The 118,008-nt window shown below is 38.8% G+C and overlaps 4 protein-coding genes across 23 annotated transcripts; 2 read left to right on the top strand and 2 right to left on the bottom strand.

Annotated features, from left to right (window-relative positions):
• Window positions 1-11,284: 11,284 nt before the first annotated feature.
• On the bottom strand, window positions 11,285-14,948 carry LOC144340321 (uncharacterized). The gene is made up of 2 exons (XM_077999687.1): window positions 13,182-14,948; window positions 11,285-11,525 (listed from the first exon to the last, which is right to left on the bottom strand). The coding sequence occupies exons 1-2, from the start codon at window positions 13,994-13,996 to the stop codon at window positions 11,513-11,515; spliced, it is 828 nt and encodes a 275-aa protein (XP_077855813.1). The 5' UTR covers window positions 13,997-14,948; the 3' UTR covers window positions 11,285-11,512.
• Window positions 13,258-92,335, top strand: SCYL3 (SCY1 like pseudokinase 3). Of its 13 annotated transcripts, XR_001441553.3 has the most exons (16): window positions 13,258-13,426; window positions 18,338-18,552; window positions 29,275-29,460; window positions 31,651-31,764; window positions 33,961-34,017; window positions 37,410-37,512; window positions 38,733-38,844; window positions 40,795-40,872; window positions 43,289-43,428; window positions 45,011-45,195; window positions 49,527-49,698; window positions 53,090-53,251; window positions 54,397-55,091; window positions 55,604-55,671; window positions 85,405-85,480; window positions 92,250-92,335. XR_001441553.3 is itself a non-coding variant. In XM_077999648.1 (15 exons), the coding sequence occupies exons 2-14, from the start codon at window positions 18,388-18,390 to the stop codon at window positions 55,661-55,663; spliced, it is 2,229 nt and encodes a 742-aa protein (XP_077855774.1). In that variant the 5' UTR covers window positions 13,258-13,426; window positions 18,338-18,387; the 3' UTR covers window positions 55,664-55,671; window positions 60,486-60,716. The 13 variants fall into 13 exon arrangements, 11 of the variants coding, with proteins under 11 accessions (XP_077855774.1, XP_077855809.1, XP_014980427.2 ...); XR_013416295.1 differs by lacking the exon at window positions 53,090-53,251; XM_077999648.1 differs by lacking the exons at window positions 85,405-85,480; window positions 92,250-92,335 and adding an exon at window positions 60,486-60,716.
• Window positions 56,298-114,105, bottom strand: FIRRM (FIGNL1 interacting regulator of recombination and mitosis). 7 transcript variants are annotated; one of them, XR_013416278.1, is made up of 24 exons: window positions 113,869-114,105; window positions 110,125-110,165; window positions 108,129-108,217; window positions 106,372-106,476; window positions 105,502-105,642; window positions 104,574-104,739; window positions 102,755-102,839; window positions 100,944-101,082; window positions 87,694-87,774; window positions 86,090-86,154; window positions 82,484-82,632; window positions 81,841-81,970; window positions 79,733-79,919; window positions 78,851-78,933; window positions 78,443-78,494; window positions 76,698-76,787; window positions 72,107-72,292; window positions 66,728-66,850; window positions 65,479-65,574; window positions 61,473-61,586; window positions 59,666-59,765; window positions 58,935-59,015; window positions 57,380-57,499; window positions 56,298-56,550 (listed from the first exon to the last, which is right to left on the bottom strand). XR_013416278.1 is itself a non-coding variant. In XM_077999597.1 (24 exons), the coding sequence occupies exons 1-24, from the start codon at window positions 113,976-113,978 to the stop codon at window positions 56,353-56,355; spliced, it is 2,736 nt and encodes a 911-aa protein (XP_077855723.1). In that variant the 5' UTR covers window positions 113,979-114,102; the 3' UTR covers window positions 56,298-56,352. The 7 variants fall into 7 exon arrangements, 6 of the variants coding, with proteins under 6 accessions (XP_077855723.1, XP_077855725.1, XP_014980354.3 ...); XM_077999597.1 differs by having other exon boundaries at window positions 59,666-59,770; window positions 113,869-114,102; XM_077999599.1 differs by having other exon boundaries at window positions 59,666-59,770; window positions 110,129-110,165; window positions 113,869-113,964.
• Window positions 114,106-114,204: 99 nt separating this feature from the next.
• Window positions 114,205-116,606, top strand: METTL18 (methyltransferase 18, RPL3 N3(tau)-histidine). Of its 2 annotated transcripts, XM_077959481.1 has the most exons (3): window positions 114,205-114,297; window positions 115,242-115,368; window positions 115,472-116,606. In XM_077959481.1, exon 3 carries the CDS (start codon window positions 115,573-115,575, stop codon window positions 116,560-116,562), a length of 990 nt encoding a protein of 329 aa, XP_077815607.1. In that variant the 5' UTR covers window positions 114,205-114,297; window positions 115,242-115,368; window positions 115,472-115,572; the 3' UTR covers window positions 116,563-116,606.
• Window positions 116,607-118,008: the final 1,402 nt, after the last annotated feature.

The raw sequence follows: 118,008 nt of genomic DNA, 5'->3' as shown, positions 1-118,008 counted from the left end.
AAACAGAACCACTATGAGTGGAATTTATTATAGGATTAGCTCTTGTACAATTATAGCACCATTGTAGAATATGACACTATTCAAAGGAAGTAAAAATGAGCTCTAAGGAACATTCCCTGGTCCTAGAGTAAAGGGAACTGGCACATGTTCCTGGCACCATTTCAGATTTGCTGTGAACCCAGGATGACTACGCATCTCTTTTTCCACACGAGTATCCTTTGTGCTTATTGTGTCCATCTCACTGTTGTATGTTGGGTGAGGGTGGAGAGTTTGAGAGGGCAGGTACCTCCTTTCAGTCCACAGGTTCTAGATCAAGAAGAGCCAGACTACAGGAGAACCTGAAGACCATCCCAAAGAGCTTCATCCATGCGTGGATGTGATTTTTTGATAATGAGATCCTGCACTTTAAACCAGAGCCTAATGCTGTAAGAATAGGAGGTTTTTGGCAGACGAGGTAAGCATATTTTGCATGTGGATGGGATGTAAATAATTGTGGCAGAAGGAGATATGTAACTTAAAAGGGTGACCATGGTATTCTCCAGCTCCTCCCATCAAAAGATGGACTCTATTTCCTCACTTTTTGAAACTGGGCTTCCCTTGTATCTCACTTCTACCAATAGAATGAGACAGAAATGATGAGTGAGTTCTTACAGGTTCAGCTCTTTTTCCTTCTTCTCTACAATTTACCGCTGTTTCAAGTCTGCTGTGTAATCAGCACTGCACTAGTACATGAATATGAAACTGAACCCCTTAGATTATATCTATTACAGCTTGCACCAGGTGGGACATGGAGCTGCCCACTAAGGCTTAAACTCCAGCAGGGTGAGTCAAGGAAACATTACCTTTTGGTTAGCTTAACTTTCAGAGGATTGTTTTTGTTTTTGTTTTTGTTTTTTACCAGAAGCAAAAATACTTTTTATTCTTTAAAAAATGTTTGTTATTTTTATTTATTTTTATTATACTTTAAGTTCTAGGGTACATGTGCACAACATGCAGGTTTGTTACATATGTATACATGTGCCATGTTGGTGTGCCGTGCCCATTAACTCGTCATTTACATCAGGTATTTCTCCTAATGTTATCCGTCCCCTCTCCCCACACCCCACGAAAAGCCCTGGTGTGTGATATTCCCTACCCTGTGTCCAAGTGATCTCATTGTTCAATTCCCACCTATGAGTGAGAACACACGATGTTTGGTTTTCTCTCCTTGAGATGGTTTGCTCAGAATGATGGTTTCCAGCTTCATCCATGTCCCTACAAAGGACGCAAACTCATCTTTTTTATGGCTGCATAGTATTCCATGGTGTATATGTGCCACATTTTCTTAATCCAGTCTATCACTGATGGACATTTGAGTTGGTTCCAAGTCTTTGCTATTGTGAATAGGGCCTCAATAAACATACATGTGCATGTGTCTTTATAGCAGCATGATTTATAATCCTTTGGGTATATACCCAGTAATGGGATGGCTGGATCAAATGGTATTTCTAGTTCTAGATCCTTGAGGAATCACCACACTGTCTTCCACAATAGTTGAACTAGTTTACAATCCCACCAACAATGTAAAAGTGTTCCTATTTCTCCACATCCTCTCCAGCATCTGTGGTTTCCTGACTTTTTAATGATCACCATTCTAAGAGCTTCTTTATTTCCAGTCCTGGGCTGAAGGAATCTCGTTGTTGTTTTCCAGCTTTATTGAGATATAATGGACAGATTAAAAATTGTATGTATTCAAGGTGTACACCCTGATGACTTGATATATGGATACATTATGAAATGATTATCATAGCCAGGCACGGTGGCTCACAACTGTAATCCTAGCACTTTGGGAGGCCGAGGTGGGGGGATCACTTGAGTCCAGGAGTTCGAGACCAGCCTGGGCAGCAAAAAGAGATTTCGTCTCTACTAAAATTCAAGAAAAAATTGTCTGGGCACGGTGGTGCATGCCTGCAGTCCCAGCTAGTTGGGGGTGGGGAGAACGCAAGGGGTGCTGAGGTAGCAAGAGCGCTCGAATCTGGGAGGTTGAGGCTGCTGCGAGTCCTGATCGCACCACAGCACTGCAGTCTGGGTGACTGAGTGAGGCCTTGTCTTTAAAAAAAAAAAAGATTATCATCACCACAATTTTTTACTATTTGCGTGTATGTGGGGTGGGGAAGGGGGAAGCCACTTAAAATCCACTATCTCCAAATGTCAAGTATACCATGCAGTATTAGTAAGTGTAATTAGTGTGTTGTATGTTAGATCCCCAGAACTTAGTCATCTTAAACTGAAAGTCTATACCCTTTGTCCAGCATCTCCCTGTTTCCCCCACCCCACAGCTTCTGGCAACCGCTTGCTACTCTCTGCAAAGGAATCAGTTTTAATTTGGTGATTTTGAAAAGGAGAAGCACACAGGTTTGGAAGGTGCATACAAACTCCAGAAATGGAGTGAAATAGTTGAGAAATGGACGCTGAGCCTGTGTTAGTCCATTCCCACACTGCTAGAAAGAACTACCTGGGTAATTGATGAAGAAAAGAGGTTTAATTGACTCACAGTTCCACAGGCTGTATAGCAAGCGTGACTGGGGTATCCTCAGGAAACTTAAAGTCATGGCAGAAGGGCGAAGGGGAAGCAAGCACCTTCTTCACATGATGGAGCAGGAAAGAAAGAGTGCAGGGGTAGGGGCTATACACACGCTTTTAAATAACCAGATCTTGTGAGAACTCAGTATCACCAGGAGAACACAGGAGAAATCCGCCCCTATGATCCAGTCACCTCCCACCACGTCCCTCCCCCAACACTGGTAATTAGAATTTGACATGAGATTTGGGTGGGGACACAGAGCCAAACCATATCAGAGCCTATCAATCATTTCTCATTGAAATTACCAAGTCTAGCTACTTGTTTTCATTTTTTAACATTTCTAATGTCTTTATGAGTATCCCCAATTTTTAGTTTTTCTCAAACCTGACAGAAATAACAGAATATAACAGAATATGATGTAGAATATGTTATAAGGCACCTGCTGTCGATAGAGTTCCATTTTGTTTCAACTGTTAATGACTCGACGAATGTGATATTCATCTCCCTTCACTTGCACCTGTTTATGTGCTCGTACACATAGTTATATGGTTTGGCTCTGTGTCCCCACCCAAATCTCATGTTGAAGTGTGACCCTCAATGTTGGAGGTGGGGCCTAGTGGGAGGTGACTGGATCATGGAGGTGGTTTGCAATGATTTAGCGCCATCCCCCTAGTGCTGTCTTGTGACAGAGCTCTCACGAAATCTGGCTGTTTAAAAGTCTGTAGGATCTCCCCCTTCACTCGTTTCCTCCTGCTTCTGACATGTAAGACGTGCTTGCTTCCCGCTCGCCTTCTGCCATGATTTTAAGTCACCTGAGGCCTCCCCAGAAGCAGAAGCCTAAGCCTGTACAACCCACAGAACCATATGCCAATTAAGCTTTTGTTTATAAATTACCTAGTCTCAGGTATGTTTTTATAGCGGAGCAAGAATGCACTAATACACATAGCATGGTCTTTTTTTTTAATTGAGAAATAATACATATACCATAAAAGTGCCTTTCTAAAATTTAAGATGTACTTTAAAACTAAAAATATAACGTAGTGGATTTTAGTATATTCTCAAGGTTGCACAGCGATCACCATTATCCAATTCCAGAATACTTTCATCACTCCAAAAGGAAACGTCCTACCCATTAGCAGTCATGCCCTATTCCTCCTTACCCCCAGCCCCCGGCAACCATGTATCTGCTTTCTCTCTGTGTGGATTTACCTAACCTGGACTTTTCATGTAAATGGACTCAAACAATGTATGGCTTTTTTGTGCCTGGATTCTTTCACTTAAAATAATGTTTTCACACCAGCCATGTTGTCGCACATATGAAAACTTTATCCCTTCCAATGGCCAAATAATATTCCATTGTTTGGAATACATTTTGTTCAGCCATTCATTGGTCCAGGAACTTTTAAGGCGGCAAAAGAAGTACTCAAAATGAAGACACAGCAAAGCTCCAAGTGCACACATCTACCCAGCAGACAAGTGGCTTCACTGTGTGTTTACTATCACAGGGAGCAGAAAGAGTGCCCTGAACTGAGGCCTGCTCTGAGGCCTAACCAAATGCACACCTGGCCCAGCCTTCGTCTGGAGAGTTAATTTTGTGGTACCAATTTCTGTTTTAGGTTTTCTCTCTAAAACAACGTTGTTAGTGTAATCACACTTTCGTGTAATTCCTAATTACCCTTCTTGGTCCGAATTCCTATTATTAAAATGCCCTGTTGACACACTTGGTTTAAGGCTACCCTGATTTCAGCACATCACTACCGGATTCTTGCTTTCCTATTTCTTGCAGAAGATAAAAAAGACAAATAAGCATGTCCTCTTCCTCCCCATCTCCCATATCAAAAATGGTGAGAAGGCAGCAGTGGTGCTATTCCTTGTGTTTTGGGAACACAGGTGCCTTCATCGCTTGGTTGTACACACCATAGTGGCTTTTACTGCTGATAATGTCACTGGATCAATAAATTCGTTCCTAAAGAACTCCATTTATACTCCATACAGTGAGAGCAAAGTTAGGGGAAAAAAGTAAATGAAAGAATTCAAAAGATTGGTGAAAAAATAATTGCTGTGAGGGAAGAGGAAAATAATAAGAAACTAGTATCAAAATTGAGGGCAAAAGTTTTCAGAGGAGGTCTAAAATCATTGGGATTTGTTTTCCCCATTTTTAATACACTTCTTGATGGTGGAACAGACATTGCACTGAATCCCTTTGTCCCACAAGCAGTTAAGTTCCCCGATCTAGCTGCTGCTTCCTTGATGTAGAACTGAGACTGGGGTGGGTGTCTGTTTGCAGTGAGGAGGCGAGAGACTCAGGAGAGATGGCAGCCTTCAGAAAGACTTGGAGTGGCACAGTGAGCAACAGGGAATTTTTATTGTTTTTTAAGGAAACAGAGTAAATCGTTTTTATATTGTCCTTAACTAAAGCACAGGTTTGGAGAGGACTGAGAAACTAGCTAAAGATCACAAGTTACTGTTTCTTGGCATAAATTTGTAAAGTTAACTCAACTGCCATCTATACCTTATCAGGAAACGTGACCATGCCGTATCCCCTCCTGTTTCCTATCAATGCTTTGGAGCTACTATCACAAGACCCTCAAGATGGTTATCATATGAGGAATTACAGGCTATGGGCACTGTTTTATAGATGTAAGACTCAAAAGCTTTCAATTTAAGTGCAGGAGACTAGAATATGCCCAAAATATGCCTCCTTGGCATACGGATTATTTTCAGCTGAAGGCAATTGAGAAGAAGCAGATATTTTTAAAAAGCTCTCTTACTCCCACTTCCCTCAAAACAAGATATAAATTTACAAAAGTATCCCTTCTCTCCTCTCCACTAGGAAACACAAAGTTTGATCACTAAAGGCAGCTGCTGTCAACAGTAGAAGACTCTACATTAAAAACTCCCATTGATTTGCCTTACCATGGTTTGCCATCCTTCCTTCTGTCTTACTCCTCTAAGCGTTGAATCTTCTTTGTTGAAGATGTTATATATGCCTGAGTTCTAAGTCACCTCTGTGAGAATTACTCATTTCTTGAGTATCTCCTATGTGTATATGAAATACGAATAAACTTGTTTGTTTTTCTCTTGTCAATCTTTGTTACAGGGGCCCCAGACAATGAACTTAAGAGAGGGAAAAGGAAAGATTATTTTTCCTCCTTTATACAACTTTACATTCAGTTCCTCATCTCTTTATTAAATTATCTTTAAAATTACAAAAATACACGTGTGTAATCCCGGCACTTTGGGAAGTCGAAGCAGGAGGGTTGCTTGAGGCAAGGTGTTCAAGACCAGCCTGAGCAACAGAGCAAAACCCCGTCTCTACAAAAAATAATTTTAAAAATGTATCTGGGTGTGGTGGCACATGCCTGTAATCCTTGCTGCTTGAGAGGCTGGGATGGGAGGATTGCTTGAGGCCAGGAGTTCAAAGTTATAATGAGCTATGATTGCACCACTGTACTTCAGCCTGGGTGACAGAGCAAGAACTCTGTCTTTTAAACAAACAAATAAACAAAAACAATATGCAGATAGATAAAAAGGTATATAAAGAAAGTAACCTCTCCCGACTTTACATGGTGAATGTAAACAGACTAGTGTATATTTTTCTATACTTCCATTCCTTCGTTCATCAGTAAACATTTGTTGAGCACCTATAATGTTCCAAGCATTGTTCTAAGCATTTATGGTAGATCATTGAACAAAATAGATTTTTTTTTCCCTTGTGAAACTTAACATTCTAGCAGGGGAGAAAGAAACCATTAAAATGTAATTAAAAAAAAGAATAAGGTTTCTCAGGCGAATATAAAATGAACACATGTCGAAGACTCTATTTAATGTTTTTATTAATGAGGGAATCAGTAAGATTTTAAGCTAGTCCAAATAGCAGCTGAGAAGATAGGTGTATATGTAGCCAATTTGATAAAGACATGTCAGGTTCGGGTTGCTGGGTTAATGACTTACAGGACAATAAACTGTAACCATTAAGATGATTTGCTGTGCTGGACAAACTTATTTACATCTCCAGTGGGTGAAAATAAAAAAGTTAGCTTCTGCCTCTAGAAAGGTAATAAAAAAGTAGTAAAATAACCTAGTCAATAGGAATTTAATCCAGAATTGCATGGGAAGAAAGCCACAGTAACCTCGATTGCCTATTTTAAAGTCTCAGATACTTTTTTTCTCTCAAAACCAAAAGCCATCATATATAAATAAATTGCCATATTTCATCAAATATATGATGCCATCACATTTAGGGAGCATCAATATATTTCGTACCACTAAGAAAAAATTATTGACAAATTATATTATGCCATTTGTGGTAAAACGCTTTCTGACTTTCAGGGATGTTAAAATGTGAAGAAGTATAGTTTTTACAATCTAGAAAATACAGTATATGGCTGTTTATAAGATGGCCAGTGCTATGGAGGAAAACAGCAAAAGGAAACAGGATAGGAAGCATCAGGAGTATAGCAGGAAGAAAGGGAAAAGTTGTAGAATTAGGGTGGATCAGACTTCACTGAGAAGATGAGATCTGAACAAAAAACAGAAGGAAGAGACTTAGTCAAATGGACATGTGGGAAAAGAGAAGGACAGGCAGAAGGAAGTGCTAGAGCAGAAGTCCTAAGGCACGAGCTCGCCTGGCATGCTGACAGGACAGCAAGGAGGCCACTGAGGGTGGACCAGAGTGAGTGAGCAGGAGGACAGCAGTGAGGCCAAAGGAGCGAGGCCTTAGATCATTTAGGGCAATTCTCAAACCTTCCTGCAAGGAAGGTGCCTGCAAATCACCTAGAGATCCTGTTAAAATGTAGATTCTGACTCCGACAATATAGTGTGAGGCCTCAGCTTTCGCATTTTTAACATGCTTCCAGAGGATGCTCATGTTGCCTTCAAATATTAATTAACTGCCCCTACAGGACAGATCTAAGTTAGAACACATCTATATCCCCCTCAAGGCTGAAGTATTTTAAAGAAGATGTAGATATATAATGCACACATTGTTTGCCCCAAATCTGTCTCCCAGGAGCATGATTCCAAGATGACTCATGTGCACTTTGAAGTTGAGAAGCAATTCACACTTAGAGGGTTTTAGCATCTGAAAGATTTCAATGAGACGTCTATTCTCCTGGGGCAGATACTACAAGCACTTCAGCTATCTCTAACTCAGTCCAATACTAGTGGCTTTAAGGATGTTTAAAAGTGAATTTTCATGGCCAAAGTGAGTAATTTCAAGATGGACAGAATGAAAAGAAATGTTGCCATGCGTTACATGATCAGAGTATGAGAACTAGTGAGTCTAGTAATCTACACACTTCGGAAAGGTGCCCTAGATTTAGGATTTCAAAACCAGTGCCATATGAAGATTACAAAAAGATTTTGTCACCCAACTCTAATTAGGATAGCTGAATCTGCTATTAGAATACTGTCCCATCTTCCTGCAGCAGATGAACCTTTCATGGAAGATGCTGTCCGAGCTCCTAAACAAGGAAGTGGAACCTCATTGAGTCTCTATAACAGCTCTACTGTCTGTCTTTAAACCTTGCTAATAAACGTGTGAATGTGTAGAATCCCACCTCAGACTTGCTTTCATTCTCTCTTTGTAGTGGTAGCAAGGTTATGGTGGAAGGTTATGGTGGAACTTAGAAAACACATACTTCTCATTAGAGAAATCTTCCGGTATCTATGCAGAGTTCCTAAAAAACAATGAGAGAGCAAAGTGGCCGAGGTGAAGTCAGTTTGCGGTAAGGTATCCACTACCTATGGGTGCTATATGTATTTATCTGAAAAGTGCCTGAAGGAGGCTTTGTCCTTAATGCAAGTTTCCCCTTTTACATTTCCAGATTCTAATTGCAATTATGCAATTACACGAATTATTGAGGTAGAACATTAAATAGAAATCACTTGAATGACTTTTACTCTTTTTGGTTTTTAGGTAGAGCTTGTAAAAAGTTAGTTCAAATCAAGTTGGAAAAGATAATTAAGTTGGTTGGGTAAGGCTTTTATAGAACCAGGAATATATCCAAATACTTACAGTCTACTTGGGAGTCTAAGTTAGAAACATGAAAAAGATTTTTAAAAAATACCTAAAAGTCAAGCTGAATGCAATAGATTTGACATGTTTTGATTTGAATTAAGAAGAGGATTGGTTGAAAGTAAAATTCAGATTAAGCCTTAAACAGTATGACATGAAAAAATTATTTCTATTAAGAAAACAAACTATTTGTTTCTAACTGTCCCACCAGCCACATTCTAAGGACAGCGGATTCAGGTTGTTGGAGATTCTTTTCTTTCCTGGCCTTACACATATTTAAAATGAGGACTGAGGAATCAGTGAGGGAATACAAGATTGCTGTGCATAAGAAAGGCAGAAAGAGCTCAGAGGGCAGCTACAGGGGACTCAGAACTGGAACCAGAGCTATAGAGGGCTCTGTGGGGTAAGGGCTGGGAGGCAGAGAATGTAGTTAGGGTGCCCGGGACATGCAGCGTGCTCTCAGTAAATTCATTTGTGTGTTTAATATTTACTGAGTATCTAGTATGTTCTAGGCACTGTGTTATGTGCTAGAAATATGGCAGGAAAGAAAGAAACGAAGGAAGGAAGCCCTGTTTTCAGGGGGCTGATGTTCTAGCTGTGGGACAGAGATGCTGAACAAACAAACAAATATGTGCATTGGTGTCAAGGAAAATAAGGCAAGGTCAAAAGACAGGAAGAGGCAGGTAAGGTGCTGTTTTAGACAGTGTTTTCAGGGGAGCTGTCTCTGATAAATTGCATTCAAGCAGAATTTTCAAAATATAATTATAACTCTCATGCAAATATAAAATGAAGTAAGATTACTAGATTAGATTTTAAAATGAGAAACGCTCTCTACTGCAATAAGAATAAACTTTGGGGTTATATTTTCCACTGGACAGAAAGATTTGCATCTTCGTTGGACAAAAATATACAAGTTAGCTTGTGACTTCAATGCCCCAAATCTTTAAGAGTCTGAACAGGTGACATTTGTTCAGAGACCTGAGTGATATCAAAAGCAAATAGGTGAGTAGATGAATAGTGAAGAGGGGAAGCATTGAGTGTCAAACTCCCTCCCATCTCTCTCCTACTCCATTCGCTACAAAATATTCCCTTCTCATTGATATTTGGAGGAGTGGGTTCACCTTGGGAAAATGAAAGGAAATAGAGTCCTCTAGGTTGATGAATGATTATAGAGGATACCCTGGAGCTCAGCACATCTGGACATAAGATCAGGGAGGAAGGAACAGGGTGGGAAGGCCAGCAAAGACTCAGAGGTGAGGGCACTGGGAAAAGGGTGGGCCAGCAAGTAGCTGTGTTGACTGCAGAAGATTTCATGTACTGGTTGAAGAGACTCATCTCTACTTCGCCTGTAAAAGGAAGAAAAACATAGTTATGAACTCTTGACAGATAGTGTGAAAGGCAAGAGAATTCCTCTTCTGTCTTTCAAATCTACATCCTCAGCATGTTCTCCTGCCGTCTCCTGGTGCTTGGGTGGCTGCTGCTGTTACACCCACAGCCATTTCCTTTATCAGGGAGGAAAAACTTTTCCTAATCCACTGTCTATCTTCCTCCCAACTTCTGCTGCGTCTCACTGGCCAAAACTTTTGACCACCCTAGCGGCAAAGTAGGCTCAGAAAGTGATCTTTTTGATTTCTTAACTCCTTTATGGAAGGTGAACAAGGAAGAAGGGGGCGAGGAGTGGCAAAGGATGTTGGAGCTAGTAAACCTAGAGTATATGGGTTGTATTTCTTTTCTAATTCAGTCTTGAGGTCTCTTTCTGGGAGTGGTTATAAACGTTAGCTCTTCCTTGATGGGACTTGGATATTTACAGTATGGCTTCCATGGCATACTTCTTTATCCTGGCAGACGGCCTAAATCCTAGGTGTCTGACCCATGACCAGGGGTCCCTCTCACAGGAAGCTTGTTTATATTAGCAGGCACATTTGTGGCTCTTGTCTGCCCCATGTCTGGTTTATTCCAACCAAGATAGCCACTCTCTAGGACAGCCATAACCAGGAAACAACTCGGGTTTGGGTGCATAATCAGGTGAGATACAGAGGAGGTGAACAAAACATATGAAATAACAGAAGCAGTTTCATTACTTACAGATCCATAAGAAGAGGACAGCATGCCTCATAGGGCTGACGGGAAGGGGGACACACATGCTCAACCAGTGGGAGCGGGACGAGACAGAGAGAGGGACTTGTGGGCCAAAGCCTTCACTGTGGTCCTGGGTGTTACCCAACCAGGTTTCTCTTGAAGAATTCTAATTGGCTGGCTTCAAGTTCCCTGACATCCCACTGTGACTAAGAGGTGGTTACTGAGGCATATCTGCAAAGTATATGTGGGGTATAGGGGTCAATTGGATGAAGCAAGTAGCTTGTACCTGATGGTTCGATAGGGAGGTGGTCACCAGAGGTGGTCATACAAGGCAGATCTCTGGACTGACCACATAGAGGAAGTGGGAGGAGGCAGAGAACTAGAGACTGTCCAGGGTGACTAAGCCCTGATTCTAGTATGAGAAGGTTAAACCTGTCCTCAGAATGGATAGCGAGGCCTTTGATATGTTCTCCCACCTCTTCATCAAGCATATTGACAAATCCTACTTCACCAACTTGTCTTGCTGTAACCTCCCAGTAGGTTCACCTTGCCCGCTGCCTAGATAGAGCCAATTTATCAGGACAGGAGAATTGCAACAGAGAAAGAATTCACACAGAGCCGGCTGTGTGGGGGCCAGTTTTATTATTACTCAAATCAGTCTCCTCCAGCAGTCAGAGTTTTTAAAGACAATTTGGTGGGTGGGGAGGGGCAGTAAGTCAGGGAGTGCTGATTGGTTGGGTCAGAGATGAGATTATGGGGCTTCACTGTCTTCTTGAGCTGAGTCAGTTCCTGGGTGGGGGTCACAAGATCAGATGGGCCAGTTTATCATCTGGGTAGTGCCAGCTGATCCATCAAGTACAGCATCTGCAAAACACCTCAAGAACGGATCTCAGGAGCAGTTTAGGGAGGGTCAGAATCTTGCGGCCTCCAGCTGCATGACTCCCAAACCATAATATCTAATCTTGTGGCTAATGTTGGTAGTCTAGACCCCAGGCAAGAAGGAGGTTTGTTTTGAGAAAGGGTTCTGTCTTTGTTTCAAACTGTAAATTATAAACTAATTTCCTCCCAAAGTTAGTGCAGCCTACGCCCAGGAATAAACAAGGACAGCATGGAGGTTAAGGACAAGATGGAGTTGGTTAAATTGGATCTCTTTCACTGTCTTAGTCATAATTTTGCAAAGGCAGTTTCATTGCTACCTGAATGATTTTCCTAACTTCTCCATCAATCTCCTGGAAGCCTTTCTCCTTAATCAATTTCTTCAACTCTGCCAGACACGTGGGAGCTTCTTCATCAGCAGATGTGGCCTCTCCAGTTACTTTTATGTTTTTTCAGTCCTCAATCTGTGTAGCTGTCCTTTACTTGCAGTAAATGGCTTGGTGTGCCTAATTTCAGGGGATCCCTTTCTGAAGTCTTCCCATAGGCTCAACACTTTCTGACAAAACACACTGTGGTCAGTTGAAACACGTTTTCTATTCATGTCTCCCACCCACAAATGTAATGCTTTTTCCGTCTTTTGCTGTTGCACTTCAAACTACAAAAGTTACAGCCACAGTGCATGACAGGTGCTTAGTTCACTAGCACGAATCTTTTTCCTTCTTCACAATTTCATAGATAATTTGTTCTTATCATAGATTTTGGCAACCTCAGCATATGATTCTTTTTCTTTCACCTCTTCATTTAATGAAGCACTTTACGGCTTCTCCTTGGCATATCCAAACTGTCAGCACCACAATTCCTGTGCTTTACGGCCATTATTAAGTAAAATAAGGGTTACCTGAACATAAGCTGGTGTTCTCTCTCATTATCGCGGCTGTACTACAGGTGCATCTGTTAACCAAGGCAGCTACTGAGTGGGTAATGGGTGGATACGGGGCTACCTGGGACAAAGAGGTGATTCGCGTCCAGGGTGGGACACAGTGGATGGCCCGAGATTTAATCGGGTTACTTGGAACGCAGGCGGTTTGAAACTTAAGAACTGTTTATTTCTGGAATTTTCCATTTAACATTTCTGAACCAAGGTTTGACCACAGGTAACTGACACTGCAGAAAGCATGAGGGGTGGGAGACTACTGCATTAATATTAAAATTTTCAAATATTACTTTTTGGTAATGAAGTGTGATTCAGGACCCTCCCTCTCAAAGATTAAACGAGATCACCAGGACCTCCGCCAGCTTCAGCCGCTCTGCACGACTCCGCCCTCGCAGCCTAGCCAATCAAAGCTACAGGTTGAGTGACGTCACTCCGCTGAAAGTCCTCGCTAATTCCCCTACTCCTTTTCTCCGCCCTGCACCTCTACTATTTGTTACAAGTGGCCAGCAGCCATTTTGGATTTGGGCGGAAATGAAAGTAAAACTGTGCTGTTAAAAGCTTAAAAATTCAAGTCAAGACAAACTTGAGCATTCGACAAAAACGTCTAGAAAGGGGACATCTTGGTGGACTAACTAGACCATTAGGGCAGTGAGTGAAAAGCGGGGACGTCACAGCGCCCACACTCAAGATGGCACTGGCCTGAGACTCACCTGTGCGGCCGCTCTACCTCGGTTCCTGGTTCGTTGGCCTCAGCGGTGGCGTCGGAGGGAGGAAGGCGGGCCTTCTGTCCCGTTTCCGGACCCGTCTCTATGGTGTGGGAGAAACCCGGCCCCCAGAAGATTGGGTGTAGTGGCCACAGCCTTACAGGCAGGCAGGGGTGGTTGGTGTCAACACGGGGGCCAACAGGGGACCAAAGCCAAGACCCTCGGCCTCCTCCCCCGCCGCCCTGCCGCAGGTAACAGGGAGCCCCCTTGCAGGACTGCGCCGTGGGGGAAGGGGCCGGGCGGGGAGGAGGCGGCGGGCGCGCGCCCCGCCCGCGGGTCTGCGCTGTGGGTCCCGCGCAGGAGCGAGCTCGGCGCGGCGCCGGCTGCCGGTTGAGCTGTGCTCCTCGCTTCGGAGCAGCCTCCCCTTGCTGATTGTGGGTCGCCCTGTAATCTGCGCTTCGCGGGCGACCCCCGCCGGGTGAGGCGCCCGCGGTCAGAGTTCTCCTAGGCAGCCGCGGAGTCGGTCCTCGCGGGGAGGTGTGGAAGAGGTGAGGGGCCAGCGAAGCGAGAGCCGAGTCCCGGCCCCTCAGTGACCCCGCAGGGTCGCGGCGAGCAGGGCGAGGGTGCTCGGCTGGGCGCGTCACTGTCCCGGGGCGGCAGTGCCCGAACCCGGGGGACTCTTGGGGGCGCGCCCGCCCTCGGGAAGGCGGCCTGATTCTTGATCCAAGACCAGTGCCCGGTCCCCCAAGGCCCAGCTGGCTCCTGTCTTGGCGTAGTGCTTTCTGTTTAGAATAAAGATGAAACATTTTTCGGAAGGGCATATTCAGGAATCCATGTGAAATTCTCGGAGTCGGATCTCGAATTTTGGGGGTCACTGTTACTGCTGTTTTAAGGACCCGTGTCCTTATAAAATGTAATATCTTGAGCTGAAATCATGATTATTTTGGTCCATGAAGACATAATTGTGTATTGCTTGTCAACTAGCAATGCTGGACTGAGTTCCGCAGAGGGGATGTATACCTGAAACAGACGAAAGCGAAGGGCCGGAGTAATGTTACCGCTGGGTACCAGAATATCAGCCAGTACAGTGCGTCCTTAATACTCACAGTGCAAGCCATTATCTTCGGAACTTTCAAGCTCAGGGAGCTAGGACCAAGAGAGTCTCGATTAATTGCTGGGAAAAGAAAATATTTGGTAGAAATATTTCCCTAGAGCACAAAGGTTTCTTAGTTGAGTGTATGAGTTGCCCTTTGACCTAGACAAGGGTTTTCTTAATCTACAAGCGGTCCAGAAATTTCGTGTGCTGGCCAAGTAGGCAAAAGAGTGGAGGGAGATTATTAAAGGGAAGCCTATGATGCATATTCAAGTCAAAGACTGTCAACTCGGTGTTTTTTTATAGAGTGGAGATGCTAACTGCTACAAAATACCTATTCTGTGATACTAGGATATACCTTCTTGTGACTTTTTAATTTCAAAGCTAATGAGCAAGATTTTGTGTTTTCCCCCTCCTCAAAACAACAGGAAAGCATTTGGAAGGCCAAGTGTTTTTCTTACATTTCAATAGATCAATTTTTGCTGAAATATCATTTTTAAAGCACTGGCGGGCATGGTGTAATCTCAGCAACTGGGGAGACTGAGGAGGGCGGGTCGCTTGAGACCAGGAGTTCCAGGTTACCGTGAGGTAGGATAGCGTCAGTGCACTCCAGGCCAGCGACAACAACGAGACCCTATCACTTTAAAAAAAAACCCAAAAAAACAAAAAAACAAACAAAAAAAACTGTTCATATAACAGTATTTGTGTCTCTTTAGATGTATTAGTGTGAAGAATTACTGCGTCAAAACATTCTCAAATTGCAATACTCAGCACACCTTTTTAATTTTCCCCCAATAAAGTTTGCACTGGGGACCTAGAATATAATCCTACCACTCTCAGTATTACACTGATGGTATCAGTGGATTCCTGTCAAAGTTAACATACTTTCAAAACAAGAAAATGGCATCCTTTCCAGTTCTCTCAAGAAATTCAGTCGTCTCTTTTAAATTTTTAAGTGATATTTTTTTAAAGTCTTAGACCTAAAATACACTAAGAAAAATGAATTTTAACTACTTCCTAATGCTTTTATAACTTTGTTAATTACTTTATAGTGGAATTCATATAAAATCTAAGGTTAATAGCTATTGCAAGGTCAATATTCCCACAAGGAAGTATTTCGCTATTTAGAAATAGCTAAGTAAACTAAATGTCCCTTTCTTCTGCCTCTGGTGACTGCCATTCATCTAGCCAGAGCGCTGACCCTGAATCCTGGTGGCAGTCTTATCTCCCGGGAGGACTAATATTAACACTAAATAAACAGCATGATTTCCTGTCAAGAAGATATTCATTTACATACAGTCCCTTATTCTCTGCTTTTCTCTTACTGTGTGTTGATTTTGGAAAGCTGTGTTTTGTGGCTAAGAGAGAGAAGGAGGTCAGACTAGCTTCAGATACTTTCAAAGTAACACTTCTGTAACTCACTCTTCCAGTCTGGCTGGCTTTTCAGGCAGGAGTTGGAGACCAAGTAGAGGTTTCTGCCTATGAAATGGCAATTAGTTTCAAGGAACATAGACCCATTCAAGCTACCTGAGGGAAAGGGGGCTGGTTATAAGCGTGTCAATGGGATGTTAGGGTATCTGGGTGGAACTGGGTTTGAGGCTGGGCTTCTGGTAATCTTGAGATGGATAGTAGCAATGTGCCCCCTAAGTATGACTAAGCTACTGTCCCAGTGTTTGCTTTTTTAAATTTTTCCTGCCAACGGACTTCCTCTGTGCTTGACAAATTTCTGACTTCATGTGGCTTTGGTTTGCCATAGCTCCAACTCTACCTCATAGCATCCTTCTACCTTCAGCTATGCTTCTAATAGGCAAAAATTGTTCTTAGTTCAAATTCCTGGAGGAGACAATGATCTGGCCAGTTTATCTCTTCACTCAGGCCATGAGACTGATGACTAATTTGTGAGTTGACCGCCCTTTGGCCCAGGCTAGGTACCTGACAACATTAACTGTGCCCAAGAAAAGATGGCAAGATCAAGTGCTAAGCATGAACCTCCCTACTCAGCAGGCGGTTGTGACCATCTGGCCAGCACTCCATCTCCAGAATCGAGGGATTAACATCATTGCTTTTACTCATGGTCCCACATAAACTTTTTATTTGTAGTCCCAGTAGAAAGGTGAATGTTACCATAGTTGCCATACTTGGCTTTTTTTTAGTCCTGTTTTTTGCTTCTCTGTCATTTTTAAGAAAGATATATTGCCAGGTAGGTAGGAATTCAGTGAATTTGTTACAAAGCAGATTTAGTTCTTACTCTCAGAAACAGTTTTAGATTTTGAAAAGCTTCAATTTTAGATAGCTTTAGACTTTATACGTGTGTTTCTTATATAACGATGGTTGTGGATCGGTAGGCATTTTAAATTTTGTTCTAGGCATGTGTTTTGAGCAGCATTACATACCCGGTGTAGAAGGTGTTGTATGGAACTTCACCGAAGTGGGGAAAAATTCCAAGTAGAGGGTCAATGTGTAATGATTATTGAGTTTATATTTGTCCAAAGAATACAGATTTTTAAACAAATTTTGAAAGGCCTACATAGAATTATTGGCGTATTTGTAGCAGTTTGCTTTCTACATTGCCAGAGTTAGTAAGAACTCTATTTTCTAATTTTTATATTATGGTAAAGCCACCACTGAAAACTGACTGCCACAGATTTTTCAGACATACGTTGTTTGGCCTATATAGGTTTAGAAAACATTTGATCCAACATTGAAAAATGTGAAGATTTCCACAAAACTATTCAGGCTGTTGGTTCCTCATGATAAGTGGCATGATCTGACAGTTCTGAAACTGCAGTCCTGGTTGGAACTCTGTGATAGCCACTCTCTTCAGAATGAAAGCCTCTCACACTAGGTCCCAGGCACGCATAGTAGGTCCCTGTGCCAAGCTGCCAGTATTGCTGGGGTTCTGCGCATTACCTGTTGTCACCCTGTGAGTTTGTATCCCTGTTGTCAAGAAAGATACGTTTATATTGTAGAAGATTTGGAAGGTGCAGGCAAGTGTGTGTGTATACAATTACCTATTGTCTGACCTTCCACCGCAAACCTCTGTTAATACTTCAACATATATTTTTCAAGTCTGTGTGTATGTATGCATATATTTCTTTTTAAAACAACTTTGAGGTGTAATTGATATAGAATAAATGAAAAAAGTGTACAGTTTTATGTTTTGACGTTTATAATCACCCATTGCCATCATTATAATCAAAATAATGAATATATCCATCTTCCCAAAATCTCCTCATACATCATGATAATCCTGTCTTCCCCCTTGGCCCCTCTAACTGTGCCCCTTCACTAGGCAAGCACTGAAATGTTTTTTCGTAGTTGCATTTGAATTCTGTGTATGTGTGGGCCTTTTTTTTTTTTTTTTTTTTTTTTTTTAGTGTTTGAGATTATTTGAGATGATTCAGTTTTGTGGTTTCCCCTTTTTACTTGGGATAGCCTTGAAGAGTAGTGTGATTGTACTTTTTCTTATGTTTATTGTCATCTGTGTTTCTTCAATGAGCTGTTTTCCTTCCCATTATTGTACTGGTGTTTTAGTGTTTTACTTGGTTTATATGAGCTCTTCATTTGTTAATACGTTTTTCATATTAACAATGTTTTTCAACATATTAACATTAAAACAATGATTTTCATCATTGTTATAAGTATTCTCCAATTTGTATTGTTTTCTTTTATAATTTTAAGTTATTTTAGACATACAGAAGTTTTATTGTTTTTGAATAATAAAGTTTTACAACATTTTCCTTAGGATATACAAGTGAGTTAGGAAGTATGAATTACTTTATTCTATTTTTGATTGCCTTTCCACTCTGAAAGTTTGTATGTGGTGGTGTTTGGGGAGGGACAGTAACTACATGTGACTACTTAGTAATGTGCATTTTCTCTAGAGTTGTTAGTTGTTAATTAACAACCATTGCTGGTAACTTGCTGAGCATTTACCATTTTTATTGTCAAATGTCCTAATTACGAGGATCGAAGAAACTAGTAGTTTGGGGTGGCTATGTCTGAATATCTCTTGTTTATGTTGCAGATAGGGATTTAATGTTTGAAATTGTTTTCTGTTTTCTTTTAGATCTGCTTGGCTTTGAGGAAGAGTGGCAGTACTGCCTCACTGCATAAGGGATGGGATCAGAGAACAGTGCTTTAAAGAGCTATACACTGAAAGAACCACCATTTATCTTACCCTCTGGACTTGCTGTTTATCCCGCTGTACTGCAAGATGGCAAATTTGCTTCAGTTTTTGTGTATAAGAGAGAAAATGAAGACAAGGTTAATAAAGCTGCCAAGGTACCATAATAGGTGACGACTTAATAGTTAGTACTTTTTACTATCTTGTTTTCTTTTAAAAAAATATGAAATTAGTAAAGGTCAAAAGAGGTAAGATCATAAGGAACAGTATTTTATTATTTATGTCCTTTCGAAACATTGCTCTTACTTCGTGGGCCTATCTTGCATTTGCATGACATGGTCAGGTACCATACTATAGCCAAAAAACACCATAAAACTCAGTATGATGGCTTTTTTTTTTTTTTTTTTTTGAGATAGAGTCTGGCGCTGTCTCCCAGGCTGGAGTGCAGTGGCACCATCTCGGCTCACTGCAAGCTCCGCCTCCCGGGTTCACGCCACAATGGCTTTTATCATATTTTATTTTTCTGGTGAGAAAGTTAGGGAGACATTTTTATATAGCTAATATAAGATATAAGGAGCGATATAAGGAGTTAATCTTGTCTAGCAAAATTCTGTTAAGTATTGACAACATTCTGTAGGCTTCAGCTTCCTCCTGAGGGAAAAGATCCTTGTAGTTCATACCTTATAATTGCTGCTCCAGGCAGAGGGTGCCAGTGCATTAGGATGCTGTCTGTCACACTCAGGTGACCCTGGCCTCTTATTAGAGAAAAATGATTTTACTGTGGAATATAAGTCAATAAAATAACCCCAATTGTCTTTTTGAATTGGGGAAAATGAAGGCATTAGTTGATGCTTCTTTGGATAGCTAGCACTTCAGAAATTTAGTCATTCAGATATATCATCTTCTAAAAAGGAAAATGTAGTTGTATTAGTAAATTAATTCTCCAGTGTTTATTCTGGTAGGCATGCTATTTTCAGGTTGAACTTGATATCTTGATTTTGTTAGAATTAAAATCTCTATTACCTTGAGTCCCTTAGTAATATCAACAGGTATGGAACATTTATTTCTATTTCATAGGACTCTAAATTGTTTCTACTTTTTAACATGATTATAAAGGATTATATTAGTAATGGAATTTTGGTCTTCCATTGGTCACAACAGTTATTTATTTGATGATGTATTTTTGATCAAGCATGAAATTGTTATAAGATGGTTCCTAAAGAAAAAGATGGGTAACAGTTCTCTCGAGATGCATTTCCTAGCAATGCATTGTGGTAAAAAGTATAGCTGGCTGTTTTATTGCTAGGTAATTTTGCTTTTTGGTAGAACCACATTTTTGACTCTTTTTTACATCATCTAGGTATGAATAATTTTTTATTGTGATTTTACAAAAGACAAAATGCCTTATTTCGCTTTCTTGTTCTTACAGTTCATGTCTAACATGCCTCCTGTTATTTTTATCTAATAAGATTGTGCATATTGTTTTTTATAATAACTTAAACTGACTTATCAGCGAGGTACTGGAGATTTATCTTTCTTAGTTTTTTTTTCTTTATAAGATTTTTTAAAAATGGTGTTACCCTTTATGGTGCATGTACCAAGAAAATTGAATAACCTAGATCGAGTTTTTAAAGGAAAAAAACACAAAGTCCACTCTTCATTTTGGAGGACTTCTGTGCTGAAGGAATTGCGAAGCTTGAGAGGGAAGACTTATTCCCCCCTAATATCCATAGATACCCTTTTAAGCCATGTCTGAGTCTTTGCACATAGTTCATCTTTGTCTCTTGGTAAGCCATTCTGTGGCTTTGAAAACCTCATATATGAATTTGGGAAATTTGAAATTGCAACAAAGTGATAACTTTAGATTCTCAGAATGTTTCTCGTAATCTTAAAAAATGAGGTCATAGTACTTGAAAAATGTATGGCATTCGATGTGTTAGATTTTAGGAATTTGATGTCCTAGGTATCTGAAATACTAAAACAATATATTTAGCTTGCCTCACGTTCTCTAGTGTTTGGGTTGTTGGTCACACCTTTGGTAGTTTTTTTTTTTTTTTTTTTTTTTTTTTTTTTTTTTTGAGACGGAGTCTCACTCTGTAGCCCAGGCTGGAGTGCAGTGGCCGGATCTCAGCTTACTGCAAGCTCCGCCTCCCGGGTTTACGTCATTCTCCGGCCTCAGCCTCCCGAGTAGCTGGGACTACAGGCACCCGCCACCTCGCCCGGCTAGTTTTTTTTTTTTGTATTTCTTAGTAGAGACGGGGTTTCACCGTGTTAGCCAGGATGGTCTCGATCTCCTGACCTCGTGATCCGCCCGTCTCGGCCTCCCAAAGTGCTGGGATTACAGGCTTGAGCCACCGCGCCCGGCCACCTTTGGTAGTTTTAACGATTATTTCAAGCAGATATATGGTGTTTTCTGTGGCAGATGTTACTGGATAACAATATACACTTTCTCCACTGTTACAAGTGAAAAACAGCAATCATAGTACACCAAGATGAAATGCAGGTATCAGCTCTGGCCACAAAATAATATGAGAAATACTTAGTTCTATCTGACTATCCCATTTTATCTTGAATTCATCAGCTATAATTAACAGTATAATTTGCTAACTGATGATGATGACTCATATATGTAAGCCTATAAACAATGAAAAATTCTAAGCCCGAATTTGATGGCTGTAGTTTGCTGTAATCCAAGTGTTTAGTTAGGGCTTTGTGGTAAGTTTATAAAAGCTTATACAAATGATTCTTGAGTGTCTTCATGCCAGGAATCACATTGGACTATCTAGGAGTGGTATATAGATGCTATATAAGTGCTCTATTTAGTATTGTTGGAGTCATTATGCTCTTCTCCATAATGGATTCGGGCTGTTGTGGAAGGGTTGGTCAACGTATTTAAGAATGCACATTGTGTGGGCATAACAAGAAATGGGAGAGATGATGGCTTTGCCCAAAAGAGCTTGCATTCTAGTTGGGGAAAGCTGTTCTCCTCTTTGTCATACTGACTTTTTTTTTTTTTTTTTTTTTTTTTTTTGAGATGGAGTCTCGCTCTGTCTCCCAGGCTGAAGTGCAGTGGTTCGATCTTGGCTCACTGCAACCTCTGCCTCCTGGATTCAAGCGATTCTCCTGCCTCAGCATCCCAAGTAGCTGGGATTACAGGCACGCGCCACCACACTCAGCTAATTTTTGTATTTTTAGTAGAGATGGGGTTTCACCGTGTTGGCCAGGATGGTCTCGATCTCTTGACGTCGTGATTCGCTTGCCTCAGCCTCCCAAAGTACTGGGATTACAGGCGTGAGCCACCGCACCTGGCCCATGGTTGCATTTTTAAGAAATTATTTTTTGCCCTTCACAGTCAGAATGCAGTGGTCTTATGTGGCTCCTGGGCACTATCCACTCAGAAGAACTTCTGAAGTATCCTCCATGCCTCAGATATGATGGACCTACCAGATGGAATGGCCAGCTATTTGCCCCCACCACACCTTTCAGACTTCACTCTCTCCTTTTTCCTTAAATGTTGATAACCATCCAACCTGCTATTCTAAACTAATTATCTGCCAAAATCTCTAGTCTGAGCTCCAGATCTGTATTTTCACTTACCTATTGAACATTTTCACCTAAAAGTTTTATCAGTACCTCAAATGCAAGCTCTACACAATGGAATTCTTTATTCCTTTCCCTTTTTGCGTTTTATTGTTAGTTTATGATCTAACCTTCAGATAGTGGACATTTACAAAAAAAAAAAAAAGTATCTGCATTTTGTCTTAGATTTACATCTTCAGAGAAAAAGGAATAATATTTTCCCTTGTTCTCTAGTTTAGGCAATATGGTCATTTTATTATGTTTACTTAACATATTTAACAGCATGAATTATGGCTTTTTCCCATCTAAAAGCCTGCAGGTGGATTTGGGCTGTAATGCTGAGTCAGTCAACTTTGCGTAGTTCTCAAAGTGAAACAGCAAATCAGAGGCAGAACAGCAATAACAAGTTAAGCCTCTGAGGCTTGAATGAATTCTCTGGATAACTGAATCATAACTAATTCCTGACAAATGGAAATCATTTATATTTAGGGATAGAATCTCATACTTAAGATCCCTGTTTGGGTGTAGATAAATATCAACATTAATAAATTATATAATACTATTCATATTTAACAGTAAAGGTCCTTACTCAGAATCCTCTTTCAGAGACCATGACCTAGGACAGTGAATGGGATGTAACAGGTATTCAATAACTTTGGGGAAAGTGCTTTCAAGACACTGTCATTCAAAAATAGTCATCTTTCTCTACTAGGGCAAGAGCCATTTATTTGCTCAGCTGATGTTGATTGAAAAATATCCTAGTTACCCTTAGCAAGTATGTCTTGTTGCCATTCTTTAGAGCAGCAGAGGCTTGAATCAAAAAATGTTCTATTTGATTCTGAACTGCTAGCCTTTCCTGTGAATCTGTATGCATAATTTATGCTTAATATTGAATGTACCAAAGGAGAGTGACAAATAAGGTTCTTGCTAAGTGCCTTGTTCAGAAACAGGCAGTGAGTCATTTCTTCCTCTCCTTCTTTATTAAAAAACATGAACTCACTTTGGATCAAGAAATTTTCTAAGCATTGTAGAGTAAAACAATAAGCAGAAGAGAACATGAAAGATTTGGTTTGAAAATTATTTGAAATTTATTTGAAAATTACTTGAAATGATTCTTAAAATGAAAATATGAGGGAGGCTACATAATTTTATACAGAATCCGTAGCTCAAAACACACTTGTAGGCCAGGCATGGTGGTTCACACCTGTAAGCCCAGCACTTTGGGAGGCCGAGGTAGGTGGATCACCTGAGGTCAGGAGTTTGAGACCAGCCTTGCCAACATGGTGAGACCCCATCTCTACTAAAAACATGAAAATTAGCCGGGCATGGTGATGGGTGCCTGTAATCCCAGCTATTTGAGAGGCTGAGGTAGAAGAATCATTTGAACCCGGGACACGAAGGGTGCAGTGAGCTGAGATCATGCCATTGCACTCCAGCCTGGGTAACAAGAGCTATACTCCGTCTCAAAAACAAAACAAAAAAACACTTGTAAAAAATTATTCCCAGTTAACTTAACTGATTTAACCAACCTGCTAACACAATTTTTGGTTTATCAGGATCTTTGCTGTATTTGTTGGTTTGTAATTGCTACTTAGAGAAATTTTTTCTTCAATTTTTTTTAATTAGTTTTTATTAAATTAACTCAAGGGAAGGTAACACCTTTCTTCCTAAGAATAAATAAATAAACCTTTTTGGAACTATTCCCAGAGTTGGCAAAATGTGAGATTATTATAAGAAAATAAAAGACATTGGAGGCTGGGCACGGTGGCTCACACCTGTAATGCCAGCATTGTGGGAAGCTGAGGCGGGCAGATCACAAGCTCAGGAGTTCAAGACCAGCTTGGCCAACATAGTGAAATCCCATCTCTACTAAAAATACAAAACAATTAGCTGGGCGTGGTGGCGGGCATCTGTAGTCCGAGCTGCTTGGGAGGCTGAGGCAGGAGAATCAGTTGAACCCAGGAGGCGGAGGTTGCGGTGAGCCAAGATTGTGCCACTGCACTCCAGACTAGGTGACATAGCGAGACTCTGTCTCAAAAAAAAAAAAAAAAAAAGGTAATTGGAGAAACCAACCCACTGAGAAGATTTTCCTATGACCCTTCCTGGAAGTAGTTTAATAGAACTTTGAGGCATCTGATAGAAAAACTGTACCAATGCAGGGTATGGATTCTTATACTAGCCCATAGTCTTTCAAGAAGGTGTTTGGAATGTTCAGTACTCACTGTTTATTTGTGAAAATGGCACCACCTGGTAATATCTTGAGGGTTATCTTCCAAATGAAACATTTTATCACTCTCCTCCCAATATGACTGATTTACAGGGCTTCCTCAGTGATTGTATAGGGTAGACCTTAGAGCTTTATATCATGAAATTTCTTTCAGAAATTCGTGGTTTGTAAGGAAAACCACCTTTCCAGCAGTTTCTTTTTGCTGTAATTAAATGATAAAATTATTCAATGTTGGAGGAATTTTGGACTGTGGATCTCCTGTTACTCATGTTAAAATTTTCAAAATATGCTGCATGGGTGGGGATTGGAAAGTCAGGATCTGATAGAGCTGTTCCAGGACCATCTAGAGAAGATATTCCACAGATTTAACCTCCCTTGTTCGGACACAAAATTGTTTCATGCTTGTCATTTCATCTGTGTCTAGTGTCTGCTTAGAAAGTAGGACAAAGAAACCAGGTCAGGACGCAGGAATATTCCATTGTAGGGATTTCTAAAAGTTGGGGTATCCATACCCAGCGAGTTGTGATAAAAGTTTAAAAGATGTTTAAACGTTTTATTTTTATTTTATTTATTTAGATAGGGTCTAGCTCTGTTGCCAACGCTGGAGTGCGGTGACTTGATCATGGCTCATTACAGCCTGGACCTCCCCAGCTCAAGCGATCCTCCAGCCTCAGTCTCCTGAGTAGCTGGGACCACAGGTGGGCGCCACCATGCCCAGCTAATTTTTGTATTTTTTTGCAGAGATGAGGTTTCGCCATGTTGCCCAAGCTGGTCTTGAATCCCTGGGCTCAAGTGATCCACCCGCCTCAGCTTCCCAAAGTGCTGGGATTTCAGGGGAAAGCCACGGCACCCAGCATAAACATTTTCAAGGGGAGTAAATAATAAGTAAAAAGGTAAAATGTAAGAAAACAGAATAAACAAAATTAAAATACTTTGTAAATATGTTTTATATTCATTGATGATCTGTGGCAGAGTTGAGCAAACTTACGCCCAGATTAGCTAAGAACGGTTTCTACTTTTTTTTTTTTTTGGAGACGGAGTCTCGCTCTGTCACCCAGGCTGGATGGAGTGCAGTGGCGCTATCTCGGCTCACTGCAAGCTCCGCCTCCCGGGTTCACACCATTCTCCCAGGTTCACGCCATCCTCCCGGGTTCACACCATCCTCCTGGATGCTGGTGATGATCTGGAGAAAGGGGAATCCTCATATACTGTTGGCGGGAATGTAAATTAGTATAGCCACTACAGAAAACTGTCTGGAGGTTCCTCAAAAAACTAAAAGCAGAACTACCCAATGATTCAGCAATTCCACTACTGGGTGTGTATCCAAAATAAAGGGAATCAATATGAAAAAGAGATATTTGCACTCTTATATTTATTGCAGTATTATTCACAATAGCCAAAATGTGAAATCACCCTAAGTGTCCATTGGTGGATGAATGGGTAAGGAAAATGTGGTGTATATATTCGATGGAATACTGTTTAGCCATAAAAAGAATGAAATCCCATCATTTGCAGTAACATGTTAGGACCTAGAGGACCTTATGTTAAGTCACGTGTCCCCAACTCCTAGGCTGCAAATTGGTACCGGTTCTAGGAACTGGATTGCACAGCAGGAGGTGAGCAGTGGGCACACGAGCATTACCATCTGAGTTCTGCCTCTTGTCAGATCAGCAGCAGCATTAGATTCTCATAGGAGCAGGAACCCTGTTGTGAACTGTGTATGCAAGGGATCTAGGTTGTGCACTTCTTACGACAATCTAACTAATGCCTGATGGTTTGAGGTAGAACAGTCTCATCCCGAAATAATCCCCCCACCCCTGGTCCGTGAAAAAATTGTGTTCCATGAAACTGGTCCCTGGTGTCGGAAAGGTTGGGGACCGCTGCATTAAGTGATGTAAATCAGGCACAGAAAGACACACACTGAAAGATGTCACTCATGTGGAATCTAAAACAGTTAATCTCATACGAGTTGAGAGTAGATTGGTGGTTACCAGAGGCCAGGAAGGGGATTGTAGGGGATGAAGAGAGGTTGATTAATGGGTACAAATACACAGTTAGAAGATAGAAGATATAAGATCTAGTGTTTGATAGGTCAGTAGAATGACTAGTTTACAATAATCAATTGTATATTTTTACATAACTAGAAGAGAATAATTCTCATGTTTCTAGCATAAAGAAAAGACAAATGTTTAAGGTGACGGATATCCCAATTATATTGATTAAATCTTTACAAATATTATGAAGGTATTAAAATCACAGGTACTCCCCCTAAATATGCATATCTATTATCAATTTTTTTAATTTAAGAAAATTAAAAATAAATAGGGCAAAATATAGTCTACTGTGGTTAATATTATACCATGTCCAGGCCGGGCGCGGTGGCTCAAGCCTGTAATCCCAGCACTTTGGGAGGCCGAGGCGGGCGGATCACAAGGTCAGGAGATCGAGACCACAGTGAAACCCCGTCTCTACTAAAAAAAATACAAAAAATTAGCCGGGCGCGGTGGCGGGCGCCTGTAGTCCTAGCTACTCAGGAGGCTGAGGCAGGAGAATGGCGTGAACCCAGGAGGTGGAGCTTGCAGTGAGCCGAGATCGCGCCACTGCACTCCAGCCTGGGCAACAGCGTGAGACTCCGTCTCAAAAAAAAAAAAAAAAAAAAAAAAAAAATTATACCATGTCCACATGTCACATAAAATGTGGAAGCCTTGTAATGTAGGTATCTTCAACCTCCCATCCCTACTGTTCTTTGTTACACACATATTAACTGTATATTCATTCACACACATTGAAAACCTCACCAGGAATTATTAAAATATCTGCTTTAAGTAGTGATTAAATAACTGAAGAGGTAAAAATGTGGCCTTCACCTGGGCACGATGGCTCACGCCTGTAATCCCAACACTTTGGGAGGCTGAGGCAGGCTGATTGCCCAAGGTCAGGAGTTCAAGACCAGCCTGGCCAACATGGTGAAACCCTGTCTCTACTAAAAATACAAAAATTACCTGGGCATGCTGGTGCAAACCTGTAGTACCAGCTACTCGGGAGGCTGAGGCAGGAGAATCGCTTGAACCGGGAGGTGGAGGTTGCAGTGAGCTGAGATTGCGCCACTGTACTCCAACCTAGGCGACAGAGTGAGACCCTGTCTCAAAAAAGAAAAAGGAAAAAAAAAAAGTGGCCTTCATATTTATTGTAATATTTACCATTTCTCGTGCTGTTCCTTCATTCCTGAAAATTCAAGTTTCCCTTTGGTATCATTTTTTCTTCCATTTGTAGAACTTCCATGAGCATTTTTTAAATAGCGAGTCTTCTGGCGAGAAATTTTCTTTTTGTCACCAAAAGTGCTTTTATTTTGCCTTTGTCTCTGAAGGTTACTTTTGCTTAGATACAGTATTCCAAGCTGATAGTTTTTTCTTTCAGCATTTTAAACGTTTCATTGTTTCTTGCCCTCCATGTTTCCTGATGAGAAATCTGCAGTTGTTTAAATCATCATTCTCCTCCATGTAATGTGTTTACTTTAGCTGCTTCCAAAATTTTTTTATCTTTGATATTTAGCAGTTTGATGGTAATATGTTTAAGTGTGCTTTTAAAAATTTTTGTCTTGTTTTATATTCACTGAAATTCTTAAAGTCTGTAAACCTAAGTATTTAGCCAAATTTAAATTTTCATCCATTGTATTTTTTATGCCCCAATTTTTTTCTTTTCTCTTTTTGGGACTTCAGTTATATTTATTTGACCTTTTGTTATTGTCACAGGTTTCTTAGGCTCTGGTCTCCATTTTTTTCTTTCTTAATTTTTCTTTATGAGACGGGGGTTTCACTGTGTTGCCCAGGCTGGTCTCAAACTCCTGGGCTGAAGTAATCCTCCTGCACTGGCCTCCAAAGTGCTGGGATTACAGGTTTGAGCCACCACACCTGGCCCCTCTGATCATTTTTTAAAAATATTTTTTATTCTTCAGATTGGTTAATATTTTCAAGTTTACTGATTCTTTATTCTGTCCTATTCATTCTGTTAATGAGTCTATACATTAATTTTTTATTTTCAATCTTTTTTTCTTTTGGAAATTTGTATCTTTCTATTTATTTTATAACTTTTCCTTTATCTCTAGGTGGATGATTATAATAGCTGCTTTAAATTATTTCTGGTCATTCTAATATCTGAGGCCCCTTGAGGTGGTGGTTGTTGGTTGTCTTTTCCATTGAGAATGTGTTACATTTTTACGGTTCTTTGTATGTTGAGTAGTTTGGGGTTGCATCCTGGACATGTTGAATGCGACGTCACATAACTCTTTGTTCTGTTATAATCCTTTGGAAAATGTTGATGTTTTTTATTTAGCAGGCAGCTAATTTAGGGTCAGGCCTCAAGTTTTTGAACTACTTCCTCTTACTCTTCCTGTGAATAGTATTTGCAATCTGTCTTTCTCAAAAGTTTGCTGGTTTGGGTCTATCCTGCGGATGCTTGCTTCTGAGAATTTGTGGGTATGTGAATAATCAGGGCATCTCTCCAGCTGTCTCCTCTCTGGGATATCCTCCTCATACTCACCTTCCTCGTTCTTTTCTATCATTGTTTCAGCCAGAAAGATGGTAAAGTTTTTATTGGACTTTTAGCACCTTTGTTACACTGCTTTGCAACTGGGGCCTGTCTCCATGCATAGCTGTGAGAAGGGGAAAATTTCCCTAAACCAAGAAACTTACCGCCATTGGTGTCGCTTCTTCAGGTTTGACTCCCCTTCATAATCTGCTTGCATTTGCTTGCTTTTCGGGATTTCAGTTATTTCTGGCACTTTGTTTAGTTGACAGCAGTAATCGTTGAGAGATCTGGGCTCTTATGAGGCTTACACTACCATAATGGAACTGGAAATTTCTGTAGAGTCATTTAAATGTTAGTAAATTGAATGATGTCAGAACAAGTCATAGATCTTTGCCTTATGTGAAATTTAGCGGGTAGGGAGGAAGGTAGGGTGCTCAAAAGAGCCTTAACTGCAAGTATACATTTTCTGGTTTCTCCCATAATGTATATGAAACTATAATCTGGTTTGGGGTCATTAACTTCAGCTCTTCTGTTTGTATTTTTAAAGCATTTGAAGACACTTCGTCACCCTTGCTTGCTAAGATTTTTATCTTGTACTGTGGAAGCGGATGGCATTCATCTTGTCACTGAGCGAGTACAGCCCCTGGAAGTGGCTTTGGAAACATTGTCTTCTGCAGAGGTCTGTGCTGGGATCTATGACATATTGCTGGCTCTTATCTTTCTTCATGACAGAGTAAGTAACCTGTATAGTCTGCCTCACAGACTTTGATGTAGATGGGGGATGATGTGTGTGGTAATACTTATAAATTATGGTATGTATAGAAATTGTAAGTTAGTTTTATTATTAGAAAACTTCCTGAGAAAAAATAGCACGTTGGAAGGCACAAGAGGTGCTATAGATAGAGGTTTTATTGAATGGACAACGAGTTCTGTGTCCCTGGACAGTTATTTTTAGAATTTTATTTTAGTTTACTATAGTCTGCCTCTAGTTTTGGATAATTCTTTGCCTAAAAATAGCTACAGCTGGCATGAGTTATTAAAACAAAGAAAAGGTGTAGTATCAGTGCTGCCTTAGACTAAAGTTCCTATTTGTTTTCAGGAGTTGTGTCCCATTTTAGATTTTGAAGAAAGAAATGACCATTTCTTAGGAAAAGGCAGAATATATACATATCCTTTCCCGTTTGAGTAGTTGGGGCCAATTGAGAGACAGCCTCTTAACATTCTGTGGTGTAACCAGTGTGCTTGACTCTCTGACGATGTTTGCTATTACTAGAAGATGGTGGTTCCTAGGTTTACTTCTGGTCTGTTTCTTGACAGTATTACTGTTTTCTTAATGGTATTTGCATTCTGAAGCATTAAGGTCTTTGGCAGTCCACCAAGATTAACAAATACCAATCACAGGTTAGAAACACTTGGACTTGACTCATCTTGTATGTTTTTAAATTTTTTCTATTAATTTGAGACAGATTCTTCAAATATCATATTGGATTTATAGTCTCTTAAAAGTATGTTTACAAGGTCACATGATAATGAGAATTATTAATGGTTCAACGGGGAAAAATATCTTCTTTGTCAACAAAAGTGCATACACATGGTTAAAAAGTTTGTACACTCTGTGGGTGAGGTGTCCCTTTCCCATCCTTGAATCCAGTGCCCTAATTCCTCTCTTCAGAGGCAATGATGGTGACTCGTGTATTATTCCAGAGATGTTCTTTGTGCATATGAAACAAATATCTAGTGTGTAAACTTCTTCACTTTCATTTTTTTCTCAAATGGAAATATACTATACACACTATTCTAAACCTTCCTTTAAAAAATATCCTTTGGAGTATTCTCTATAAAAATATTTACATATTTGATGTATTGGGTAGAATATTTAAAGTGCTCTTTTGGCCAGGTGCAATGGCTCACACCTGTAATCCCAGCACTTTGGGAGGCCGAGGTAGGCAGATTGCTTGAGCCCAGGAGTTTGAGACCAGCCTGGGCAACATGGCAAGACCCTATCTCTACAGAAACATTTAGAAAAATGAGCCAGGCATGGTGGCACATGCCTGTAGTTCCCCTTACTCGGGAGGCTGAGATGGGAGGATTGCTTGAGCCCAGGAGGTCAAGGCTGCAGTGAGCTGTGATCACGCCACTGCACTCCAACCTGAGCAGCAGAGACCCTGTAATAAATACATACATACATTACATACATACATAATAACTTTAAACACACTTTTTTGTCTACTGAAATGATTTTTGCTTTGGGGAAAAATAATACCTGAATCCTGTTCTTATTTTCTCCCTTTCTCTTATTTGACTGTACTGTTTTTACAGTTTTAAAATGGGCTCTTTTGTGGTCTGTGGGATATTTCTGGTGGTCCTTATCATTCCATTTTCCTCTTCTTCAGGCAGAATTTTTTTAATGCCTACTGACAAGATTTCAGGTGAAGTGGATCTGGGTTCGTGATAGAATGTAGGTGAGAAAGAATCTAGAGAAGAAAATTAATAAAATAACTTATGTGAGCAAAGATACATTTTATCTTTAAAGGCATTGGAAGTAAATAATATAGGCTATACAGACTTGTAAATTTATGTTTAAGAACATGTATATCTTCTGACTCCCATAGAAATGGGGAGATGACTGTGTGCACTGGCTTTAATGTGTTTATTAACCTGCCACATGAGGCAGGGGGAGATAACAGAAGCCCTTCCATTCCATTTTTCCTTTTACCTAACTTCATACAATTTGTTGTTTCTTAAAGTCATAGTTCCATTTATCGTGCCACAAGTGGGAAGGCTTGTCATAATTTTTTTGGTGGTTAGTATTTAGTTTTTTAAAATAAAGATTGTGAGAGATGGAGAAAAACATTTTTTTAAATAAATTTCTGTTTCAGATCCTGGAGTGGCACTCTTCCTTCTGTTCTTTTTTTTTTTCCAGGGACAACTAACACACAATAATGTCTGTTTATCATCTGTGTTTGTGAGTGAAGATGGGCACTGGAAACTAGGAGCAATGGAAACTGTTTGCAAAATTTCTCAGGCCACACCAGAGGTAAGCCAGGGGACAGCCCCCCTTCCTTACTTGGTTTTTAATAGCGTCTTAGTATGTGGTTCTTGCCTAGGTACTTTCCTTCAGTGTTAGCTTGGTCTTAAGAGACTTGAATTTTTTGTCAGTGCCCTCATTTATAGAATTGTAGCATTTTGTTCCTCAGAGGCAGTAGGAGTCATGTATCCTTTCTCCTTATTTTATAAATGGGGAACCTGAGACTGAGAGAGGTAAAATGTTTTGTTCAGATATTTTAGTTAAATGCCCCTCCTCTCTGCCCCATAGTACCTTGTACTTACTTTGATCATACCACTTGATAGTGAGATTACCTTTATGTATCTGTCTTGTATTCCAGTGGTTGGGCTCTTAAGGGTGTGAGTCTCTTATCGTTATACCTCTACCTAGAATAGTGCCTGGCACATAATAGTTATTCAGAAAATGTTCTTTGAACAATTGTCCGAGTTGCCCGAATTCATACATGGTATCTTAGTAGCTGGACTTAGGACCTGTGCATCTTAACTCCTAGTGGACTGTGTTGTTGCTGACGTAGTATTCCTTATACTTTTGTCTACGTGTTTCCCTCCCAGGTTGATGAACCTTTCTGTTTTCTGTTTTGTGTGTTCTCTTCACATTTCGCATGTTGCCATTGCATTCACTCTTTCTTACAGAAAAAATAAAAATCATTTCCCTCTTAATATCCCTACGGAAATGGTGGCCCACTGTTGACTCACTGTTTCCCCTGTTCTCTTTTGTGCTGCTTCCACACTTAACTTGGGGCCATGTCTAACGTGCACCTTCATGGGTTCTTGCTCAGTTCAAAAGCTTTACCACAAAGACATCTCTCTGGTTATTCTGCCCATACTGATCTCTTTTCTCCCTGGATTTACCTTTTGTGTACTTCGTATAATAGCATGTAATCCTTTCTGTGCTATTTATTCCAAATTCTTTGCCATGGGATATAAGGCCCTTCACAATCTTTCTCCAGCCTACCTTCAGCCTCATTTACCATTTAGGTTTTTTAGGGGAGTGTTGGGGAACGGAATTTCCCTCTGTCACCCAGGCTGGAGTGCAGTAGTGTGATCTCGGCTCACTGCAACCTCTGCCTCCCTGGCTCAAGTGATCCTCCCACCTTAGCCTCCTAAGTAGCTGGGACCACAGGTGCACACCACCACACCTGGTTAATTTTGTATATTTTTGATAGAGACGAGGTTTTGCCATGTTGCCAAGGCTGGTCTCAAATTCCTGACCTCAGGTTATCTGCCCACCTTAGCTTCCCAAAGTGCTGAGATTACAGATGTGAGCCACAGAGCCTGGCCTCACTCAAGAGTTCTTGAGCTGTAGTCTGGTTACATCTTGTTCCATGTAGTTCAGCTATGTCCCCACATATGCCTTCTTCCTTTACACTCTTCTTCTTTGTAGGCCATTCTGTTGCAGGAATGCATTTCTTCCCCTTGGTTTCTGGAAAATGTAAACTCATCTAAGATCTGGCTTCCATCTCCTTTCTGTGACTCCTTACCCTAGGCACTCCCCTACCCAACAAAATTAGTCACCCGGTGCTTCCAGGGCACTCAGCATGTTTATGGAAATTCTTATTTACATTCTAGGTTGTGAGCACCTGGTTGGGGGCAGAAACTTTATTGCATTCATCTTGTATTCTTAGTGCTCTCAATGATGTTCGGGACATATAAGCTCTTCAAAAATAATCTTCAAAACTAGCAAATTAACATGCTTATTCTGTGGATGTTGGTTTTGTCTCCATAGCTAAGGTTCTCAACTTTCTAATCTCGTGTGGTAGCAAGACTTAAGATTCATTTGATTTAGTGAGATTAATGACAGATTTGTTCTGTGCTAGAAAAGCCTTCTTATTGTTAATATCTAAGCAGGAGAGAAAGAAATGTTCTAATTTCCATATAACGAAATCAGATGCACAGATGCCTCTGAATAGCAGAGCGTGTCTGTTAAACCAGATGAAGGAGAGAGGAAAAGGAACTACCATTTATTACTATGCCTTGTGCTGTGCCAGGTACTTTATTTGCATTTTTTACATTAGGAGCATTTTAAATTTGTGCATCTAATGTGTGGCATTGATTTGAAGGTTTAATTGCTGCTGTTTGCATTGCTCATTGCTTATGTTACCTGATGTAAGAGATTAGTTCACCAAACGTGTATGAATCATTTTCTTTAATTTATTTCTCTGTCTAGTTTCTGAGGAGCATTCAGTCAATAAGAGACCCAGCATCTATCCCTCCTGAAGAGATGGTAAGATGATATACTTCACATGTAATGAAGGCACCTTTGTGTAACTAAGTATGAAATTTTAAAAAACTTTCCTCTGCTTATTCCTTTCTTTACTGAGTTATAGGTGCCTCATAATTCCTCTGGCCTTAAAGCTTTCTAAGATTAATCTTATCGCCACAGCCAGGGAACCAGCTTAAATTTTTTTGTCACATAAACACCTATGATATGAGGTAGAGATACCTCAGTGTAAACAGACTATTATACCCATTTCACGATAAGTAGTTGTATTAGTCTGTTTTCATGCTGCTGATAAAGACATACCTGAGACTGGGCAATTTATAAAAGAAAGAGGTTTATTGGACTTACAGTTCCATGTGGCTGGGGAGGCCTCACAATCATGGCAGAAGGTGAAAGGCACTTCTCACATGGCAGCAGACGAGAAGAGAGCTTGTGCAGGGAAATTCCGTTTTTTAAAACCATCAGGTCTTATGAGACTTACTGACTATTACCAGAAGAATGCAGGGAAGATCTACCTCCATAATTCAATCACCTGCCACTGGGTTCCTCCCCACAACACATGGGAATTGTGGGAGTTACAATTCAAGATGAGAGTCACAGGCAAACCACATCATTCCTCCCCGGCCCCTCCCCAATCGCATGTCCTCACATTTCAAAACCAATCATATCTTCCCAACAGTCTCCCAAAGTCTTCAGTCATTTCAGCATCAACTCAAAAGTCAGTAGTCCAACATCTCATCTGAGACAAGGCAAGTCCCTTCCACCTATGAGCCTGTAAAATCACAAGCAAGTTAGTTACTTCCTAGATACAATGGGGGTACAGGCACTGGGTAAATACAGCCATTCCTAATGGGAGAAATTGGCCAAAGCGGCTACAGGCCCCATGCAAGTCTGAAATCCAATGGGGCAGTCAAATCTTAAAGCTCCAAAATGATCTCCTTTGACTCTATGTCTCGCATCCGGGTCATGCTGATGCAAGAGGTGGGTTCCCATGGTCTTGGGCAGCTTCTACCCCTGTGGCTCTGCAGGGTACAGTTTCCCTCCTGGCTGCTTTCACAGGCTGGTCTTGAATGTCTGCAGCTTTTTCAGGCACATGGTGCAAGCTGTCAGTGGATACCATTCTGGGATCTGGAGGATGCTGGCCCCTTTCTCACAGCTCCATTAGGTGGTGCCCCAGTAGGAACTCTGTGTGGGGGCTCCATCCCCACATTTCCTTTTCACACTGCCCTAGTAGAGGTTCTCCATAAAGGCCCTGCCCCTGCAGCAAACTTCTGCCTGGGCATCCGGGCATTTCCATACATCTTCTGAAATGTAGGTGGAGGTTCCCAAACCCCAATTCTTGACTTGTGTGCACTTGTAGGCTTAACACCACATGGAAGCTGCCAAGGCTTGGAGCTTGCACCCTCTGAAGCCACATCCCGAGCTCTACGTTGGCCCCTTTCTGCATGGCTAGAGTGGCTGAGATGCAGGGCACCAAGTCCCTAGGCTTCACACAGCACGGGCACCCTGGGCCTGGCCTGTGAAACCACTTTTTCCTTCTAGGCCTGCAGGCCTGTGATGGGAGGGGCTGCCGTGAAGATCTCTGACATGCCCTGGAGACATTTTCCCCATTGTCTTGGGGATTAACATTTGGCCCCTCATTACTTATGCAAACTTCTGCAGCCAGCTTGAATTTCACCTGAGATCTTCTTTTCTATTGCATTGTCAGGCTGCAAACTTCCCAAACTTTTATGCTGTGTTTTCCTTTTAAAACTGAATGCCTTTAACAGCACCCAAGTCACCTCTTGAATGCTTTGCTGCTTAGAAATTTCTTCCACCTGATATCCTAAATCATCCCTTTTAAGTTCAGTTCCACAGTTCTTTAGGGCAGGGGCAAAGTGCCACCAGTCTCTGCTAAAACATAACAAGAGTCACGTTTGCTCCAGTTCCCAACAAGTTCCTCATCTCCATCTGAGACCACCTCAGCCCGGACCTTATTGTTCATATCACTAGCAGCATTTTTGTCAAAGCCATTCAACAAGTCTCTAGGAAGTTCCAAACTTTTCCACATTTTCCTGTCTTCTTCTGAACCCTCCAAACTGTTCCAGCCTCTGCCAGTTACCCAGTTCCAAAGTCTCTTCCACATTTTTGGGTATCTTTTCAGCAACACCCCACTCTACTGGTAACAGTTTACTATATTAGTCCATTTTCATGCTGCTGATGAAGACATACCCAAGACTGGGCAATTTACAAAAGAAAGAGGTTCATTGGACTTACACTTCCATGTGGCTGGGGAGGCCTCACAATCATGGCAGAAGGTGAAAGGCGCGTCTCACCTGGTGGCAGACAAGAGAGCTTGTGCAGGGAAACTCCCTTTTTTAAAACCATTAGATCTTGTGAGGCTTATTCACTATCATGAGAACAGGGCAGGAAAGACCTGCCCCCATAATTCAGTCACCTCCCACTGGTTCTTCCCAGAACATGTGGGAATTGTGGGAGTTACAATTCAACATGAGATTTGGGTGGGGAAACAGTGAAACCATTAGCAGTAGTTGTACTTTCCTGGAATCCATAATAATTGTGGAAGTAAAAGCCCTAGGTCCTTTCTTGTATGTCACCCAAACCATTCATCTATCTCTAGCTGCCCATTACTTGGGATTTCAAGATGCACAGAACAATGATTATTAACATTAGAGTGCTAGCAAAGAAATATTCTGTTTACCAATAAATTCAAAAGCAGATGCTCCCTCTATAAATTTGTTTTTATAGCCACTGTAAATAAACAATTCCCAAAGATATATTTAGTGTACTTTACAGGAAATATGAACTCAACTATAAACTTAAGTATAGACCTAAGACTTGAAATAAATCAGATTTATCCAAATCAGTATTTTATATATATATATTTTATATATATATATACACACACACACACACACTAGTGTTTTTAAAATTGGTGATTTGTGGGTTTTAAGTCAATTTAGGGGGTCCTGACTAGCATTTTACAAAAAAATAGAATAAAAGAAGATGTCTTTGGGCATCTTAGATAGTAAGGCTAAGCATTGTTTTATGAAACTTTTGTTTCCATTATGTGTGTATTTATGCACATGTATGTATAGTAGGTCATGATATAAGACATATTCTTTACCATGGGTTGCAGTGAAAATATTTTTAAAAGCCACTGACGTGTGCCATGCTCTGACCTTTTTAAAAATTTTTGCCCATTTTAATGTTTTAAAATCTTCCACAAATTCTATTCACTAATAGTGTTAAGAACCTATACATTCATTTATATGTGGTATTCTAAAGACAGATTTGAGTATAATAAATACAAACATGGGAGAAAGTGCTTCAGAGAAAATTAGAAATGGCTTTAAGGCAGATCCTGTAGTTTTAATTGTCTTTACTGCTTTTAGTCTCCAGAATTCACAACTCTCCCAGAGTGTCATGGACATGCCCGGGATGCCTTTTCATTTGGAACATTGGTGGAAAGTTTGCTCACAATCTTAAATGAACAGGGTGAGTTAGAGTTATACTACTGCATCTATAGAATAAGTAGGAAAATCATCCATGGTCTGTTCTCTGTGGAATTCAAAGGACTATAGTCTTTGAGCATAGTAAGGAATCTTTTGCTTACCAGGTAACTTTTTTAGGGCAGATATTAAGAACAATAGGGAAAGAAGCTTTGGGTTTCATTCATTTGCATAGTGAAAAGAATTTTAAGTAGGAAGCACTTTGAACTATGGCTGTCAGTATCGTGTGATTATCTTATTAATTGGTAATAGTACTTAAGCGGTCTAAATGTAGACTGTATTCCTTATTGAACCAGCCAATAAGTACATAACTATCATTAATGATTTATATGTAATAATCTGAATAATAGGGTAAAATTCATAATTTTTTGTTAAATTGGGCTTAACATTTCTCTATTCTTTCAAAGCTCATTTGATTTATTTTCCTATTACTTTAATTTACTCTTCACTTTTTTCTTTCATTGCCTCTTAAAGCTCAGGCCACTAAGGACATTGTTTTCTCCTCTCCTCTGTGTTCTCTAATTGCATGCTTGGCAGCCTGCTTCACTCTCCTGTGCCCACTTTAGGACTTTAATTTTCCACTCATTGAGTTTACTGAGGCATGTGTCACAGTAGGCCCCTTACTGGCCTACATCTCACATAGCTCAAGCTTTGTGCCAGTTCTAATGCAGTTTGTTCTGCCAGGCTTATGCAGTGTTCTGATTCAGCTGTCAGCTCTAAATTGTTCCATCCCAAATACTTGAGAATTAAACCCTGAGGCCCAAAGGCATCCATTGTGTATAATGAACTAACTATTTTGTGTATTTAGAATGGTAGCAATTATTTACTATCCTTGGAAGAACTGTAAATATAATCGTTCATATAACTGTTCTATGGATGAGGAACCCCTGTTGAGAAAGGCCCTGAAACCTATCACACTGTTAGCCCTTCTTCTTTGGGCCTGAGCTGGGTTAAATGAATAATCAGGAAATGAGAGGGAATAGAAGGAAATGGCACTTGGGGTGGGGTTTGATGGTGGTGGCAGGACAACTTTCTACACCTGCCAAGGAGTTATGCCTAAGGCAAGTAGGAAGCTGTTTAGCAACAGCCAGGGCTTTGTTTGTTTGGGCTTTTACAGGTTGGTTTTTGCTTTCGGCAGTCTCCAGCTATAGAGGTCCTGAAAAGAGGGAGAAGGCATTGGAAACTAATTGTAGCTCTGGATTTCAGTTTCAGCGGATGTTCTCTCCAGCTTTCAACAGACCTTGCACTCAACTTTGCTGAATCCCATTCCAAACTGTCGGCCAGCGCTCTGCACCTTACTATCTCATGAGTTCTTCAGGTGAGGGCATCTGGTGTGGTGACGCTGGCTGCTTCCGGAACACTGCTGCCTGCTCTCATACCTTGGATAAGTGCCAGTGGGGGATTTTGGAGGACTAAATGATGCAGTTTCTGTTGTTAATTATTAGGAGAGATTGAATCATGTCCACAGGAGAAAATAGGGAAGAAATTGGGTTGTCCGTCAGTTTCCTATTATAGATAGGAAGTTTTAGAAATCCTTTATTGTCTTGAAGGCTTGGATTTAGAAATTGTAGCCAGCTTTATTAGGGCTTCTAATAGTGAAGAAGCGAGGTGTGTCCACTGGTTTACAGTTGTAAGTTAATTGAAAAAGTTATTAAACCTAGCCTTTCTTTTCTGCTGCCATTATATTATGAGTTTATTATTATTTTTTTCTCATGGGGATGGTGAATGAGTTCATTTTCTTTGTCTAGTAGTATGTGATGGAAGAGCAAAGAAGTCGGTTTAGAGGGAAGGGCACAATATAATTTAATACTTTATTAGATTCAGAGATGTTTTTGACCCCCTCTTCAAAGTTAGTTTTAATTATGTGTCCTTCATTTTTTTATTTCCATGACTGCAGAACTTCTGCACAGGTTAGTTCCATATTCATGACTTTTATTAGCAAAGCCAACCTTATGTCAGTTTTAAAACTAAAAACCCTATGTGTTTGCATTTAGAGCTTGGGAAAAACCAGAGCAAAGGGAAGGCTAATATTATTCCCAAGTGGGGAAAATTACCTCTAGGATAGAACTAGGGGCAGGTGGGGAGGGTAATCTTATTAAATAAGTAGCATTTGTGGTCACTGGGATTATATTGTCATTTATATTTCAAAGAAACTATTCAGAATTTTTCCCATTATGATCATCATTTTGAGGATGTTTTTAAACATTTGTATTTTTAATTGACATAAATTTTACATATTTATCACTATGAGAATCTTTCCAAGGTATTTCTATGCCCTTTTGGATGATTCTTAGAAATATTTTATTTCCCTTGATAGAAAGTCTCTACAAAGAACAATCCCTCACGGTAAATAGATTCTCTCATCACTATGTGTAAAATGAGTTATTAAGAGTTGTAAATTGAGAGGGGAGAAGAAAGCTGAAAACACACAAACCCCACCTGCCAAAATCCCACTGTTAATGTGGGGAGAAACCCCAGTCAAGAGACAACAGTAGGAGCCAGGGTCAGCATCCCTTACAGAGGCAGCTGAACCAATTTGACTGATTAGATTTAAGTTAAGACATCTTTGCTGCTGAACCAGGGGAAGCCTAAGATAGGTATAAACATAAGATGTGGAGACCCAGGTGGTAGCTCTGCTTACTGGGCCTCTGAATAGAATGTCCAGCTTGTATGCTGTAGCATCTGGGGTCAACAGTCTCATACACAGTAGGATGTGAGTTGAGCAGTGCACAGCCTTTGGAATTCTCTGGCAGCCCTGTAGGAAACTGACCACTCCTCTCGCACTAATCCCTGCTTGGCTGAAAGAATGACCAAGCAAATTACAGCAGGAGAAATGAGAAGATTGCTGTATGGAAATTCCACTTTCCACAACCTCTTTAATAGTTTTTATTTCATCAAAGGAGACTGGAGAGTCAGCAATATTTTGTAATGGTAATGTCATTTCTCCCAGGATATTTCATTTAACATCCTATTACAACCAACAATTTGGAGGATTTTTCTGACGAAACCATAAAGCATGTTAGCATATGTGTGTTTAAACTTGTATCCTCTTCACAGATCTCTTTGATATTAAAATGTTAGATTTCATAGAGGCTTGTTCCGTAGTATTTGTCTCACAAGCTACTTAGTTGTAATAGAATCTTTAAATGGCAAAGGAGAATGTTTCTTTGTTTAAAATTATGTTGATGTAGTCTGTGGTTATGGCCTCAATATTTAACATGCCTTCTCTAATCTGTTCTGCTGAATTCCTTCTCTTTTTGGCATTTAGAAATGATTTTCTGGAAGTTGTGAATTTCTTGAAAAGTTTAACATTGAAGAGTGAAGAGGAAAAAACGGAATTCTTTAAGTAAGTTCAGAAAATTAAGAATTTAAATTGAATAACTTGGGTTAACTCCATGTAATCACTTGAGGTATTCTAGAGAAGATGACTCAGATATTTGGTTTATTTCACATTTATTGAACATTTCCTATGTGTCAGGCTTTCTGCTAGGCCCTGGGATAGATATTTCTGGTGAAGGAAACAGGTACCCAGACTGATAATCCTTAAACAGAGAGGTGGGTACAGTAGAGCTTTTGGAAGGAGTCCTGAGAACACACAGGGCAGGAGGAGGTCGTTAGAGAAAAGGTATTCTAGGCAGAGGGGCAACATAAACAAATGCACAAAGACAAGACCTAGTGTGACTTGTGCAGGAACCGCAAGCAGTTGAGTCCTGCTGGGGCAGAAATTCCAAGACAAGGACAGGTAGGAGGTACCCCTCCCATGTGGCAGTGAGGAGTGCTGACATTATTTGTAAATAGGGGACTTCAGGCATTGAAGCCATCAAAGAGGTGGAAGCAGGCTGCCAAACAGATTAATGTCCCTTTAGGTGGATCACTTTGTTCTCTATTGTGGGAAGGCTTAACTCATTTAAGATTTTGATTGGTTAGTAGACTATGGTAGTCCAGGCAGTAAATATGAAGCCACACATAAGGGCATTAATGTCTACAATGAAGAAGACACTAAAATAAAGGTTTAAAATGATAAAGCTGAGAAGCCTTAGTGATTATCACCAAATGAAATAGAGAATATTGGAGGAGAGGACCTAATTTGCAGGGAAAATTATGACTTCAGTGTTGGATATGTTGGTTTGAAGTATCGGTTGGACTTTAGACAGAGATGTAAATGGACAGTTGATCAGACAGGTCTGAAGCTTGAGAGAAGTCTTAAGCTGATGAGCTAGAGGGAAATATTAGTGTGTTAGCCTGTAGTTGGTGATATTTTCACAGAGAAAGTGGGTAGCATGAAGGACAGTGGGCCCAAGTTGTAATCCTAGGGCACCCAACCTTATAAGGGGGCTGGTGGGAAGTGGTGGCTGGTGGGAAGGGGTGGCTGATGAATGAGAAGCAGGGGTTAGAGGAGACTCAGAGAGCTAGGAAGGCTATGATATTCCCAAAGGAGTAGGGAATTTCACAAAGGTAGGAGGAATCAACAGGTACCTGTTCATTTAGCAGTTAGGAAGACACTGGTAACTTTATCTTAGCAAGAGCTGTTCCAGCAGTGAGAATGCATTGGGCTGGTAAGTGAACAGAAGGTGAGAAAGACACTGGAGAAAAACTTGGAGAGAAAATATTATCACTGAAGAAGCAAATGGAGTCAAGGAAGCATTTTGTAAGGGTAGAAGAGACCTGAGCATATTAATAGACGAGGGAAAGGGGCTAGCAGAAGAATGGAGGGAGTAGTTGAAGCTGCAGTCAAGTTGGGGAACTGTTAGTGCATTGTCCTGGAAGAGAGGGGAATGCTGGGGCAGTGACTGGATGGGGGTGGCCTTAAGAGGAGGCCCTTGGAACCTTGATAACTGGAATGGAGGTGGGAATGAGTATCAATACAAACCTGTTTGCTGATAGTGGTGTAGGGGTTTGAACGTGATAATGCATGTGACCTATTTCCTAATAAAGTAGGAGGCAAGGATATCTGCTAAGGGTGATTGTATAATGGAGTAGTATTACCATTAATACCTAATATCTGTATTTTTAACAAAGTGCTTTTATATATGTTGTTTTAATTTATGAGGATAGTGACAAAAGCCTATAAGTTGTTAGTTATGGAAACTTTCTACATTGTTTAAATTTGAGAAAGTGTCTTTTAGACACTTTTAGATAATAATCTAGAAAGCCTGTCTTATTAGGGTAAAAAGGAGGGCACTTTGGCTATTAGTAAGGGGATAATTTGGTGGAAACATTTCCTGGTGTGAATTGGAGGTATGCTACTAGCTGGCTTTGCCTCACACTTCCTGTTTTGTTTGTTTGTTTGTTTGTTTTTTGAGACAGAATCTCACTGTCACCCAGGCTGGAGTGCAGTGGTGTGATCTCAGCTCACTGCAACCTCTGCCTCCCAGCTTCAGGTGATTGAACCTTAGCTTCCCATGCCTCAGCCCCAAGTAGATGGGATTACAGGCGTCTGCCACCACGCCTGGCTAATTTTTGTACTTTATTAGTAGAGATGGGGTTTCGCCATGTTGGCCAAGCTGGTCTCAAACTCCTGACCTCAAGTGATCTGCCCGCCTTGGCCGCCTAAAGTGCTGGGATTACAGGTGTGAGCCACTGCACCCAGCCATGCATTTTTCTTAAGTACTTGGGGACCAATCTGTTCACCTTCTCTATCTCCATTTCAAAATGCATCACTTTGATAGAAGTGAGAGAGAAGCTGTGTGTAGGCTAAACTGTACAAGTAAGCTGATACAGTGTCATGACCAGTTTCCTGGGCTTTCCCTTTTTGTCCTCAGATTTCTGCTGGACAGAGTCAGCTGCTTGTCAGAGGAATTGATAGCTTCAAGGTTGGTGCCTCTTCTGCTTAATCAGTTGGTGTTTGCAGAGCCAGTGGCTGTTAAGAGTTTTCTTCCTCATCTGCTTGGCCCCAAAAAAGGTGAATGCTTTTTCAAAGTGTTATTGCTAGTTAAGGAGTTTGGTGATTATTAGTCCATATTTGAGCAGGATGAAATTACTGTGTGGTGTAGTTAATGTTTGGTTCTAAAAACAGAGAACAGTTTTTGGCCCCTGATGTGATAACTTTAATTTTCAAACCTGGGTACCAAAGTCCACAGGATAAATGAAGCATCTTCCTAGAGAGTCCAATTTACTATAATAAGTGTTACATCTGACTAGAATCTGAAATATACATCTGAAGTTTTAAGGTAAGGCAAGCATCTTCAAAGAACTTTTACATTTATCATGAATCATTTAGGCCTGTACCTCCTACCTTACCAAGACCAACCCATTTATTTTCTATTTTCAGTGAAAAGCACTGAGATCATTTTACTTCTTGGGACTTCAAGGGTTTTTTTTCCGAATGTGAAATGAGGTTATTGCTTTGGAATTTTACAATTTTATAGCACTATAGATGGTAACACAACAGATTAGAGAATATAGTATTAATATAACACTAGAATTTTAAGTTATGTAGAATCCTGCTTTCAGAATTTATTTTCTTAAAAGGATCTCAGTCCAACAAAGCTTTGTTACAGTTTAGAATTTCCGTATATCTCTACTTTGATATCATTCTCTTTAGCCACGAATTTTTCTTTATAGCTCTTACATCCTATTCCTCAGTAGGTCTTACATAGGGGTGTGCCTCTGAATCGCCTATGTTGCTTTTTAAAAATTTGCCTCTTTGCTTGATCCATTGGTTCTAGAACAGAGCCAGGACATAGGTATACATATTTTTTTAAAGTTCCCAAATAATTCTCAATGCATACCTGCCTGATAACCACTACCATAAATACTGGAAAAAGAGGACTATCCAGCATCAAAGTCCCACTGTAGCATTTAACACCTGGTTTTGCAAATACACTACAACAATATCAGTATGTCACAAATCTAGTGTATGAAATTCCTCACTGATTAAACATAAATTTATAAAAAGTTACTCAGAATTCTATTAAAATACCAGCTTTGTTTTACACTAAGTATGATCTCTAGTATTTCAAAAACTCTACAGATAAGTGTACTTAACATAATTAAGCGTTAAGTAATTTTGGGTCAAGAAAAGAACTTTCCTTTGGTTTAGAGCATTAGAATTTAGAAGAGTACTGGCTGATCGGGATGGTGGCTCATACCTGTAATCCCAGCACTTTGGGATGCCGAGGCAGGCGGATCACTAGGTCAGGAGTTTGAGACCAGCCTGGCCAATATGGTGAAACCCCGTCTCTACTAAAAATACAAAAATTAGCCTGTGGTGGCGGGTGCCTGTAATCCCAGCTACTCGGGAGGCTGAGGCAAGAGAATTGCTTGAACCTGGGAGGGGGAGGTTGCAGTGAGCCAAGATCGCGCCGTGCACTCCAGCCTGGGTGACAGAGTGAGACTCCATCTCAAAAAAAAAAAAAAAAAAAGAATTTAGAAGAGTACTTAGAATATGTGTACTTTTGGGCCCAGTGCATGAATTATGCTTAATACTCTTCACTGAAATGAATATTTGTTTTTTCATCTATAACCTTTGATTTTTCGGGTAGATCATGCGCAGGGAGAAACTCCTTGCTTGCTCTCACCAGCCCTGTTCCAGTCACGGGTGATCCCCGTGCTTCTCCAGTTGTTCGAAGTTCACGAAGAGCATGTGCGGATGGTGCTGCTGTCTCACATCGAGGCCTACGTGGAGCACTTCACTCAGGAGCAGCTGAAGAAAGTCATCTTGCCACAGGTCAGAGGCCAAGTTTGCAGTGGGGTAGTCACAGAACCTGAGGAAAGAGTGCTGAAAGGAGGAGGTTTGGAGGTATTCAGATAATAGCTTACAAAGCCTTGAGGCAGCAGTCTGTGGAATACAAAGTGCTGAAATTAAAATTGCATTTCCATTCCATTCACACAGGCAAATCGATTAAACTGACATATTTGGTCTTAACCTGGGAAAAACTATAATTGTTTGCTAATTTCAGAAGGGTAAATGAATAACAATATATGGAGCGCTTTGTGAACATAAAGTGTAATTATCCATAATTATTATAAAGTAATTAAATTAGAACAGAGAGGAACATGAGATGATTTGTATCAGTGGCTTTCAGCCTGTTGTTATCAGCCACTAGGGAACTTTATTATGATTTGCCCACTGAAGTGTTTTGTTAGTGAAACTAATGAAAGGTTTGTATTAGTTTCTTAGGCTGCCATAACAAATTATCACAAACTGCATGGCTTAAAGCAATAAAAATTCTTAGTTCTGGAGGCCAGAAGTCTAGAACCAGGGTGTCACCAGGACCCTGCTTCCTCTGAAGGCTGTGGGATGTGAAAGGGACTCCTCCTTACAAGCTTCTCATAGCTCCCAGCAATCCTTGATATTTCTTGACTTCTGTCTATATCATTCCAACCTCTGCCTCTGTTGTCACGTGGCCTTCTTACCTCCTTGTCTGTCTTCACATGGCCTTAGAAAGACACCAGTCATCGAATTTATGGCCTACCCTAACCCAGTATAAAGGTCACATTCTGCATGGGCATGAATTTTGGAGGGACACTATTCAATCTAGTATGAAGTTTTTAAAAAATTGTTTTAAAAGACTACAATCACATGGTGTCTTTCAAATAATTTTCCTGTGAGATAGATTAACATTCTCTCTGCTTTCAAGGAGCTCGTAAGTGGGACATGTTTCAGTCATCTGTTGCCGTGTAACTACCCCAAAACTTAGTGCCTTAAAACAACAATCATTTTATTCTCATGATTCTTTGGATTGATTGGACTCAGCTGAAGGTTCTGTTCCACATACCAGCTGAGGCTTCAGTCATCTGGGGCCCGACAAGGGTTGACACATCCAAAATGGCTCCTTGGTATCTTGGAAGGGGTGGCTGCAAGGCTGGGCCTTTCTCTCCATGAATTTTCGGGGAGCCCTGGGGCTTCTGTCCCCCAAAGTGACATTTCCACATGTGAAGGGGTGGCCTGCGGGCGTTTCTTGTTAGGTGGAATGAGAGACTTGAGCAAAGAAATGAGACACAGAGACAAAGTATAGAGAAAGAAAAAGTGGGCCCAGGGGACCAGCGCTCAGCATACAGAGGACCCACGCCAGCACCGGTCTTGAGTTCCCTTAGTATTTATTGGTAATTATCTTTACCATCTTAGAAAAAGGGAAGTGACAGGATAATAGGATCATGGTAGGGAGAAGGTCAGCAGTAAGACATATGAATAAAGATCTCTGTGACATAAGTTTAAGGAAAAGTGCTATGCCTTGATATGCATATGTAAACATCTCCATAAACCCTTTTAGTGCATTAAGAGCAGCTTTGCACTAGCAAGTCCCACCTTTCGCCCTAAGGCGGTTTTCTCCTTTCTCAGTAAACAGAACATACAATTGGGTTTTACACCGAGATGTTCCACTGCCCAGGGAGGGGCAGGAGACAGATGCTTTTCTCTATCTCAACCGCCAAGAGGCCGCCTTCCCTCTTACACTAGTCCTCCTCAGCACAGACCCTTCACGGGTGTCAGGCTGGGGGACGATCAGGTCTTTCCCTTCCCACGAGGCCATATTTCAGATTTTCACATGGGGAGAAGCCTTGGACAATACCTAGCTTTCCTAGGCAGAGGTCCCTGCGACCTTTGGCAGTGTATGTGTCCCCTCGGTACTTGAAATTAAGAGAATGGTGATGACTTTTCACAAGCATACTGCCTTCAGGCACTTGTTTAACAAAGCACACCCTACACAGCCCCAAATCCTTTAAACCTTGAGTCACCACAGCACATGTCTCTTGCAAGGACAAGGTTGGGGTAGGGTCACAGATTAACAGCATCTCAAATACAGAACAAAATGGAGTCTCTTATGTCTACTTCTTTCTACATAGACACAGTAAGTCTGATCTTTCTTTCTTTTCCCCACACACATGATTTCTTTAGCAAGGTAGGTGGAGTTCTTAAATGGATGGCCAGGGCTAAAGAAAAAAAGGGGGCAAAAGAAGCCTTAAAGTGTAGGTTGTGAACTGACAGCCATTTTTGCCTCATTCTCTCGGTTAGAGTTGCAAAAGTCAGCCCAGGCTCATTGTGGGATGGGTTCACTCAAGGGCATGGATACTGGAGGTGTGATTCACAGGGGGCTGACTTTACATCTTTGTATTTACATCTGTAGCAGTAATTCTTACCCAGTATGTAGTTGTGTCTGGAAATTTAGAAGAGGAATGAAGCAGTCTTAACTCTGACATGGAGGTGTCATCATAGGTCTCAGAATTGGACTGAGGTCAGAGAGTAAGTGTTGAGCATGTGGAAGGCAATGAAAGCTGTCAATACTTAGGAAACCGCTTCCCCTAAAGAAGAGTGGGCCAATTTGTGTGTGCTAGAAAGTTCACTTTGGTAGCAGTGTGGAAGAGAGAACACAGAAAGGGAGATAAGCTAGGAAGCTGTTAGAATAGTTTAGCTAAGATGACAAAGGCTAGGGAAAGTGTGACAGTGGATATAGAAGGGGTAGTACACAGTTTCTCATTAGATGGAAGAAGTGTTGAGGATGACTAATTTTTGGCTTGGGGGATTGTTTTATGATTATCATATTCAGTGGGTAGAACTCTAATATGTAAAAGAAACATGCTTTAGTTTACATGTACAGAAAGTGCCTGATCTGTTAGCATTGGTCCTAATAATTATCTTTTGAGTCCTGTTTGAAACCTTTGATCTTACTATATAAATGAGGAAACTAGGCCAGAAAAATAAAAAGACCAATTGGTCAAGTCACATCGAGAATTACTAGCAGAGCTAAGACCAAAACCAAAGATTCCTGATACCTATCACAGCCTGCTGCTTCCACTAGGCAGGCCAGTTACCCTGGCCTTGTGTCTGGCTGGTGCAGATGCTTTGAAGGTCATTTCCTTCCTTCTCTGCAGAGCAGTACTTGCCTGGTATCTGTATGTTACTGTCTTCTAAGGTGTTTTTGGTTGCAAGTAACTGAAACTCATTTTAAACCAGCTAAAGCAAAAAACAAAAAATTTAATAAATGTTAGACTACCTTAGATGGAAATCAAGTGCAGCTGGGGCTTACAGCCATATGTTTTTAATTCCTTTCTTCTCTCTGCATTTGACTTTTGACACTCTGAAGACCAGCTTTCCTTGTTTTGGTGTGCACATGGCCAAACACGGTTGTCCCATAACTTCCAAGTTTTCTGTCCTCATTAAAAAAAAAAAAAAAAAAAAATTCTTCTAGAGATGGGGTGTGTGTTGCCCAAGCTAGAGTGTAGTGGCTATTCACAGGCATGATCCCACTACCGATCAGCCCAGGAGCTTTGACCTGCTCCATTTCCAACCTGGGCTGGTTCACCCCTCTTTAGGCAACCTGGTGGTCCCCAGCTCCTGGGAGATCACCATATTGATGCTGAATTTAGTGCAGGACACCCAAGCGGCATAGCACACTACAGCCCAGAACTCCTGGGCTCAAGTGATCCACCTGCCTCAGCCTTCTGAATAGCTGGGGCTACAGGCACGTGACACTGCCTGGCATAGTGTCCTCATTTTAAGTAAACCTATATAAACTGAAAGTAAAAATTCTAGTTTATATTACTGGACAAGAGATCGTGATGGGCTCAGTTTGGGACGGGTGTTACATGCATCATTTACAAAGGAGGTTTTAAGGTCCTACCCTTGAAAAGAGCTGAAAAGAGGAGCATGGGCAGGAACATAACTGTTAGTGCCCTAGACGAGTTCTGAGTGTGCTCTGCAAAACACTGCCAGTATGTGAACTGTTTATTACAGTTCTGTGATGTGAGTACAGATATGAAGACTTAACATTTAAAACCTTTTGTAGCAATTTGACAGTATTTTTATGTCCCCAACATATGTCTTTTTAATTTTGTTTTGATTGTATTTTTTAAAAATGGTAAGTCTGTGATGGATTGGGAGGGGAAGATACTGGTCTTTTACCACAGGTAGTTTGAGAGCCACTGACCTGGAACACATATCTAAGATAATGTAGTTTATCTGAATAAGCACAATCTGTTTGCAGCCCAAATGCTCATTTACAGGGGAAGAAAGAGATACGTATTGTGGTTGTCAACCCTTATTACCTCATTTGCTCCTAGGTTTTGCTGGGCCTGCGTGATACTAGCGATTCCATTGTGGCAATTACTCTGCATAGCCTAGCAGTGCTGGTCTCCCTCCTTGGACCAGAGGTGGTTGTGGGAGGAGAACGAACCAAGATCTTCAAACGCACTGCCCCAAGTTTTACTAAAAATATTGACCTTTCTCTAGAAGGTAAGAATTATTAAAAGGTCTAGCTTTTTGTGTATGTTATTTTTTTAGATTTTTAATATTATATAAGTAATGTAGGAGGGTCATATTCAGTCAAATGATATAAAGAAGCATAAATAAAAAGTTAATTTCCTTTTCTGAACTTCTGGAGGGGCTTTTCAGTGGAAATCCTTTCATTTTTTTTTAAGCTTGCAAAAAGACACAAATATATGTTTACACATGCATAGAGTTGTGTACGACATAAGGACGTTTTGGTCAACGAAGGACCTCGTAAATGACCGACTGTCTATACCATGGTGGTCTCATGACATCATAATGGAGCTGAAAAATCGCTATTGGCAGTTGATGTAGCTGTAGTGGAATGCATTACTCATGTGTTTGTGGTGATGCTGGTGTAAACAAACCTAGTGTGCTGCCAGTCATAAAAGTATAGTGCATACAGTTATGTGCAGTGCATAATACTTGGTAATGATAACAAATGACTATGTAACTGATTTATATATTTACTATACTTTTAATCATTAGTGTATTCCTTCTGATTTAAAAAGAAAAAAGTTTAACTGTGAAACAGACTCCAGGGGGTCCTTCAGGAGATAATCCAGAAGGTGGCATTTTTTTCAGAGGACATGACAGCTGGGGAGGTCAGAGACAGTGAAATTGATGATCTTGACCCTGTGTAGGCCTAGGCTAATGTGTGTGATTGTGTCTTAGCTTTTAACAAAAAAGTTTCAAAGTAAAAATAAGTAAATTTTAAAAACAGAAAAAGCTTACAGAATAAGGATATAAAGAAAATATTTTGGTACAGTTGTACAATATGTTTTAAGCATAGTGTTATTACAAAAGAGTCAGTTAAAAACATAAAAAAGTTTATAAAGTTATAGTAAGCTAAGACTATTGAAGAAATTTTTAAAATAAACTTAGTGTAGCCTGGCTGGGCGTGGTGGCTCACACCTATAATCCCAGCACTTTGGGAGGCTGAGGTGGGCAGATCACAAGGTCAGGAGATCAAGACCATCCTGGCTAACACGGTGAAACCCCATCTCTACTAAAAATACAAAAACATTAGCCAGGCATGGCGGCGGGTGCCTGTAGTCCCGGGAGCCTGAGACAGGAGAATGGCGTGAACCTGGGGGGCAGAGCTTGCAGTGAGCCAAGATCGCACCACTGCACTCCAGCCTGGGCAACAGAGCAAGACTCTGTCTCAAAAAAATAAATAAATAAAAATAAACAGTGCAGCCTAAGTGTAGTGTTTATAAAGCGTATGATGGTGTACAGTAGTGTCCTAGGCCTTTGTATTCATTCACTGGTAACTCAGCAACTTCTTGTCCTACAAATGCCATTCATAGTAAATACCCTATACAGGTATACCATGTATCATTATATTTTTACTGTACTTTTTCTATGTTTGGATACACAAATAATTACCACTGTGTTACAATTACCTACAGTACTCAGTACAGTAACATGCTGTATCAGTTTATAGCCTAGGTGTTAGTAGGCTATACCATCTATGATGTTTGTACAAGGACAAAATCGCCTAAGATGCATTTCTCAGTACATATCCCCATTGTTAAGTGACACAAGACTGTGTAGGATTTTTGTTTAAATGGTAAGAAAATGTCATGCACAAATCTATAACTTGTTTAACTTGTTTTCGTGTAACAACATATCAGGGACCTGTCCCCCAATACATAGAAGTCTAACTTACTCTTTGAAAGCTACCTAATATTTCATTGAACATAACTCATTCAGTGATTTCTTTATTCATGGATACTGCATCCATTTCTGGATTTGTAATCACTATAAACAGTGCTGCAATGAATATCTTTATACATGTATCTTTCCAGTTGGTCCCCCATATTTGCAGGTTTGCATCTGCAGATTCAACCAACTGTGGATCAAAAATACTCAGAAAAGAAACAAAAAAAAAGGTATTATAAGTAACCCAGAAATGATTTAAAGTATTATGGGATGATATGCATAGGTTATATTTAAATACTACATCATTTTCTTTAAGAGACTTGAGCATCTGCAGACACTGAATGTCAGAAGTAAACTTGCTGGGCCAAAGGATATATTTTAAATTTAGTACATACTGTCAGCTTACAAAAAGGTTGCATCAATTCTTATTAACACTAGATGTTTAAGTTTCTTGTGACTTTTCTTGGCCTATGGGGTAAAAAGCTGTTGACTTTTAGATACTTCAGGAAGTCCTTATTTCTGGTATGTTCCCAGTGGATGTTTCCTGGGAGGTAGCAGTAATTTCTGGTCTTACAAGAATTTTTTATCAACAATGTCATTGCTCGTTTGTATAGCCTTCAATAAGACAATGACCTTCTTATGTAATTCTGGATCTCTAACCCAGTTCTCATTGATAGTTGGTAACATGGAGACACTTAATAGAAAAGAGTTATCAGATAGGCTTTTCTCTAATTTTGATGCTAAAAGAATTCTTAAAGCAACATTGGCTTCCTGAAGTTTTGAAGAGCGTTCACCTCTTCCTTGGTGCTAATGAAACCAGTGTCGTGGCTGCAAAGAGCTTGTAAAGGGTGATGTAGAGTCTGTGATCTCATTTTCAGCTATGAGAGGGAAATAGGAAATTAAGTCTGCCTGAAAGAGAGGTAGAGAACATGGTTCAGAGAAGACGACATCGATAAGACATTAGATAGGACTTCAAGGAGGACAGTGGCACAAATAAGAGTGAAGGGCTTGTAGAGGCCTGGCCTTAGAGGGCTGGGGTGAGGAGGGGAGATGTGCTGCTGAAGAGAGCTGGGGACCTAATTGTAAGAATTTACCCCAGGCCATTCCCCACATCCTTTTTTTTTTTAGCCAAAATTTTATTGAATCATTTTGACCAATGCCCATTTTTTTATTATGAACTTTCTGGTAAACTGTTAAGGACATTTCTTGAAACTTTTTCCCCAGTTGGTGTTAATGTCCATAGCTTAAATTTATTATTTTAACTACTACTAAGTGTATAGTTTTGTGGTATTCAGTACATTCATATTCTTGTGCTTATACGCTTCAACTTTTATTCTTAAAAGGAAAGTAAGTAGAATTAGTTGGTTTTAAATCGCCACCAACATGTTTTGAAGGGCTGTAATTTTTAAACTAGGTGTCCCAAAGGTTATATCTATATAATGCTTGGATCCTTTCTATTCATCACCACCACATGGAGTGGACACAGCCTGTTCTTAAACACCTCTAGGGACAGGCAGTCCATTCCATAATGGGTGTATGTCTTCAAATGTTTGAAGATGTTCTCTCCTGCATTTTATCCTTTATCTGTGTTAAAATATACCCATTTCACTTAACTTATGCCCACCAACCATGTGATAGATCAAGAAGCAATTTACTGTCCCTTTCATGTTTTGGAGTTTTTATTTACCTTCAGATTCTTCTATGCGTGTCGTCTGCAGCAAGCACAGTCAGATCTCGCCAGTCTTGGAGAACCCCTTCTCTAGCATATTCCCTAAATGTTTCTTTTCTGGCAGCATGCCCATCAACAGCAAGAAGCACATACAGCGAGATTACTACAATACTCTTTTACAGACAGGTAGAAATATTAAATTTATATAGCTTTCCCATTGCTTGGATGAATGTTTTCCTGAGACTAATAAGCTTAAGGGTGTTTTGGGAGTTTTGAGACTGATTTATTTGTAACTATATAGTCAGCTTTGGTCTCATCTTGTTTCTCCAGACTGTTGGATATATACTTACCTCTTCTTTGTAATTGGTGAGAAAAGCAGGTTGACATTACTTGAATTCTTTTTTGCACTGATACTTTAAGACTTCTGGCCGGGCGCGGTGGCTCAAGCCTGTAATCCCAGCACTTTGGGAGGCCGAGATGGGTGGATCACGAGGTCAGGAGATCGAGACCATCCTGGCTAACACGGTGAAACCCCGTCTCTACTAAAAAAAATACAAAAAACTAGCCGGGCGAGGTGGCGGGAGCCTGTAGTCCCAGCTACTCGGGAGGCTGAGGCAGGAGAATGGCGTGAACCTGGGAGGCGGAGCTTGCAGTGAGCTGAGATCGGGCCACTGCACTCCAGCCTGGGCGACAAAGCAAGACTCCGTCTCAAAAAAAAAAAAAAAAGACTTCTGATGCCTTAGTGCGGCATCTTCCAAATTGTACCAAGAATGATAGTTTTGAAAGATGTTAATGGGCGTGTTGTGAAAAAGAGTTCTGTGGTTAAATGAGTTTGGGGAAATGAGAGCAAAGTCATTAACACATTGCACAGGATCTCTCAGTGCCTTAACTACTACACTTAGGGAAATCTGCTTAAAGTGAGGATAATAAGTTGAGTTAGGCAAACTTATTCGAGCATGCAAGACTTTTTCAGGCATATGTAATTAACATCCCAAGGATAACACTGCCTGGTTTAGAGCATTTCTATATTTATGTATAGATAATTATGTCAGTATACTATATGTTTAGATATTTAATAAGGATTGAATGTGCTAGGTATTACTTACATGCTTCCACTGAGTTAATAATGTAAGTATTATATAATTATTTGGATAACATGTTACATCATTGATCTTGAGTAATGTTCTGCTGGGATCTCTTTTGTTTAGTATGCATGGATATTTCCAAGTAATTAGATCTATACTACTTAAACTTCCTTAATGCTATCCTTCCCCTAAATGTATTTCTTACCCTTAACCAGTATTTTATGAGAATAATTCTTTTCCCTACAGGCGATCCATTTTCTCAGCCTATTAAATTTCCCATAAATGGACTTTCGGATGTAAAAAATACTTTGGAAGACAGTAAAAACTTCCCATCAAGTTCTAAAAAGTCTGAGGAGTGGCCTGACTGGAGTGAGCCTGAGGAGCCTGAAAATCAAACTGTCAACATACAGATTTGGCATAGAGAACCATGTGATGCTGTCAAGTCCCAGTGCACTACCTTGGATATGGAGGAGTCATCTTGGGATGACTGCGAGCCCAGCAATTTAGATACTAAAGTAAACCCAGGAGGTGGAATCACTGCTACAAAATCTGTTACCTCAATGGAGCAGAAGCCCATTCCTGCTTTGCTTCCACTCACTGAAGAGTCTATGCCTTGGAAATCAAGCCTACCCCAAAAGACTAGTCTTGTACAAAACGGGGATGACCCAGACCAAATCAAGCCGCCAAAAGTGTCATCACAAGAAAGGCCCCTTAAGGTTCCATCAGAACTTGGTTTAGGAGAGGAATTTACCATTCAAGTGAAAAAGAAGCCAGTAAAAGATCCTGAGATGGATTGGTTTGCTGATATGATCCCAGAAATTAAGCCTTCTGCTGCTTTTCTTATATTACCTGAACTGAGGACAGAAATGGTCCCTAAAAAGGATGAAATCTGCCCAATGATGCAGTTTTCCTCAAAATTTGCTGCAGCAGAAATTACTGAGGTGAGTACTTTTTATGGAGTAAACTGTGCTACTAGCTTTAGGATTTCCCTCATAGGTCCTAGTTGCACTATCCCATTTATAACAAGCAACGTGCTATTTTCCCAATCATCAAGTCAAGCACAAAATTAACAAAATCAGTTTCTGTCATTGGTATCTTTCCTTCCCCAGAAAAATGTAGCAATGCTTAGGCTAAGTGTTTGTTTAATGAGCTATTTTAGGCTAAGTGTTTGTTTAATGAGCTATTTTAACCTTTTTATTTGAAAAAAGATTAAAATAAGGATATGGTGTCATTCACACTGATTTTTACTTGATTTTATGTTTTTTGCAAAGCTATTTTCCAGTGCTGTGGTTTTGTAATCCTACTTTTCAACTTTCTGTTAGAGCTCTAAGTTATTTTACTTAGTACAAGGTAGTGTTTCTGGCATCAAAAGATAAATTTTAAATTCCTGCTTTTTCAAATTTGCATATGGATTTGTTTCAGTGGGTTCTTGGTGTGCTTTATTTTGTTGCAGGGAGAGGCTGAAGGCTGGGAAGAAGAAGGGGAGCTGAACTGGGAAGATAATAACTGGTGACAATAGATGTGAGTTAAACTTTAGGAAAAAGGATTCCCTTTTTTTAAAAAAAAAAAATCAATACCTCAAAAGCAGGCTTTGGGACAAGAAAACCCCAAAGTGGCCTGCTTTTCCCATCCCAGGAGCTCATTATCCAGTCTGCACCAACAGAAATATGAGACTGACTGCGAGTGCTGGCTAAAAGCCCTGGGGGTGAGGCTCACAGTACTGGTTTCCAGGAGGAAGAGCCTTTGTGCATTTGACTGAGGCCAGTTTCTTTGAAGAGCAAGTAGCTGAGGAGAGGTCAAATTTACTGCTTTTTCCAGGATAATTCTGGAAGTAAAGAAAATGTAAGAATTCAAGCTGGTTAGCTTAATTTTGTGCCATTTCTTTAACATAAGAGTAAGCTCTATTATGAAATACAACTTAAAAAAATTTTAGCTATAAATTATATAAATGATTTTAAATTGCTGAGGTTTCCTTAGGCAGCTTATTTATTTGTTTACAGTTATACTATCTGAGTAAATGGTTCTTTGTGGACCTGGGCAGTTCCTGACTGTTCCACATGTAGTACATTGTACCAAAGTTCTTAATGAGAATATTCCCCACAATCCTGTTCTCTAAATGTCAAATAAAGATTATTTTCACTAGATTCAACTTTACAAAATTTGTTTTATATCTGTTTGTTAGAAAATGTACAGACATAAGTTTCACCCTAGAGTATGTATATAACGTTTTAGCTTATCCATCCTTTCTTGGAGCGCCTCCATTTCCATTAAAAACCAGGCCGGAGCAGGACCCTTTTGGAGTAGTGACTCAGTTGCTTCCAAGGCCCCTGCTATTGTGTGCAGCGCTGACCTGTACTCTTCTTCCCAGGGGAACTCTTGACGAGCTCTTTTTGCATAAGGCTGGGAAAAAAAACATAAGTAATATCATAAATATAAAGAACCTTCCTTTTGGACTGGAAAAAAGTTACGTGCAAATTTTATTCTAGTCATTGGATCACAAAGGTAGGAGGGTGCACCCCGAAACCCCTACATAGTCATCTAGAAAAATATATAAAGCCATTTTGGTTTTATCATAACAATTCAGAGTGCTGCTACTAGTGTCTTAGTTTGTATGTGGTATACAACAAGTATTCTGTCCCAAAGGGCTCCCAATGAGAAGTGCTGCATAGTCTAAGCTTACATGTCTTATAAACAAGTTCATAAATGTATTTTTTTACGAAAGTTTGACTAAAACTTATCAGAATGTTGTTCTTCATGAATTACTACTATACTAAAGTGCACAAAACAATATTTTGAATATCCTTATTGGTGTCAAATTTCTGCCTTTTAATAGGCAGATGTGATCTTTAGATACTGCCAAAAATTATTAGGAGTCTGATTTGATTAATAAGGAAAGGAATCAAACTAAACATTTAGGAGAGTAAGTTTCTTTCATTTTCTTCTGTGGTTCAGTAAAGACTGCATTTATAGCATCATTGGTACAATATGTAACTTCCCTTAAAGGTTACTACCAATAATTCAAACATACTGAAAGAATATATTTGGTATGGTATAGTCCCACTTCTGATTTTTAAAAGCAACTACCATAAAACAGAATTTTACATGTCTAGATCTGTTTGATTTGAAATTCAACATGAGGCTGGAAACCACATTGGTTTGTTTCATCAGTAAGTAATAAGGGCAGAATTTGCCTTGTTAAAGTTTGGCCCCTATTGAAATCAGCCCATACCTGTAAAGATGACCTCTTTGCTTCTTCTACATTCACATTAGCAAAGGGTTTCCAGAAAATACCTTTTTCCTGTTTCACACGTTCCACTTTGGCAGCTTCAGTTTCATCTACAAACCCAGTCTGCCAGGGACCATGAAAAACCAAGCAAATAGCAACATGTTAGCACTCTACTAGATATGAAATAGCCACATAATCTATGTAAGTGCTCAATGTTCAGCCATACTAGGCAAATTCTGGAAGTCACATGGACTGATCTTATAAATCCTCTTAGTATAATCTGGATTAAATCACTCTACTCTACTTAGTATAATCTGGATTAAATCAAAGTTATAGTCGTCTTTGCAGGAAAAAATGATAGTCTGCTAATGTATTAGCTAAGAAACTAGCAACAGCAGTGTACACACATGTACTTAAAATCCAGCTTAGATGTAATATAAGTAGGCCAAGTGTGGTGGCTCACACCTGTAATCCCAGGATTTTGGTGGGAGGAATGCTTGAGCCCAGGAGTTTGAGGTTACAGCAAGCTATGATCACACCACCACACTCCAGCCTGGGCGACACAGAGCGAGACTCTGTCTAAAAAATAAAGTTCAGTGAGTCAAGTGGGCCCATCCCACCTAAAAAAAATGTACGTAATATATGTAAAATATATAACATGTGCATCATTACATGTAATATATAAAATAATTCACTTTCTCCGGGTAGTCAAAATTTGTGGTTTAACAGTTCCACTAGTATTTCAATTAACTATTATTTCCTCACACTAAGTTCCAAAGTATGCATAGATATAGGAACTCTGTTATTCAAAATTTTGGTTTTAATTGTAAAAACAGGCCTTGGCTGCAAAGAGAATAAAAAAGCCATCCCTTAAAAAAAAAAAAGACTAGGAGCTTACCCTGGCTTGGGAGACTGCCACAAAAAAAAGAAAAGCCATGCCTAAGTTATACCCAAAATATGGATGTTTACATCCCCTCAGGCCTACCTAATTATGTGATCAAGTGTATTTAATTATGATTATTAGTGGCTTAGGGATCCTCATCTCACTGACTGGATAATCAGTGCTATTAAACCCCAAACTACAGGCAGAGGAACTACAAGTGTTCTTTTTTGAGACAATCTCGCTCTGTCACTCAGGCTGGAGTGCAGCTGCACGATCTTGGCTCACTGCAACCTCTGCCTCCCTGGTTCAAGCAATTCTCCTGCCTTAGCCTCCTGAGTAGCTGGGACTGCCGGCGCGCACCACCATGCCCGGCTAATTTTTGTATTTTTAGTAGAGACAGGGTTTCACCATGTTGGCCAGGCTGGTCTTGAACTCCTGACCTTGTGATCCACCCACCTTGGCCTCCCAAAGTGCTGGGATTACAGGCATGAGCCACCGTGCCTGTGGCCCAAGTATTTTACTTCTGTGGCCTCAACTGCTTAGTAAAAGTCTGTCTACACTGTGCTGAGCACTGAAAAGTTTAAGAAGATACTCAGGTTGGTTACAGTTACATAATTTCAAAAAAAAAAAAAAAATAGGACAAAGAATAAAACATGAGCCATGTAAAGAAAGTACCTTCTCCAGAAAGGATACAACTTTGTTCTTAATTTCTTCAGAACTGAGACACTGTGGAACTATCTCTTCGTGATTTGTTCCCTATTAAGAAATTGATGAACAAGACCAATTTTAACATATTTCAACAACTTACAAAGACAAATAGATGTGTTTTATGAGCTACCTTAACCAAAAATTCATTTTAAGTAAGAGTCCCAGAGGATCCTCAAAGGTGATAAACTCATGATTCCTTCAGGGTCCCTTAGGAGAATATAAAGTTAACTTCTGTACAAGTGTTGTAGGCTTTCATTACTTCTGCTGGTATACTAATGCTTCTGGACTCCCTTATGATCATAGGCATGACTATACAGCAAATGCAGTAAGAGTAAAGGAGCAACCCATCTTACAGGTTTAGGTTCATCAGCCTAACCTTTATGACTGATAGTACAAAATGAAATGTATTATCATTTGAACCAAAAATACTATCTGCTGGAAGACTGTGTCTGTGTCAGTAGGCCTGCTGTGTATGCCTGTTCTAGTCCTTGTTTATTCAGAGGACCTTAGGAAATTCACTTCATTTCTCTAAGCCTCATTTTGAGAAGCTGTAAAAGAAATAACGAGTAATGTACCCTTCAGACAATTTTCCGATTGCAATACAGAAGCAGTTCAATAAATGTTTTGGGATTGTTCTGGAATATTTGAAATATTAAAATGGTTTGAAAGTCATTGTGATAAATCAGTTTTATAATTACCTCAGCAAACTGAGTAAACGCCTCCAAGGTATGTTGTTCTAGCAGCCAACTCCTGTCAGCTAGCAGTAAGGCAAAAATACAGGACAGGTTGGGCAGAATTCTGTCCTAAAAGAACCAAGCCTTATTATAATAGAGAAACAGAAACCACAATAGATAATCATAAAATAGCCATACATTCAGTAAACCCAGTGTTGTCAAGTTTCCATAATCCTGTCCCAGGGACACACATTAAAACATATTAGGTAATGTCACTCTTTTACTCAAATCCTTCCAGTAGCTCCCTATTTCCCTCCGAGTGAAAGCTAAAGTCCTCAAATGGCCTGCCAAGTCCTGCTACCTCTGTGTTAGCTATACTTGCTTCCCTGAATACAAGAGGCATGCTCCCATCTGCAATGCTTTGCACTTCAAGTTTTTACTTTACATCTTGGTGACTGACTATATATCCCATTTCAAATTGGACTCCCACATTCCTATTCCCTATCTTCCTTCCCTGCTTTATTTTTCTCCATGGCACTCACCAGCATTTAATATACTGCACATATCACCATGTTGTTATTGTTTATTGCCTCTAAACAGGCTAACGGTGGGGATTTATTAGTTTTGTTCATTACTGCATTGCCAGTGATTAAAACAGCACTGGATACGGCAAAAACTTATAATCTTTCCCAAATGGATAAATCAGTCAATCTCATTTCATAGCTTTGAATGCCTCCTATGTTCTGATGAATCTCAAAAATTTCTTCAGGTCTTGACCTCACTCCTGGGAATATAGAAGGCACTGCAATTTCTGCTTATAAAACATTTGTTTCATAATTTCTAGGCCTGTGCATAGTCCACAGTGGTTCACAAATGAAGTGGCATTTTGGAATAGATTTCATGGTAAAAAGAAGACAGCTCAGATGCCAAGTGTCTTTGGATATTTTTGTCAAGAGAGTTGAAAAGAAGCTGTCAACGTTCTATGCTTATCTCATGAAATATAACATTAACATGATGGAGACAGATGGGATACTGTTAACTTATGAACAAATAAAAGAGCCCCTTAGAAATTAAATTTTTGGTTTCAAAGAGTTTAATCCACTTGTTCTGAGATACTATCATGTGTTTGCTTTGATTACGTAAGAAAATTCTCATTAGTGGACTCCTTATAGTCTCTCCCTTGGAGGTTGCAGTGTCAATTATCTAGAATTACTACTGACTATAGTAATAAGGAAGGCGTAACTCTCAATTTATGAAGATCTCTTTGCTGTAAGTTCTTTAAAATTACTGTACTGGCCTGGTAATATACATTTACTGAGGTTTTAAAATTCTGTAGATGTGTATTGCCAGGCCAGTACAGTACAATTTTATAAATAATCCATTTGTCAGCTATACATACTTTGCAACATTTTCAAAAATATTGTCTTTAAAAACAAGCAGGTTCTCTTTCATGGATAAAAGAACGAAGAGAATAACTTTAATAAATTACCAAATTTCCTAGTTACGTGCTGCTCCACATAGGACAAATACGTTTTCTATCCTCAGGAACTGTACATTAGAACTCAACTGGAATGAGACTCTAACATGGTAGACTACAGCCAACTAAAAATTATTTGTGTATCAACATATATTTTTCTAAAAGAAAAGAACTTAAAATGAGTTGTATTATAAGTTATAAATAGATTTTAGAATGTCTGAAACATAGTTTTTTTTTTTTTTCCAACTTTGTCAGTAATTGCAAAATTTCAGAAAAAGCCTAAAAATCCCTTAATCACTAACTCTTATAGAGATTTTGTTTTAATAATACAAGAACAGAGTTAAGAAATATTACCTGGATAGCTTCAGGTATAAAAAGTTTTCCTAGAGAAGATACAAAATCCAGCATTGCCACACGAACATAGTCAGGAGGCTCTAATTTAAGTAGTGAGGTCTGCCAAGTTATTACCTACAGAGGTGAAGACCAAAGAACAGTTATAAAGAATACCAGTATTTTGTACAGACACAGTAACTGCCTAAGATTTGGATGGAAATGTGGGGAGGGGAAACAAAACCAAACCCAGAAAAAAACAAACACACCACAGCCCCTGAACTTCACTGGTAGAATTTAAATAAGACAATCATATGAACAAGTTAACTATTACAGCATTATTCTTACCACACCCTCCTGCCTCAAACCACTGTAAAAATAAAAGTATACATGTTCCTGAAAAACTTTATATATCAAACCTTTAAACAATATTTTGTACAGACACTATTTTATCGTGCTTTGATTTATTGCACTTTGAAGATACTGTATTTTTTTTTTTTTACAAATACAAGGTGTATGGCAACTCTGTACTGAACAAGTCTACCTGTACCATTTTTGCAACAGCATGTGCTCACTTCATGGCTGTCAGATTGGTAATCCTTGCAATATTTCAACTTATTCGTCAGGATTTTATTATGTTGATCTGTGATCTTTGATGTTACTATTGCAATTGTTTTGGGGTGCCACAAACTGTGCCCATATAAGATGGCTAATATAATAAATTGTGTGTTGTGACTGTTCTACCAACAGGTAGGTCACCAGTCTCTCCCCCTCTCCTTGGGCTTCCCTATTCTCTGAGACACAATATGAAAATTAAACCTAAAATGGCCTCTTAAGTGTTCAAGTGAAAAGAATAATCTCATCTCTCACTTGAAAGCTAAAGATAATTCAGCCTGGTGAGGAAGGCTGTCAAAAGTCAAGAGAGGTGAAAAGCTAGGCCTCTTTTGCAAGTCAGCGAAGTTGTGAATACAAAAGAAAAGTTCTTGAAGGAAATGAAGAATGCTATTCCAATGAACACAGAAAGTCTTATTGTTGATATGGAAAGTTAGTGGTCTGGATAGATCAAACCGGCCACAATATTCCCTTAAGCCAAAGCCAAATCCAAAGCCAGGCCCTAACTCTCTCCAATTCTGTGAAAGCTGAGAGGTGAAAAAGCTGCAGAAGAAATGTTTGATGCTAACAGAGGTTGACTCACGAAGTTTAAGAAGCAATCTCTAACATAAAAGTACAAGGCGAAGCAACAAGTGCTGATGAAGAAGCTGCAGTAAATTCTCCAGAAGATCTGGCTAAGATCACTGATGGAAGTGGTTGCCTTAAACAATGTATTTTTAATGTAGAGGAAACACCATTCTATTGGAAGAAGATGTTGTCTAGGACTTTCATAGCTAGAGAGATGAAGTCAATGCCTGGCTTCAAGATTCTTCTTGAGGGGTAATGCAGCTGGCAAAGTTGAAGCCAATGTTCACTTACTATTAAAAAAAATCCTAAGGCCCTTAAGAATTCTGCTAAATCTACTCTGCATGTACTCTATCAATGGAACAACAAAGCCAGGATGACAGCATACCTGTTTATATCACTGTTTACGGAATATTTTTTGTATTCCACTATTGAGAGGCCTACTGCTCAGAAAAGATTTCTTTCAAAATATTACTGCTTATTGACAATGCACCTGCTCACCCAGGAGCTCTAAAGGAGATATACAAGGAGATGATTGTTTTCATGTTTGTTAATACAACAATCATTCTGCAGCCCATGAATCAAGGAATTGTTACTTTCAAGTCTTACTGTTTAAGAAATACATTTTATAAGGCTATAGCTGCCATGGATAGTGATTCCTCGATAAACCAGGACAAAGTAAATTGAAAACCTTCTGGGAAGGAGTCATCATTCCAGATGCCATGAATAATATTCATGATTCATTTGTAGGAGGTCAAAATATCAACATTAACAGGAGTTAGAAGTTGATTCCAACCCTCAAGGATGACTTTGAGGGGTTCAGGCCTACAGTGGAGGAAGTAACTGCAGATGTGGTAGAAATAGCTAGCAAACTAGAAGTGGATCCTGAAGATGTGACTGAATTGCTGCAATCTCATGATCAAACTTGAGTGGATGAGGAGTTGCTTCTCATGAATGAGCAAAGAAAGTGGTTTCTTGACACAGAACTACTCCTGGTATAGAAGATGCTGTGAACATTGTTGAAATGAAAACAAAGAATTTAGAGTATTACATAAACTGAGTTGTTAAAGCAGTAGCAGGATTTGAGAAGACTGACTGTATTTTTGAAAGAAGTTTTCCTGTGGGTAGAATACCATCAAATAGCATCACATGCTACAGAGAAATCTTTCATGAAGGGAAGAGTCAATTGATGTGGCAGACTTCACTGTCATATTTTAAGAAATTGCCATGGCCACCCCAACCTTCAGCAACCACCATCCTGATGGGTTAGCAGCCATCAACACTGAAGCAAGACCCTCCACCACCAAAAAGATTATGCTTTGCTGAAGGCTCATATGATCATTAGCATTTTTAGCAAGAAAGTGTTTTTTAATTATATACATTTTTTACACATAATGCTGTTGTACACTTAACCTGCAGTATAGTGTAAACATAACTTCTGTATGCACTGGGAAGCCAAAAAATTCATGTGACTCACTCTATTGTGGTGGTCTGGAACACAACCTGTAATCTCTCTGTGGTATGCCTGTATTTAAAATTCTATTGAGAGAAGTTCATTATTTAGTAAGGACTGGCAAACTTTTTCTCTAACAGGCCAAATAGTAAATATTTTAGGCTTTGTAGGCAACATGTTCTCTGTTACATATTATTTTTTATTTTGCAAACCTTTAAAAATCATGCCTACCTCTTGGGCTGAAAACAGGAGGGCAAAATTTAGACAGGAGGCCATAATTTGCAAACCCCTAATTTAAGGGAATCTTAAGGTGAAATCTTTTATAAAGGAAGCAATACGTTTTGAACAATCTACTTAATTAAAAATTTTAGAATTTTGTTAGGGTTTTTTAAAGGTAGGCACATTATATCAAAATTATTTTTTCTAAAAGAATATTAGAGGTTTCAGAATCAGAATCAAATTGTTGCATTCACTGAGTTAATTATTGTATTCTGATTCTTTATAAATTAGTAAAATCCATGTTACACATATGGTATAGTACATACTTGTTATTGCTAACTTCTTCATATACACATCATTAAAAACAGCTACTAAAAGCAAAGCTTTAAGTTTCATTCCTTTCTGTTCTACCACATACTGTGACAGGAATCATCTCTTCCATCATCTTCATAAATAAGAAGGGTAGTTTCTCTTAACAGTTATTGTTTCTCTTTCTTACCTGACCCTGAGCTTAAGCTAACTCTTAATTTGGGGCATCAATTCTCTCTAGTATGGACTCTTTCCAAAGCCTCTAAATCACTTCGGTTTAGCTGAAGGGCTTTCCCATTTTCTCTGTCATCTTAGAACCTCCAAAAGAAAGGCGCAGCTGAGGCACCACGACAAGGGTTGCCTAGACAGTGACCCAGGCTCTGCCTGTCCTAGCCATGTAAGCTGGAGGCCAAAGAGGAAATTCAGGAGGCCGAAGAGGAAATTCAGTAGTGCTCTTCTTTCAAAATAATTGTATTTCTTCAAAGAAACAATGGGTGCTATCTTTTAATCCATATTGGTTAACCGATTCAGCGTTCCCACAGCTGCTGAAATGCCTTTGAAACTGCTCAGGGTTCAACACATGAACTACGACTCCTAACCTCAGGGGTTTGTGGGGGGGTAGTTAACAGTAATAACAAAAAGTACTGACTGCTCAGTATGGGGTGACGAAGAACAGATAAAGGCTGAATTAACAGCGCCGTGTATTAATACTGTAAGGAAGAAAGAAGAGAAATGAGATATCCTTGATGAAGACAAGTCAATATATGACACAACAGGAGGTTTAAAATAACTATTTCTAGAAAGCTATTTCACATGATAGCAATTTAGCAACCTCCTTAGCAAACAAAGTATCAATTTGGTCATTACTCTTACCTGAACTATCAGTTTAGGATCTAGAGTTTGAATGACAAATCCCAACAGTGGAAGTAAAAGGCTGAATGTCTGCTGAACGTAAGGTTGATCTGCTACCTAAGAAACACAAAATAATTTTGAAGAAAAAGTTTCAATCACGTAAGAATTACTATAATAATAGCAAACTTTTATTGAGCACTTATTATATATCAGGTAATATGTTAAGCATTTTATATTACCTCATTTATGCCTTACAACAGCTCTATGAGGTAGATATTATTACCTTTACTGATAAGAAAACAGGGTCAAAGAGGTTAAAAAATTTGTTCAAGATCACGTGGCTATGATAAAAAGCAGAGCTGTGATTGAAATCCAAATTTAAGTCTAAAAGGATCTAATTACTTGTCTGTGACTGAAAGGCTTATATAAATGTTCCTTAGTCATCTTAAAATTTCATTTCTCCTCTTCATAATTTTGGTTTACGTTATAATATTGTAAGCTATATCCCCATCACAGATATCCTGAATGAATACTGAATGATTTGTGAACATCCGGGAAAGTACTTGTTGAAGTCAAAACCATGCAGTAGGGTAATCTGACCATAAAAAAATAATAATAATAAAACATTATCTGTAAAATCATTTCTATCATTTCCCAAAAGTATGGCTGTTGCCTTTAGCTTCCACTAGCTGCCAGAGGCCAGTGTTATACTTAGTCAGAGAAAACAAACAGCCTATTTATATTTTTAAACTAAGAAACAGGTGTACAACCATGGTGTGGGAGGCATATCATTAGTTTTAGATCATCACTTGGCTTCTTGGCTTTGCTGGGAAAGAGAAATAGAAATTAGCCACATCTGTTCACTAGCCCTTTCCACCTTTAAGTCAGCTCACTCTCCATTGCCCAAAAGATTTATTAAAGGCCCTAGAATCACAGAAATGGGATACATTAACCCAAAACAGAACAGAAACAATAGGGGAAGAGATAAGGGGCGGGGGGCGCGGGTAGGGAAGAGGGTATAACCAGTTAGGAAAGTAAGTAGGTGGACTGCCATCACATCACGTATTCTAATTTTACTAATATAATTCTATCACACTCTGAAAATGAAAGCGGCCTGAGACAGTACAGATACTTTAAGTTCTTATAAAGGTCTACCAAACACCCAAAAGAATGAGATACATTTTACTCTACACTGGAAAATTTCAGTACTATCCTCTTTTTTTGATATTTTCTGTTTTTTGATAAAGAAAGGATCAGTTGTTTTCCTTACCTGTTTAATGTTTAAAAAAGCCCAAAGCTGACTCACAACTTCCATAATTGCAGTTTGTTTTCCTGTATCCAAAGCTTCACCAGCAGAATTACATATTGTAAGCAAAGCAGACAGTACTGTGTTCTAAAGGGCAGAAACAAGAAAGGACCTGAGTTTAAATACCAGTCTAAAGCACCACCAAGAGCCCACTTACCTAGAGGTTATAAAAGTTACTTTTAACTCTTCATAAAAGTCCATGTAGAATAATATTTCTAAGAGCCAAAGCCATCTTTTCAGCTATTTACTTAACACAAGTATATATTAAAAATAATTTTCCTCGTACACAGAAACATTTGCTTTGTTTTTCTAAATAAACGGTTTTTTTTGAGACGGCATCTCGCTCTGTCACCAGGCTGGAGTGCGGTGGTGCAATCTCGGCTCACTGCAACCTCCAACTCCCAGGTTCAAGCAATTCTCCTGCCTCAATCTCCCAAGAAGCTGGGACTACAAGCACGCACTATCACACCCAGCTAATTTTTGTATTTTTAGTAGAGACTTGCTTTTCATCATGTTGGCCAGGATGGTCTCGATCTCTTGACCTTGTGATCCGCCTACCTCGGCCTCCCAAAGTGCTAGGATTACAGGCGTGAGCCACCGCACCCAGCCATAAACTTCCTTTTAGGGTGAAATGTTGGTAACCCAAAGTTACCAAATGAAAGCAGAAATGTACTTTAATAAATAGCTTTGATACAAGTGGTCAGTATAATCAAGCTACTTTATAATACACATCAACAAAAAGTTATTTTTTCAGATTACGCACACAGCAATCTTTATGGTTTACTAGATTTTTATTTTTCCTGTTATTTGAAAATTTTAAATGCCTCAGCAACACTGCATTTAATAAGCAAAGATAGTACTTAAGAAGTACTAGTATTTGAAACTAAAGGCAATATTTTCTGGATTAACTCTTACCTATGTGTGAAAATACTCCATTCTCTCTCTGACTAGCCAGGAATGAGGTTTTTTGAGGTGTGGTGGGGGTACAGGGAAGGTCTTATGAGAATGTAATAATCAGTAACAATGAATGCCTTTAATCTATTAGACAACCACACTTAATTTTATGAAATTACCATACAACTTCTTAAGATTTACCTATTTCCTTTTACAAATGAACATGTTCTAGATGCAGAAATCCTCAAAACAATACTAGCAAACCAAATTCAACAGCACATCAAAAACTTAATTGACCATGATCAAGTACACTCCATTCCTGGGATGCAAGATTGGTTCAACATATGCAAATCAATGTGTGATTCACCACATAAGCAGAATTAAAGACAAAAACCATATTGATTATCTCAAAGACATGGAAAACCTGTTGGTAAAATCCAACATCCCTTCATAATAAAGGCCGTCAAGACACTAGGCATCAAAAGAACATACATCAAAATAATAAGAGCCATCTATGACAAACTCACAGCCAACATTACACTGAACAGGCAAGAACTGGAGGCATTCCTCTTCAGAAATGGAACAAGACAAGGATACCCACTCTTAACCACTCCTATTCAACATAGTATTGAAAGTTCAAGCCAGAGCAATAAGGCAAGAGAAAAAAATAAAAGCAGCATACAAATAGGAAAAGAAGAAGTCAAACTGTTCAGGATACAAAATCAATGTACAAAAATCAATACCATTTCTATACACCAATAACATTCAAGCTGAGTGGCAAATCAAGAAGACAAGGCTGGGTGTGGTGGCTCACGCCTGTACTCCCAGCACTTTGGGAGGCCGAGGCGGGCAGATCACGAGGTCAGGAGATCAAGACCATCCTAGCTAACATGGTGAGACCCCGTCTCTACTATAAAACACAAAAAATTAGCCGGGTGTGTTGGCGGGCGCCTGTAGTCCCAGCTACTTGGGAGGCTGAGGCAGGAGACTGGCGTGAACCCGGGAGGCGGAGCTTGCAGTGAGCCGAGATAGCGCCACTGCACTCCAGCCTGGGCGACAGAGACTCCGTCTGAATAACAACAACAACAACAACAAAACACAATCCTGTTTACAGTAGACACATGCACACCCCTAGGAATACATTTAACCAAGGAGGTGAAAGATCTCTTCAAGGAAACGATAAAATTGCTAAAAGAAATCATAGATGACACAAACAAATGGAAAAACAGTCCATGCTCATGGATTGGAAGAGTCAATATCATTAAAATGGCCATACTACCCAAAGCAATCTACAGATTCAATGCTTTTCCTACCAAACTACTGACACCATTTTTCACAGAATTAGAAGAAACTATTCTAAAATTCATATGGAATCAAAAAAGAGCCTGAATAGCCAAAGTAATGATAAGTAAAATGAAGAAGGCCAGAGGCGTCATATTACTTGACTTGAAACTGTACGACTACAGTAACCAAAACAGCATGATACTGGTATAAAAACAGAAATAGATCAATGAACACGATAGAGAACCTGCATATAAAGCCCCATACCTACAACCACGTGATCACTGAAAAAGTCAACAAAAACAAGTAATGGGGAAAGGACTCCTATTCAATAAATGGTGCTGGGCCATGCAGAAGAATGAAACTGGATAGCTACCTTTCAGCATATACAAAAATTAACTCAAGATGGATTAAAGATTTAAATGTAAGACCTCAAACTATAAGAATCCTAGAAAAAAACCTAGGAAACACCATTCTAGACCTCAGCCTTGAGAAAGACACCGGTAGCAATTGCAATAAAAGCAAAAATTGACAAGCAGGACCTAATTAAAGAGCTTCTGCAGAGCAAAAGAAACTATCAACAAAGTAAACAGACAACCAATAAAATGGGAGAAAATACTCGCAAACTATGCATGTGGCAAAGGTCTACTATCCAGAATCTATAAGGAACTTAAAACAACTGAACAAGTAAAAAACGACCCCATTAGAAAATGGGCAAAAGACATGAACCAGACGTTTCTCAAAATAAGACACATAAGAGGCCAACGAACATATAAAGAAACTATCAGGGAAATGCAAATCAAAATCACAATGAGATACTATCTCACACCAGTCACAATGGCCGTTTAAAAAGTCAAACAACAGACATTGGTGAGGCTACAGAGAAAGTAAATGCTTATATACTGTGGGTAGGAATGTATATTATTTCAGCCACTGTGGAAAGCAGTTTGGCAATTTCTCAAAGCACTCAGAACTACCATTCTACCCCGCAATCTCATTACTGGGTACATATCCAAAAGAAAACAAACTGTTCTACCAAAAAGACACATGTACTCACTTGTTCATTGCAGCACTACTCACAACAGCAGACACTGAATCAACCTAGATGTCCATCAACAGATTAAAGAAAATGTGGTACATATATACCATGGAATAGTATACAGTCATAAAGAATGAAATCATGTCCTTTGCAGCAACATAGAGCAGCTAGACACCATTATCCTAAGCAAATTAATACAGGAATGGAAAACCAAATACCACTGTTCTCACTTATAAGTAAGAGCTAAACACTGGGCACTCATGGACATAAAGATGGCAACAATAAACACTGGGACTACTAGTAGGGGGAGGGAGGAGAGAGGATAAGGATTGATAAACTGTTGGGTACTATGCTGAGTACCTGGGTGATGAAATCATTGATACCCCAAACCTCAGCATCATGCAATAAAACCAGGTAACAAACCTGCACAAGTATCCCCTAAATCTAAAATAAAAGTTGAGTCTGGGTATGGTGGCTCACTCCTGTAATCCCAGCACTTTGGGAGACTGAGGCGGACAGATCACCTGAGGTTAGGAGTTCGAGACCAGCCTAATCAACATGGCTAAACCCTGTCTCCACTAAAAACACAAAAATTAGCCAGGCATGGTGGTGGGTGCCTGTAATCCCAGCTACTTGGGAGGCTGAGGCAGGATAATCGCTTAAGCCCAGGAGGCAGAGGTTGCGGTGAGCCGAGATCATGCCACTGCACTCCAGCCTGGGCAACAGAGCAAGACTCCATCCCAAAAAATAAAATAAAAAATAAAAGTTGAAAAAAAATTTAAAAAGACATATGTTAAACAACCTGCTGGACTAAAAAGCTGTGGTCATACTTCAAAAGTTTACTTATAGTGCTTTTACTTTACCTAATATAAAACAAAACATCTTTTGTCCTTACTATAGAAATTGGTACACATTAAATGCAAAACTCAGACACATTTAACCTATTAACAAGGTATTTAACAGGTTTTCTAAAATAAAGTCACATAAAAACATTTCCTTTGGATAAGCCTGGGCACTGTGGCTCACACCTGTAATCCCGGCACTTTGGGAGGCCAAGGCGGGTGGATCACCTGACGTCAGGAGTTCGTAACCAACCTGGCCAACATGGCGAAACTCCGTCTCTACTAAAAATACAAAAAATTAGCTGGGCATGGTGGTGGGAGCCAATCCCTGCTACTCAGGAGGCTGAGGCAGGAGAATTGCTTAAATCTGGGAGGCGGAGATTGCAGTGAGCCAAGATTACGCCATTGCACCTCAGCCTGGGCCATGAGAACAAAACCTCATCCCCTCACAAAAAATTATAATAATTATGATCAAGTGTCATTACATGTAACAGTATCAGAACATTTGTACTCAGCATGGAGACATATGCCCTCAGAAGACCCTGAACTCCTAAGTTAGAATTGCAAATAGACCTCTGTCCCTTTGAATGCCCTATCCTTATCCTTGCTTTTCTCTACTTAATGTAAATTGGCATTTCTTATTTTACTGTCCACTGCTAAGCTCAAATGTGAGTCTATGAGAGTAGAAATTTTTGGTTCCCGATGTACCCCCAATGCCTAGAACAAAGTGGCACATAAAAGTATTCCAAATACATTTCTTGAATGAATGAGCGTATGAACACTAAACTGGAAAATTCAATTACATGTACTATATCCAGTCAACTTTTTAAAAGCTCGCATTTCCTACTTCTTCTAGTGGATGAGTGTCTTTTTATTATTCCATTATTTTATGAGGGAACATTCTATGTAAAAGGTACATAAAGGTTCAGAGTAAGTTCGCATAAAATGGGGGTTGTATTTTGTCAAATGGAAGAATTACATCTGCCTAATCCAGAGATGCATCAGCAAAAATACACAAGTCAAGTGTTCCATAGTGTGTTTGATCATGTCTCAACATGTCTTAAGCAACATAGGAAACAACCCCCCAATATAATACATCAATTAAAATAACAGTACGTTTCTCACAGATTCTTTTACGATGTAGAAATCTGAAAATCTTACTAGGTTCTAACAGAAACAGAGCACAGAGCCTGTGTGCTTGTTATTAACAACCTATCCCCATTACCTAAAACAATGCTCAATAAATAGCTGCTGAATGAATAAAATTAATCAAAATTATTATCTTACCAGAGATTCTAGTTCTCCCAAAGTATGACTGCTGCTCAGCCATTTCCTGCATTCTGCTGTGCCTACCGTGGAGACCTCATGGACAGTTTGTTTCCTAAGCTCAGCAGGTAACGCCTGGAAGGAAATATGCTGCCACACAGGCAGATTTTCTGCTTCTTTTGGGGAAAATTTATGGATAAACTCCAGCTGAAATAAATTGTTAAAGAAGAGTAATATGAGACAAGTCAGAGGAATGGATACACAAAAGCTAAGTATTTGTTTCCACATTTAATATTTCAAGAAAGCTTTTTAATAGTACCGTAATATCTATGTTCCAGACCAAGGTAACATAAATGAACATACCTTATTATTATTGTTGTTGACACTGCACTGGTTTCCAAAACAAAAACACAGCTTAAGTGGAGCACGATATAAATGCACTAAGCCATTAAATAATGTATTTCATTATTAGTTATGTCAGATATCTTATCATGCTCCTACTTACCAATAAGTCTTATTTTTCTGTATACTCCTCACCTTGTAGTTAAGTCAAAAGTAACATTCCACATATACAAACTGGATTTAGTCAACCTTCATAGCTTACTATTATCTCACTTGATTCATAGCAGAGAACTTAAAGAAGCAAAGATTCAGCTTTAAACTGAGTTAGCTGGTTCTGCCCTACTTTAGACAACATACTAAATCAGTTTCACAAAGGTAAGCCACAAATCAAAAAGAATGTGGTTGGCAAATCCATTCCACCACTAAAATAACAATTCAAAGTGCTTACTAGGTTAACAGAAAAGTACTGTTTTGTTAAAATGCAGATGTTACAGACTAGATAAAAATGGAAAACAAGAGTTCTAAGAAACAGTTTAAATGCTGAATCAGTTTTTGGTGGAAAAATGGTAAAACCAATAGTGCATTTAATGATTAAAATAAGTATAATCCAACTAGGAAGTATATTAGTATATTTTCTAAGAAGTAGAATAATTCAATTTAAAATATTCAAAATCTACTTGATGAAAACTTTTCCTACACCAAAAACTAAAAACTCACCAAAAAAAATTAAATCTGACAGAGAAACTTTTCCGTCATATACTATATTTGTATTTCAATTTTACTTCTTTTGTGGAAAATATTTACCTGTCAATACAAGCTAGAAATTATGTGGCTATCTGCTGTGACAGAGGCTACAGCCAGAAAAACAGATCCCTTGATGAGCGAGTGTCTATTATAAAAAGCAGCTTTATTCATAAAAGCAAACTACATCAGGAAAGCCAAGAGAACTGTGCCAACTGGCAAATATCAGTTCAAGTATCACCTTTCTTTATAATAAAGTCCAGTGAGTGAGTGAACTACTTCCCTTTCCAAAATAGAAACTAAAAATATAATGTCCTGGACAACATAAAAGGGTAGGTATTGCCAAAATTTGTTACAGAAAGAGTTCAAGATTCTATTCTGAGGTTGAAAACCCTGGTTTCAACACAATTCTAAAGACTTAAAACTGCTATGACAAAATAGTTCATAAAAGACTAAAGTATAAGGGAATAATACACAGAGAATTATGATTTCCCTTCTTAAAACTGGAAAGAAAAAATACACTTGTGGGTTTAAAATGTAAATGCAGTAATTTTTACTTTACATTAAAAAGATAGTACAAACTATCAGTGTGCTTAGATAAGGCATATTAAATACTTTTCCCTCAAGTAGGTAACCTTCTTGTATTTTTGCTTTTCTTGATAAAATGGAATACTATTAATGTTACATACTAAAAGAAATAATGTGATATTCAATAATTACCCCTCATATTAAAACAGTAAATGCATTCTAACATCTATTTCTATCGGCATCTTCTTCCAAATGAGCATCATAGACACTTTTGTTTTTTAAAGTATATTATCACCATACTGGGATTAACTATTTTCATTTATGTTAAGGCTATATCACTAGTAAAAAAAATTGGGGTTCTTATTTTACTACTTAAAAAGACAACATCTTGTATGCAAATAGCTGAATAATTATTTCAAGTTTCATTGCTTGCTTCTCCTTTTTTCTCTAATATGCTTTCTTGCCTTTGCTTCTCTAGTCCCACCACCTTCCACATTCATCCTGTAACACATACCTCAAATGCCATCAACTCCAACTCCTATGTCTACCTGTTCCCATGCTGCACCTCTTCAGAAATGACTGTCTCAGCTACGAACACCCAACAACATTTGATTTGTGCCTCAGTTTTGGCATTCATCACAAACCACTCTTTAATATGAGTATCTTTATAAATTTATAGTTTATACTAGATTTTATGTTCCTTGAGATATCATGAGATAATGCAGTGGTTTCCAAGCTGTAAAGAGAGTCCTGCTATGTTGTCCAGGCTGGACTTGAACTTTGGGCTAAATAAAACGATCCTCCGATCCTCCTGCCTCAGCATCCCAGATCAGCTGTTAGGTGTGAATTTGTGGCAGTTATTTAATTTCCTCGAGCTACTGTTTCTTCATCTGTCAAATGGACACAATATTATCTATCCCACAAGGCTGCTGTAAGGATTAAATGAATTAAGTGCCTGGACTGGTACAGTCTCAAAAATATTATTTCCCGTCCTCCTTCCTTTAAGAGAAAGGATAATATCTTAAGGGGTTTAAAAAAAAAAAAAAAAAAGGCCAAACAGGAGAGGAGACCTAACATTTGTTAAATGGTCTTTTCATGCCATATGTATATTCTCTATCTTATCAAGTTTCTTAACTGCCATATGAGTATTAGTATCTATCTCAATTTTATAATTAACTCTCCTAAAGACTCTCAGAATAGGTATTCAGATTCAGGTTTCTTAAGTTTTATCACAATAACTTGTACATAAAGAAAATCTGCATTCGATAACCGAAGATACAAATTAAAAGTAACCGTTCATTTACCTATAATTTATATATCTGATAGCCTGATTTGGAAAAATTTAGAAAACTGAGAGTAAGAGATCTCCAGGCATAGACTATAATTTATCTAATTTAGAACACTGCTTCTAGACCTCATAGCTAATTCATTCTGAGTTATATTATTTTAAAAGTTAAAATTTTCACAACCACTTTGGGAAAATAATTTTATTCCTGTTGTATAAATAAGAAAATTAAGGTTAAAAGGAAAGTGACGGCTGAGCTCAATGGCTCACACCTCTAATCCCAGCACTTTAGGATGCCAAGGCAGGGGGATCGTTTGAGTTCAAGTTTGAGACCAGCCTGGGCAACATAACCAGACCCTGTGTCTAAAAAAAAAGGAAAGTGATTTTCTTAAAGTATTATGACATGTGACCCTTTCCCTCCCAGTCCCACTTCTTCTAAGAGATCTGGAGTAGAAAATTCTTTTGGAAGCAAGCAAGCTTCCCATGCTCTTAGAGGGCTAATGGGTGGGGCTACCTTTAAGAAAAAGAAGGCTAAGAGGTAGTTGGAGTACCTCTGGTTGCTGACCAACCACTCTAGGGCAGGAACAGACTTGGACTTGGGGCAAAAACCCTAGTCAGAAATAACTCCTAGCATTTACTGAGCACCCTCTTAAACCTAGCACTATGCTGTTTTCCATGTATTAGTTCCAAGTCTTTACAAACTTTTTCAAAATAGTTATACATATCTTCTGTTTTGCAGACAAGGAAAATGAAGTTCAGAAAGGATGACTTGCCCAAGGTCACGGTATGCCAGGATTCAAAGCAAGGACCACAGGACCTTAAATTCTAATCCCCTTCACTAATGTAGTGGTTCCCAAGCTTAGATCCAAGTCTGACTCACATAGGAACTTAATGATAGTACCAACAAAACCAATTATTGAGCCTTACTTCATACCCATGCCTCCATACCCACCCATCCACAGATTAGAGTCCAGGAACTTGTATTTTTAAAAAAGCTCATAAAAGAGTTCCGACGTGACCAGTCTGAGGGACTGCACTAAGCCATACAGGTTTATGTAAAGACCATTAAGAACAAAAATAATATTCTAGCTCTTCAAAATAAAAGGGGCAGGGGATACAGAACCATTTCATTTCATGTATCTCAAATATACTTGAAAAATAAGGGGAAAGATCTATTTCAGGAAGATGGAATTAGAATAATTATTATAACTTGAAGCAAGGACATCAAAATCTATACCCAGCTGAAAGCAATAAACAAAGCAATCAACATGTCGAAAATTTATACTTAGATCACACCAATAAATTTAAAATAAATGGAGGCAAGGCCAGGCAGAGTGGCTCACACCTGCAATCTCAGCACTTTGGAAGGCAGAGATGGATCACTTAAGCCCAGGAGTTTGAGACCAGCCTAGGTAACATAGTGAGACCCAGTCTCTACAAATAATTTTTTAAAAAATTAGCCAGGCGTAGTGGTGTGTGCCTGTAGTTCCAGCTACTCAGGAGGCTGAGGTGGGAGGATTGCTTGAGCCGAAGTTGAAGCTGCAGTGAGCTATGGTTGAGCCACTGTACAACCAGCCTGGGTGACAGAGTGAGACCCTGTCTCAAAAAAATAATAAAATAAAATTTTTAAAACGGAAAAAAAAAGGCTATCAAAGGAGTCTGAATCCAACTCTGAGCAGGTTCACAGACAGTGACAAAGATGATATCCTTCCTTGCCTGATGGGGTGGGGCCATGAAGAAAAAGAGACGCTTCAACAGTATTGATAGGTTGATGAGTTGATAACATTCTCCAGGGCATGATTTTATCTGGAAAAAGACATGAGAAAGAGAGAAGAGATTGACTAATTTAGAATCAGAATTTTTATAAGAAGAGAATATGCCAAAATATTAATAGCAGCTCTTTCTAGGGGAAAAGATTGTAGTAATATTGACTTTTAATTTTGGGGCTTTTCTTTTTTATCTTCAATGAATCTAAATTTAGAATGAGATTGAAATTTTGACATTATATTTAAAAATAACACTGTAATTTCTAATTATCATTTTGATAACTTGGTATGTCAGTCCAAAGACAATTCATGGAACTTTTTAAGATCTAACTACAATAATAGAGAGGTAGATAAAACTCTACAAGACAGAAGCTCATTAAAAGACATTATAGGGGCTGAGTGTGGTGGTTCGCAACTGTAATCCCAGCACTTTGGGAGGCCAAGGTGGGAGGACTGCTTGAGCCCAGGAGTTTGAGACTAGCCTGGACAACACAGCAAGAACCCCATATCCACAGAACGTTTTAAAATTGAGCTGGGTATAGTGGTGCATGCCTGTAGTCCCAGCTACTCAGGAGGGTGAGGGAGGAGGACCATTTGCACCCAGAAGTTTGAGGCTGTAGTGAACTATGATTGCACACCACTGCATTCTAGCCTGGGTGACAGAATGAGACCCTGTCTCTAAGAAAAAAACCACCACTAACAAAAAAATGTTATAAACTCAATTTTATCAATTCCTATCATAATATACTATCATTCCATCCTGGAATCAATTTATATCATAATGAACTAGAAGAAATCCATTCCTACACCATAATGCACTGATAAGCTTTTATTTAAAGGAAACCTGAGACATAAAACACGTAACATAAAAATCACTCTTTATCTGCTTTGTGAAAGATATGTTAAGGATTTAGTAAAGTGGGTAAGTGATAATCCAGACCATCTAGCCATGGAGACATAGATGTCAGCTGTTCATATTACACACCTCACTGTCTGATCTACAAAATCCTTTAAAGGTAAACCAAGAAATGTAAGATACAGTAAGACTATTGGAAAGCAAAAGATGTATGGCCCACATAAGATCTTAAAGGCCAGGGACAAAAATACATAACAAATAGGTCATAATCATCTTATATGGAACACATAAAACACTTCAGAATTTAAAAGCAAAAAATGTTAATGTTAAAAAGATGAAATCATTATTAAATCATTTTCTGTGTACCCATTCATAAAACATGACTTCTTTTGCCAAAAGCATCTATCACTGTCAAATTCAAGTTCCTCTCAAATCATCCTGACTTAAAAAAAAAAAATACAACAAAATCAGGGTCAGCTTGTCTAAGGCGTATTAGAGAGACAGAGGAGAGAGACCTCTTGGCCATCAATTATAAATCGCTCTTATTTTCTACTTTGTATTCAATTTTAAATGTAATCTCAACCTAGTCTTTCCTTCCCAGAACAATTACTGAAATTACATAAAATCCTGAGAATATGAGAAAACATCCCCAGTTTCACACTAACAGTTTTTCAGTACATCCTTCTTAAAAGCATCAGCATTAATACAGGACAAAGACTGTCAAAACAATCTTGTTACTATGATATTTCTCCCGCTGATATTCACATTCTTAAAGATTATCATATCCCCAAAGGAACTGCATAGAGAGTGGGTATTTGAGGCCTTGTAATTCTACGCACCAGATGAGCCACTATGGTGACATGGTATGCACAGAGTTCAGCAGTCCCATATCTGCAATATAAAGAGAAGGCAACTGGGTTTATACAATTACTCAGAAACACAAGGAGATGAACTTGCATAAAGCACTAAATATTCTGATGAGGACATTAAAAACTGCCATTACTTCCATGACCAAATAGTATCACAATATACAAAACTCCCTAAACAGTACTCATCTATTGGCTTGAACCAAAGAAAGAAGAGAACTTGTTTCCTAATTTAATGCTGTAATATGAAATCAAAGCATTTTGGGAATTATTATTAAAGGATTATTGAAACATAGTTTTTCTATAAACTTACAATTATAAAATTATTTACTGTCAGTCACTACTAATAACCAATCCAAAGAAAAAGCAAATATGTTGTACCGAGCAAGGAAGCACCATGCATCCATAGCTAACAAAGAGGTGATCATATTAGCACTAAGTACAGCATTCAGCAGAGCAGCATCCTAATCAAAAACAGAAAAATTTATTTAAATACTAAAATTCACAATAATAGTATTATATTTCTCAAAATAAAACAAGAAAGCACTATCAGAATCCAAAGAACAGATCCTCAATGGGAAAGTTCTACTTTCTAGTATCTAAAAGGACACTGCCATTCCCTCACTATTTATTGAGCACCTACTATACATTAAGTACCGTGCTGTGCTATGGAGAGTTCAACATGGTTTTAAATGTGGTAACTCAATCACGAGGATCCACAAAGATTCTCTAAGTAGCCTGAAATATTCAAAACAACATAAATAACATATATGCTTATACTCTTCTTTCTGCTTTTATTCACATACAATATTTAATAGGTGCTAGATATTATGTAATATCTGAAATGCTACTGATCCTTAAATTTCAGATATTACAAGTATCAAATTCCTAGAATTTCTTAACCTCTTTTCGAATCAAATTCTATTTTTTGAAAATCTACATTATATCTGAGATCTAAAAGAGCCCTGGTACTACAAGCTATTAATTTTTCTTTTGAAACTTACTTAAGTACCACATATTTTTTCCTCTTCTCACACTGTCTTTGCATACCTCCCCACCCAAAATGTTTTCTCAAATATTTTAGCCAAATATTAGATCTATACAATATAGGAATCTAGGATTACCATTTTCTAGGACACAACTAAGTTTCATTCAAAACGAATACACGTTAAGTATTCCCACACTTTCTTCTGTATATGAATCACAATTTCAGTGAAGAGAAAGCAAAAGTGTAACCTTAGCTTAGCACAGTAATATGCTTACCAGTTCAGCAAACAGTGAGGGATGAAAGGAAGTAATAAATGTACACAGATGAACACAAACATGCTGATACAATGTGACAGCCACCTCAGCTTTCCCCTTACTCTTTAATCCCTGTAAATGAACAGGTAGAGAGAGTTCACCAGAACACTGCTCAAAACTGTAGAAAATGGCTTTGAGTAGAGATATCCTGCAGAGAAATTGAGAACATTGAACCCAACGTTAATAACATTTACTAATTAGCAAGTATAATAATAATATGTAACATGGAAGGTTGTTTAAGCAAAGAAAAATTTCAAGAGGTATACTCAGCAAGTTTCCAACATGTGTGAATATGCACATAAAAGGAAAATACAGTGTCAAAGAAAATTTTTAATCAGATATTTATGTTAATAGTTATTGTGTAGACCTCATGTGTGTCAAAAAACATTTTTTAATCAGATATGTTAATATTGTGTAGACAATATATATTGCTACTTTATAACAGTAGATAGATATAAAATATATAAGCCTATATTAGATGCTAAAAATATTTTAATATTTTAATTTTGTTCAGTATTGCTTAATGGTCAGCATTATAAACATTGATTGTAATAGAGTAGCTGCAAGTAGAAGCATGTAAAAATGAGCTCTGATAAATAGAACACTAGACTATAGGTATATATATAAGGTATATCCTGGCAAATTTTACCTTTAATCATCTTCCTTGCCAACACCATAGTCCACGCTCTAGTTTCTTTCTTCCCGGACTACTCTGTGCTCTAATTTTTCACCTCTTCCTTTATCCCATTCAGTGTACCATGATGAGGTTAGTCTCCCTAAACCTGGCTCTGAGCTTCTATTCTGCTCAAAAACTGAAGCATAATGTTAGAACTTCTCAACTTTGGAATAAAAGCCTGTCCCATACTGTTGCCATCTTCTACTTTTGCTCCTCATTCTTGTATTCATTTTCAACAAATATTCCTTGTTTCTGTCACACTCCTTATTTATGTCTTCCTTTTACTCGTGCTTTTGTCTTCTTTACGTACTTACAATTTGACAGTTTTGTTGTTTTGTTTGGAGCGGGGTCTTGCTCTGTCACCCAGGCTGGAGTGCACTGGCAAGACCATGGCTCACTGCAGCTTCAACCTCCTGGGCTCAAGTGATTCTCCTACCTTAGCCTCCTAAGTAACTGGGACCAATGGTATGTGCCAGCTGTCCTGGCTAATTTTTAAATTTTTTCTGAGGATGAGGTCTCACTATGTTGCCCAGGCTGGTCTTCCAACTCCTGGGCTCAAGTGATCTTCCTGCCTTGGCCTCCCAAAATGCTGGGATTACAGGCGTGAGCCACTACACCATGCCCATAACTTGACTATTTTTAATTTGTTGTTTAAATCCTCTAAGTTTCTTCAACCATTTTAATCTTAAAATGACTCCTCCTTTTCTGCTACTTATTTTCTGTTTTCCATATAATATCTAATTTAGCTATTTAAGTTTCAAGTTCCTTGAGGAACTCTGACTTTGTATAACTCAGTACTAAGATAAACAGTTGGTAAATGATGCAAAAAATGTCCACAAAAATTCTCCTTTAAGGAGTTTGACAGTACATAAATGTTATGTACACAGAATGGGATAAAGGAAGAGGTAGAAAATTAGAGCACAGAGTAATCCGGGAAGAAAGAAACTAGAGCATGGACTATGGTGTTGGCAAGGAAGATGATTAAAGGTAAAATTTGCCAGGATATACCATATATATATATATACACACACACACACACACACTCCCCCATAGTCTAGTGTTCTATTTACCAGAGCTCATTTTTAAATGCTTCTACTTACAGCTACTCTATTATAATCAATGTTTATAATGCTCACCATTAAGCAATACTAAACAAAATTAAAACATTAAAATATTTTTAGCATCTAATATAGGTTTATATATTTTATATTTATCTACTGTTATATAGTAGCAATATATATGTGTGTGTAGCACACACATATGAGGTCTACACAATAACTATTAACATAAATATCTGATTAAAAAAAAAACAAAACTTAATTTCAAGACCATTCCAAACAACAGAGCATTCTCAACCATTGGTAATGTGACTGGATAAAAACATGTTTGCTACCTGGTTGTAGTTTCTGAGGCCTGGCTGTCTGTGCACCACAGGGTTTGCACTTCCTTAGGCTGAGATGGCAGCTTATCCATGACAACAACAAGAAGAAGACATTGTGGAAACTGTAGTTCACATGGCAGGTCTTACATGTAATAAAAACACATTAATTCAGCAGAAATCTGATTAATACGTAAAGGAATTTTTTTTTTTTTTTTTCCAGACAGAGTCATACTCTGTCACCCAGCCTGGAGTGCAGTGGTGCGATCTCAGCTCACTGCAACCCCCACCTTCTGGGTTCAAGCGATTCTCCTGCCTCAGCCTCCCAAGTAGCTGGGACTATAGGTACACGCCAACACACCCAGCTAATTTTTGTACTTTTAGTAGAAATGGGGTTTCACCATATTGGTCAGGCTGGTCTTGAACTCCTGACCTCAGGTGATCTCCCCGCCTCGGTCTCCCAAAGTGCTGGGATTACAGGCATGATTCACTGTGCCCAGCCAGGTATAATTTTGAAATAAGAAATATGTTTCAAGAAAAGAAACTAAAAGAAACTTAATAAAAATTTCTTAATTGTAAAAAAGAATGGTTAGGGGAAATCACTGTCTCTAACATGTCATAATAGATGATTTACCATTAAATCTGTTTTGAAGCTTACCTAATCTACTATCCAAAACCACCTGCACAAAAGGTTGAAATGTGAGCAGCTGACTGATAAGTGGATCCAGGGTCACTAGGAAAGCACCTGCTATTTCCTCCTGGTGTGCTTTAGAAATCCTGGTAGCATAAAGGCTTGGAGGAAACTTGCTGGAAAAGGAGAGAAAAAAACTTATTAATAGCTATCTTAAAATTTTAGGTACAGTAAGTACTATAAACTGATGTTCTAGTAGTAAAAATATATTAAAAACTAAATTTTTAAAAATAAGTGTGCATTTTATAAAACAAAATCCCAAGTACTGAATTGAAACCAGAATTGGATCAAGATCTCTAAACTAAACATAGCTATAATTCTATAAAATGAGAAGCTGATAATCTTAGAGAAATCTTTGTTGCTTTGAGGCACTGATACCATTTTGACAATGATATCCTTAAAAATACTATAAAAATCTATCGTAAATCAGAAGTGAAAATACATATTGAAAAGATTATTTCTGATAAATTCTAGCTTATTTCTATTAAAAGTTGTTTTTAGGTGGAGCGTGTGGTGGCTCACGCCTGTCAAATCCCAGCACTTTGGGAGGCTGAGGCGTGTGGATTGCCTGAGGTCAGGAGTTCAAGACCAGTCTCGCCAACATGGTGAAACCCCGTCTCTACTAAAAAATACAAAAATTAGCTGGGTGTGGTGGTGCATGCCTGTAATCCCAGCTACTCGGGAGGCTGAGGCACGAGAATCGCTTGAAACTGGAAGGCGGAGATTGCCGTGAGCCAAGACCGCGCCACTGCACTCCAGCCTGGGCGGGAGAGTGAACTCTGTCTCAAAAAAAAAAAACCAACCAACCAACTAAACAAACAAACAAAATGCCGGGCATGGTGACTCACACCTGTAATTCCAGCACTTTGGGAGGCCAAGACCGCACCACTGCACTCCAGCCTAGGCAACAAGAGCGAAACTCCGTCTCAAAAAAGAAAAAAAAAAAAGTTGTTTTTAAATAGGCAGAACGCTGAATTTACTATGAATTAATACTCAGTTTCTCAGAAGTAAGAGCTTTACAAGAAATAAACCATATACTAACACTGAAGAAGAATGGAAAGACTATTTCATGAAAATGTCTCAGTAACTGGGTTTTAAACTAAAGTTCAATCAAAACTTATGTGAACTAAGATATGTATTCTATATTTTTTGCCACATTAATTGTATACTTGACAATACATGAGAAACTCTGTCTAGCAGAGGATAACAGCATTTTAAAGTATGCACTTAAGATAAACACTTGAGGTTTTTGTAGCGTGATGGAAAAAGCACCAATCTGTCAATTAGTTACATGACTTTGGTTCATTCATTTGCCCTTCCTGAGACTCAGTTTTGTCATTTGTGACATTGATTCTGAGTTATCGTGAGGATTAATTATAAGCAAATAAAAGACATATACAAATAAAACATAGTAATGAAATTCCAGACTTGAATTACATCTACTGAGCATCATTGCAAGAATTTATTTTTTCAATCAAATATTTTTAAATTAATTAGATAAATGTTTACTAAGTGCCTATGTATACATGCCATGCACTGTTCCACGAGTGGGTGATACAGTAATAAAGAGAATATACAAAGTCACTGTCTTTATAGAGTTTACAATTCTAATGAAAGGGGACAGTTAACAGACAAGTGTACAAGTAAATACATAATATAGCAGAGGTTAATTCAGTGCTGCAGAGAAAAAAAATAAAACAAGGAAAGAAAGACAAGAAGTTCTATTGATGAAAGTCATCTGAGGGTTGAGCAAAGAAGTCACATCATTTGATTTGTGTTTTTTATCACTCATTTTGGCTACTGTGTGGAGAACAAACTAGCGTGAGGCAAAGACATAAACTTTTTTGCAAAATCCAGGCAAGAAAATAATAGTGAGTCAGATCAGATGGTAGCAGTTCAGGTGATGAGAAGTGCATGTACATGCACGTGCGTGCATGCCTGTGTACACTGAGGGTAACATTGACAGAATATGCTAAAGGGGCAAGGTTTTTTGGCCTGATCAATTTGAAGAACAAAGTTGCCACTTAAACTGAAATAAAGAGGTTACAAAAGGAGCAGATTTTACTGGGTATGAGGATGACATGGGTGGAAATCAAGAGTTCAGTTTGGGACAATTTAGTATAGATGTCCTGATTGGTAGTTAGACATTAAAGAAGATATACATTTAAAGTCTTGAGACTAAATGATAATAGACAGATAACAGGCCTGAGGAGTAAGTGCTGGGACACACTTAACTTAGAAGAGAAACCTCCTAGGGAAGCTGAGAAGGAGCAGATAGTAAGACTGGAACCAAGAGAACTAAGAGTGAGACATGTCCTAGAAACCAAAAGAACAAAGTGTTCATAAAAGAGGATCAAGTGCTACTGACAGGTTACAGAAGGACTATAATTGACTAGTGGATGCAGTAATGTGGTGGTCACTCATGACCTTAACAAGAACTATTTTGATGAAGTGTTGGTGCAGAAAGCCTGACTGGACTAGATTCAAGAAAGAGTTGAGACAGGGGTATAGACAACTCTTTCTAGAAATTTTGCTGTAAAGAAAGGCAGAGAAACGAGAGGGTATTTGTAGGAGGATGTAGAGTCAAGAGATTTTGTTTTGCATTGTTAAGATGGGAAAAATAACAGCATATTTGTATACTCATGAGAGTGACCCAGTATGGAGGAAAGGCTGATGATGCAAGAGGGAAAGGGAATAATTGCTGGTGCAAGGTCACTGAGCCTGTGAGAGAGGATGAAATCCAATGCACAATGGAGAGGCTAGTCTTAGGGGCACAGTTCACTCATGGTAGTGAGGGAATGAATATATGGGTCTAGACACATAGAATAGTAGATGTGTTACAGGAAACATACAGCAGCTCTCTTTTAATTGCTTCCATTTTTCCTCAGTGACACAGGAAGTGAGGTCATTGACAATGAGGAATTGGGAAGATGTTGGAGATACAGGAAGTTCGAGGAAGGAAAGGTATGAAAAAGTTGTCTGGGATGCTAAATGAATTATGAAGCTGCAACAGGACTGATGGATAAATGAACTCACTTTGTGTCAAATTTAGGGCTCTTTGGAGGTAACCATCAATTTTAGAAGTCGCCTAGCCCCCATCTAAATTTTGATACCTTTCTGTAATTCCCTTTCTTTTCTGAGATGGTTTCAGAAAAAAGACCGTCCTGTAAAGTGAATTACAGAAAGGTATCAAAATTTAAATTCAAATGGGGACTGACTTAAACTTCATAGAAACAAAAATAAAGATGAAAAAATGCCAATATTAAAATATAAAGGCATATATAAGGTATACGTATATTTGTGTATATATATATATTTATATTTGCCATTGGATTTTATCACCCTACTAATTATCACTCCTGTATAAGGTACTAGTAAAATACAAAGATAAGCATAACTCATGTGGAATGTATCTTTCAAAAGCCTCTATCTCCAATTATTTCAAGCTAGCAGATAAAAATTACTAAAACATTAAGAAAAATTTTTGTTTTACTGTAAAATGGTAGGTACTCAAGCACTGCATGGCACAGATGGCATTGTTATATCTTAATAATCATACGGCATTCTTCTTACCTGTGTATCTGAAGATACAGCTGGTGCAAATTACAGCAAGAATCAGAGAGGAAAGGAAGAAATTCCTAAAATAAAACAACTCTATTCATTCTTTGCATAAAATGTGTCTTTTTAGTACATATAATCTCACAAAGGAATGCAAAATAAAATAAAATCCTGAATGTGCCCCCTTTTAAAAGAAAATTATTTTTCTTTTCTTTTCTTTTTTTTTTTTTTTTGAGACGTAGTTTCACTCTTGTTGCCCAGGCTGCAGTACAATGGTGTGATCTCGGCTCACTGCAACCGTCTCCCGGATTCAAGCGATTCTCACGCCTCAGCCTCCCAGGTAACTGGGATTACAGGCGTGCATCACGACACCCGGCTAATTTTGTATTTTTAGTAGAGGAAGGGTTTCACCATGTTGTCCAGGCTGGTCTTGAACTCCTGACCTCAGGTCATCCACCCGCCTTGGCCTCCCAAAGTGCTGGGATTACAGGCATGAGCCACCACACTTTAAAAACTGTGTCATAATTTTAAACAGGCCTGCATATGTAAGAGTCATCAGAATAGTAGTGGTAACTGTAAAACAGAAAAATTGTCGACCGGGCACAGTGGCTCACACCTGTAATGCCGGCATTTTGGAAGGCCAAGGTGGGCAGATCACCTGAGGTCAGGAGTTTGAGACCAGCCTGACCAATATGGTGAAACCCCATCTCTACCAAAAATACAAAAACTAGCCAGGTGTGGTGGCAGGCGCCTGTAGTCTCAGCTCCTTGGGAGGCTGAGGCAGGAGAATCGCTTGAACCTGGGAGGCGGAGGTTGCAGTGAGCTGAGATCATGCCATCACACTCCAGGCCTGGGCAACAGACCAAGACTCTGTCTCAAAAAAATAAACAAATAGAAAAGTTGTCAAGGCAGATTATTTGCAAAGATGAGCAGAGAATGCTTACAGCAGTCAGTGAACAAAACATTATTAGTAAAAGATGTTAGTGGTTTTTAAAAAAACTACTGTCCATGTTCAATTTGTTTTTGACCTTTTCTTCTGTTTTTGAGGAAAGATAAGGGTTTCCAATGACGATTTATTATAGTCAGAATTCCATGGCTGGTACCCTGGCTACTGATACACTGCCATCCAAATTGGTCTTTCTGGGCAGCTGCCATTTAAGAGTAGTTGGTTGCTTCTTACACTGGGTTCCCTGCAGCTTGCAGGGTTTGTATTCCAGTGGCAAAGACACATTGTGGGAAATGCACCAATGGCATTTGATGGGTAGTAACCCATCTGATATTTGCTTGGTGTGTAGGGAGGCAAAGTTTTCCCTAACTATGCTGCTTGTCTTTTTGAAAAAATCAATTCCATCAGGGGAATCTTTAAAAATTCTCAAATGATCATCAGCTTTTTCCTATAATACAATAAAAACTATTTCTTTTACTTTCTAAGGCATAGTCTAACCATAAAAAAGAAATCACATCTGTACTTAAATCCCAGCCTTATTGGTTTCTAGATATGTGACTTGATCAAGTTATATGCTATCTGAGCTCGAGCTTTCTATTCTGTGGAATGGGGATAATAATTCGTTTTTTGAGAGGACTACAATTAAATAAAGTAACGTATAATAAAGACTTACCTTAGTATAGTGGAAAAGGGAGTTGGCAAAAAAACGACACAATTTGAGTGTTTTCTGAAATAATCTGTAGTCAGCATTATCCTGAACCAAAAAGGGAAATAAGCATAATAAATAAGAATATAAAATTAGCTAAACTTACAATATTTTCTAAAAAACAAAAACAAAACCTCTTAAACATGGTATAAAAATTTTCCAAGAAAATATAACTCTTCTTTGAATTATTAGGTGCAATGCAAATAACAAATGACAATAGAGGTATTCAATTCTACATTACTGAAAAGAAATCTTAACCTATGATAGCAAAAGAGGTGATCCTTCTTGGTTGATCTGAAAGTGAAAGAAATTTAAATACCTTATTCTTTGTTACATGGGGATAAGTTTAACGGATGGTCAAAAGAAAAAGGTCTTACAAATCAAAGAAAGAATGATACATAAAAGAAAACAGGTAAAGACATAAAAACATAGTTCACAAAAAAGACAAAACAAACTGCCAATAAATTAATACTGAAAAATATCCAAATTACAACCTAATTATATATATTTGGGGAAGGGGGAAGTTTGAGGGTTATTTGATTAGCAAAGATTAAAAAGACTGATAATATCCCTGCACTAGTAAGGAAGTAAGGTAACAAGCACTTTCTTTTACCACTGATGGGAACATAAAATAATACATTATTATAAAAAGCTGAAGTGTTAAAACATCTTAATTGAGTAGCAATTCAATTTCTGGAAACATAGTCTATAGAAATACTAGCATAGGTATGCAATATGACATTTTTGGTTGCTTGGCCTATGGAGTAGCCATTCTTTATTCCTTTACTTTCTTCATAAACTTGCTTTCATCTTACTCTATGGATTCACCTTGAATTCTTTCTTGCACAAGATCCAGACCTCTTTTGGCATCTGGATCAGGACCCCTTTCCAGTAATAACTTCCTGGCAAACCCCGCAGGGACAATACTGAGACCTCCAGTGCCAAAAAGTAGACTGCAGCACCAATTGGCCAACTTTCGTTAAGTGGTGGGGTACCCAGGTGACGAAGAGGATTGGGTTAGAGCCCTAACTTACAGGAGTTGAGAGTCTCTCCTAAGACAGGGTGGGTTTAAACACCCCTCTTAATAAAAGGAAAGGATGCTTGACTGAACTTTGGTCTGCGGCCCAACTTAGGAAAATTAGACTTCTTCCTAAGATTTAGGGCGTTAGAGATCCCCCTCAGTAAAGTCCTTCTGGGCTAAGAACGGGTTTGGCACTACGGGATGTTAACTGCTATTCTCTTTGGATTACTCAGCCTTGCACTCTTGCTGACAGCTATGGGTGACAGGATTAGGCATGTACAGAATCATGGGACATGGGGAGCTTTTATCCTTCCCAAAAGGGGAAACTTGAGCTGATGGGACTGGTGAAAAAGGTCCCTTCACTACAGACAAGTGGTGCCTGAACTTGACTCAGTGTCACTGCAATAGAGGGGTCTTTCTCAGGCCTCCTTGAGCTTCTCACCTTCCCAACCCTGCCACAGCCAATGCTTTTCTCCCATTCTCTCCTTTTCCTTTCTTATCTTTTCTGTTACTCAGATCAACTGTCCATTATTTCATCTTGCCCAGAGACAACATGTTGAAAAATATCCTGAGGAGCTTGACCTTGTAACCACATGGCAGTACTTGCTCTGTCTCTACCATCCCGAGAACAGGAATTTGGGGGTTGTTATAATTAGCTCTAAAAATTATCTTGAGCCTTTGCAAGCTCAAAATTGGGTGCTCTGGGCTCCTTCTGGAAAGAGCAATGGAAATTGCTTAGTGCTGGAGCTCAGCAGCTAAGGCTTTGCCATTTTACAATGGCTGGTGGCCCAGGTTCAATCTGGCAAAGGCAATGAGTACTTTCTGGTTGGTATCTGTGTGACCTTTACCATTTGTTGATTCTCTTCCCCTCCATGAACTGTCTTAAATTTTTCTTTCTCTGAGCACCTGGAAGGTTACCCGCTTCAAAAGCCAGAAATATTGGCACTTTGGCATGGCTAAAGATGGGTAACAGGGGATTTAAAAGGACGTTTTAAAAAGTGCCGTGGTTAAGTCAGCTTAATTGAAAGCAGATAATCAAGCTTTAACAGCCTGGGACTCCATCGGAAAACAGAGGGGGCACCACAGATCCCTTTTAAGTGAAAACCTCTATTTTCCTCATAGAACCCCAAAATTTAAAATGGATAGATCCCTCTCAAAATCTAAGGCTGTGTTCTGTTTTGCATTGCACTATCTGATGATTTTCACTTTGGGGGTATCAGAAATTACTTCACAGAGCTTTCGTATATAACTAGGTAGGAAATATACTTTTGGGTATAATTAATGGCACAAGGGGGATACTCAGATCTTTGCACATTTGGATCAGAAGCATCCCCTCAACCCCCACTGAGATACAACTCCCATGAGTGATGGGCTGATCACAGAATGGACTGACTGGCTTTGGGTTACTTTGCAATGAAATGCATGGTAAAATCATTGGACTGCCTTGTTCCATAGCGTTTCTCTTTTGGGAATCCAGGATCCAGTATACAAATGGGACACTTAATTTTTGGGGATCTGTTTTGCATTCCAACTGTGCCTGCTTATTTTTAGGCTGTAGACACTGCATGCTTTCCTGGCCCTGTTCCTCCAAGGGCTCTATCCTAAACCCAGTAATCCAATTAAGAAACTGGCACATGAGCCGGGTGTGGTGGCTCACACCTATAATCCCAGCATTTTGGGAGGCTGAGGCAGGCAGATCACTTGGGGTCAGGAGTTCAAAACCAGCCTGGCCAACATGGTGAAACCCTGCCTCTACTAAAAACACAAAAAATTGGCCAGGCGTGTTGGCTCATGCTTGTAATCCCAGCTACTTGGGAGGCTGAGGCAAGAGAATCACTTGAACCCAGGAAGTGGAGGTTTCAGTGAGCTAAGATCATGCCATTGTACTCCAGCATGGGCAACAGAGCAAGACTCGGTCTCTAAATAAATAAATAAAACTGGCAAATGAAAAATCTTATAACTACTGCATCTCTTCTTCTGTATATTTATATGTATTGTGTGTGAAATATAAAAGAGCTTTGATAACTGGTTTAAAAATAATGAACACTTAAATATTTTGTCAGAAAAGTAAAAAGTGGAATGCCTTTTAATTCATGTGACTTAAGTAATTTCTGGGAAATAGTTTTAAAGATTATTGATAAAATCAAAATATCTTCAAAATAAAGACATGTGGTTTAAATTAGGCAGGTTAGATATTAGGTTTGCTAAATGCTTTAAGATCATAAACTGCTTCTTTGACTTTTGAAAACTGTTTAACGTACTTACTTTGGAGCAGATTCTAGGTAAGGCTTGGAGACATGTGGTGTTAGCCATGCCCCGTAGCTATGCTAGAAAGAGTCAGACCTTATCTGCACTTCTGTTCTGTGTCCTAGGCTCCATACCTAGTACATAATTAGAATTCCTTACTTACCAAGGTTTTCCACCATAAGTAAAAGTTGCTAAGAGTTAACATTGTAATACGTAATTGAAGACTACTGAAGAAAGAGTTTTACATTACAGATACGTAAGGAAAGTGAAATGTGTTTTTGGTAAAAGATTGTAAGAAAGCATGAGAATGTGTATTTTTGACCTAGATTAAAGGGGGATAGGATTGTTTTAAGTTAAGTACGATAACGCTGAAGGTCTGAGTAAGTTGTACATTTGTAAAAAATTAATCTTGTAAAAAAAATCTGTGTGAACATATTGGCTAAAGTTAAAGGGATATTATTCAGTTTTTCCATAAATTGAACACTGCAAAAAATCACAACAGGGTTTCCTGAAAGCAATAATCTACTCTTCAACAAAAATTGTAAAGAGCTGTAAACAGTTTATGAGAATCATACCTTATGGTTATACTGATTACAATTAGATTTTATACTGATTAAATTTTATACTGATTAAAATTAGATTTGTTTACACAGTTTTATACTTATTAAAATTAGATTTGTCTATACAGTTTTATTAAGAATCGGGGTTAACAATAGGACACTACTGCAAAGGTGAAACTTGGCTTTTTTGGTATAAAAATCATATAGGAAGCACTGTCAAATATAAAATGATGCTTGGTTTTCTTTGGGCTATATTTGTATAAATGTTACTGGCATGTGTTCCAAAATTATGGGAAACAACTATAATTCTGATATAACTTAGTGTACGTTATAATTGTTATATAAAATTGTTATGTGCCACAGAAGTAACCAAAATCCCCAGTCAATTATTTAACAGAGGCTGCTATAAGGCATTTTTGTCATTCAGAGACAACTGTCTGGTTTTAATCAAAAGGTAATTTTTAATCAGCTATAGGACTTTGACAGGTGCTTTTCAATGTAGGTTTCCGATAACTTTGGCAATTGTGACATTAAAATAGAGGAAAGAAATTTTCCGGACTCTCATGAAGAGCTGGAGTGTTCGTGGATATCAAATAGGGCAAGCGTTAACTACACGGACTGAGCTAACAGGAGACTGAAGTAATTTTTTTTATTTTTTGTTTAAAATGTTGCTTATCCTTTGTTTTATTTTTCAGAGTCAAGAAAACTTTTCTTTTGAGCTGCTTTGAGCTTTTCTTTGAGCTGTTTAACAATTGAGTAAAGTATATCACTGTGAATAAAATTTGGAGCCTATTTGTTTCCGATTTCTCCAGAATTTGGAACCTATTTGTGAATATTCTCAACTTATGGCAATACAGTTATTTGCGTAAGTGCAATACGAATGTTTTCTTTTGCAACAGGACACAACTGGATAAACTGGTTATTTTACCAAGGCTTTGGCTGGAATAGTGTGCTTTTCTTTAAGGAATCAAACTTGACTTATAAAGCCAATAAAGGCCCTTGGGAAAACTTGACCCATACCTTGTTTATGCCAGGGTTTCTGACCTGTGGTAAGTAAAGAATGCCAGTTTCTGACAGGCCCAGGAGCCCCAAATTATCTTGGGACCTCAAGAGGAGAGGAATTTATCCAATTCATATTTTAAAGTCTTATCTGAGTTTCCTCATAAAACAGAGTTCCATCAAAGCCAGTTTTTAAAAGCCCATGTGAAAAATCATTATTCTTGCTGTATTTTATACAGATAATCAGGCCAAGTATAAAAAAGCAAATCAGTCCTATCATGATTTGTCTTTAGTAAAAATGGGAGACTGGAGAGAGAAAAAAAAATTATGTTTCAAAAACTATGGTACACTTGTTATTAGGTGTTTTTGAGTGGTTTTCTCATCAGTTGTTTTTGAGTTTTTTTCCTGCAATTTAGACTAAACCTGCTTATTCCTGTGAACCAACCAGTGATTTCTGGCTGCTGCTCAGAAGAAATAAGAGGGATGGTAATGTGAAAATCTGGATCAGTATTCTAATTCTGGGCCGACTGGAATCAGCTTGGTTTCCAACAGTTGCCCAGTTCATGGGAAGTCTTCTTATTTAGTACTTGGGATAATTTTACTTATTTTGCTTTACTGTTGTGGAATATACTGCTGTTGCACTCTGTGTAGGAATACGAGGTAAGCTTTCTGAATGTTTTACTAAATCGAACACTTACTAATCTTCCAGATATCACCTTTTTTCGGAACTGAGAGTTATGAATGGCCCTCATGATACTGACACTTTCTGACTGATCTCCTCTCTACCCGGAATATAAGAGACCCCAATAGTTAGGCAGGAATATCATCATCCCTCTTCAGCCCGAAGAAGTTATAGAAGATATCTATCTGTCCCTCTACAACCCTTAGGATTAAGGGTTCCCTTATAAAAGGGACGGGGCAAATATGTCAGAGGTGTTTCAACCAGAGGACTCCATCTTGAAAAGGCGCTGGGTAAAATGAAGCCAAGACCTGCTGGACTGCATTTCTAGGAGGTTAGGCATCCTAAGTCACAGGATGAGATGGGAGGTCAGCACAAGACACAGGTCACAAAGAACTTGCTGATAAAACAGCATGCAGTAGAGAAGCCGGCCAAAACCCACCAAATCCAACATGGTGACAAAAGTGACTTCTGGTTGTCCTCACTGCTCATTATACACTAATTATAATGCATTAGCATGATAAAAGATACTCCAAACAGTTCCATCAGTTTACAAATACCCTGGCAACAACCGAAAGTAACCCTATATGATCTACAAAAGGTAGAAACCCTTAGTTCTGGGAATTGCTCACCCCTTTCCCAGAAAGGGAATAATCTACTCCTTGTTTAGCATATAAATCAGGAAATGGCCATAAAAGTGGCCAACCAGGAGACTTTGGGGTTGCTCCGACTATGGAGTAACCATTCTTTATTCTTTTAACTTTCTTGTTTTTTTTTTTTTTTGAGACGGAGTCTTACTCTGTCACCCAGGCTGGAGTGCAGTGGCGTGATCTCGGCTCACTGCAACCTCCACCTCCTGGGTTCAAGTGATTCTCCTGTCTCAGCCTCCTGAGTAGCTGGGATTACAGGCGCCCGCCACCGTGCCCAGCTAATTTTTGTATTTTTAGTAGAGACGGGGTTTCACCATGTTGGCCAGGCTGGTCTCGAACTCCTGACCTCGTGATCCACCCACCTCAGCCTCCCAAAGTGCTGGGAATACAGGCGTGAGCCACCGTGCCCGGCCTTATTCCTTTACTTTCTTAATAAACTTGCTTTCACTTTACAAAAAAAAACAACTTTTTTTATATAGTGAAAACTGAAATGAACCAAGTATGCAACATGTGGGGAACACCTAAATACAGCTGACCTTTGAACAACATGGGGTCTAGGGGTGCCAACCCCCATGTGGTCTAAAATCCGAGTATAACTTTTGAGTCTCCAAAAACACTAATAGCCTACCACTGACCATAAGCCTTACCAATAAAAACAGCTGATTAACATATTTTGTATGTTATATGTGTTAACACTGTCTATTTACAAAATGAAATGGCAGGTAATTGCAGTTGCAGACCTCAATTTACAATACGTATTAAGGAATTCTTGGGAGCACTTCCAGCATCACTAGTGGCTCTTCTTATGGGTTTACCATATTGCATTAAAGACGATGAAAAAATATGGAGGCACCTCAAGAGCTAACTTTTTACTGAGAAATGCAATTTACTTACTGGAGAGACAAACTGCTCATGTGGGGATGGTTAGTATCACATGGCCTTGCAAAACTTGAGTTCACAGTAACAGCAACAGGAAGTGGCTATGAAATTATTGTATTATATTGAATATATATATTGAAAATAATGGCAAAAACTGCAATTACTTTTGCACAACCTAATAGTACTACAATATGTACCACAGTTAATGTTATGTAATTATGATTTAATACTGCATCTTTACATTTATTTACATTTCTCTCAACTGCATGGGTACCATGTATGGTCTCTGTGTGCTAAGTTTTGATAAATTTTAACCTTTGATAATAGATTTGTGTTATTTTATTGTAATAAATGACAATTTTTAAAAATCTGCGTAAGTTGACCTGTGCAGTTCGGACCTGAATTGTTCAAGGGTCAACTACAAATTTATAGTATAATCATAAACTGTAATACCATATAGCTATTAAAAAGAATCAGGTACATATACCTTCATGGACACAGAAAGCCCTAAGGATAAACTGTTAAGCAAAAACTCAAGTTGTAAACAATTTGTATAATGTAAAAATTAGTAACACAAGTTGAGTCATTCTTGTCATACCCAACTAAAACAGAGTCAACAGGCCTGGGGGAAAAGCACTTAGGGCACAAAACATTTCTCCCAAATGTAATTCTCTGTAAGCCTGGCTGCTGAAACTGCCTGCTGTAACTGGAAACCAGTTTATCTAAGGGTTACTGAAAGTACCTGGTGCAACTCTAAGACCAGTGTTTCCCATTGCCCTCACTCACCAATCAGAGCTTGACAGCTCCCCAAATCTAGTGCCAATGGACTTTCTTCAAGAGCCGTATGTATTATTTCTCCTTTTTTATAAGACCGCTAACCTTCTCTTTTTTCTGTGGACATACCAAACAATTGGTCTGCATGAATGCTACAAATTGCAATTACTTCCTCCCAAACAAAACGTTTTGTTTTCAGAGATTTGTCTATTGACTCTAATGATAACATAATCCTATCATTATTTTTAAATGTTTTCCATGTTAATGTTTTCTCCCACCCTCAAAATAAATAAAAAACTTTCCTGTGATTCTTTCTAGTAGATGAAAATAGGATTTCACTTTCCATGTTGGATACTTGTGTAATATGTGTGTTCTCTGATTACGTATTACATTTGTAAATTGATAAAACAGTGGGTAGTGCCAACAGTGGGTATGCAGGGAGGGCTATAGATTCATCTGCCTGGATTTAAGTCCTGGTCCTACTACAACTACTATATGATCTGGGGAAAGTTACTAAACCTTTCTGTGGCCCAGTTTTCTCATCTACAATGAGGCTAATACAGGATTATTGTGAGATTTAAACAGTGTCTGACATTTAAGCACCTTAGCTCAATAAATATTGGTTGTTCCATCACCCAAGTTTATAATACACACTATAATCCAAACAGCTTTAAACAGTGCCATAAAATTAAGTCAAACAAATTACTGTCTTTAATTTGTGAATTATTTCATATGAAAATAACATATCTTAACTTATATGTTAATTGGCTATGTTTGATTTCTTTTCCAATAGAGCAAAATCTTCATTAAACCCAGTCAAAACAGAGTTGGATGGTTCGCTAATGGAACATGATCCCTCATGTTTATTAAAAATGCTTGAAAATAGTCAATTTTCCTCAGCAGAAATAGGGTAGATGAAAATTCATTCTTCTTTGAATTTTTTTTTTTTTTTGAGATGGAGTCTCACTCTGTTGCCCAGGCTGGAGTGCAGTGGCATGATCTCGACTTACTTCAACCTCCATCTCCTGGGTTCGAGTGATCCTCCTGCCTCAGTCTCCCGAGTAGCTGGGATTACAGGTGTGCACCATCACTCTGGGCTAATTTTTGTATTTTTAGTAGAGACGGGGTTTCACCATGTTGGCCAGCCTGGTCTCGAACTCCTAGCTCAAGCGATCTGCTCACCTCGGCCTCCCAAAGTGCTGGGATTACAGCCATGGGCCACCATACCCAGCCTTTTCGACTGTTTTGAACATGAACTCTCTAATAGAGTGCTATGCAAATTTAAAAGCACAAGGTTTAAAGATTAATCTACACTGACCTTATAATACATTTTATTCAGCATAGACATCATATCACCATAAGAAACCTTTCCTGACTTCATCACTGGATACCTATCTTGTACTCCCATGAGCTAGCCAATACCCAGTCCTCCAAAGATCATACCATTCTATAATAATTACCTACTTATTTGTGTTTCAAGCTAGACTCTTAAGTTGTTGAGGGCACCTACAACATTTCCTGGCACGGAATAAGCACTCTTGTTAAATGACTGAATGAGTGGTGACACACAACTTATTTGTTTGCTTACTTTAAATTTTCTCTCTCATTCAAGAGGAAATTACGCAAGATTTGTTCGAAGCCTGTAGCTTTACTTCATCACTAAATAGTATACTACTAATTAAATCTAGAGTTTTATTTTTACATTTTCAAAAAGCAAGTAAATAACACAAATAAATTAACAGTCCCATCTTTGATTTACTCAACTGTTTAAAACAAAGTTTGCATCTCAATGCCAACAAAGGTGTGGGTAATATAAGCAAGGAAGACCATTTTTCAATGCTTTAAAATATGAGCACCTTTCTTTCCTTCTTTCTCTATCTATCTATCTATCTATCTATCTATCTATCTATCGATCTATCTAGACAGGGTCTCGCTCTATTGTCCAGGTATCTATCTATCTATCTTATCTTATCTATCTTATCTATCTATCTATCTAAACAGGGTCTCGCTCTGTTGTCCAGGCTGTAGTACAGTGGCCCGATCACCGCTCACTGCAGCCTCAATCTCCTGGGTTCAATGCATCCTCCTGCCCCAGTCTCCCAAGTAACTAGAACTACAGGTATGTGCCACGAGGCCTGGATAATTTTTTTATTTTTTGTAGAGATGGGGGTCTCCCTGTATTGCCCAGGCTGGTCTCGAACTGCTAGGCTCAAGCAATCCTTCTGCCTTGGCCTCTTAAAAGTGCTGAGATTACAGGCACATTCTTTCTAAAACAACTAAAACAACTAAAATACTAATAAAATTTAAATGTAGCAGGCAATAAAATCTAAGTGTAGGGAACAGATATAATAGTATATGTTTATTTTCTGAATAATACAAATTTCTAAAAGCATTATATAAATATAAGTAGGAATTAGAGTGGAAATTAAATTATTTCTAAGGGCCACACAAATAAATTTCCCTATGTTTATAGAAAAACTAAATAATTGGGGGCTAAAGAACTATATGTTAAAACTATACATTAAAAACTCTAATAGAATATTCTCATTTTAAAAACCAATTTCAAGACTCGAGAATAAATATCGATTTTAGGGGCTGTTATGGATTGAACTGTGTCCCTCTCAGAAAGCTTTTAAGTTCTAACTCTCAATACTTCAGAATGTGGCCTTATTTGGAAATAGGGTTATTGAAGACATAATTAGTTAAGATGACGTCATACTAAAGTAAGGTATGCCCTTAGTCACTATCACTGGTGTTCTTATAAAAAGATGATGTGAAGACACAGAAAGAGAACAGCATGTGGAGTTACACAGCTGCAAGCCAAAGTAAGCTGAAGATTGCCAGTGACACCCAGAAGCTAAGAAAAAGATATGACATATATTCTCCCCTAAAGCCTTCCAGAGAACATGGCCCGATTGACACACTGTGAACTTTTGCCTCTAGAAATGTGACAGAATAAAATTCTATTGTTTTAAGCCACCTAGTTTGTGGTAATTTGTTATGGCAACCCCAGGAAATAAATACAAGGAATGACACATCACGTGCTTCCATAAATAGTGTAATATTAATTAAATCTACTGGTTTTATTGTGACTTTTTTCAAAGTGAGATGATATGGCTTGAAGATTGGTGTCCTCCCAGACACCTAACACCCAAAGTGATACTATTAAGAGGTGGGGCCTTTGGGGAAGTGATTAAGTCACGAAGGCTCTGCCCTCATGAATAAGTGCCCTTATAAAAGAGGTTGAGGGGAGGTGTCTTGCCCCTTGCACTAAGTGAGGATGCAGCAGCAAGGGGCTATCTTTGAAGCAGAGAGTACACCCTCACTAGACACCAAATCTGCTGGTGCCTTGATATTGGGCTTCCCAGTTTCCAGAACTGTGAGAGATAAATTTCTAATATTTATAATCCTTTACCCAGTTTAAGGGATTTTGTTATAGCAGCCTAAATGGACTAAGACACAAAGTGAAAACTGCTTGGAAAACTTCAATACTTCACTTTGATTGGTAAATAAATATTAACAGTGAGCAGCAGAGGGCATCGCTGATCAGAATTTGGAGTTAAGATTGAAGAAATTATACAGTCCACCTCAAAGCTCCATTTCAGGCAATGGACAGTAAGCAGAACTGGTCACATTTATCAGTCCCAAATTTGAACAAATGAGTAAAAATATGAGAATTTTCTTGGACAGTTAAGAGAATTTAAATTTTCTGATGTCCATCTATAAGCAGTTTATATAAACTGAAAATATCCTTTATATATAAACAGCCACCCTGGCTAAGCAGCCCCCATACTCTCTCTTGCCACTATGGACTATACTGTTGCTTAGGCTTTCTTCATCTTACTCCTGTCCAAATATCTCTGTTTAATTTTCCTCTCCAAGTACTAGCTGGAAAGTCTGTGGTGTCAAGAGAAGCAAGAAGGAAACTGAAAGAGGAGGTTGGGGTTGAGAATATGAATCTACAGGACAAAGGTGAAGAAGAAAACAACCTTCCTGCCATTGATACAGGATACCCAAACAAACTTCTCCTTTTAGCAAGGTAAGAGGAATCAGAAAGGACGCATGAATGAAGTGAGAACAAAAAAGAAAAGGGAAAAAGGAAGAAGAGTTATAAGGGGAGGGGCAGGTGAGATAAAGAGAAACAAGAAGAAAAAAGTTAGCCCCTTCCTAACACTACTCCTCATTTCCTTCTTACTACCTTCAGAATTTCTTTTTAAAGTTCCATCCTCCCCTAGGGTCTGTCCTTCCAGATCATCCCTGCCCTAGGAGTTACTACCAGTTTTAGGACTTGGATGAATCCCTACACTTTCACCCCCATAGCTGACTGGCAGGGAAGAGCACAGGTACAAAAGAATTCCCTATATCAGCTTGCACATGTACAATAGAACGGGCTATGTCATTGCTATTCAAAGAAGAAATACTAAATTCGTGGTCCCATTAAAATTATTACATACAGGCTGGGTGCGGTGGCTTACACCTGTAATCCCAGTACTTTGGGAGGCCGAGGCGGGTGGATTACCTTAGGTCAGGAGTTCGAGATCAGCCTGGCCAACATGGCAAAACCCCGTCTCTACTAAAAATACAAAAATTAGCCAGGCGTGGTGGCAGGCACCTATAATCCCAGCTACTCAGGAGGCTGAGGCAGGACGACCCCTTGAACCCGGGAGGCAGAGGTTGCAGTGAGCCAAGATCATACCACTGCACCACTGCACTCCAGCTTTGGTGACAGAGTGAGACTCAGTCTCAAAAAAAAAAAAAAAAAATAACATATAACTGTTAGGTCCTGAGTACTATTAATCTTATAATTTAGGGCTATTATAGTTAAATAAAATTAGAGGGCTAGTCTGAAAGCAAAAGGTACTAATGAGTTATAATTCCCAATAATCGTACTACAAATTTAATCTGTTTCATAAATGGAATACCAATTCAACGCTCTCACTTTTCGAAATAAAAATGAATGTATGAATACATCAACTTTAAAAGACTGATACATATATATACATGCACAAACATACTTGTATCCCTAAAGGTTGCAATGCATTGGTGAAGAAAAAATGCAAGATTGATTGCAGCTATATTAGATGTTATATAAATATGAACAAAATAATTTGTTTTCATGCAGAAAAGAATGAAAGGATTCAGAGAAGAATGCTGTAACCAACCAGTCACAATGCAAAGAGGGAGTCAGGTAGACCCTAGAGGCAATGAGAGCAGTTAGGAATCTAATGCAATGCTCTGGGTGAAAAGTAATTATGGGCTATAAATAATCCCACAGATCAAAAAAAAACACCCAAATGAAATAAATTAAAATCCTCTTAAACAGGCTGACCCAGACATTCAAATGAGATTTACTAATTGCCAAAGAAAATAAGAGTTGCTGTTTAAAATGCTATTAGCCCAAATTTTACCTGTGCATCTGACTGTGTCATCTGCTCAGCTAACTGTAAACAAGAATGGAAGGAGAAAAGAATGTCTTCACACAAGCTAGTAATTATATCTTTGTGTTTCAACTGGCTTTTTATTATGGACTGGTGCTTAAGGCTCTGCCTAAATGAATAAAAAGAAAAGAATACAATCACCACAAGTAACACATCAAGTAACTTAGGACCACCAACAATATCTACCTTATAGAACATTTAAAAAACAATCACAAAGCATCATATATGACATAATATAAATAAGATATGCCTATTTACCTTTGAAGCAGGTATGTTTAAATAAGCTGCTAATTTTTTCTCTGTGTAAAATATTAATTGAATTCTTACTACGTACCAGGCACGTAGTCTACCAGGCCCTGGGGACAAAGGGGTCAAACAAACGGACACAATCTCTGCCTTACCTGCATGAAACTTGTGGTCCAGCATGAGAGAGAACGTTAAATAATTGTAAGAATAATTAATTAGGGCTGTGATTTGTCAAATGACAAAGTCTAAGGTGCTACAATAGAGATACCTAATCTAGTTTATTCTTAGCGTAAGGATATCAAAGAATGTTATCATGAAGATATAACTCTTAAGCTGAGAACTGAAAGACAATAAGCAGGAGTTAGCAAGGTATACAATAGGAGAGAGAAGCATCCTAGGCAGATGGAAAAACCATGAAAAGGCTCTGGGACAGGAGAGTTTGGTATGTTTGAGGAACTAAGAGCAGGTAGAGAGTAGCATGAGACAGGCTGGTGAAGGAGGCAGCGTCCAGAGAGGATTAGGTTGATATTCTTAGTAAAATGGGATAGACGTTAAGCAATAGAGTGACATGAACTGATTTGCTTTTTAAAAGATCATTCTGCTGGGTAGAAAATGAACTGGAAGAGGGTAAGAGTGGAAGATATTCAGTGGTGATGATAGCGATGTGGCTAATTCCTTGAGCATTAACTATGTGTCATGCACAGTTCTAAGCATTTCAGTGATGAACTCAATTCTCACTATAACCCTGTCAAGAAGGTTATATTATTATTTCCATTTTCAGATAAGCAAACTAATGTTCAGAGAAATTAACCAAATAGCCCAAGGGCTCAGAAGGAGTAAATGATTTCAGAATGGATTTAAGCACATGTGACACAGCTTCCAGGCAACACTCTTAACCACTGAATGGCAACTTAATGTCCTGGTAATTTCTTAGAAGAAAAGCACCTAACACCTGAAAATACACCGACCTTTAATGTTTTATGTATGTGTATAAAGTAGATATTCTTAACCATTTTTACATCTCAACCACATCTCCTCTCAGCCCTAAGAATCTGATGAATGCTATGGGCACTATCCCTGGTGACCCGTTATAATGCTTCAGTTTCAGAAAGTTAAAATTACTGTATAAATGGAATTAAGTGTGAACAACTTAAAAGTACCTAATGAAAAGATTATATTCAGTTCTAATTATAGTTACCAATTTATCTAATCCTAGAAATAGGATACTTGAGAGCTGGTTAAACAACAGTAGCAGCAGGAAAGTGGTTAAGTTCTAGTCTGGCCCATGGCCCATTATTTCTGAAGTACTAGCTAACTAGGAAAAACACTTTTTTTATTTTTAGAGGCCACAGGGTAAAGAAGTCCAATTTGGCTTGAGAGTTACATGTATAATATCTGGATTACCAGACAGCAGTGTCAGTGAACATTAAATTCACACAAAATGTTTCAAATGCAATCTAAAGAATCATGAATAATTAAGATTGGGGAATATGGAAAACATTTTCTAAAAAGTAAAAAATAACAAACAAACTTACTTAATTATAAACTTCCAAGTATTGGCATGAAATGCATGGTCCATACTGGAAATAACAGAGCAGATATCCAATAAAGAATGAATAACTGCAAAGAAAGATAACAGAACTTTTAAGACATCCAAATATCATGGGGGTGAGTTTCTCCCATAATTAACACTATCTACTGAACAATTTCAACATTTGATTGAATTAAAATAGGTAACACAGTTTGGAAATAGTTGTGTCAAAAGAATTATTTAAACTATTTAAGTGTCACACTTGTTACGGTTTTTATACCTATTGAAAATTAACTTTTGAAGTTTATACCTACCTGATGACCTAAATAAAACTAAAAATGTTCAGTGGAATAAAAGTTGTACCCTATTATAACTGAAATATTCTACAGATATAATTCTAATCCAAAATGACAAAACAAATTGCTAAGGAAAGAAAACCTAAAAAGGAAGAATTCAAATTAATTTCCATGGTATTCATGCAAGGCTTTTACTCAGCCTGTGGTAGACTACTTATAAAAATGGCCACAATGACTGCCCTTTGTGAATCCACACTTTTCCACAATGACTCTGGGCTAAACCCTATGACCTGCTTTGGCCCGGGGGACAATAATAAAATTAAGGCAAGCAGAAACTTGGAAAGTGCTAGCATACAGGGACCTGCTCACTCTTGCTACTCTTAGAAACCCTGAAACCACTGGCATCAGGTATCTGAGATGTGGTGAGCCTGCTGAATGATGCACATGGCTTTCTCAAGTACTTCTGCCTCTGCCAACAGCCAGATGTGAATGAAGTCGCTGAAGTCACATGGGTGAGCTAGTGCCCCAGGTGGATCAGAGAAAGTTATCTCAGGGGATCCCACCCTAAACTGCAGACTCACAGAATCATGAATAAATAAAATAGTGAATAAATAGACTTTGAGAGGGTGTGTTGCAGAGGACAGGGCCCTGATACATTGCACAAAACCAAATTTCTCTCTTTATACCAAAGTTTTGAATGCAAACTTTGCCCTTATATTGTTTTTCAAACTCTTGTTCATAATCCATTAATGAGTGATAAAATCAATGAAGTGTGCTACAACCAGCAATTCTTTAAAAATAAACTAGTATTGGCCAGGCAAGGTGGCTCATGCCTGTAATCCCAGCACTCTGGGAGGCTGAGGCAGGTGGATTACCTGAGGTCAGGAGTTCAAAACCAGCCTGGCCAATATGGTGAAATACAAAAATTAGCCAGGTGTGGTGGCGGACGCCTATAATCCCAGCTACTCGGGAGGCTGAGGCAGGAGAATCGCCTGAGTCCGGGAGGCGAGGTTGCAGTGAGCCAAGATTGCATCACTGCACTCTAGCCTGGGCGACAGAGGGAGACTGTGTCAAAAATAAATAAATAAATAAAAATAAACTAGTATAAAGCGCACTACATGTAAAATGAGTATACTTCATTATAATATGAGAATAGACATATTTACATACACATATGCACATATTTATATGTATTCTGGAAGGAAATATAAACTGCATCTCAATATGAGTTATGGTTTAAAAAATGTGAAAGTTATTGTCTCTGAATATGGTCAACCTCAGAGAACATAAAGTTATATTAGTTAATCATTGTGGAGAAATTACAGTAACTGAATACGCAAATCTAGGTTAAGGCACCCAAAATAAATTTTACAAATTCCAAATTTAAAGATTAAAATGTATTTGGTAAGATTTAAATCAATGTTAACGCAAAATTAGTAAGAAAATAACAGGAATCATTAGAGACAATTTTAACTGATATATGATTTACAGTCACCATATACTAAGCAGAAAGTTTTCTTCACTCACCTATTACCATATTCAAAATATCATCATTCTCATCTACTGAAGGGTCCATGCAAACCATGTCCAGCAGTTCCATTAGCTGCTTTTGAAGAGAATAGGCCTCCTTGAAAAGAGCCTGAAGAAGGTCTGAAACTAGGTGTAAACGCCCAGAATACACAGATTCACTATTCTGATTACGGATAAATAAAAATGAGAGAAAAAACAAATCATAAAAAGCTCAAGAACCAAATTTACTTTAATTCATACTATTAGAAATCATAAATTTACTGAATCACACATTGATTGTTCAGTGAACATCCATTAAATATAGTGTACTTCAAGAGATGCAAGCATGTATAAAATATTATTTGACTTCCATGATCTTACAAATACAGAACTAAAAGAAAGGTAACATTAGGCCAGGTGCATGACATTTTTAGCATCCTATCAGCAAAGAGAGGTATTAAATAACTAGCTATTTTCATTTGCTCAGCAAATAGCAATATTAAAACTGTCTGAACCCCATAAATTCTAGGCAAGCTTTTGTGCCTCAAGGCTACCTTTGGAATGCAGAGATGGACTAAATAAGGATTAATTTCCCTTTATAAAAGGAAGTTCTGACATCTAATCATAATGGTAACTAAATATTGATCAATGCAACATGACAGAACTATTTCAGGATCCCTGTGTCTGTCTCAACATAAATTCTTAAAATTTCTTTCTTTATAGAGGGGAAATAAAATAAAACTAAAAACTCCCAAAAAGCCACTTTTAATGACTTACTTATAACCACTTTTTTTGAAACAATTGTTTACTTACATGTTCTTTATTGTATAGAAAAGTTTATTTCAATAATACAGACTAAAATGTAAAATCTTATAAACATTATTTTACTCAGCCCCTATGCACATTGATAATATACCATTCAAAGTATAATTAGACCTTTACTCACCTTACAATGCACAAATGTGCTTTTAATTACATGAAGGACTGAGGAGGGGAGACTCTGAATATTTTCCAAAATGATGGAGTCCTGTGTGGCACAGACATGCTGAACACATCCTGTAAGAGCTCCTAAGAGCTGCACCATTGTCTGTGAATAAGGAAGGAAATTTCATTCAGAATATATTTTTTGTGCACTGAAAAGGTATTAGTCAGTATGCTGGGTGCTACAAATACAGCAGTGAACAAAACACAGTCTGTTCCTCTTTTCACAGAACTACAAATACTGGAACAACTGTCTAGCCATTTAGAATCCTAACCCAAACTTCAAAACACATGGCAGGTGTTCTACACATATCCCTTGAAAATACAGGTCGGGTAGGCTGAGCACGGTGGTTCACGCATGTAATCCCAGCACTTTGGGAGGCCAAGGCGGGCGGATCACGAGGTCAGGAGATCAAGACCATCCTAACACAGTGAAACCCCGTCTCTACTAAAAATACAAAAAATTAGCCAGGCGTGGTGGCGAGTGCCTGTAGTCCCAGCTACTGGGAGGCTGAGGCAGGAGAATGGTGTGAACCGGTGAGGAGGAGTTTGCAGTAAGCCGAGATCACACCACTACATTCCAGCCTGGGTGACAGAGCGAGACTCCGTCTCAAAAAAAAAAAATATAGGTAGGGTAAGCTAGCTTGATGACTTGTCTTCTTATAAGAGTTTATTATTCAGAATTCATGTTTCTATATTCATGTCTTTAATTCTATACATTTAATTCCAACATTACACCATTACATAAGAATACATGGCTAATCAGTATCAGTATAAAAATTTTCATATTCTTTAAGCTCCCTCTCTCTCCTGCTTTCTAATACATTTGACTTACCTGTAAAATATTCCTTAGAGTAGTCTGGATTTCCAAATTTTGGCTTGACAGTCCTCTGGCTTGACTGGTTAATTCATATACCATGTCATCAAATAATTTCACAGTCTGTAAAAACAAATCAAGTAATAAACAGTAATAAGAGAAATCACTAGAAAAGACAAGACAAAACTTTACAGAGAAAACACAATACGATAATTTGATTTTGCCCTTAGTAACATCCACGGGCTATCATCTAGCTTAACAATTGTACCTAATTAAGCACAAAATATAGAGAAAAGGTACTTTTACAATATAATTCCCCCCAAAAGCCTCAAACAGAAATTTATTTTCCATTTCTATGGTTTGGATCTATTTAATAGCATCAATTTTTTGAAAAAATCACTCAAAGTTCACGTTTTAGAGATGCAAGAAATAAAAGTATTACTTTTGCACAATAAATTTGACTGTCTTGAAGAATCCACATTCGTATGGCCATTTACAAGGGTATTTTCTGGAAGGAATTTGCACTGAATCTCCTAATCACTACTTGCTTATTTTCTAACCAGTTTCCTTTTTGACCCAATTCAAGATAACCTTCCTGAATTAAGAGTATAGTATATGACCTTACAACTAAGCTTTTTGTCTGTGAAAAGTTAGCCACCCTAAGATCTTAATACTTGGATCTTTCTAACAATTTAAATGACCTAAACATTATAAGAATAGCAACATAGTCAACAATACAATGTAGTTAAAGAAGATACTGTTTCCCGTAGGCCTGTTAACATTCAACATCTATTTTTATCAATGTAATAGTTGAATCTTTTTCTGGTGGTCAAGAACAAATTCTAAGAAATATTTCAGATAGAGAATCATCAAGTGACTATGAGTACAAGAAACCTGAAAGATTATGTTTAAAAGCTAAAGTTAGAAACCCATTTCAATAAGAGATTAATTACAAATAATGTTTCATTTTGGCACCAAAGTATCTTTGGTTGCCTCCATTTAAAACAAAAAAAGTATGCTTGTGCTTTTCAGAGAAAACGTATACCATATATATCTAAAAAGTAATAACGTAGTCTGTGAATTTAATGTTTTATCTTAGTTACTTGATTTTGCCAATATTCCAGCTTTTTTTTTTTTTTTTTTTTTTTTTTTTTTTTTTTTGGAATTCAGGGTTTCACCCAGGCTGGAATACAGTGGCTTTAAAATACACGAAAATTTAAAATTGACTACAAATAATTTAAAATCAATTAGCAAAAGACTCATACAATCTGAAAATAAAAATTGTTTCTTTTTTTTTTTGAGACGGAGCATCGCTCTTATTGCCCAGGCTGGAGTGCAATGGCGCGATCTTGACTCAATGCAACCTCTGCCTCCCAGGCTCAAGCAATTCTCCTGTCTCAGCCTCCTAAGTAGCTGGGATTATAGGCACCAGTCACCATGTCCAGCTAATTTTTTGTATTTTTAGTAGAGACAGGGTTTCATCATGTTGACCATGGCTGGTCTCGAACTCCTGACCTCAGATGATCCACCCACCTCAGCCTCCCAAAATGCGTGGATTACAGGCATGAGCCACCACGCCCAGCCTATAACAGTTTTTAATTGCCTAATGATCACACTAACACGATTATAGTCTCACATGAGATCTATTTACTCCTTATTTTTATTTTGAATATATTTGATATATTAGAAAAACAGACCCATAATTAATGATAAATTATCTAAGACTGAGAGGTTAGATTCCTTATAACATGTATTTTCAGGTAATAGTATTATACCTTTGGTAACACTTGTGAAAAGAAAGTCTGTTCCAATGTCAGGTGGTTCATATGAGGTAAAAACATTTCTACAATAATTTTCAAAATTTCTGTAAAGCAAATAACATATTTTATAAAAATATTGTCATGTCAGTCAACAAAGGCCACTGCCCTTTATTAAATGCAAGAATACTACCAATCTAAAGCTTGATATACTTTCAAAACACCACATTCTATGTAGGGAAACTATTAAGTAATAGCCAAAAAAAAAAGAGAGACAGCGACAGAGAAAGGAAACAACCTACATATCCAACAACTGTGGACCAGTTGAATAGGTGTCTGTACATCTATTGAATAGGATCTGCCATCATTAAAATGACATCTTAAAACATGAAAAATGTTCAAAATGTAGTTAAACAAAAAGTTTCCAAAATATAACACCAATTTTAATATAAACATGTACAAAGAATGATGGATAGGCTGGCAGGAACATACGGAAATGAGATGAGACTGTTCTCATCAAAATCTTAACCATTTCAGATTAGATGTTTTGTAATCTTTTCTGTTTTTCTATGTTTCATATTTTCCACAATGAACATGAATCACTTCTATACTCAAGATAAAAAAATAATTTACTCAAAAAAAATTATGCCACGCATGGTGGCTCATGCCTGTAATCCCAACACTTTGGTTAGCTGAGGCAGGAGGACTGCCTGAGCCCAGGAGTTAAAGACCAACCTGGGAAACATGACAAGACCTCATGTCTACCAAAAAATAAATATATAATTAGAAAATTAGCCAGGCATGGTAGCACGTACCTACGGTCTCAGCTACTTGGAAGGCTGAGGTGAGAGGACTGCTTGAGCCTGGGAGATGGAGGCTGCAGTGAGCTGTGTTCGCACCACTACACTCCAGTTTTGGTGACAAAGCAAGACCCTGTCCCCTAAAACAAACAAACAAAAAATTAGGCCAAGCATGATGGCTCAGATCTGTAATCCCAGCACTTTAGAAGGTGGAGGCAGGAGAATAGCTTGAACCCAGGAGTTCAGGCTGCAGTGAGCTATGATCACACCACTGCTCTCCAGCCTGGGTAACAGAGCAAGATCTTGTCTGGAAAACAAAACAAAACAAACTTCGGGGCTAGGCTTGGTGGCTCATGTCTGTAATCCCAGTAGTTACAGAGGACAAGGCAGGAAGATCACTTGAGCTCAGGAGTTTTGAGACCAGCTGGGCCAACATGGTGAAACCCCATCTCTACTAAAAATACAAAAATTAGCCAGATGTGGTGAAGCATGCCTGTAATCCCAACTACTTGGGAGACTGAAGCAGGAGAATCACCTGAACCTGGAAGGTGGAGGTTGTAGTGAGCAAAGATCATGCCACTGCACTCCAACCTGGGTGACAGAATGAGACTTCATCAAAAACAAAGGAAAAAAAAAATTAGGTCCCATTACACAATGTAGATTCAAATTATAAATGAATATTCCACAACCAAGTGAACTCTAAATAGAAAAGCTAACTCAAAATATGAGTAAACTGAGCAGTCTAAACTCTCTTCTGACTAAAAGAATAAATCTTGTCAAGTAAGACTGAAGACGACATGAAAATGAGAAAGCCAACTTCCTCCAAATGATAAATTTGTTATCACCTAGACAATCAGCTTTTGACAATTTAGAAAGTATTTTCTAAATGACACTAAACATGTTAGAGACTGATAGTTATTCAGTGGACTGTAAATCATGTTTTACATAGGTTTAATCGTAACGTTTAATATTTATAATTTGTTTATACATACATCATCAACAAAACACTTTTGGTATTTATCCAAAACGTAATTTAAAACTTTTAAGTGCTGGAATTTGAAGGAATTTGTTCAAGTAACTGAAGGTTATAAAGGCTGTAACATAGAAACCAGTTACATTTCAAGGGAATACAAAACTGTAAGGACACATCCATTGAGGTATGTGGGGACTCGTACCTTAACATCAAATAATACAGTTTAAACAATTTAACTTACGAACATGCTCAATCCAACTGTCAGAATGTTGAGACAATGAGTAGGATAATTAAGGAAGATACTAGTATCATAATAATAGGGTATTCTTTATCAGAATAAACTTAAAAAAAAAAACCCTTTTGAAATTTAAGCAATGACCCATAAGAGACTGGAATTGGACTCAAATTACTGGCTTAATTTTGCTTTTAAAAACTTAAGATTAGGTAAACAGTATTGTGAAAATACATTAAAGAAATATTTTGAAAATTGCCCAAGGACAAACTTGCCTTTTCAAACTATGCATAGTCATGAAATATTTTTGACAGATGAGAAACAGTGCTACAGTAATCCACAGGTTTATGATTTATTTATTTTTTGAGAGAGGGTCTCGCTCGGGGCCAGGCGGGTGGCTCACGCCTGTAATCCCAGCAATTTGGGAGACCAAGGCAGGTGGAACAAGAGGTCAGGAGTACGAGACCAGCCTGACCAACATGGTGAAACTCTGTCTCTACTAAAAATACAAAAAAATTAGGTGGGCATGGTGGCGCGCGCCTGTAATCTCAGCTGCTCAGGAGACTGACGCAGGAGACTGACGCAGGAGAATCACTTGAACCTGGGAGGCGGAGGTTGCAGGGAGCCGAGATCGCGCCATTGTACTGCAGCATACACGACAGAGGAAGACCCCGTGTCAAGAAAAAAAAAAAAAAAAAGAGAGGGTCTTGCTGTCACCCAGGATGGAGTGCGGTGACATGATCATACCTCACTGCAGCCTCAAGCTCCTGGGCTAAAGTGATCCTCCCATACCAGCCTCTCAAGGAGCTGGGATTACAGACGCACACCACCATGCCCAGTTTGTACTTCCAATTTCTATTACAAGAAATTTCTCTTTCCTTAACATGTCTATAGTACTTAATTTATACCTGTCTTGCGTCACTCATCACCTTTTATCTTATTTTCATATTACTTACATATCTTTCTTACCAACCTTATTAGACTGAAATTCTTCTGCACATAGCAACTTACAAATACATGACAACAAATTCTCCATATATACCATCAAAAATAATTGTTAGAAATGTTTTACTGTAACAACACTATAAGAATCATCAAAGAATGTCAATAAGAAAAATGAATAACCCGCCCGGGCGCGGTGGCTCACGCCTGTAGTCCCAGCACTTTGGGAGGCCAAGGCAGGCAGATCACAAGGTCAGGAGTTCGAGACCAGCCTGGCCAACATGGTGAAACCCTGTCTCTACTAAAGATTCAAAAAATGAGCCAGGCATGGTGGTACGTGCCTGTAATCCCAGCTATTCAGGAGGCTGAGGCAGGAGAATCACTTGAACCTGGCTGCTGTGAGCTGAGACGGCGCCATTGCACTCCAGCCTGGGTGGCAGGGTGAGACTCCATCTCAAAAAAAAAAAAACAAAAAAGGAACCTATAATCCCACGACACTAATACAAGAATTCATTCCTCTTCTGAAATCTTATTTTCCACATATATTTTTACAGCAGCAATCAAAATGAGGTCATCATTAACTCAAATTTGAGTTCAGTAGGATAGAATTGGCCTCATGAAAAAATTTCAGTAAAGCTCAAATCATTGCTAGCTGTTCCAAAATTAGTCACTTATGATTATGCAGACATGCAGGTAAGGCCTAGAAAATAATATGTAAAATGCAAAACATGAAAATGATTTTGGGGGATAGTGGCATTGTAGATTTGTTGCAAATTTTTCATTTGTTAAAATAGTGAAGCTAAAATACTACCATAAGCTGAAAAAAAAGTATTGTCTAATTAGACTCTCAAGAATTTTTAAAACATGAAATATTTTTAGCTCTTTAATGAATGCTTACTATGTGTCAGGCACTGTTCCAGGTGCTGAGGATAACGCTGTGAATAAAATCAACTTGCTGCTTTTATGAACTTTGCAACGTAATATGTAAAAGTGGAAAATATACAAAGCAAACAAGAGCATTTCTTTTAACGATAATGTGCTTTTTAGAAAACTGAACAGATCAATTGATACAAGTGTAAGACTGGGTTTGGGGGAACTACCTAAGATTGAAGGCTCTGAAAAAGCCCCTCTAAGGAGGTGACATTTGGGCCAAGATATAAACATGAAATATGCAAAAGGCTGGGAGAACCAGGCTGAGCACAAAGATCCTGAGGTAGGTGAGCCTAATGTATTCATGAATAGAGTGTAGTTAACTAGGTATGAGAGAAGGGCAAGGCTTAGATCACCTGGAGCCTTGAAGGTAAAGTGGTTTAAAAAGGGAAATTACGTGATCTGTGTTTTTCCCCTCTGAGCTTTCTTGTAATAATTATGAGCAGAAACAAGGAAACTATTAATACTCCAAGTGAGAGGGTGATAGGGGTTTGGAATCAGAGTGGTAGCAATGAGGATGGAAATAAATGGATTGATTCAAGACAGTTTGGAATCAGAAACAATAGAACTTATTGATCGGGTGTGTGAGAGAGACAGGATTCAAGGTTTCAGTTTGTGAAACCATTTACTCAGATGAGGAAAATCAGAGGAAGAAGTTCCGGCTTTTTTGAATATGTCGTTTGAAGTGCAAAGCTAAGTGGGAATGTTGACTTTCAACTTAATGAAGTCTCTCTATAAGCTTGTGGGGAAGGAGAGGAAACATGTTCCGTGTCTCTATTCTCACAAAGGCTAACATCATGTCTCACACACATTATGCATGCAGTTTAAGTGTTTTTGAATGTTTTTAGGGTGGCTATTTGTTTTCAAGTTGAAACTCCTTTAAGACGGCAATTGTGTATCTACACAAAAACTTAAAAAGGGGGCCTTGGAACTTTCTGAGATTTTGCTAATGTCTAGGTGAATGACTTCTATGTGATTATATGGGGCTTTAGCTGCACAATATTTGTGCAGTGTTGAGACTGTCTCAAGTGAAGGTTACTTTTTTTGAGTGTAATTGTATAAAGGTGGGCTCAAAAGTTGTGAAAAAGATACATATACATATGGTTTACCATGAAAAGGCTAGGATTCCAGGCACATTTACAACCACAAAGGCATGAGACCAAGAATGTGCTGCACCTGGATGACAAAGGCGCTAAGCGCCTCAAATGCAACAGTCAAAAGCCAACAAGCGGAAGCAACTCTTTCAGAAAAAGACTCCAGCCCAGCAAGAGGAGTGAGAACTTGCCTCAAAAAAAAAAAAAAAGAGGAAGAAGAAGAAAAAGAGGTCTGAGAGAGGAAGGAGGAAAATTATTTTTATTTACTGAACATCTTTTAAAGATTTCACACCACAGAACTGTGTCCTTTAATTCTTACAACGCTAAGAAAGGCATTATTCATATTCACCACCCTTTTTACGGGAGACAAAAGCTCACAGTATCTCGCTTTATCTCAACCTATTAAGAGCCAGAGCTATCCTCATACTCCAGGTCTGAGTCCTTGCCTCTCCCATTACCCACTACCAAAAGTATTTACACTTAATTGCAAGCAACGAGTACAGAAAAACTCAAAGAAGGAATGGAAGAAAACGCCACATCCACTGCTAAACCCTTAGGTCAGAATACGTCCGCGAGCCTTTCCAGGGCCAAAGCCTTAGATCTACCATGGTTGTCGCTTCCCCTCCAGTCCCTCGCTTTTCATCCCACTCACTGACAAAGAAAAGAAGGGGTTCACGCCGCGGTAATATAACCCAGCCTGACGGTGAGTCTGACGGCACAGAAGAGAAAGGTTCGCGACCCGCCCACACCCCTCTCTAGGTGGAAATGACAACTAAGGAAGGATATGAGGAGTCGGGGTAGGACGGATGGCAGTTCCCGGCGGCATAGTTCCTCTGGCCAGCTACTTAATTCTTCCAGGTGAACCGCGCTAGCCGGGACGGCGCGTTCCTGAGACATACTTTCGTCAAACAGCACACCTTCAAACCAATCCCGCCACAGCCCAGACCGGAAACTCACAGTCCCGCCACAGCCCAGAGCGGAAACTCACAGTCCAGCCAACCCTTGCGCTCTCTCCGCCGGCTCCAGAACCATAGAGAGGAGGACGGCTGGTTTCTTGGTGAGCCCGGGTCCCTCAAGGCCGGAAAGAAAGTCGGGCTTCTCTAGCCTCCGGAGGACTCGACTCGCTGGTGCACGATTTCAGTCCGGAGGAGGTGTCGTGAGATGAGCTTTTTCAGACGCGCGATCCCAGGACGTGTCGGGAAGCTAGCATTCTCAGGTCTGGATCACTGTAAACATTACATTCAAATGGGGAGGTGAGGGCCAGAAGTCCCAGATTTGCTACCCATGGGGTTTTAAGATTGCACTTCTAGGGTCGGATTTGTCCTGGGACCTGCAGCCGGAAGTGACTCCGAGCCTTGCAGCGTGATGGGAGAGAAAAGAGGCGCCTTCCTAGCCGCTGGACTGGGTGACCCTCCTCTCCCCCGAATTGTAAATCTTGTGTAAAGGGAATAAAGATCCCACTTGCCAGAACTGTAAAAACAGAGGCAGATGGTATAGTGTCTAGCGCAGTGGATAGAAGATTCTCAATAAAGTTGCTTCTGATTTCTACAGGCCTCTCCAAACTACCGCATTGCCCTAGTTTGCGTTCGCTCTGTCATCAAATTAGTCTTTACTAATTATTTCCAAATTACCCCCACTTCCATACATTTAGGGCTGCTGTTCTCGACTAAATGTTTGGAGTGAAGTCTTGGATGAACTTACACACACCAGACCATACCTATGCATGTTTTTAAAGGGACGCCCACTTATCAAAATAAAATATTGTACGTCTTTTGTAAAAGACAGAAGTGAAGTTATTTTGGAAGCTTAGGGGGTGAATATGGTTGGACACAGTCAAGACAGCTGAAAGATGGCAAGTAACTAGGCCGTCCTGTCTGAATATCTTGGACTTTATGTTTGTCCAGGTGGTGGTGGTGGTTGCTGCTGCTGTTCTTCTGTTTGTTTTTATAGCTGATTTTCTTCTCCCACTTTTGAACCCTTAAGGTGTATATGAGCGTCCAAATCTCTTTCTCTCTCTCTCTTCCCCACAACTTTTTAAGAAAAGGCAACTGTATGGTGGGGCGGGGAGGGATTGGGGATGGCTGTTTAATATTACACTTTAGTGAAATGTGCCATTTTGCTTTAATCATCATTTTCTTTCTGTTTTTTTTTTCTTTCCAGAGTTACATGGAAAGAGGACCGAAGACGTCTAAAAAGTAATTTGGAAATACCTCTAAATGTTTGTTACCATGTATAAGCTGCTAAAGAGAAATTGGGCCCAACAAAATTAATTGAATAATTGAGGCAGGTTTGTGTGTGTCATCAAATTCTATCCAGAAGTTGAAGAATCTGAATTTAACAATCGTGTGCATTTAATAAGAGGATGACCTTTCAGTTTAATTTCACTATAGAAGACCATCTGGAAAATGAATTAACACCCACTGGAGATGGAGCTTTGACCCTGGATTCCTCAAAAGAGCTGTCAGTCTCAGAAAGTCAAAAAGGAGAAGACATGGACAGAAAATGTTCTGCAGAACAATTTGACTTGCCTCAGGGTCACTTGTGGGAACATAAGTCAATGGAAAATGCAGCTCCCTCTCAAGACACAGACAGTCCACTCAGTGCAGCCAACAATTCAAGTAACTTGGAGCCATATGGAAAACAGCCCTCCTTGAGAGCTGCTAAAGAGCATGCTATGCCTAAAGATTTAAAGATGTTAGAAAATAAAGTCATAGAAACATTACCAGGTTTCCAGCATGTTAACTTCTCAGTAGTGAAAACCATCTTGTTGAAAGAGAACTTCCCTGGAGAAAACATAGTTTCAAAAAGCTTTTCTTCTCACTCTGATCTGATTACAGGTGTTTATGAAGGAGGCTTAAAAATCTGGGAATGTACCTTTGACCTCCTGGCTTATTTCACAAAGGCCAAAGTGAAATTTGCCGGGAAAAAAGTCTTGGATCTTGGTTGTGGATCAGGTTTACTGGGTATAACTGCATTCAAGGGAGGGGCCAAAGAAATTCACTTTCAAGATTATAACAGTATGGTGATTGATGAAGTAACCTTAGCTAATGTAGTAGCTAATTCCACTTTGGAAGATGAAGAAAATGATGTAAATAAGCCAGATCTGAAAAGATGCAAGAAACCAAAAGTAACACAAGAACTATATAAATGCCGATTTTTTTCTGGTGAGTGGTCTGAGTTTTGTAAGCTTGTACTAAGCAGTGAAAAACTTTTTGTAAAATATGATCTCATTCTCACCTCAGAAACCATTTACAACCCAGATTATTACAGTAATTTGCACCAGACTTTCCTTAGACTGTTAAGTAAAAATGGACGTGTACTTTTGGCTAGCAAAGCACATTATTTTGGTGTAGGTGGAGGTGTTCACCTCTTTCAGAAGTTTATAGAAGAAAGGGATGTTTTTAAGACCAGAATACTCAAAATAATTGATGAAGGATTGAAGCGGTTCATAATTGAAATAACTTTTAAGTCTCCCGGTTAATATTCACTGAGTAACCAAAATGAAATAAACAGAAGGACCAAAAATTTGAGTGTTTGATTTCTGTCTTGCTATTAATTTTTCTGAATTTTTGATGTTTGTTTAGTTTATCCAAATCATAAGTGAGCTGTGTTAGCAATCTTGTACTCACTAGGTGAAACTGAGAAAATATCCTTGTGCATTTGATGAGATCTCCTGGGAAATCATTTTGTAGCAAATTCTGGTATTCTCCATCTTCATTCTATTTGACCTTTTTACCATCTTTGACATTACATGAAATTGTACCCAGGAAATCCTGCCATTTCTTCTCTCAAGTCTCTGAATTTCTTCCTGCTCTTTGTTAGTTCCTGGTTCACGTGAAGTGTCTGATCAGATCACTATGCCATTAATATACATCACTAAATATTAGGTTTGAAGGCCTTAGGTAAATAGGAAGAGGTTTTTGTTTCATTTTGTTTTTATATTCATTTACCTTGTATAGTAAGGATCAGAATGGTGAGAATTTAACTAAATTCACATGGAGATGAGGAAATAAAGGGAATCTGTGATAGAGTATAAAAGTGATGCAGAGAACTTGTACTACTTTAGGTTTACTCCTTATAGCCAAGTGAGAGATCCTGCAGTCTTGGTAGGAGGAAAAAGAAAAAGAAAGGAGAATTCTAGATTTGGGGGAGTATAGACTTCTCACCAGTTGTTAAATAGTAGGAAAGAAAGGAGAAAGTGTTTTGTTGATTCAAATGCAAAAAATTTCACATTTTACTTCATTGGGAATTGGGATCGGCCTTGCTCTCTATAACAACAGTAAAATTGACAGCATTTTTTTCTTTCTTGGAAGTAGCTAAAATAATCGGACGTCATGGATTCAATTAAATGTGATATTTACTGGACATTTACGGTTAACTAGGTAGTTTGTATAGCATCTTGCATAATACTTAAAACCTTATGAGGTATATGTTATCGCCATTTTAGTAGTGATCATAATAGCTAACAGTATTTAGCATTTAGTGTAAACAGAAGACCTTTATATATCTTAACATTAAATATTCATAACTGCCCTATAAGACTCCAAGAAGTTAATTGATTTGCTCCCAATCACATTTCTCACCTTGAGCCAGAATCTGAAGTCTTAAAAGTCTTTACGCGCTTTCATCATCCAGTGGTCTCAACTCTACCAATGCCTATTTTCATCACAAATATTTCTTAGCACCCTCTTACTACTCTAGAATGAGAGTCATAGTTAAGGAACCTTACATACATTATTAAAAAGTATATTCCTCGTTTATATATAATTATATGTGATATTCACAACTCTAATATGAAGAAAGTAATTTATAATCAAATAATTTATATCTCATCAGATACACACACAGGTGTAGCTACACAGAAGACACGCAGCAGCCAGATGCTTATACCTAGGAACAGGGGTCCCTGATGCCCAGGCCATGGACC

Source organism: Macaca mulatta, chromosome 1, assembly GCF_049350105.2.
Source record: "Macaca mulatta isolate MMU2019108-1 chromosome 1, T2T-MMU8v2.0, whole genome shotgun sequence".
NCBI lineage: Eukaryota > Metazoa > Chordata > Mammalia > Primates > Cercopithecidae > Macaca > Macaca mulatta.
This window is presented reverse-complemented; position numbering and strand designations above follow the sequence as displayed.

Bases quoted from the DNA above. Each gene is read 5' to 3' on its own strand.
- LOC144340321 (XM_077999687.1), bottom strand. From the start codon at position 13,996: ATGCCCTTCCGAAAAATGTTTCATCTTTATTCTAAACAGAAAGCACTA.
- SCYL3 (XM_077999648.1), top strand. From the start codon at position 18,388: ATGGGATCAGAGAACAGTGCTTTAAAGAGCTATACACTGAAAGAACCA. The intron at 18,553-29,274 runs GTACCATAATAG...GTATTTTTAAAG, and splicing joins AGGTTAATAAAGCTGCCAAG to CATTTGAAGACACTTCGTCA. The intron at 34,018-37,409 runs GTAAGATGATAT...TACTGCTTTTAG, and splicing joins CTATCCCTCCTGAAGAGATG to TCTCCAGAATTCACAACTCT.
- FIRRM (XM_077999597.1), bottom strand. From the start codon at position 113,978: ATGTCTCAGGAACGCGCCGTCCCGGCTAGCGCGGTTCACCTGGAAGAA. The intron at 65,575-66,727 runs GTAAGGAAAACA...TGTGTTTCTTAG, and splicing joins CTTTTTTAAACATTAAACAG to GTAGCAGATCAACCTTACGT. The intron at 61,587-65,478 runs GTAAGAGTAATG...TCACCTCTGTAG, and splicing joins ATCCTAAACTGATAGTTCAG to GTAATAACTTGGCAGACCTC.
- METTL18 (XM_077959481.1), top strand. From the start codon at position 115,573: ATGGACAGAAAATGTTCTGCAGAACAATTTGACTTGCCTCAGGGTCAC.